This window comes from Chamaea fasciata, unplaced genomic scaffold (genome assembly GCF_029207755.1).
Source record: "Chamaea fasciata isolate MVZ Bird 193981 ecotype frontalis unplaced genomic scaffold, bChaFas1.0.hap1 SCAF_6, whole genome shotgun sequence".
Classification (NCBI taxonomy): Eukaryota; Metazoa; Chordata; class Aves; order Passeriformes; family Sylviidae; genus Chamaea; species Chamaea fasciata.
In genome coordinates this window covers 46952815-47091837 of record NW_027094091.1, presented here as the reverse complement: position 1 = coordinate 47091837, position 139023 = coordinate 46952815, and the positions used below count along the sequence as shown (strand labels likewise).

At 43.8% G+C, this 139023-nt stretch overlaps 3 protein-coding genes and 1 long non-coding RNA gene across 9 annotated transcripts; 3 read left to right on the top strand and 1 right to left on the bottom strand.

The window, feature by feature from the left end:
- Positions 1 to 303: 303 nt before the first annotated feature.
- CYP2U1 (cytochrome P450 family 2 subfamily U member 1) lies at positions 304 to 14648 on the top strand. Its single transcript, XM_066186259.1, has 5 exons — positions 304 to 1108; positions 6351 to 6980; positions 10150 to 10311; positions 11138 to 11305; positions 11720 to 14648. The coding sequence occupies exons 1-5, from the start codon at positions 670 to 672 to the stop codon at positions 11896 to 11898; spliced, it is 1578 nt and encodes a 525-aa protein (XP_066042356.1). The 5' UTR covers positions 304 to 669; the 3' UTR covers positions 11899 to 14648.
- A 1850-nt stretch (positions 14649 to 16498) lies between these two features.
- Positions 16499 to 34525, top strand: HADH (hydroxyacyl-CoA dehydrogenase). Its single transcript, XM_066186264.1, has 8 exons — positions 16499 to 16696; positions 19985 to 20113; positions 21411 to 21568; positions 26322 to 26448; positions 27676 to 27765; positions 29768 to 29840; positions 32939 to 33055; positions 34079 to 34525. Exons 1-8 carry the CDS (start codon positions 16568 to 16570, stop codon positions 34195 to 34197), a joined length of 942 nt encoding a protein of 313 aa, XP_066042361.1. The 5' UTR covers positions 16499 to 16567; the 3' UTR covers positions 34198 to 34525.
- Positions 34526 to 47248: 12723 nt separating this feature from the next.
- LEF1 (lymphoid enhancer binding factor 1) lies at positions 47249 to 118363 on the bottom strand. 6 transcript variants are annotated; one of them, XM_066186255.1, is made up of 13 exons: positions 118279 to 118363; positions 117528 to 117756; positions 116644 to 116707; positions 115054 to 115187; positions 77017 to 77149; positions 72933 to 73023; positions 70714 to 70797; positions 68743 to 68865; positions 67845 to 68007; positions 64951 to 65058; positions 61353 to 61401; positions 60652 to 60692; positions 48284 to 48372 (listed from the first exon to the last, which is right to left on the bottom strand). In XM_066186255.1, the coding sequence occupies exons 2-12, from the start codon at positions 117735 to 117737 to the stop codon at positions 60658 to 60660; spliced, it is 1194 nt and encodes a 397-aa protein (XP_066042352.1). In that variant the 5' UTR covers positions 117738 to 117756; positions 118279 to 118363; the 3' UTR covers positions 48284 to 48372; positions 60652 to 60657. The 6 variants fall into 6 exon arrangements, with proteins under 6 accessions (XP_066042350.1, XP_066042351.1, XP_066042353.1 ...); XM_066186253.1 differs by lacking the exon at positions 60652 to 60692 and having other exon boundaries at positions 47249 to 48372; XM_066186254.1 differs by lacking the exon at positions 60652 to 60692 and having other exon boundaries at positions 47249 to 48372; positions 117528 to 117759; positions 118279 to 118357.
- Positions 118364 to 122640: 4277 nt separating this feature from the next.
- Positions 122641 to 126616, top strand: LOC136291305 (uncharacterized). The gene is made up of 3 exons (XR_010721488.1): positions 122641 to 124158; positions 124814 to 124928; positions 126352 to 126616. It is a non-coding gene; the product is annotated as an uncharacterized lncRNA (long non-coding RNA).
- Positions 126617 to 139023: the final 12407 nt, after the last annotated feature.

Here is a 139023-nt window from a genome sequence, read left to right as displayed (position 1 = left end):
AGGGAGGGGGAAGTTACCCTCAAAACCAGTTCGGGGTGGGTTTGGAGGATTGGGGTGTTTGGGTATGTTTGGGGTTTTTAATTACTATTTTTATTTGAGGGAATGGAGGAGAGCTAAGGGGTTTTTTCCTCTAACATTTAAGTGCCCCTCTTCGAAGCCTCTCTGTGCTGTTCTGCATTTGCCAGGCAAGGGAACCTAGGGCTGGGACATGGTTCTAGGTTCGCCCTTGACTCTGGAAACGAAAAATTTCGGTGTCCTACCTCCAATTGCTGCTTTTTTTTTGTGCTTGGGAACGGGGGAAAAGGATCATCTGTATTTCCTTCCCTTCTAAACCGCAAAAAAAAAAGAAAAAAAAAAAGGTATTTGCGTCAGGAGCGTTTGAAAACAAGTCCTGTGGGGGGTGGAGAGGAGCGCTCACTTTTTGTTGTTGGCGGTGGTTTTTTTACACGAGCAGGACACCTGGGTTTATGCTCAACCCTTTATAAACGCGGGTTCCGATACACCTTGCCGGGCGCGGGGGCGGTGCCGGGGCCCGGCCCCGCTGCCCGCCCACAGCCCCGGCGGGCCGGGGTCAGGCCGCCGCCGGCCTCGCCTCCCGCCCGCCCCCGCCATCTTAAACCGCTACGCGCCGGCAGCGGGGCCAGGCCGGCCGTGCCGCTGCCCGGGGAGATGGCGGGGCCCAGCACGGAAGCTTGGACGTGGCTGCTGCGGCCGCCCACGGCCACCGAGCTGCTGCTGGTGGCTCTGTGCTGGCTCGCCTGCTACTGGCTGCTGCGGCGGCGGCCGCGGGCGCTCTCGGGGCTGCCGCCGGGCCCCGCGCCCTGGCCGCTCGTGGGCAACTTCGCCTTCGCCCTTCTGCCGCCTCCGCTGCTGCGCCGGTGGGCGGTGGATGTGAAGGGCGATCGGCTCTCCCCCGCCTTCTCGCCCCACGTCTTCCTCACCGGCCTCACCAAGACGTACGGCAGCGTCTTCCGGCTCTTCGTGGGCAACCGCCCGTTAATCATCCTCAACACTTTCGGGGCGGTGCGGGAGGCGCTGGTGCAGAAGGCGGAGGTGTTCAGCGACCGGCCCTCCGTGCCCATCGTCCTCATGATCACCCACCACAAGGGTAAGCGCCCGGGGGCACCCCGAGCCCCGCTCGGGGCGCTGCCCCATGGCCGGGGTGATGCTTAGGAACGATGCCGAGCGGGAGCTGCTCGGGCCCGCGGCTGCTCTGCCGAAATTTATAAATAATTCCCACGAATTGTGGACTGAACTGTTCGCTTGCTTTTTGCTCCTCGCGTGTGTCCCTCGCCCTGCTGCTGACAGAAAGCACTCGGAGAGAAACTCGCCCTGCCTTGAGGTGCAGCATCCCCGCGAAGTCGGCAGTGCTGTGCCGTGGGCTACAGAGCAGCTCTGGGTGACTGAAATCAGCCTGATCCCTTTAGCTCTCTGTACAGTAAAGCTGCTGAGGTAGCTGGGGTGGTGTAAGCTGGAGAAGAGGAGGCTCAGGAGGGACCTTATCTCTCTCTCCAACTGCCTGAAAAGGGCTTGTGGACCGGGGAGGCGGGGAGGGGTGTCGGTCTCCTCGATAACAAAGGGATAGGATAAGAGGAAATGGCCTCAAATTGTGCCAGGGGAAATTTATGTTGGGCATTAGGAGGAATTTCTTCACAGAAGAGGTGGCTTGACAGTGGAATGGACTGCACAGATGGTGGAATCCGCGTCCCCGGAGGCCTTTATGGAAAGGCTGGATGTGGCAGTCAGTGCCATGGTCGCATTGACGAGGTGGTGTTTGGCCATGGGTTGGAGTCGAGCTCAGAGGTCTTTTCCAACCTCACGCCTCTGTGACTGTGCCGGGCTTTAAGGCACAGTTGGTCTGTCACCTGGGGGCTTTCTGATTTTGGCTGTGTGAGGGGTAGAAATTTTGAGTACTTGGGCAGTGGTACAAAACTGAGCCCCTCTCCCAGTTCTTACCGAAGTAGTGGTGGCAGAGATCAGGCTTCTGTGGAGTCCCGTGGCTAGGCAGACTGCGCTGCCTGCCTTCGTGCAAACTACTGTTTCTGAGATATTTGCAGATGTGTTTTTCTGCTTGTCAAAACTTACTGAGTGTATTTGGGGTTGGTTGTCTTTTTTTTTAAGTGTCCAAAGGAGAGTTACTGGCTTTTGCAGGAAAAAGATGTGAAGGGTTTAAACACATGCTGACAATACTGTGGGTAGAATTTCTTCATGTTTAGTTTTTAGGTCATTACTGATCTTAGTGTTTATGGAAATATACTTACCCTTTTATTGGTTTCGGAGCCCAGAAGGCTTGTTAGTGTGCTAGCTTGTTGTGAAACTGTCTTTTTTTTCTTTTTTCCCATGGGTAGAAAAACCTGGTTTTTAAGTGCATGAAACAGGTTTTGTTTTGTTTTTTCCCTATACCAGAATTGCCCTAGTAAAGAGAAGAAGAAAGTGGGGGACCTAGATCATGTTTATTAAAATGCTATCAGGTACCATTGCTGCAATCAGTTTAAAGAATAAAAAGATAAATTATGAATTCTGTTGGTTTGATGATATTATTCCAAGACAGATGTTACTGGCACAATGTTATCACGCGTGAGTATTTTTAGGTACAGTACTTTAGCAGGAACTGGAGGAGGAAAGGGGAAGAGGAGTTAGATAATTTTAGCAGTGCTGTAAAATATCACGTTCATGCTCTGGTAGATTGCTTTTTTCTTGCATGCTGTGAATTTCATGTTTCTTGTTCTCTGTCAGACTTTTTTGAATATGGTGAAGCAGTTGGCAGCTTCCACCAGTGGGTGCTCCAGGGGAGTTGGAGGTACCTGGAGCCTGTTGTCCATAGCCAGAGCGTGCTGTAGCCAAGCCCAGGGACTGTGCCTGTCTGCGTTGCGCTGTGACAAGGACATTGTGTTCTAGATTTGGTTTATTTATTTGGTTCTAGGTTTGTTTTTATCTGGAAGGCCACCATAGCTGTGCTCAGGCATGAGAACTGCAGCATCAGGACTGCCCAGTGGTCCATAGAACGTCCCCAGCTGTTCCATAGTGCTCACGTTAGCAGCATGCTGAATTGCCAGGGATGTCGGAGTATTGTAGTGAACTGCAGGACTGGTGTGTTCTGAGTGCACAGAGGGAGAAGTCAGTGAATATGGGCAGTGGGGCCACTGCCCCCCTCAAGCTGGATCTCCAAATGCCAGTGGAAGTTACAGATGCTGCCCCTGTGCTGGCTTGGGTTTAGTGGTGGCATGAGGAGATGACTGAGCCTCTGCAATGCTGTGTTTGTGCTAACAAGTGTTGTTTTTTATGTGTGTGGTTCATGGGAGAGGTCGATGGGTTACAGCACTCAAACTGGAGGCTTCTTAAGACTGGTTTGGGGGATAATTTCAGGGGTTTGTGGGTGAGACGTTGCCACAGGTCAGGACAGCGGCAGTTGTGTTAGTGTGCACTAGGAAAGGAAACAATAAAGGCAGGGTGATGGGTAAATTCAGATCTACCACTCACAATTTGGGTTCTACAGCTCTGGGAGGTTTAGTGTCCCTTTTGGGTTCCTGCATGTCCTTGGATTCTTTGGGTTTCTTCATTCTGTAAGTGAGCCATTGTGGTATGAACTTACAGGGCTATTTTCTTGTAAGCTACATTTGCTGGTGTAGTTTTGTCTTTATCTTGAGCTGCCCTGCCAGCTATGGTATGGAAGAAAGAGGGGCTTATCTCAGTTGTGTGGCTCTATTGCATGTAAGATGCAAATAAAATAATTGTGCTGGGGGAAGAGCAGATAGAAGTATCAGAAATGGCAAATACTACATTTCAACAACTCGATTAGCAAGTGAGGGAGGCTTTCTTGGCTGGATAGAAAGTGCCACAAGAACTTAAGGGAGAAGGTAGTAGTCAACTCTTAATTCTTAATTAATCATCACATATGGCTGAAGAAAGAGAAATAGTAGACTGGGAAGAAACAAGACATTTCTGTGCTCTAATTTTAGTATTTTAGGTTTTTGTATTCTATGGCTACAAGAGGTAGCAAAGACTGAATCTGCCGAGTACATGGAGTCAGAGTGGTTGTCTGCCTTTATAGCTCTGCCCTGTGCATATCCACATGTGGGCATCTGACAGTACAGAAGTTGAATGTTTTAAATGTCATGACTGCTTTGTTTGTCAATGTCCCCAGTATTGTAGCAGCACTAGAGCTAGCAGTAAAAAATGATGGGGATGGAGGAGAGTAAGTAAGCCATTGCCAGAACTTGCTTCTTGTATGGATTTGAATTTTTTTTCAATGTAAAAAGGAGGAATAAAATGAACTCTCTGGTTTTCTGAGTTTATTGGTTGTATTGAAAGGGTTTCATTATCAGCTTATAGAAATTATGCCTCTGCAGAGGGCATGAAGTCCTGGTTATTGTTGCTTCAGAATTTGTTATTGTATATCCTTCAGGTTTTGTTGTTGTTGCTTGTTTTGTTTTGCTTTAATTTGTTTTCAGGGGAGGTTGTTTTTGTTGTTTGGGTTTTTTGGGTTTTTTTAAGAGTAGATATGTCTGTGCTGAGTAACCTGGCTTTTTAGGGCAGGCAGATTTTCGTTGAAATCAGCAAAGGACTATTCCATTATTGTAGCTTGGTAGGGATGCAGCTGAGACTTCGCTTTCTTCTCTTACCTCTGTTGTTCTATCTTTATGCTCTTCTTCTTCCTTAATCTGTCTCCCATGTCATTCTTTCCCAATTTACAAATCAATTATTAGTAGTCTACAGCAGTTTGGGCTTTGGGGACATCAGAAAACACCCATACTCTCTGCAGGACTGCTGGAGGGGCTCACTGGGTGTGGGGAGGTATGTTGTTGCTTTTAGCTTTTCTGTGGCCCTAGGCGAGTCTCTTTTACATTCAAGACAATAGGTCTGTTTTCTTTTATGAAAGTATTTGGATCCTAAAACTAGTTTTCCTAACAACAAAAAAAGGGAAGAGGTTGTGGATGAATAGCCTGTTTTGGAGATATTTGTTGTGGGATAGAAATAGTGATAACTTTGTTTTGTTCCAAAAAATCTATGTTTCTTTCACAACCCAGCCACAAACACTGGAAACCCAAGTTAGTTCTTGGCCAAATTCAGCCCCAAATACTGCTGTTTTTTCACTTAACCCACTTGAGAGCACCAGTGCTAACAGGGAGCAGTTGAGAGAGGAAATCTGGAAAGTTTTTTGTTCTGTTTTTGAAGGGCCAGGAAGTGGGCATTCGAATAAATTGCCTGAGGAATGTCTTCATGCAGAGAAGATGAAATACAGCTGATTCGCAGCTTGTCTTGACTCTTCCTAATGTTCTTGTTTAAGACGTTTGAAGCTAGGTCATGTGTTTGTATTCTTTTAGCATTAAGGGCTAGGAACATTAACTTGTAGTAGAAGTGTAAGTAATGTTAAGTATTGAAACATGGTGCATTTTCTAGTATTTATGTACTACTTTTGTTTTCTTATGGCCATTTTTCCTTTTAAATTCAACCTTAAGGTTTGCAGCTGACTGAAGAATTGATGTTGCTTTTACAAAGTAACTTTTCCGTTTCCAGGAAAAAAAAAAGTGGCGTCACTTTACTAGAAGAACAAATCCAAAACTAGGTCATGTTTGATGACTAAACTTTCTCAGGTTAACCATGGAGTACATTAGAAATCGCAGGTTGTGTATTTGTTACCCTGTGGTGTCTTTGGTGTGGTCTTTTAATTCAACGTAAGAGATGTTTCTGTCTGAAGGTGAGTAATAAGGATTTGATTTAAATGGTGTTTCATAATGACACAATCATGCAGAACAAGTGCCTAGGGGCATCAAAACTGTTGAGATGCAAATCAAGCAGGGTTTTGCCAAGTGACTCTGAACCTGTCTTTGCCTTCCCAGTTTTCTTGCAGTGTGAGTATCCTGTATTTTTGTTACAACTTAAAGATAAAGCTCACTTGTAATAGATGCACTTGCAAAAGGTATTGGGAAGTTTGTATACCACAAAGGAGAAAGAAATGCAAGTCAGTTTATGTTTTAATGTCTTCTGTTATGCCTTGCTGAAGAAGTTCATGTCTCAGGATGTTGGGGAGAAATGGCTGTATCTAACTAAAGGCTATATGTCCCCGACTAACTGTTCCCTCTTCTCCATCCATTTATGTCTTGCAAATTCTAATGAAACTAGTGATGCAACCTGAGTATTCGTTTCAGTGATGAGGAAAAGAAGGGACAGGATTTCCAAAACCTGTAATAAAGAGCCCTGTGTTTTTCCCTTAGCTCCTAGACATGTGCTTGGGAGACATTTGCTGTGTATAATTTCCTTCTCTTCAGGCCCTTGGGTTGCAGGCATGTCTAACTACTTCTAATTGAAAATTGGGCATTTTGGTTTCAGTCTCTCCCTTTTCCTTTCAGGTGTTATCTTTGCACCTTATGGCCCTGTCTGGAAGCAACAGAGAAAATTCTCTCTCTCAACACTGCGTCATTTTGGAGTTGGGAGACACAGCTTAGAGCCTAAAATCATTGAGGAGCTGAACTTTATAAAGGAGGAAATGCTGAAACATGGAAAGGATTCGTTTAATCCCTTCCCGATCATTCGCAATGCAGTGTCCAACGTTATCTGTTCCATGGCCTTTGGCAAGCGATTTAACTACGAGGATGACGAGTTCAAGACGATGCTGAAGAACATGGCACGCGCCCTGGAGCTGAGCGTGAACAGCTACATGATCCTGGTCAACATCTGCCCCTGGCTCTACTACCTTCCCTTCGGCCCTTTCCGGGAACTGCGGCAGACTGAGCTAGACATCACTGCTTTTCTGAAGAGAATCATTGCCCAGCACAGGGATACACTGGATGCAGCAAATCCCAGGGACTTCATTGATATGTACTTCATCCATGCGGAAGAAGAGAAGAACAAGGAGAGCAGTTTTAATGATGATTACCTGTTTTTTATCATTGGTGATCTCTTCATCGCAGGCACAGATACTACTTCCAACACACTGCTGTGGTGCCTGCTCTACATGTCTCTTTACCCTGAAGTACAAGGTAAGATTAGTTTTATTCTAGGTGATTTATTCCAGACTGTAAAGCTCCAGATGGATGCTCAGAAGCAAGCAACAACAGTGAAGAAATCATTTGGAGTGCCAAGGGTTTGTCTTGTATGTATGATTTGAAAGGTTGGTATGTAAGCAGGCATCTTCTATCCTGCTGTTTGATGATGATTTCTGGGTTAGTGCTAAATGGCCCTTTAATCTGTGAGTTTCTTCTGGTTTGGGACAGCTTTATCTTTCCCAAGCCATTCCAGAGAACTTTAGCATGTTTGAAAACCTTTGGCAGTTGTGACATTCCAGGCATATAGGAGTGATATGTGTGAAGACCATAGCTCTAAGGTCTGCTTTATGCCTCCCTGAGCAGGGAGGTTCTTGAGCCTGGCAGCAGAGTGTGGGGAAGTCAAACCTTACCTACTGTAGAGGAAGATCAAATCAGAGACAGCTTAAGCAAGGTGGTCTTGCACAAATGCTTGGCATCAGCTGCCAGTGTTGTTAGAAGGCTTCTCTCCGTCGGTCTTGAGTGCTAATGGCAGTCAGATGCATTGCTGATGATGAGGGGTATGGGGTCAAAAACAGAGGCAGAGCACATTGGTCCTGTTCAGTGTTAGGGGAGGATGACCGAGGGGAAACCTTATGCTATCTACAACTATCTGATCAAAAGATGCTAAGAAGATGGGGGCAGTCTCCCCTGAGGTGTGCGGTGGTAGAAAGGGAAGCGGAGGAAACAACCTACAATAAGAAAATTCTGATCAGATACTAGGACAAAGAATTGCCCTGTGAACATGGCGAAGGAGTGACAAAGATTGCCCTGAGAGTTAACAAAATGTCTGGTTTTGGAATTTTTCAAAGCTAAGTGGGTTATGACCAGTAGTAGTCTCATCTGCCCTGAGTTGGATCTGTTTGGAAAAATCTCTTTAAATAGGTCAGGATCATGGTTTATTGCACAAAGTCAGCCAGACTGTTGACCAAAGATTGTGAAAGAGGGCACCAGTTCAGTCATGGGAGAGAGAATTCACTGGGGTCAAATCTAAAGTAAACTTTTATTGCATAGGCTTATTCTTCTCTTTTTAGTGTTGTGTAACTGCTTGACTTGATATGCAGTTACATGGATTAGATATATTCTAAATTACACAAATGGAACCTAGAAGAGTTTTGTGGTTTTTTAACTTCTTTTCCTTCTGCCTGGTACCGTATGTGTATGTGCTAGTCAATTTTCACCTTTCTGCTGATCTCTCTGATTCTCTTGATTCTCCCTTATGCTGTGGCTCTTGTCAAGTAATGTAAATATGCTTAATAGTCCAGACTGTATCACTTTTAGTATCCCATTCCTTATATCCTGATTGCCTTGGAGTTATGTATGGGCCACTTTCTTTCTTATTCCTGGTAATACACTTCTCTTAAATGTATTTCCTCCCTAGAGAAAATACCTGAATTGTGTATCTTTTAGAAACAGCAAAAGTTTATTGCAGACATGGAAAGGCAAACTAAGGGCTATCAGAGGAAAAAAAAAATCTTTTTCTCTTCTGAAAACAGTTTTGTTTTTTACACAGAAATAGAGAATGATGTGGATGGACATCCATGGTAAAGCCATGGGGAGTATTTGGTTTGTTCTGTTCCATTACTTTATTTTGGTCCTTGCGTTCTGAAGATCTGTGCAATTTTTAAATATATGAAAAGTAGTGGAGCAGTTCAAATAAGATGCTGTTGCCGAGACTGCTGGAGTTTACATTTTGCAGCTGGTAATGCGAGCAGAATTTTGGCTGCTCTCTGTATAGTTCCTCATATTTTTAGAAACTCTGAACAAATGAGTTGTTCAGGATAAAGCACCGGTGTGACATTTGGTATGAGACAGTCTCCTTAAACCTTTATATATTGAAAACTTTATTTATGGGTTTAGATTACTGTGGACGTTCATGCCTGAATATAGGGCTATGGTATGTCCCTAATAAAAGTAGCAAACCCCCACAAAGAAGGTACTGGAGAGCCACACCGTCAGCACATCTCTTGCTATATTTTTTGTGGTTTTTAGTGTTCCTCATGCATGGGCTTTTCTTCTGGGCAAACCCAGTAGGTGGCAGCAGCGGCTCGTTAGACGCAGTCCAGGCAGCACTTTGGGATGCTGCTCGGGAAACTGACAGGTTTTTTGCACTGAGCTTTTCTTTAATCTTGTATCACTGCTAAGTAGAGAAAAGAGCAAAAACTCAGAATTTCGGCATCCTGGTTGGAAAAGGCAGGCAGGACAACCATAAAGTATGCAGGATATAAAGGGTTAAAAATGAAAATTGACTTTTATTGGTTTTGATTAAAGGTTGGTTTTGAGGTCTCCTTTTTCAAGATTGTCTTTTGTGGTGTAGCCAGATTGCAGGTTACCTGCCAGAAAAGGCACATCATCCTCTATGTACGTAGGTGAAGCAAATCCTGAATCTTGGAAACTTCCATGAAGAGAATTACTTGTATGCTGAGCCTTCAGTGAAATGAAAGGGGCAAGCAAATAATTTGATTTTTTGAATGAGATATTATGAATGAGAAAGTAGAGAAGCTCATGCCTTCCTTTTTTTTTTTTTTTTTTTCTTTTTTGACTTTGCAGAAGGGCTTTGTGGGAAAGGACTATGTGCTGCTCACTTTGGGAGAAATAGCTGAGTTTAGATTCTGTGAATAGAAAGTAGGAAATGGCAGGAATGAGTTAAATGGCTTCAAATGCTTGCAATAACAGCACCAGAATTCCTGCTCTAGAATGAAGCATCTAAAGCAGCTGCATGGAAAACTTTCCATCTCTTCACCCTCAGGCACACACTGCATGCAGAGCAGAAGCTTGATGTTTTCATCATTCAAGTTACTGTATAATTAAACTCCTAAAGTAAGATTATGAAAATGTTTGGAGTAGCAACAGGACTTTTTCTGTACTTTTCTAATACTGAAGTGCTAGCAAATTCTGTCATCTCAGTAGCTGTTGTCAAGATTATACTTGGTTGTTTTCTTCTTAACTAAGTCTGTTCCTAAGGCTAATGTTGGCATAGCTGTTTCAGCTAGGAATCGCATCTGGAAGTAATTTTTGAGAGACCTATGTAAACAGTGAAGCAAGCACAGTCAGATGAAATTGAGATGATGTCTTCTCACGTATTATGTCTTTTGACTACTTTGTTTTTCTTGCTCCCTTTGCATAGAGAAAGTTCATGCAGAAATCGAAGCAGTTCTAGGACGTGACAAAGTTCCCTCTCTTGCTTACAAGGCTCAAATGCCCTTCACAGAGGCAACTATTATGGAAGTGCAGAGGATGACTGCAGTTGTTCCCCTTTCTATTCCTCGAATGGCCTCAGAAAATGCTGGTAAGCATTTCTAGAGACTTGTTACTACAGCTTTCCTCTGGGGCTGAAGATCTGATAGGACATCTAGTGATAATTTACAAAAACCTCTAATCTCGAATGATTTTTTCTTTGGGGGTCAGCTTGTATTGGCCAATGTGCTTAGTCATAGTTGGCAGTTGAAACTCTACCTTTGTTTTTGGCATTCTGACACAGAGGTCTGAAATCATCAGTTTAGAGTAATTGGTTTGCTAAAGGCTTATACTGTTGACCTCCACGTGTACAGAAAACATTAAGAAATATCCTCTTACGACTCATCTGTGTTGTTTTCATAAACATAGCTGAGCACTGGCCAAAGTCTGTGTGAGACAGCAATACTTGGCTTTTAAACCTATTACTGAATTGATCTGTTTTTTAATGCTTTGATTTGCAGGAGAGTGAGGTGCAACAAACTGAAATGAGACTAGTCATTTCAAAACTCTTGTGTCACAAGAGTTCAGAATCCATCCTTTGACTGTGGTGGAGCTCTGGCAGCACAGGAGCAGGAGGAAAGTGGGTCACAGCATTGGGGTGCTGCAGAGTGCATTTCTGATAATTGCTGGCTGCTTTCTTTTCTCTGCAGAAGCTGTTGGTGTAGCTTGGTGTCTTTCCAGTTGCTCAGGCTTGTGTGATTCTAACTCAAGCAGGGTAGCAGAGATGACCTTTGCCTTCAGCCTTTGCTGCATTTGCAGCCCACAGCTAGGGATCGATATCATTTTTTGTGACATCCTCTTGTTGTCTTTTTACTGGTATTTTTCCCATGTTTCCTTCTAGTAACTTGTCACATTTCTGTCTCTGTTTTTGTTTAAAGTGCTCCAGGGATATAATATTCCTAAGGGTAGTGTGATTGTGCCCAACCTGTGGTCAGTACACAGGGACCCTAACATTTGGGAGAAGCCAGATGAATTTCAACCGTCAAGATTTCTGGATGAAAATGGCCAGCTAATAAAGAAAGAGTCATTCATTCCTTTTGGAATGGGTAAGATAATCCACATAGAGTTATTAGCTGGGTGGGTGGGTGGTGGTGTTTCAAGGGTAGGGCCTTGGGGATGAGTGATGTAAAAGTTGCACATAGGACCAATTATAGAAGTAGGTTTATTATCACAGTTGTTGACTTGCAGAATGGTTTGGGTTCCTAAACAGCCAGTCGCCAGGTAGAAATTATTAGTTGTCCTTTGACACTACTTCTGCTGTGGAAGTAAATATTATTAATGTGAACTAGTACAGCTGAGCAAGACTTAGACTCAAATACAGGAGGCCCGAGCTTCAGAGTTTATAGCTTAATAGCAGTTTGAGCCTTTTTTGGACTACGGTGGCACAGGAATTACACGTGTGTTAACAAACATGTCAATTGTATAAAGCCAGTAATACTTCTCTTCTAACTCTTCTTTAGGTAAACGTGTATGCATGGGAGAACAGTTGGCAAAAATGGAGCTGTTCTTGATTTTTTCAAGTCTTATGCAAAGTTTTACCTTCATGTACCCTGAAAATGCTGCGAAACCATCCATGGAGGGAAGGTTTGGTCTAACTTTAGCTCCGTGTCCATTCAACATAATAGCTCTGAAGAAATGATAGAGTGTCGAAAAAGGTTAAGCAAAGAAATACTGCACTTTTAAAATGCAGGTTTTTTTATTTTTATTTCCAGCTTATTTTGTTATTTTCTTTCCAGAAAAAAACCCCAATTGCATAGGCTTTCCTAGTCAGTGAGAATGATCCATTTAGACTTCTGGAAAGAGATTTTTTTTTTGTCTGTTGTTGCATTCCACAAATGAACTGACAGCATAGTTTTTAATTTGATATTAAAACTTGGTGGGCTTAAACTCTGTCTATTACTGTCAGTTTGTCAAATGTTGATTATGGGAGAATGGTCCAAAACATTTGTTACTGTTCTGGCAAATGGTAATCATAAAAAATTGTCAAAGCAGCACATAAACATTTCATTTACCAGAGGAATGAAGCACATGTAATACTAAAAGTGTTAATGAATGAGAGATTGTTAGCATTTTCTGTGAAAAGAAAGGTTATAACCTTATGAGCTTAAATAATTATGTATACTTTTTGGACATTACCAAATGACATTACTTTTAACCTTGGAGGATTCTTTTTTGCAAGTAACTGACAAGGAGTAGTAGATTGGATACAGACATCCTTGAGATTCAGGGCTCACTATAAAAAAACAGGTACCAAGTCTGAAAAGCCAGGATTTGAGGCCAAATGAATCATTGAATATGCCATATTCTCAACATGAAACGAGTGTGCAGCATCTGGATGCAGATGTTTTCTCTCAGAATACAAACGAGAGCAGAATTCTCTAACAAGAAACAGCAGAACGCTGTTCTCTCTGGTGCCAAACATTCAAGACATCTGTGCTGCCTCTTGGCTTTCATTGTTTACCTCATGGCAGCACTGACTGCAGGCTGGATGGGACCAGCATCTGCCCACTGGGGAAAACACTACATGTGTAGTCCTGACGTCGAGGCTGGCACTCAGGTTTTTCATCCACAGGCAGTGTGGACTGTACTACCACAACCTCTGGCTTTGGGAACTGGAGTCTTCAAATATGTCATCACTACAGTAGTACAGGTGAAGGTCTTACCAGGGAACAGGAGGAAGCTGACAAACTTGTGGTTTGAATATAGTGGCTCTCTCTTTATTATCTTCCATATAGAGTAAAAATATCTGCAGTTCATACAGTATTAGTGTATCAGTACCTTACTCCTCACATGCTGAATCTTAGTGCTGTTAACTACTGTCAAACCAGCTGCCAGGGAAGCCTCATGTTAATTGTTTCAGAACAGGGCACTCAGTCTTGCCTTGTATTTCAAACATGGAAAGTGATCTTTTGGGGAAATATGTAACAACTAACCTTTAAATAGTTGTTCTTAATCATTCTTAAATCTCTTTACACTCAATCTATCAGAATTTCATATCACATGAATTAAGTTCTTATATACTTTTCTAAAGACTTTTTTCCCTTCACTGGAGAGCTAGAGAATACCTGGAGCACTCCTAATGTCAACTTTACTAGACTGGAATGTGAACTTGAATGTAATTTAGAATTGGGTATATTTCATAGCAGAAACGAAACCTAAATTGTAAAAGAAGAGACAACTTCTCAGCTTTAACTTAATGTCTGGTTTGGTCACTTTTTAACCTTGAAGTTTTAAAAGCCAGGTAGTGCCTAACAAAGACTGTAAGATAGTTATTTTGCATTTAAATTAAGGTTTTCTGTTACCTGTTTTGAATAACAGAGTGCCTTAATTTCTGAATTATGTATTTGGTTGGTCAGGTATCCCACTGTTTGTATGAGAACTTCCAATTCTTAATTAGGTTAACTTTGGACTATATAGGCTTGTGGGTTTGGATTTTTTGGTATGAAGTTTTTGAAAACTTAGTACAATAAAAAGTTGAGTTTGGTACCAATGCCAATGAACTTGCTCTAAAACCTGACAGCACTGGAGAATTAAGCACTTTATTTAATTTCATTTTGTATTTTCCAGTGAATAAATAGATTCTGTAGAGTTGGGATTTTTGTCTGGAAATCCTATAATTATGCTTAATTGAGAAGCTAAAATTAAGTGCTGATAATATTTATCTTTCTGTTGAAATGCCTCTTTAAACAACATAATGATGTTGGTGTGCAACTGATCACTTGTACAAAATACCTGTCCTTTTAATCAATGAGGACACATTTGAAAAGCACTTTAGTATTTTTTTTACAGATTCCAAAGAAGATGCAATTCACGTAATCCCCTGGTGTGTGAAACTGTACATGTTTGTGCTTGTTTTGCCTGCTGAGTTCAGTTTAAAACACCACCTTTGAAAACTATCCTTTGAAAATTAGCCTCCTACAAATACTACGTTGAGAATGTGGTTTTTGGTGATACCTGTAATCAAATGCTGCAACGTGTGACAAGCAAAAATTACTGATGAGAAGTTCCAATAATGTCAAGGTGTGCTAGAATACAGGATGCTGTTGGAAATGGCAAAAAGGACCTGCCTTTCATACCGTCCAGGTGCGCTGAAATTTTCACAGGATACCATGAAAATAGTTAAATAATTTAAAAGCAACAAAATCTTTGTGATTTTCAAAGTGTGTTGCCATCTTAGGCAAAGTGTAAAGAACACTGACAGATTTGGTTTGTGTTCATAAATGTATCCTCCCCCTCTCTTTTTTAGCAGAGGAAGCATCTCAAATGCCTTGTTGAAAAATGTATGTTCATATAAGTGGGTCACTGTTTCTGAATGCTGAAAATATCTTTATTTCTAAAATTACTTTGCTTCAATGTGTTTTTATTTTGAATAAAGTAATTCCCAAGTAAGTGTTTCACAGCTTTGCATAGTTATTTCAATGAGTTCCATTTACTGACTAAACTTGTGGTGTTTGACATCTTACATCTTGCAGAAAAAGCATCTGAGTGAGAAAATGTTAAAAGTACTTTCGATGGGGAGTGAAGGAGGTGGGGAAACAAAGTAAAATTGGGAAAATAACATTGCCAGGCATGTTATGATCAAACGATAGAGTTTAAAAAAAAAAAAAAAAAGCCACTGTTACCCAGAATAAAAGGAGAGGGAAGGGTAAAGATGAGGAAGATAAAAGAGCAAATGAATTGTCAGCAGGAGGAGGTATGCAGTCTGCAGGAAAGAAAACCTGGGCAGAAGTTGAGGTGTAGTTTATTTTGGACTCCTGTCATCACAGGAGGCAGAGGGCAGAGAGGGAAAGGGGTGCCAAGGGGAAACCTGGGTTAGAGGGCAAAGATCCCCCGAGGAGTCTCGGGGGAAAGTGGGAGATCCTTCCATATGGAAGGCAGGGGCTGAGCAGGAGCTGACTGAAGTGTTTGTGGGGAAGGGGTGGGTATCAGCACTGGTGTTAACCAGGAGCTGGGCACTCAGGAACAACAGCTGTAGGTGGAAATCTTGTGTCTTATGCCCCGGAGTTAGGTTGCAGGTTACTTGGCATACTGCTATTTTTATTTTTTTTAGGGAAATTCATTAATTACCACTTGGCTGTCATTTGTGTACACAAAGATCATTAAGGGTGAGTCTCTGGGTGAAGCTGTTTCCACAGCCACTTCCTGCTCCTGCCTAATCCAGGTGGATTTTTTGCTGTAGGTTTGTGGTACAAAGTGCAGAGGTATGAGAATACAACATGTTATTTGAATAAAACAAGCTGTTTAATGTTTACCCCAATGCTGACTCGAGTAGTAGTTGCTTTGTTGTCAGCTGCTGCTGTTGCTGACTTGAACTGCAGGTCTTTCTGGTGATGAGTGAATTAGATGGAAAATCAGGGCAGTCTGCATCTGATACGGTTCTGCTGTTAGTGTTTATAACGGAATTTTGTTGTTGTTTTGTTATATTTTTTTATTATATATCTTGTGCTGGCATGGAAAATAAAGTTTCGTTCTAGTCAGGAAGCATTTGTTGTGGAGAGAGAGCTTCTACTGATGCGAATAGGAAGAACATTGAGGTGCTGGAGTGTGTCCAGACGAAGGCGAAGAGGTGGGGGCAGGGTCTGGAGCACAGGTCCTGTGAGGAGCGGCTGAGGGAGCTGGGGGTGTTTAGCCTGGAGAAAAGAAGGCTCGAGGGAGGCCTTATCGCTCTCTCCGACTCCCTGAAGTTTAGCCAGGTGGGGGTCGGCCTCTTCTCCCACGCAACCAGTGACAGGATGAGAGGACGCAGCCTTAAGCTGTATCGGGGGAGGTTTAGGTTGAATTCTGTTCACAGGGAAGGTGGTTGGTCATCGGAATGAGCTGCCTGGGGAGGTGGTGAAGTCACCGTCCCTGGAGGTGTTAAACGAAAGACTGGATGTGCCACTTGGTGCCGTGGTCCGGTCGATATCGTGGTGTTTGGTCATGGGTTGGACTCGATGGTCTCGGAGGTCTTTCCAACCTTATTGATTCTGCGATTCTGTGAGCATGAGCAGCGGCAGCAGGAAGGTGAACGCTGAGGGCAGCTCGGTGACCTCTGCGGCAAAGGGAAGGGGCATCAGCGCAGCCTCAGCCGCCGGCCGAGCGCCAGTCGGGGGCTTGCGGGCGTTCCGGCACTGCTATCCTTGGCCTTGCTCCTTGGCTCTTAAGGGAGCAGGTGAAAGGTGAAACACGCAACACGCCTCTCCCTTGGGCGAGCAGCTGGGACCGCGCGGCCGGCACTTGCCGCCTTCCCCCGGGGCGGAGCGCGGCCCTCGCCCCGCCCGGCCCGGCCCGGCCTGTCCGGGCTCCGCCGCTCGCTCCGCGCCTTCGCCATGGCCTTTGCCACCCGCCAGTTTTTGCGCGCCGCCTCCTCCGACGCCGCCACCGCGGCCGCCAAGAAGCTGCTCATCAAGCATGTCACGATCATCGGCGGCGGCCTCATGGGCGCCGGCATCGCCCAGGTGAGCGCGGTGGGGCGGCCCGGCCGCGGGGCGGAGGGGAGCGGAGGCGCCATGGCGGCCGCGGGGCGGCCGGGGCCCGGCGAGTGCTCGGGGCCGCGGGGCGAGCCGTGCGGCCAGCGCGGGCCCTTCCCGGGCTGCTCCTCCTGCGTCCCTGCGCTCCGCTCGGGCTCTTGGCTTGGAGCTGAGCCCGGCCGCGCTGTTGCGCTCCGCGCCGTCCCCGGCCGGGAAGGGGCCAGTGCAAGGGAGGGCGAGCGGTCTGCTGGCGAACCAGCATTGGTAAAACACGCAAGAAAACAAAACAACCCTCCTAGCAGTTCTGGGAATGTGTTACAGTCCGTGGTGAAACTCCTTCGCGCTTGCCTTTCCAGGCTGCGTTTGTGCGGGGAGCAGTATCTGCACTGGCTCTCGGCCGTGCTGGGACGCGCCCCTGCGCTCTGCTGCCAGACTGCTGCGGGTTTGGGTTCGGCTGCTGCCGGGGCCGGGTACACAGTATTGCTGCTCCGCTGCGCTCTGCTTCCTCAGCTTTCGCACTTCTCCTTCTCTTGCTGATCCGCGGATCTTCAGGTCAGATGGGTTGGTGAAAAGAACCAAGGCTGATGGTTTGAATTGTCTAAGGTGGCTCTTAAAGACAATGTGGGGACTACTTGTAAACAGACAGTGGGTAACGATATGTGGAAAATGTTGATTGAGAAGGAGATTCTTCTAACTTGCCAAGAGAGCAGATCAAGTGACATTTTAAACATTTTACCAGTAGAATGCAGCAGCTAAAATGAGCATTTAACTGTCAGTCATCTTCAGAATTATAAAGTGATTAATATTTAAACAGGACTTATTTTCCCAGAGTTTAATCTCAGGCCTTTGGCTTTAAAGTTCACCTTTAACTGGATAGCTTTGGGACATGAAACTGAAGAGTCCTTTCAGTGATTGAAAGTTTCGGCACTTAGTTAATTCGGAGAAAGAACCTGTTGCCCAGAATACCAGGGTAGTTAACAAACTTCACAAAGAATAAGGGGAGCAGGCAAACATCCAAGTGGAAGCTGACAGTGAGGCTGGAGCTCATGAATAGCAGTTCTCCCTTTCAATGAATAGGTTTGCTTCTCAGAACTAAAGATTTCTTACATTCCTGGCAAATCTCTAGCAAAAGGAATACAGAGGCTTTTTTTTTTTTTTTTGTGTGTGTGTGTGGTTTTTTTTGGTGTGTTTTTTGTTTTGTTTTTTTTTTTTTTTTGGTGTGTGTGGTTTTGTTTTTTTTTCCCCCAAGAAAATAGTTGTCTATTCTCTTTTCTGTTAAAAACACTCCTCTGTATCATGATTCTAGAGCTTGAGGTTTCCATTGTAGAACCATCAAAAAACAACTTAGAAAAAAGTTGTTCTGTTTGAGGAAGATGCACACTATGCAAAGCTTTTAATTTTCCAGGTAAGTGAGATGATCTTGTTCTGCTGGACTGCACATTTTCAGAGAGCAGCTTGTCAAGAGAAACATGCCTGGTATTTGACAGTAACAGGGGTTGCAGGCCTCTGTTAAGGAGCCAGGATTGTTTTGCTGACCATCTGCCTCCAGTTTATCAGTCCAAAATTATCTCAAAGCAGAGGTTATTATAAAACTGAGTGGTGTCTCCCCTGTACCCTATTTATAAAGCTGCTTTTCATCCCTTTTTGAGCACTTATGAAATTGTGTCTCGTCTTCTCTTGGTTTTTCATGCTGTCAGGTGAAGCAGGCCTCTGCTAAAATGTATGACTGAAAGCCATAATTTTTGATTCTACCCTGTGAAAAGCAGTTCTTTATGAGAAAAGCATTAATTGACTCCCCAGAACTTGGGTTTCTTAGCATTCTTAAGATCATTGGATAGTAGAGTTTAGGCAAGTGTGTGTTTGAGTTGGAAATGGCATAATCTTGTCTCATTTTCTTCCTTCCTGTACATGTAAATATGGTGGGAAATGAAAGATATTAATATTTCTAGGATTTTTCCCCAGCTGGTCAGTGAAGGTGTCATAAATGGATCCTCAGTGAGGCACCTCTTAAACATGTGCTTGGTAGTGATTTTTCATCTGAAGTTTTAAGAGTCTTGCTTCACTGTTACAAATGGTCATCAACAGATGAAGTGTTAGGAATAGAAGTACAGGCTTTGTTTAGGTGGTTTTTATGGACTGGCCATAGTGAAAATAAGAAACCAAGCTGGATAAGGAAATGTCTGTCTGCAGACTGACCCCTTGTTAAAGCTCTACTGCTGCTGTCCAGGGACAATCTGGCATGTCTTTATTTGCTGGGTTAGTGAGGCAAATTGGATTAGAATATCACCATGCTTTTCTTCATGAGATATCTGTGCTTTCCATTTCAGCTAGCTTTGTCGGAGTAGGTCTTGTGGGTGCATGAGTCTTTAGTCATCAGGTGTAAGTTTAAATGCAAGGTAAAAGATTACAGAAGGGAAGCTCTGAAGTTGAGTGACTTTAAAACCATCAGTGGGGCCGTGTTTTAATATCTGTTTTACACAGTTACTAAATCACAACTCTGTTAGTTCAAGGATTCTGAAAGTGAGGATAGGCTGTTGCTACCTATGAAGAGGAACATAGGTAACAGTGAAGTAACAGATGATGAGCAGCTGATCTTTAATATGCTGATGCAGTGTGAGACACTGATGTTACATGTTTGAAATTATTTTAAATATCAACCAAAAAGGCAATCCAGTAGCGTTGTGTGTAGCTGAGCCAGTGTTTACACCAAGTGCATAGTAAGGAGACTTTGTAGCCATTCCTGTCTGGGTGGAATCCTGGAGTAGCAAATGTTCACTGCTGCTCCCAGCTCCACTGTCACCTTCCTGTTGTTGCAGGGACATGTCCATGGCCTGACAGCAGAGCTGTGTTTTTGGGATACAGGGTTGGCCATCCCTTGTGCCACCTGCTCACCCTGCCAAGTGTTCCAGTTTTATCTCTACAGCTGTTTTTCCCTACAAGATCCAAGGCTCTCAGCTAAAACACTTGTTCCTTTCAAGACAGCTGTTTATTCTGTAGCCACAGCCACAGACTTTAGATGCTTTCAGACACAAGATTCTGCAGACAGTGTGAGGGAGAGATTTCTTTTTCCTTTTCCCCCAAGTTGTTTGGGATCTTTATCCCTTCAGCATCACCCCAGCTGTATACAGGCTTCTATGGTTTTTCTAGTGAACTGCATTTAAGAGTCTTTTAGCTCTCTTTTGCCTAAATGCCTGGTGTATTATCTGTCCAGACAAATCAATGTGGTTTGTTGTTTTGTGACATTGATGTTGAATTTTTTTTTTTTTTAACTTTCAGGTTGCAGCAGCCAGTGGTCATACTGTGGTGTTAGTTGACCAGTCAGATGAAATCCTTAAAAAGTCTACAAAAGGAATTGAAGAGAGTTTGAAGAGAGTGACAAAGAAGAAGTTTGCCGATAAGCCTGAGGTTGACACCTTCTTTATTCCTCTAGGAAAACTTGAAAGAATAAAAAACTGTCATACTGAAGTTTTGATATTGCAGTTATGCATTATAGAGAGTGTTATTGTACTTGCTTAAAAAGAAAACTTTTTTCCCAGTGTGCTCAAGAGCCTGGACTTTCAGTTTGGTTTGGGTTTTTTTTTTTAATTTAGGGAGGTTGAAAGATGTCTTACCTCATTTTCTTAATAAACTTCAGCTTTAAGATAAACATTTAAGCCAACTTGGCAATCTTTTAAAACAGATGCTAAGTGTGTAATGGAGTCAAATTATTCATCGTAACTTAAAAGCAAGCAGTCTTTGAGTGTTTCCCTGGGAATGTACCTATTTGCTCCAAAAGCAAATAGTAACAAAACTGTCATAATACCTGAGTAAGGAGTCTTTTGGTTTTTTTTTCCTCCTAACATTTAGGCACAGGATTACTGCAAAGGAAATGAGAGTGCAAGTGACACGATAGATGTATAACTTTGCACTTGCATTGCTGAGTATGACTTGCATACAGTAAGCCACTGTGGAGCAGTTGATGAGTAGAACTTTGTATCCTAAGGGTTGCTTGTTGCTGTGCTTGTTTCTCTAAATTCCACAGCAGATTGATTTCTTCTTTTGATACATATTAACATATAAAATGTATATTGATATTGATGACTGCCAGAAAATGATGCAGCAGACAAATGAAATGAAAAGGGCTTGTTTGCAGGATTATGGAAGTGCCAGGATAAGTAGAGCATACATAAATAGTCTTTTATTAATCAAAAAGAAAACTGTCCACATAATACTTGCCCTTTTTGTATGACATTATATTCTACCATGTAGGGGTTTTTTTTATTTGCACTATGTCTCCATTTACCCTTGGCTAAAAGTCTTGCATTTCTGTTTGATTTCTGCCCTCACAAACTATGTCAACAGACTTACTAGTGGGAAAATATTTTTCCCCACTTTTTCACTGAAACTGTAGCTACTGATTGACCAACCAGGTGATCACTCAGACTCTTGTGCTGAAGCTTGGACTACAGCAAAGGGTCATCCTAAAAGAATGAGTTTAAAAGTCTCCTATTTGCTTCAAAACAGATTTGATTGGCTAGGAAAATTTTGTCAGTGAAAAGCATTGTACCTCTACACACTTAGAACTTTCTTATTGGTTTGGAAATGTGGCAGACTGCCTACATTTTGGGGGGGTCAAAAACACCAGAGCACGTAAGGGGATTCTCATGTAAAAGTAAATTAAATCACTGTAAATAGACATTACAGCTGCTTGAAAATGTTTCAGGCTGGTGCTGAATTCATTAAGAAGACCTTGAAGAACCTCACAACAAGTACAGATGCAGCATCAGTGGTCCACAGCACGGATTTGGTGATAGAAGCCATTGTGGAGAACCTGGATGTCAAAAATGAGCTCTTCAAGACGCTGGATAAGTTTGCTCCAGAGTGTGTATTTTTCCTGTTACATTTTGAAACTTTGACTATTTTATTTTCTGTTTTTATACTTACAGTTAGTTCTCTATTTTCTTAGCTGCTTTATTTAAAAATGAGTTTTGCTGTCTTAGACAAGCTCCAGACTATCATGCTGGTGTGGAATAGTTGTGCCAGGTGCATATGTTACAAACATTCTCAGGTGTGTTGCATTGCTTCATTTGCTTGTGGCATTGTTCATTTGTTGTTCCAGGTGTGTTTAGTCATTAAGATTGCCCATCTACTTGGCAAGTTCAAATCTAAATCCAACTACAAATGCACAACAGTAGAATTAACTTCTTCCAGTACACATGGTTTCCTGTTAATGTTGTATTTACTTAAATGGGGAATTGGGATGATAAAGTATTTGTTTCCAGGACACCTGCTATAAAACAGTTTTAAGAAGTCTCAGTCACCTCAATAATGTCTTAAGTGAACTAACTTTACTTTGTATTACAAGAGTTAGAAAACAGCCATTGCTGGTTATAGTGTGCAGTGTAAAAGGGTAAATAGTATTTTAGTAGGCACTCATTCAGTTACTTACAGTCCCTGGAAATGTCTTTGAACTATATTTGATACCTGTTGGAAGCTACTGTTGAATTGTATCCAAACCCAAAAATGCTTTTAAGGTGAGCATGCAGTTGCAGAAATTTGAGGCCTGTAATTGATAAGTCAGGATCACAAGACCTTGACTGCTTGCATTTTGAGATTTAAACTACTGTAGGTAAATCTGGTGGTATTGGCTAAGAGGTATTCTAGACTGTCTAATCTGTCACTGGGCAAGCTCTGCCTTGAATATCATATCAAGGGTGGAAAGATGTTATCATTAGTTGACTTCAGCCTGGGGAGATTTTCAGGCTTTCTCCTATTGCCTGTAATTAAAATTACCTGGTAATTTCGAAACCAGTAAATGATCACAAGCAGCCACGTACTGAGCACAGGATAACTTGCCGTTACCTTGACACACAAAAGTAAGTCATTTATGAGAGTGCCTTATTATGGTTGGATTGTGCCTATTTTGTGCAAACAGACCATTGGTTGCCAGAGTATTTAAAGAGGAAATTGGAGTGTACTAAATGGTAAACTGTCTTAAACCAGTCAGCAAGGAACTGTGGGCATGGGGACTTGGAGCCTCACTTAAAAATACGTATGTTTGGAACACCTGGGGCTTTTTTTTTTGTAAGACTGAGCTGTTTGTCAGCATAGCTGCTGTAAAACATCAAATTTTACATTACAGTGTTTAAAGATACTGGGAGTTGTTCAGATATGCTCCTGCCCATTGCAAAAAGGATGATTTTGCAGGGTTGGGAAAAATGGCTAAGACATAAAGCCTTCCTTTTTAAGAGCATATTTGGAAATTATTATAAACATACTGATATCTTATATGTAGGACAAAGGCAACTGAAGTGAATGGCAAAGACTGCAGTTTAGAAAGTCTAGATGAAAAACTCCTGAAATAGTGAAATTTCATAGTGGAATGTTTAAAATACTAGTTTTGGATACAAAAGGTAATTTGTAACTGTAACTGAGAGAGTATAGAGTTGCAGATCGTGTGGATAGTGTGGGGAAAGACAGAAACCTGTAGTGAGTGCTTTTCCATGTGTTAGGAGCAGTAGGCTTTTTTCATCCCACATGGCCCTGTGCTGGAATGGAAGGCTTTCTCTCTCAGTGCTAGCGTTCCACAGCCTTTTCTAAGATTGAGTAGTTCAAAATTTATAAACCTATTGTATGGACTGTAGTGTCAGCTCAGGGGTAGTAGACTTGTGGTTAATTGGTAACAAAGACAGGATTTTTTTAAAGACAGCTTTGAGTCTCAGGAGGAGCTTTGCTTCTGAGGGGCTCTGGGCATTAATGGCTCTCTGAAGTGTGGGTTACAGGGAGAGACCAGGAAAGACCAGGATGCTGTGGAGGGAGGACTTGGCTTCATTCAAATCTCAGAACTTCTTACCACATAGGTGGATGATAGCAGGTGAAAGTGTGAGGGGCTCTGTATTACTGTTGTTCTGACAAGATGATGAATTCTGCCTGTGAAATACAAGGTGTGTGAAACCCTGCAGTTTTCTTTTTTTGTGCTGTATTTCATGTCTCATGCATTTCCTCAGCTGCAACATGTACTTCTTCACCTCCCATTTTTGCACGATGAAGACATCTCCAAGGAAAATAAATAAGTCTGGGAACTGGAAAAAGCTAAAATATTACATTGAAAAAGCATAACACAATTAACTTAATTCTTTTTCCTTTTCTTATAGAATAACTGTAATTCCTCTGAAAGTGGATCTGTGTACAACATGTAGGAGATGGGAAAACTATTCTTTTACTGAGAGAAGTTGTATTTGTGAGTGGGGAGCGAATTTCTCTTAAGTGTTCAAGTGTAATAAGCCAGGAGCGTTTGACAACCGCAGAGCACCATGGAAACTCAGGGTATTCCTCATCTGGGTAACTGTCCAGGTGAAACAGTGGATGCTGTTTCTTGGGTGCCATTAGTCTGAGAGCATACTGATTTATGTTCTTGGAGCTTTGCAAAATGTGGAAGGCAGAATTGTCTATTCTATTCCTCTCAGTATCATACTCACCATATTTGGTATTTATTACTGTGTTACATGGTCATCATCTTCGGAGCAGAGTAAAGCATTGCTACCCACTCTTCAGTTTTGTTTTCCTTTTCTTGGATGGAATCAGTCTTGCATTTCCATTTTGAAAAAGGTCAGGCTAGGATTTTTGTAGACACTGCAGCACTTTTCCAAACAGGGTTGTAATGAATATGACAAAAGAGCTTTTGCATATCCACTTTAAGAACTTAGAAAAGTTATTGCTTTCTGTTGGTTTTTTTTTTTTTTTTTTTTTTTTTTTTTTTTTTTTTTGTTTTGTTTTGTTTTGTTTTGTTTTGTTTTGTTTTTTTTCTGGGATGTAGGAAATGCCCATCAACATTCTTTGGTCTAGGGTTTACCTTTAGATGTGGAAACTCAGCTTGGACCTGGCCAGTATTTTTCAGCTGTTTACTGTGTTAGAATGAATGTGTTATAAAACTGTTAAAAAAAGAAATGTTGTTCAGTGTTTGCTGTGTAAGGCAGCTGGACTCTAAGAATTGGATTTATTGGAAATATTTATTGATGTTTCTCTTGTGGTGGGCTCTGGTTTTGGCATCTTTCCCTGAGCCACTAGATGGCACCAAGAGAAAGCACTCTGGTGCTGGGAAAGCCATTTCTACGGCTTCACTAGTGCTGGCTTCCCAAAGCCTCCCAACTCTGCTGTCACCTGAAGCGTGGATTGTGTAATTCTAAGTCACAGAGGCGTGAAAATTCTATTTTAAACTCGACTGAAATCAATCGGTTTGTCAGAGAAGAAAGTGTAACTAAAATGCACTTGCTCACAGTGCAAATTCAATGCTTTTCTTTTTTTCAAGGCTTTCTGTTGTGTGAGGCTACAGAAGAGGTGCTGAGGTAAAATCTCTTAAGTGAACTCAGATATAAACCTAGCAATGATTACATTTCACAACTCAGTGTGCTTCTTTTTTTATTAATATTTTAGTTTTTATATACAGTGTCAAATTATTGGCAAGAATGGCTTTTGTATGCACTGACCTTGCAAGGTCAAAACTATGAAATGCAGAATGCTCCTTTTAGTACCTCGCCTCAGAACAGTGTAAAGCCATTTTATGGTGGGGAGATAATAAAAGAGTATTTATAAGAAGAGTAAAGAGGAATTTTCAGGATTTTTTTATTTCCTTCACTATAACAAAAAAGAAAACATAATAAAAATGGAAAACAAAGTGGGTGTTTTTGTCTTGAAATGTTTTCTTTAATGCCACTATAAGATGTCCCCATGACTTGGACATAACTTTTCTGAAAGCTCTGTTGTAAAGCTCAGTTACATCTTAGTACAATGTAAGCAAAATATCAATGTAGATAAACATTTGCTGAGTTTAGTAGGATAACTTTTTGAAGGGATAGTAGGATGCAACCCAAAATGAAAGGTAGGTTTTAATCTCTAGTTTCTAATTTTTATGATTTGAAGAAGTAATTTCTGTAAATTTTTGGTCTGATAGCAGGGTTGTTGAGGTTTTGAGATATTTCTGTGAGAAAAATCCAAACAAGCAAAAAACTCAAACCATTATAAATTGCAGTTAGTAAATCTGGTTTATGTCTGGAAAAAACTTCATATATGTCTTGAAATTCTTGGCATTTTGTCTATCCTTTACAGTGTCCTATGCATAGCAGGTCTTAAGTTTTCTCTGTTTTTTTTCCTCATCAAATCTTTGTTCTGTTGGTAGGTTTGCTCATCATGTCTATCATTGATAATTTTAAAACAAAGCAGATTGCAAATTTTCTGTAGAACTCTAAAGTGCATTTTTGATATTGCATATGCTTGGGTTTCAATAAATGTGTAAATGTGTTTAACAACAAATAATAATACTCTTAGGTTTACAGGATTTCTAAAGGAATCACCTAGAATGGATTTGGAGAGTAAAATAAAATTTTCTATTTGCACAGTCCTTTTTTCCAGCACCTAATAAAAGTATTCAATGTAATTCCTCAAGAATCAGAAAGTCACACAGTCTTTGCAGTGGTTATTTAATCATTGCTGTGCTTAGACCTCAGCAAAAGGACTGTGATAAACTGCAGGGATATTGCTGAGAATTCTTGTATGGTTAGCCAATGGATGTCTGTCTGTGTTTAGTGCCTCAGTCTCCTACTGTCCTTTATGCAGTCTATGTATTTCTTATTTTCAGGCATACGATATTTGCAAGCAACACTTCATCCTTGCAAATCACAAAGATGGCAAACGCAACCACCAGGCAGGACCGATTTGGTGGTCTCCATTTCTTCAATCCTGTGCCTATGATGAAGCTCGTGGAGGTGAGTGTCTTATGAGCACGCCTTACAGGGTCTGTTATCATCATGTTCCATCATAGTAGCAACTGCAGCCCAGTAGTGCAATTGTCAGCAGTGGGATTTCAGTTAGATTGGTGGAGCAGATCTCCGTTTTCAGCTGTCCTGATATGGAATTTACTGCCTCTAGTGTTTAGAGGGTGATGCAGTCTCTGTTGAGGTGTGGATTTAAGAGACCGAGGTAACTCCTTCAGTCTCAAGGCTCCTGAGTTCTCCACTGAGCAGCCAACAGATGTGCTGTTTATAGCCGTCATTTCAAGCAGGGAGGCTAATTCATAAGAAGTTCTGATACCAGTGTAGAAATCAATTTAAAATGGCAGGGGATGAAGTCTTATTGCTTGTCACTATTGAAACAAAGTTAGTCGTGTTTGTTTCAATGTTTCCAGCACTACAGGCTGGGGAAGAGGTGCTGGGAATCTGACCAGAGAAAAAGGATCTGGGAGTGCTGACTGTCAGCTGCGGAACACCAGCTAGCGTGTGCCCAGGTGGCCAAGAAGGCCAATGGCATCCTGCCTTGTATCAAAAATAGTGTGGCCAGCAGAACCAGGGCAGTGACTGTCCCCCTGTACTAAGCACTGGTGAGGCCACGCCTCATGTGCTGTGTCCCGTTCTGGGCCTTTCACTGCAAGAAAGACATTGAGGTGTCCAGAGAAAGGAAACAGAGCTGATGAAGAGTCCAGAGAGTAACTCACCAGAGGAGCAGCTGAGAGAGCTGGGATTGTTTAGCTTGAGAAAAGGAGGCCAAGGAGAAACCTTCTCACTCCCTAAGATTACCTGAGAGGAGGTTGTAGTGAGGGGGAGTAGCTGTTAGAACCTGTTATATCAGGAACTATGGCTGTTTAAATGATTCTCTAGAGTGATGTCTTTGTGTTTCCCTAGACAACAGAGACTATGTAGCTTTTAAAGTTGTTTTGATATGCCATAACCTCTTAAGTATGCTTTCAAAGAATGGTTCCTTTTACCATCCATCCATGGTGGCTGAGTGGGAAAGTGTCTTAAAGAAACAGTATTTCAAAATGCTGTATCTATATAGTGTTCTGTGTCTCTTACATATCTATCCATTGAAGTTGTTTTTTTGCAAAACATTTTGTGAATTTCTGGAAGTGTGTTCTAGATTACATTGCTGTAACGGGGAAATGAGAGAGATATTGTTCATAAATATGCTTATGCTCTCTCTACCTTCCCTGTACACAGGTCATTAAGACTCCAATGACCAGCCAAAAGACTTTTGAATCACTTGTGGATTTCAGTAAAGCAGTAGGGAAGAGTCCTGTCAGTTGTAAGGTGAGTATGTTTTGACAGTATAGTGTTCAGAGAGTCTGTCCTTGTAGACTGTTAATTTTCAGGTGGTAGGTTTTAGTAGATGTATGAATGTTGCAGCAGCCCTCTTGTTACAGGGTGGAAATGAGCTGAGACACAGGCTTCTTGTTTATCACATGATAGCCTGAAAAGGGTCCAGGTTTGTTCCTTTTTACAGCTTAGCCGTCCTGACTCCAACCATTCACTGACTCTGGCTGCAGCAAGCCGCTACTGTAGGTTTCCCTTGCAGCCTCTGACTGCTGTTCCTACTAAACTGTGACAGACTCTGAATGCAGGCTTTTACCTAGCTAGACTGTAACTGCAGGTTCCAACAACAGGCTCTAACTGCAGACCCAGACTGTCCTCACAGCAGTTATTCTCTCTCCCCAGGGTCCTTCTCCTCCATCCTCCCCCTCACCAGCTAACCCACTCCTTTTTATTACACTTACATTCATTTGCTATAGCTGTGACTCATCAGGACTGAGGCTGTATTGGGTAATAAACACAGCTGTTACTTATCAGGGGCAAGGTCACCTCTATTCCCTTCTACAGATCAGCACTTCAAAAATTTCCAGGCTGCTTCTTGTCCAGTTTGTCTTCATAATTAGAAGCAATTTGACAATGAAAACACCCACACTTGCCACAAACTCTTCAAAGTCCAGTGACTCTAGACATCTTGTCTAGAGCAGCAAAACTCACAGGTATCAGGGCTTACTGTTACGGAGTCTTTTTTTCAAGTCCTGCAGCATAGACTGGAGAGAGCTTAAGCAGGAGCTCATCTTTAGCCATGCCAGAGACAAAACTGCTGCCTCTTGTACTGTGAGGCAGTTGGCTGAATCCTCCATGGTGTGTGCTCATTGCAAGTTTTTCTTAAGACTGCAGTAACTAAACACATATTAATCTTCATTTCTTCTCAGCTTTGGGGTTTGTTTTTTTTTTTCTCTAGAGAAACACTCTACTTCAAAAGCACACTTTTTCTGAATCCATTAAGCTGTGGTCTGGATAGCTTTGTGCAAGCTACTGCTTTGGGTTTCAAAGCCCCCAGGAGACAGTTGGTCATAAAAAGAAGGACCTGCAATCCAGTAGTTACTGGATTAATTAATTCAGCTTCTGGATGCTGGACTCTAATTCTGGCTATGTTCTCTAAATTCTAGCTAAATTGTTCTGTGGCCTCAGTTGACTATTTCTGTCACAGTTTAGTACTATGCAATGTGTAGAATATAGGATGAATTGTTATAGATTAGCTTGGATAGGTAATAATACAGTATTCACACATGAACTTTTTTTTTATTCTTGCTTATAGAAAAAAACATTGCTTGGGATTCTCTGGATTAAATATTGAGATAAAGTGGGATGAATAATAAACATCTGAAACAAACAAAATAATACTATATTTGCAAAGCTTTCTCTTGATTGATTGTGCTTTTGATTGATGCTTACGCAAAAGAAGTTTTGTATTGATTTGTTACCTTCTGACAGCACGTGTCTTATCTTTTTCCTTGTTAGTGTTGATGTTTACTGTTAAAATGATCCTAACTTTCAAAAGTGTGGATCACCAGTGAGCAGTGGGGGAGAAGCAGACTATTTAGTCAGGAGTGCTTCTGGTAGTGGACACATACCCAGAAAAAACCTGCTAGGGAAGAACTGCTGTTCTCCTAACCTTCAGGAAGTCACATCATTAGACTCTTGATAAAGAAAAGACTATCCTTATTAAATTGTTTTAAGATTAATTGCTTTGGGCTTGTAGTAGTCTTACTGTTCTCAGTCATGATGACTGTTTATGTGCCATTCCTTGTTTGAATTCCACAATGTTTTATGCTTTAATACTGAGCAGATAAATGAAATGAAAAATACAGTTCAGAGAGTATCTCAAGTAATGATACAATAAGTGTCTTCATCCACTTGTTTTATTTGTCATGTAGCATTTGAGTGTAGTTCTGGTAAAGTGTGTTTATTTAGAATCCCCCCCCTTTTTTTTTTTTCACAGGATACCCCAGGTTTTATTGTAAACCGTCTCTTGGTGCCATATATGATGGAAGCTGTCCGACTTTTTGAGAGAGGTACTTGGTGGGATATTGACTTTGAGGGATGTTGACATAGAATACTGCTAAATGTTACATTGCTTCAGAAAAGCCTTGGGATTCCCTCAAATTTTCAGACATTAAAGGCTGAAAGTGAATAGAGAATTCTGGAAAGGCCTCACCTTCCAAGCTGGAAGGGAAGCTGGAAAGGCCTTGCCTTCATTTTGAAATGTCAGCTTATGCAGAGTTGGAAGGTACTTGTGTGTGAAATTCCTGGTAGTGGAAAATGTTTCTGGCTTGGAGGTGAGAAGGTGAGTGTAGTGCCATTGTAAAAATATCCTCTGCCAGCTCTTCAGGAACTTTCCTCTCTCTATCCCAGGAGACATTGATAAAAGTGATTGAAAGTCCTGTAATGGGACCATTAGTAAAGTTCTCCTGAGTTCGCTTATATGGGACGTGTGAAATAAATCACCAGTTTTGAGGTAAGTGGTGTAATAGTGTCACACTGTGGTACTGCCACAGAAGTGATTTGGGCTCAGCTACTGCCACATTAAAACTTCCTGTTCTCCTGTGTTGAGTTTTAGATATAGGTTCTTCAGGAACTCCAGTCTCACTGCTGGTCTCTTTTACATTAAAATGTAGGTAAAAATAATCATGAATCCCCAAAGAACCCACTGAATTTTTCAAAGCATTGAAACTTGTTTTGAAAAGAAGCCAGTAATGAATGTAGTGGATAAAGATGAAATTACAGACTATAATTGCTTTTATTTCAAGTACTCTGCTCGTAGCTGCATACTACTAAGGATGTCATTTGAAACATTTTGTTTTTGAAATCACTGCTTTTTTACAGATGAAAGCACTCCATTTTCAGGATTCCACCAAATATGCTTTAAATATTAAAAATCTCTTTTAAAGCACATGGAAGGGATGGTTTGATTTCCAAAAAAAAAAAAAAAAAACAAACCCCAAAAAACACTACTACTTGTTTTTCTATCAACAGATGTACCTAATTACATCTCAAAGGGAGAAAAGAGCGAATTTAGTGAGTTGAAAGGCAAAGGCCTGAATGCGAGGGGGCATTATTCTTTTAGATAAAGTGTATGGGTGTTTCAGTGTGTTTAAAAGAGGTGCCTTTGTTAAGTGACATGTATTATTGTGCATATTGCAGGAGACAACAGAACTTTTAATTAAATGCAGAAGAAAACAGTCACTGAGTTTGTATGTTAAAACTGACTGCTTTTACCTAAGCAAAACAATATTTTGATTTAATCTTTATTCTTTTTGTATTTTCTCCCACAGTATGATACTTCCAAACTTGCTAAAGTTCATTTGTGACTTTTTAACTCTAATGAAATCTATTTAAAAAGCTAGTTGATGTCATGGGAAGGCTGATGGCTGTCTTTTAATTCATATGTTCCAGTGAATCAGATTAAATTTTCATCATATCCTTTGTATTTATTCTCAGAATAGACACTTGAGCCAGATTGTCATCAACATTAAATTAAATTGTATCTCTTTCCTGGTAACCCCAAGCACTGAAATGCCATTTTATTGGGCTAGTCCTTGAGTTTTTATTTATACAAAATCTCATTATGTTACATGTGCACTTTTGCATAAGCAATATGCCTTTAGTATATTAACAATGACTTGAATGGGACATATTGTTAATATTAATGTGTAGTAGTCTATACTGCTCTTTCCTTAGTGGAAAAACTAAAAAGCAGTCAGCTAAGTTTCTGTGGAAGTCTGCTTTATACTAGGAGAGACTAGAATGAACTAAGGATTATAGCCCTTGTTTACCCTTTTACTATTTCTTATTGTGCATTGTAACGAAACTGTTGGGTGGCCAAGTGCCAAGTTTGACAAAATGGGACAAATCTGTTGAGAGAGCAAGTCTGTATACCTGCGTCAGCTGCAAATGAGCTGAGGATTTAGCTGTGTTTGAATTTAGGGAACTGAAATTATGTTAGACTTAGATGAGGTTGCTCTCCACAGCTTCTCAGAAATAAAATGTGGCTTAAAAAAACATTGTTAGCTTTAAAGAGTAAAAGGAGGTATATATAAATTATTAGTTCATACAGAACTGTCACTGAAGTTGTTACCTTTACAAGAGACTTTGTAAATTTGTTTCTAGGGTTCTCTGATCTTAGGCGTATAAATTGCACAGGCTGTGTCTGCCACAGACACCGTGTATGCATCGAGCACCGAGGTTACTTAACAAGTACCTCTGGGGTTTGTATAACTTCATCCTTTTTATAGGATCTGCAGAGAAAGTGCACTGTCTTTCTCAAAACATGAGCTTAGAGGCATGTAGTAGAAGTGCATCTGCTTTGGTGACAGTCTAAAATACGTATTCCCAGCTAAAGAATGAGGTTAAAATTAACTGACAATATGGCAGTGCAGGATTTGTATTTTTATAGGCACAGACTGAAGCAAAAGTAACGAATTTCTGATAATTTTGGTTCCTTCTTTTTAAATAATTTTGGAATTCATGAATTCAACTGCACCTGCACAGTCATTTCAGGTCTCTCCTATCTGCTGTCTCTGATCCCAAGAGATATCCTGTGGTGATAGGTGCTGTAGCTAAGCATGTTGCTCAGCTGCTCCTGCTCCCCTCTCCATGCCTGCCTTACCCATCAGCTGGATATCACTTGTGTTCTGGCAGTTGTAGTGTCGGGGTCGCTCTGTCCTGTGCATCATTCAAAAGCTGCTGCTGGTCTCACAAAGCTGAAATTGAGTTGTTTCCTTACATACCCTGTTCTGCTGCCTCTAAAAGAAGCTCTTGTTTCTTCATAGTGACCAGTTCTTCCTTTAGTCGTTCTGATAGGGTCAGCATGGTAACTGTGGTTTTATCAGTAGTGCAGTGCTCTGTATTGAAATGCAAGAGGAGACCAGGAAAATGGAAAGCAGGCCTGCAGGGCTTGCCTTTTTTTTTTTTTTTTTCTTTTTTTTGTGGGAGATTCAGCTTTATGTTCCAGCATGTGTATGCTGACTCCAGTTTTTGTGGCTGTGAAACATGCAGAGATTTCTGTGAAGAGCTGCACCAGGGTGAAATAACACCCTGTTAATTATTTATCAGTGGTGCCAAGGAGACACAGAATCTTCTCTGTTCATCAAACTGTCAATCTTTTCTCTAGGAGATGCATCAAAGGAAGATATTGATGTTGCTATGAAGCTTGGGGCTGGCTATCCCATGGGTCCATTTGAACTGCTGGACTATGTTGGGTTGGATACCAGTAAATACATTATAGATGGTACTGCATGCTTCTTTTTTTCTGCTTTTCCACTTTTTAGCTAAATTGTAGATTTTCTAATGCAAATGTGACTCTTTATTATTTAAACTGAATGTTTATGGTATAACCTTTGAACTGTTGAGGAGAAGGGAGTTAGAATTCAGCTCAGAATGCTGTGTGAGTACAGCATTTGTACTGCATGCCTGTACTCTTTGTACATGGGGACAGAACAGTGGTGGCTTTGCTGACTTCATCAAGTGCTATTGGAAAATAATAATATTAACATTAATGATATTTTATATAACTAAAAAGAATCAGTGGGAAGAGTGACATGTACTGGAGGTGAGGAATTCTATGAAAAGCAACTCCCTATGCTTTTTCTACCAGCCATATTTTAATTCTTTATTAATGGGAAACCCAGTAAATATCTCAAAAGACGTAAATGAACCATCTCCCTGTCACTTCTGTTAGTAAATGGGTTAATGTTAATGCAGTAACAAAAACATACATCATTGGTGATGGCTTGTTGATGGTTGTGTTCTTTTGAATGAGCAGCTTAAACATTCTCTGAGGCAGAATGTCACTTGGACAATGGCATTTTCAGTGGAACCTCTCTTGCTTTCAGTCAGTATTGTGGAGTAGTGTCATATTGTTCTATGTAACCATGTGTTTCACAGGTAGAAATTCAATTTGAAATTTCTTTGCACTTGAATTCCTTTTCAGCAGAACCTTTATTTTATTTCCTTGTACTTAACTGTGTTTCAAAAGTTCTCCTTAATTGTTTTAAAAATCCTCAGTGGTGGAGATTATAAGGTGTTTGGAGTACACTGAACCTGAAGACTAATTGTTAGATTTGTGCATAATCATCAGTTCTGATATGGGCTTTATGAAGCTGTACTGTAGGGTCTCAGAGAGCCTAGGATAAGTTCCAGTACTTCTTCAGTTTTCTGAACTTTGAATATTTTTCTAAGGAGATGCAGATCTCTATTACCTTTGCATATAAACAGAACTGTCACTAATTCATCCACTTCCCTTCCTTTCCAGGATGGCATTCATTAGAGCCCAACAATCCTCTTTTTGCACCCAGCCCACTCCTGAATAAACTGGTGGAAGAAAAGAAGCTGGGTAAAAAGACTGGTGAAGGATTTTACAAATACAAATGAACTCCTGACCTCAATGCTATTCAGCATTGGCATAATACAGGTGTTTAAACCTTCCCAAGGGTGGCACAAGTTGCATTTAGAACATAACTCACTTGTGAACTGAGTGATTACACTAGTTAACTGTGGTCAAAGCTTGATTTGGCAGATTGTTTTTTTCTTGTAATTCCAAAAAGCTTTCTATGTATAGTGCCTTCATGAAATGTTGATTTTTCTCAGGTGCAGTACAGAATGACAAGTGAATTTATGTATTTGAAACGTTATTATATTGATGCGGAAAATCCTAAAAAATAACCTCACTTTCTTAAAAATAAAATTTTCAACAATTCTGTATTGAGTGTGAGGGCTTGCAAGTGTGTCTTGGATGGAGCCCACAAGGTGGCAGTATCTTCCCACGCTGGCAAAGGCAACCTAGAACGGCAGTGGGTTGTTTTGTTAGGATTTTTCTTAAGTGCACCGCTAATCTGTAGATGTGAATTACAATGCCTTGAACAATAATCTTTTTGAAGGACATATTTAAAAATAAATGAAGAATCCCACAATGGCAGGCTGCTCCCCAACGGAAGGTTCCCAATAAAGCATTTAAAAGCAGAGCTTATGCTTTGCTTTGGGGTTTTCTAGCAATTTCAATTAGTGGTTGAGGGCCTACTTTTGCTAGGTGTTGTAGAAACGTAATGAAGATTTCTGGGTGATTTCTGTTCTCAGGAGCATAAGCTAGGACGCTGGTAAGAGCTTCTGAATGTTCTAGAGTTCTGCAAACTGGCTGTATTAAAGTGTAATTTTTACACAGTACTAATGTAGTTGAGTACCTTGAGGATTGCAATTGGGAGTTTGTGCTGTGTAAACAAGTAAGTGTGTTTGGCTGTGTGAGGCACCTTCTGTTCTGCAACTTCATTTCCTTGGGGCTTAGCAGAGCTGAATTTGTCTATGGTGGGAGTGTATCAAATCCTGTCTTTTCTCCAAGTATTGCAGAGCAGGTGGGCATGAGGATTGGTGTTCAGTTCCACTCAATAGCAGTGTTCCTTTACTTTCTGTACTTAGTGCTTATGTATATATATATACACACATATATATATATATATCTTTACTTGTACAAATTATGAATAATTATTTAATGCCACGTTGCCTCTTCCTCCCTCCTCCATCATCTAATTCAGATTGCATATAAAGAAACTGACGCTAACAGATGTTAGTTTCCTGGCACATGATCACATAAGAAATCTCTGGGTAGAGAATAAAATTTTTGGTTTATTGGATCCTGGTCTTAATTACATATCATCTAATTTTGAGTCACTTGCCTTGAAAGAAGAGGGTTAAAAGAAAGAAACAGTACTAAACAGCCTCTTTCTTTTCCGAATACATTGTTAAACTGACTTGGTTTTGCTGAAATACAGTCCACTTCTTACATATGAACTCTGTTTCACTGAAGGTTCCTAATGCTTGTAGCTCAGTTTAGTGACTTTTAAATACTGCAAGGTGAAGTTAGCTTCAGTACTACTGTTTTCAGTAGTAATTAAAAATGGGAATGTGTATGACTCTTGTGTCTTAAAAAATGCTATTTGTTTTTTACAAAAAAATTTAGGTAGAAGTAATTTGCTACTGCTCCCTTTACTTGGATGATGACCTTTAATTTGGAAAGGGGAAGGTTTGTAGCAAGGCATAGACTATTTAATGTTAAATGTGAAAAATATTTTTCACTAGTAAATGTGATATTTTAGAAAAATAAACTTTCTCTAAAACAGTGTTTTCCTTTCAGGAGCTCTAACAGGTACAGTATGTGTATACGTAATAAATAGAAGAATCCTGAAAGAGAGGTATTTGTGAGTCGGACTTGCTATTTGAGAAGAGACTTTTTTTTTTTAGCAGAATGGGCCCTGTGGAAGTACTTTAATGGTGGGTGGACATAGTTTATCAGTATGTGGAGTGCTGTGCCAGGATGAGTAGAGATGAGGTAAAGGGTGAAAACTTCAAATGCGCCATCTCTAAATGTAGGTCAGAATGCAGAGTGGTAATTGAATGACTGACTGTAGTCATTGAAACAAGGTAAGCCTTTTCTTTTGCTCCTCATTGGGGAGGCATGGAGAATGTAAAAGCCCCTTTTAAGGAGGGAAAATTAAGGAATTAGCCAGAAGTGGGATATTAAGTAGTCACTCCTGAATTTTACAAGAATTTCTATCGCTTTGATAGTTTAAAGATTTCTAGAGAGCTTAAAGAATATGTAATGAAATAAAGGAATTGTATGTTGCCACCTTTTCCTCAGTAAAGATTATTTCCTATCCCTTGCTGTGGCTGTGACTTGAAGCAGAGGTACATGAGCCACCTTCCACTGCACACGGTGTTGATGAAGGGGAATCTCCTGCTGGTCAGTACCTTAAACTAACATGTGGTACGTTAGACCTGCTCTCACTATTCAGCTCTCTTTGAATTTTTAATAATTGTGGAAGGGAGATTGTGGAAAAAGGATAGAAGAGAAAGGAGGGAAGGGTGTTTGGTTTGCCTCACTGCCTACTTTTAAAACCTATAGTCTTTATTATCCTTTCTGCCAGCAGGCCTCACAGATTTAGAGCATTTTCCCCACTTTGGTCAAAGCTTTGGGATGTACGCTTGGCACAGCTTGAGGGCAGCTTGACAGCCAACAGCTGAGGAGTCGGATGTGAGCCGAGCTACTGCAGCTGGGAAGATGGCTCCAGATTCAGCATCTGGGTCATTTCAGCTGCCAAATGTGCTCCATCTGTGGTAACCCTAGCTGCTGACACGGTGGGGGAGAAAACAGGAGCACAGCAAATTTTAAACAGGGACTTGAAAGCAGAATCTTTATTGGGCAGAGGAGGGTGCTCTGCAGGAGTGGCTTATGGAGCATTAAGTGCAAGAGGTGGCAGTAAAGTTTGATCTGAAGGGGAATTAAGTGTGTAAAATTGATTGTCTGAGCAACTGCATAAAATAACTTGGAAAGGTAACTTTTTTCCTTTATAGATGAGTTGTATTTGTCCCCCAAGCCATATGACCCAAGGGTTTTGAGGTGACAATGCAAATATCCTTCAAAATCCAATTAACAGGAGTTAACTCCAGCATCTAGCATGGGCTCTTCAGAGCCATGAGATGCAGTACCAGCCTGTACTTCGGCAGTGAATCAGGTCTCTGAAAAGAAAAGTTAGTGGCTTCTGAATGAGATTCCATTGTGGTTTGAGTTTGTTTTCTTAGTACCGTATTTGGTGGCTTGTTCGGTGGATGGGGCTTTTACACATCTCCAGGTATCTGTGAAACTTTTGAGGTTCATCGGCTGATCTCTTCTGGAGACCCACTTACTATAAATTAGTGTATATTTATCAGGGTGAAGAAGCAAAAAATAAGAAATTTGCTGTATAAAGTGAAGTGCAGTGAGATATGATTGTCTTGCTAAATCTGTATCTGTTACTAGAATGAGAAGGGCATCTGAAAAAGAGATGTTTTGTTTGCCTACCCAAAAGATGATTTTGGTGTGAAAAAGTCTTGTATGTTCCTGACTTTGTGCCAGGCTTTGGTCAGTAAAGTCTGCAAGTGACTTAGGTGCAAGCTAATGCAACGGCAGTGTATTCCTGTGGCCAGGTGTGGTGCTAGGAGGTGGGTGCTAGAGGATGGAGGGACTAGCACACATTCTGTGTTGTCTAATGCATGCTTGTTATTTTTGCATCTAGAGAAAGCCCCTTTACAGTACCAAATGACTTCAAAGATGTGGGCAAATTACACACAGCTTCTGCAGTTTGTAGAGACCAACTTTTCCTAAAAATTTACTGCTGACAGTTTTGGAGCTAATTTTTGCAAGAAAGGCACCCGTAGCTGTGGTGCTACATTCTTCCTTTTCTAACTAGTACCACAGCAGTGTCCCACATCTCAATATTTTTATTCACTACAGTTTGTAACCATGTGAGCCATTATAAAACTGACCTGAATAATGCCTTTTCCCTATGCTTTTTGGAGGAGCTGAGACCAGGACCAAAAAGCAGATGCTGTGATTCTTTTGAGAGCTAGATCTTTTCATGTTATATGTTCCGTCAGTAGCTTTTCCTGTTATTCATAGCCAGAGGGATGTGCTTCTGCTGAATTCTGTTAGAAGAGGGTTAAGTAGAGTCACAATCTGGTAATTGTAAAGATGATTTGTAGAATGATCTGCCTTGGGCTTTATGATCTTCTCAAAAGTTCACATCAAAACTGAAATCACTCTTTATATACTATTTACCATTCAGTATACTTATTCACTTATAAATGCAATGCTCTGCAGAGTCTTAAATGTATGAGATCACAGAACAGTCTGTGATGAGGTCAGGTGTTACTGATAATATATTAGGTTTTATGCCCATGGAGCAACTTTGCACTTGTTCAATTCAGTCTTCTGTTTTATTCCCCTAGACGTTTTCTGTTTGGTTTTCCATAAATTGCAAATAACTCACGGCAGTGCATTCTTTGCAGAGAAACCAGCACTATAAAGCTCTAATGCTGGATGGAAGTTTTGGTCGCTTCTGGGGCAGGAATAATACAAAACATCAAACCCAGTTATTAAAGGAGCCATTTCTTTAGTCATGTGGTGGCATGAGGCATGGCAGAGAGGCGTAAGGCCAGGATTTGTTTCCAGCCTGGGGTCAGAGGCTGCAAGTTGGCCATGGCACAGGAGGATATTTTAGCACAAGGCTTTTGCTTGGCGGGCACTAAGGAACTTGTCGCTTACTTTGGCTGTTCCGCGCTGCCAGATAACAGGATTTTTCTTAGCCTGTTGTTTGCCGCTGCATTGCTTTGTGCATCTCTGTCCTGCCTGGTAACAGCTTCTTCTATTCTGGTCCATTTTTTCTGCCAGAAAACACTTCTAGGGTGGTTTTCTGTAAATGGAGAAACCCTTACAGTATTCGCTAGTTAAAGAATGCAAGTTTTTTGTCATTAGTAACTTAAACCCCCATTTGGAGTCTTAGCTTCAGCAACAAAAATGTTGTGGATTAACCACTTTCACCAGCAAGAGGCTTTCTGATGAGCTGTGGGAAGAAGTGTATGCTTGGTGGTAGGTCTACAGTAAACAGCTGGAATTTGCATGTGGTGAATTAGCACCAAATAAAACCCCCCCTTTTTTTTTTTCTTAATTATCCTTGCGTACTCAAATGGACCTATTAAATATTTGTGCAATAGAAATTGGCAAAACCACACATTTAGAGTAAGTGGATCTTGGTTGGGTGCAGGCTGACATTGCTCTGTTGGTGGCAGGACCTATGTAGGTAACAGAATCCAAGGAAGGGACCACTCTGATCCCTGACTCCTTGGCAAGCAGTGGTACCCTGACTTGGACTGGAGCACTGCAGTCATTCAAAGAAAGCCCTTGCTTCAACTCAGAATCTTCACCTACTTTACACTGACTTTGTTTGAGACCTGTTGCTTTGACTCCTACACAGCCACAAGCATAAGCAGGTGTAAGATACACTGCATTTGTATTTCACAGGCTTTTTAGTTGTTGGTTTTCTCTGAAGAGGTTGTAAAAGGTAAACTGTTTCTGACAACTGCTTTATTTCTCTGAATATGTCAAGAGGGCTAATGGGTTCCTTACAGCTGATGTTGCAATTCTTTCTTCATTGAAATTTAGGGTGAAATTTCTAAAAGCCTTTTATTTCAGTTGGAAGCCTAGTGATGTTTTCCAGAATGTCTAAACAGATGAGACATCTAGCTTCCTGTGATTTCTTCTCAGCACTGAAATCCCTCTCAGAATCTGTAAAAAGTATTTATTGAAGAATGTGATTTTGGGTGTCTTAGTTTATTTTTAAATCTTGAATATGGGGAATATTAGAAAAGAACTGGCATGGACTTTAATGGCAAGTTCTCCCACCTCCCTTCAGTTTTTGAGACAATGTGAAAGAAAACAGCCACTTTCTTACTTTTCTTCCTCTGTTTCCTCTTTTTCTACTTTCTTGAATACAATTACTTGCAGGAACAAAATTCTGCTCTTGCTAATTAGTAACTTCAGACAGTAGCAATCAGACTACTTCTAACAAGTCTGAAAAAAAAGTACTGCCTCCTGGTTTCTTCACCCTCTCCTTTCACTTTCTTTTGAATCAAAGGGTTATCCCATCTGCTTACAGATTGATTTCTGAGGGCTTCTGTGACATCAGTGTCAGAGAGTGAGCAGTGGACACCCAAATGTTTTAAGTGCCTTAAAAGACTTCTGTGAGTCCTTTGAGGAGGAGCATGGGTGAAATAGACTGCAGGGAAATAGTTCATTGAGAGGGAGCTGATTTGAAAGAGGCTGTGGATTCTGAAACCAGTCAGGGTACTTTTAGGAAAATGACAGTGTATGTGAAGTGTGAGTTTGAGGATGGGCTTGAGAATATTTCTTTTAATAGGAGAGAATATGGGGGGACAGGGAGAAGATGACAAGAATTTCACATAAGTGGTTTTCCTGATACCATTTTTTAAAATTGCTTTAAACAAAAGCATTACTTAAAACTGAGGAAGAAGTCTTTCTCTTTCCTAGAGACTTAGCATTTTATTTTTGGCTAAGACTGAAAGCTATTGTTGCCTAAGTTGACGCATAACTGGCAAATCTATGAACTGAAGCCAGTATTGTTACTTAGATCTAAATTTGTAAGGACATTTGGTTGTCATAGATTAAATGATGAACATATAGTTTACCTCAAAGACAGAGTTATATTCTAAAGACTATTTTCACATGTTTACAGCTGAAATCATTGCTTAGCCTATTGACATGTGATATTTGAAGTAGCAGTGGAAGGGGAGAATAATGGCAAACAATGAGTATGTCAAATGATCGTTCAATTGGCACTATCTTCACCTGCAGGCTCATTGCCTTTTAGCAAAGGCTTTTCCACAGCGGTAGACATTTCTAACATTACAAGGAGGAAAATTTCTAGTGAAACCTGTGACTTTGAAAAATTGCTTTTATTGTGTTTTTAGGGAATTAACTGTTTCAGTGATAGATAAGACTGGACTTAGCTACTGCTGGTATCAGTTTGACTTAGAATTTCATGTCATTCATGTTACGAGAGCACTGCTAGTCCACAGGCACATAGCCTTAAAATGTGTTTCTATTGAGACTGGGAAATAAAATCTAAAAATCAATCTAAAAGGAGTGCCATATTCTCTAACTTATGCTTGCAAGGAAGTTGTTTTGGAGAACTTGCTGAATCTGCTGGGGAACGGGAGAGAAATAACAAAGTTTGATATTTGGCAGCTGGAAATCCAGCATGTTTTAGTGAATTTTAGATATCTTTGAGTAGAAGTGATTTCAAGATCTGAATTAGCAAGGACATCCTTCAACCCCAAATACTGTATGCTGCGAAGAATGTGGCAGGCTTTTCTATGCTGGTTAGGAGTTGTCTTCTGCAAATCACTTAATTTAATAACTGTTGGCCACCATGTTTAAAAGAAACTGGATGAAATCTGGTAAAGGGACAGGTGAGAAAATCCTGCCTAGTCTTCATTGTTCAGCTGTGAGCGATGGGTAGCTGGAGCTGGCATTTGCACCTTTCCATTTTATCTTTGATGTGAGCTGTTGCTTCTGCTTAGTTATACCCTCAGCCTAAGCATGGATCTCTCCACACTTCCCTGGGGTTATGGCAGGGTAAATGCTACAATAGCAGTAGTGCCCAATAGAAGATAGTTCAGGTGAAACTCTTAAATCCACGCCCATCAGCTTCTTTTGTGCTTTGTTCTCTCTGTTCTGTCTGGGTTTCCTTGCCATTGCCTCTGAAAGTGAGCTAACTCCTGCCCAAAAATGGCAAAGGGTTAAGCTAGTGAGACAATGGCTGGAGTAAGGTGAACTTAAGAATTCTCTGAATTTTGGTTGATAAATACAGTATATTTCATGTTTACATAATTGTGTTTACATAATTGCTGTTATGATAACTATACCTGTAGTGTGGTTGTATGCATCTCATTTAAAATATCCCTTAATTCTTCTGTCTGTGGTTTACATGAGTTACATATAATTGCATCTGATCCTCACAACATACCTGGGAGCTAAGGAAGTACCATCCTTTAAATGTGCTTGGGGAACAGATATGCTGGGAAATTCTTCCTTCATTTGTCTAGAAAATAGTTATTCTCCCCTTTCTTCCTTCAAATTGCATTTATTTCCAAACTGGACAGAATTAAAATACAGTGTAAGTATCATACCTGTGCTAGATTTAAGTCCACTTTTTTAGGTTCATAGGAAATCCAGCATTAAGTCATTGGAAAGGAGGGACTGCTCCTCAGTGGGCGAGAGCAGTTAGCAAAGCTGTTCTATCAGCAGGGAACTCTTTCTGCCAGTGAGGACAGGCCAAGAGCAGACGAGTCAGCCAAACCCAAGAGAGAAAGGGGAGAAGGGAGGAGCCCTAGAGTAGAAGTGAAATCAAATGGACTAGAGGAAGAAGGGAGTAAGCTACTTGAATATTGAGAAACGGCTTGCAATTCAGTTTCAGTATGTAATTTCAGTAAATTCACACTTACTAAACAATTAAATATGGGTACTCATTACTTAAGAGTACCAGCATAGGCAGAATTAGACTGCTCAGTGATTAACTGAGTGCTGTGAGTGGTTTTATTTCTGAGTCATGCTGTTATACCAGTCCCACTCAAAGGGAAACTTTGACCATATGTGAAATCTGCCTTATAAAATTTGAATTTTCAAACAGTAGCTAAAGCCATTCATTGGTAAGTTTGTTGAGGGTTATTAGATTAAGGGGTTTTGATTGTGAATTCTTTCAGGTTATTGTCATAAAAAGTTGAGTACAGTTTGAAGCTATCAGGTCTTTTACAGGAAAAAAGCAGTGGCTGTTCTGTCACATGATTTGTTTGCAAGTATGATTACTGCCTATAAATTTAGGATTAATAGAGTGTAGAATGCAAGAAGGTGTTGCGGCTGATTTTAATCGTGACCAAATTAAACACTTCACAGAGAAGAGTAAAAAGAAAAAATATTTCAGAGTAGTAAAGGCAGCAACTAGAATGTAAGAATCTATCCCATCTCGGGCTTTTCTCAGTCAAGGGATGTAGTTACTGCCGTGTTGTGATGTATGCTGTCTCCTCTTTTGTTACCCAGCACTTTGCTTTCACTGGCAGATGCTAAGAAAAACTGATCCTTCTATAGCATTTTGCTTTGTCAAGATCTGAGTCCTTGTTTCTTTTTCTCTTCATCTTAAAACACAGAGATGTCCTAACTCAGCCAAATAAATATCCTGTATGACTTTTTTAGCCACTTCTCCTAGCTCTAGGAAATTTGTACAAATTCAAAGAATGGCCTCCAAATAACTCTTCTGACCATCATTAAGTTTTGGACTATGTTATTTTTTTTATTGTGCTCAAGATTTCATTATGTCAGTTACCTTTTCTACATTGAAGAGTACAGACCACTTCTTGGGTGAGTTGCTCTTCTAGTATGAAGCAGAGATTTTTCTCCTAGCTCTGCTGGTTTATGCTGATTTTCCATAGCTGACAGGTTAATGAATCTGTTGCTTACTTGAATATGTTGGGTTTCTGGAAGGTGGGATAGGTGAGTTTATCAAAATGTGGTTTGTGGAACATCATTCACAAGAAGAAAAACTTAGTTTTCCAAGATTCCCAGAACAGGTATGCAGTGACTGTTATCTCAGCCAAGCAGACATCTGTGATTCAGTGAAGGCATGGTTGTTGCAGGAGGAGCATCCTGGCCAAAGAGAAGACAGCATTTAAAACCCATGGCCTGCAGGTGTGACTGTTTATCTGGGAGGATGGGGAGCAGTATTTCAGTCCTTGTTTTGACCCGGCCAAAAACTGGTGGTTAAGAGATTCATTTCCCCTATTTCTGGCACATATGTTCCTTTTCCTGGGCAGATGCCCATTTGCTTGCTTGGCTTTCTAAACCTAAGCTTCATATCTATGAGGAGACTCAAAGGGTAAATTCATACATTAATCCAGAGTTTTTCTTCCTGATATGTTGTGGAGAAATGAATGTGTTTAGGCATACTTTCTAGGTTTTTGGTTTCATCTCGGGATGTGTTTATAGCCAACCATTTTCCTGTTACAGCTTCTCCTTTTGGCTGACTTCCTTTTTAGCCCAGTAGTTTTTCACTGACCTGACTTAGGAGAAATGTATTCATAGCTGACAGACTTCTGGTTATTTGTGGACTTACTTCTTTCCCCTCTAATGTTCTACTTTGTGTTAGGTCCTTATTCTGGAGGAGAGACTTCCTTCCATGTTAATCCCCTTGCAAGTGAAGGGGAAAAACTGCAGCTGCCTTACGGGAGAGGTTACAGGGCATTTCTTAAGTCTCAGTAGTGTCCTTCATTTTCTGCCAGTCTTGCTTTAGCCTAATTAGCTGCCACATAGATCAGAGCAGGAGGCCACCAGGAAACGGAATGGTTGCTTCAAAGCCTTGTGCACTGTAGTGATTTCAAAGGAGTCCAGACAACTGATGCTGTGGATTGTATGGTCCTAGAGCCTGGAGCAAGGATTGGGTCCTTAAGGTCCATTGCTACAAATTGACCCAGCCATCAAGCTATCCCTTGTACAACTAAGCTACTTCCTTTTCTGTTGCCTAATCCAAAGCGGAAACTACAACAGAAGATAATTCTGTAGAGCTGGTGAGTCCCTCTAAGCGCAACTAGTGAATCTGTCATCACTTGCTGTGCAAGAAGCCAAAGTTAGCTGAAGCATTGTTTTTTTATGTAATGCAGGGAAAATGGCTCTGGTCCAGGTGATCCCAGAAGCCTGAGGAGCCAGCCCATCCTGTGATGTTGGCCTGATTAGCTGTAAATAATCCTGCCTCAACTTCTCTGTTCTGTGTCTGCTGGTTTTGGTGAGGGGAGGGGGAAGGCTGTATATTTCCTAGGTACTGGGATAGCTCTGTGTTTATGAACTAGACTACCCATGCTGTGATCTGTGCAAGAACTGCTTTCAGTACATGCGCAGAACCAAGTGTGGGGGCAGAGAGTGGTTTGTGAATGCTTGTACAGAAGTGTCTGGATAATTAACTTGGCCATTAGGTAGGAGTATTTAAATCTTTGAAGATGTTTTCTGTGGGAAACACAGGATAATCATCTCCTCAGGCACCCAAAAGAGACAAGGTTAGATTCTGATGTCTACCTAAATTGCACATCAGGAATTTAGGTGCTGGTTTTGAGTCTTACCTGGAATAATTCGTTCCATGTCAGAAGGATTTAAACCTAGTCTTACTGCCATGGTAGCACCATCATCGCTTGGCTATCTTTACTAGCTCATCTGTCTCCACTGGCAAGCTGGCACAGTACAGTTAGGGCTCTTTCTGTACCACAGGAACAAATGCCAGTTAGCAGGGGAGGGCAGGAGTGTGGACACAGACCCAAGCCACAGGGGGAATTCTGGGATAGTGGGGTTACTCTGTTTCAGGTATTCTCATGGCAGCATCCTAAGCCTTGCATATTAGCTAACCTTTCCCATAGCTGCTCTCTGTTAAAGGTCATTGATCTATGAATGAGCCCAGCGTGCTTGTTCACTGTATGTTAACGGCAGAGATATTATTTTTAGCTCCCAAATTCTTTTTCTTCACTATTAGAGCTGAAAGACCTTTCATCCTTAAGGCAGGCAACTGTTCACAACAGTGTACTGAGGACAACATGCTACATGAAGCTGACACTTCCATTGGGAACAATTTTTTTCAGAATGGGTAAACGGTTTTTTAAATAGCCATTAAAAAATCTAAACAAAGTAGTCATGTTTTATAAAGTTCTAAAAAGAACTGTTGTCTTTGGAACATGTAATTTGCAGATCTCACTGCAGTAATCCTTGATTTAGAACAATTACAGCACTAAGTACTTGCCTTTTTTCCCCTTCAAAAAACAAAACCAAACCCCAAACCAAAAGCCAGACAGGTTTCCAGCAAAGGCTGGGATAATTGAATGGAAACATAGCCAAGTCTTGCAAAACTCCAGTATACAGCTGCCATTCTCTCAAGAGATGTTTCTCCTGCCATCTGAGAGCCTGGTCACTTGCTTTTGGTGGTGTTGGTTTTTTTTTTTTTTGGGGGGGGGGGTTTTTTGTTTTGTTTTGTTTTTGTTTTTTTGGTGTGGTTTGTTTTTGTTTTTGTTTTTTGTTTTTTTTTACGTACTCACTAGTTGCTAGAAATAAATATTGCAAGAACTAATATGCTGGTTCCAGCCTTAAAACTGGGAATGTGTGCGGTGCACACTGGTTTAAGAGAAAGCTGTTTTATAACATTTTTAATTACGAAATTACTTATGCAACTGAGTAAAGGGTCATTTATGAACAATCCAATTCAAAAGCTTCCTTAGGCAGTAACTGACCTATGTCATTTCTTGTAGCTTAAGCTTGACTCAGTCCAGTCTCATACCAAACAAAATTTGGGAGCTGGAATACAAAGAATGCTGATTCAATGTACAGTTCATATTTCTTTTCCACTCACAAATCAGTGGAGTAGTTTATCTATGGCTCCAGTATCTGGGGGTTTTTAAGTCCCTTAGTCCAAGTGAGGCAGCTGTGCTGCTTGCTATGCCAGGAACATCTCCTAGGCACCACTGGCAGTAGGCAGGCCATGCCAGCTCTGGATCTCTGACCATGAAACCAGACCTGGCACAGCTCATTCTGCAGCCAGCTTCAGTCCCTAGCTGTGGGATAATTTGTACAGCTACAAGAAATTTAACTGTAGCCCTCTGCCTCTTGTGTGGGGCATGGACTGCATCCAGAGAGAAGCAAATCCATATTCCTAATAATCATTAGGAATAAAACCACTGCTCCCTTCCCTTAGATTTTACTGGGAAAATGATGATGGAGGGATCCTTAGGACCTCCACTTAGGCCAAAGCTAACTGAGCAGCATTGAGCCTTCTCCATTCCTTATTCCTGGTATGGAACTGAGACTTCTGCTCACTTTTCAAAGAAAAAGTCTTTCCCCAAAATCACTTCAGGTGAGCAAACAGCCAAACAGACGCATTGCATTTCCTACAACAGAAGACTAAGCCAAAAGTTTTCAGCCTTACGCGTGATTGTACCTTCCTGGGCTTGCTTTTACCTTTGCGGGATTCTAGCAAAAAAAATTATCTTTTTTTTTAAAAGCCGATTTTAAAGACAGTTATCTTTAGTTTTATTACAAAGCTTTTATTAAAAAACAAATGCTCAGCACATTAACTCAAACTGGAATGACAAAAAAAAAATTGGTTGACAGTATTTTTGGCAAAGGCTGTGCCTTACTATTTTAAAAAATGGGTACATCAATGCTCATTTCAACAACTGGCATAAAATCCCACTAACAGGCTAACAAAAACAGATACAAATACAGAACAATTGAAGTAATAATTCAAGTGCTGGGCTTTTTACAAGGAGAAGGGGAATGGGTGAGAAGGAGAACTCACTGCAGTCAGATTTGCTGGATGTATTGCTTATGTTTACAGAGTAGATGATGCAAGACTAACATGTCTACTGACCAGCTGACTGTTGTTACATTTATTTAGTTCTATAGGACACTGTATTATATAGACTGAGAGGCCACTATTTGTTACAAATAGTTTAACAAAACAGCCACCTTTTTTCCATACAGATTTTTCCTCTGGCAGAAAAAAAAAAAAAAAAAGAAAAACTCCTTTTATTTAAAAAGTATTTCAGATTTCTGACACTTGTTTAAAAGCTCATACCTAGTAAAATATACACCGAAGAAATTACAAACTAAAAGTTAAAATATAAAAGCATTCAAGTTTCTTAGAAAAAGCTAAAACCAAAATTGATCCTGTCGCACCATTAAATAAAAACAAGGTTGAGCATGTCATCCTGGTCCAGGTAAATTCCATTCCTTGATGTGCTGTATGGGGCAGCTGTGGTCTACGGTATTCTGCTGGCTGAAGCAGGCAGAGACAGCCATGCTACTGTGTTTACTGACTCAATATGGACACAGATGAGACGGGGGCTTAAGAGTGCAAGGCAGAGGTGAAGACAAAAGCTGCTCTGCTGACCCAGGAGCTCATTTGCTCTATTTATATCAGGGCTGGACCTCGTGATAGTGAAGGATTTTGGCAGTGATTGTCTTTATGATTCAGTGTCTCTAGCAGTGACATCAGGGTGAATGACATCCTAGACAGACTCCTTGGGGGTGGTCTGTGTGGATGAAGGACACACCTAGGGTTTAACAAGCTTCCATCTCCAGAAGGGGTCCTGGTGTCGCCGCCTTTGCTTTGCAAGTTGAGAAAGCATTTCTTTTCCCACCTACAGGGAAGAGGGGGGGAAAGAGAGAGAGAGTGATAAAGACTATCTGAAGCCCTTAAAAAAAATTCTTCAAACAAGCTGGTGATGGGTCACTGTAATTCTTAAAACTGTATTAGTGGAATGTGCATTACAATGTCAAAGTTAAATGCAGAATTTGTTACTACTTGATTTTGCTTTATGTTTGCAACCATATTTATGGCAAGTACTTTGCATTGTCAAGAGATACTGACTAGAAAGGTGGGGTTTTGAACATCCAGCATATTACAGAAGTACTTCTCTTTTGTAGTAGATTTCATTTATCTACAACATTTGACCCAGATACCATTACAAAATTAGACGTCCTCAGGCTTTAGTACTGCAGTGCAGTGGTTGAGGTCAATTAAACCTCTATTTCAGAGCCTCAAGCTCTACTCCCTGCAGATATGAAAAAATGATGTCTTCTGCAAGCAGTTTGGCAGAGGAATGTGGTAGATGAGGTTTGTGTGAACACTGATTCTACCATCCATCCTCATGACCGGAGAGGATTTGTTCTGCTCTTCAGTGGGTAGGGAACATCTTCCAGCTGTGTAAGAACCATGGGCCTCCTCCCTAGCATTAAAATTCACTAGATCTTGGAAGGATTTATATTCTTAGAGCATGTGAAATGGCCCACAGTACAGGCCTAATAGGAATTGGTCATCGAGAGGAACAGTTTTTCCTCACTAGGTCTCTGGCTTACATCAGCTAATTTATGAAATTACCAATTCAACCATCACCCTTCTGATCCAGACAAGTGGGTTATAACAGCATCTCCACCCAAAACCTCTCTTAATGCGTCAGACATTTTTCCACACATCGATACATGCTCTCCAGTTACTGTTTGGGGATTATTGGTATCTCAGAAAAATCAACATTAACCTCTAGGTCTCCATGTACTACTCAATTGCCAAACAAGTAGAAGGTTCAATGAGCAAAGCTTTTGAGAGTGATCAAAATTAGCACAAGAATGCAGTTCAGTGGAGAAGGTAAACAAATTTTCACCAGAAGAAACACAAAATGCCTAGTCACATAAAGAAGATACACTGCCAGCACCTTGAGTCACACAAGGCAAGACAGAACAAGTTTATGAAGAAATGGTTTAAACCACAAGTAAAACTTCTTTTAGACTAATCATGATAGATAGACTGCTAAAGCCTGCAAGAGCCACAAGCTGAATTAGTCAGCAAATATTACATTACATTACATTTCAGCAGTATTTAAACCAGAGCCATTTATAACTGAGCGCACATCTCCCATCTGCTGCAGCTTCCGTGTAAACCATTACAACATATGAAGTGTTTCACTCATAGTGGCTGAGTAGCATGATAGCTCCTGAGTAAGGAGTTACAATGCTTCACGTAGTCCAGGGTAGAAAGCCTCTAAAACTGATTTTGTACCCTTTGATTTTAATAAGCATCAGTTGAGGGCCTAAAATCTTACTAAACAAGTTGACTCCTTATCAGAGGTCACTCACATGGCTATTGTTAGAGTGGAAAGGAAAGTTGAGGACACTTTAGTTTAGCTGCAGACTAAGGTAGGAATAACCAGCATGAATTTATGGCGAACTTCTCTGTTTAGATTTGATGCAGACTCCCCTGTCGCCCAAATATTGCCATCCCGGATACATAAGGAACAACTTACACCTGCTGCTGGTAGCCAAAAGAACATTTAAAGCCAGTGAGGCCTCTTAAACAGCACAGCTAGAAGTCCACTGGCAAACCAGCAGTTTCAACAGAGGTGGTCTGTATTGACTAATTCAGTTCCTATTTCCTTATAAAACCAGCCCATGTCCCAACTAAAAAAAGCCTCCTGAGCTTCCTGCCTTTTTTTTTTTTTATTTTTTATAAAGTAACGCAGTGCTCCGTAACACGTGCGGATCAAAGAACTATGAAGGGCTCTACCTTTCCAAGGAGCACGAAAGAGAAGCCAAGCAAACAGCAGAGAAACACTGGGGAGAGCACCCTGCAGCTTTATATTTATTTTGTGCCTTTTCATCCCAGATTTTCAAAGGTTTGGTCCAGGTTGCTCTTCCTGGGAAGGTTTTCCTCTCAGTCTTACATGAAAACATTCAGCTTCCTGTTGAGGAATGGCCTTGAGGCGCCAGGCCAGTAGTTCACAGCAGTCTGATACAAGCGCTGTGATTCAGAGCTACTCCCCATTAGCAGCCAGGAATGTCTACTTCACTGAAGGAAATGAAATGCTCTTCTGTTGAGATGGTTCCCTGCCTCCTCCCCCCTTCCCTTACCAGCAAGCTGTCTTTGAAGTCAGGAGGTTAAAATAACGACCGTGGCCTTGCTCTGGCCCTCAGCTTTTCCCAACAGTGGCCATTGCTTCTTTCTCAATCCAGAGGCACCGTTTGCAGCGCCTGCCTCCTTTCCATAGCTCCTAACTATGCCCAGTTCCTCTAGAGACACTACAGACACCACAGTGATTCTGGATGGGGACAGGCACAGGGAAGCCCCACATATTTTTATTTCCAAGCAGTACAGCAAATTACACAGTAGCTATCCTGAAAAGAGCATCTAGAACCCAGCCTTTCCCCTGCTGCACATTAAGGCTAAACGCTGGAAATTGCTTCTACTGCTGATAAACCAAATAATACCTAAAAAATACGAGTGATGATGGTGTCGCATTACAGATATAAAACAGGTCAAATCAGGATTCTTTTCAAGAAACCACAGGCATGTGCTAAGGAGACTGAAGACTTCCCACATCTAAGGCTTCACTGGGGGGCTGCAGCTGAAGTCTCGCCAGGCGAGGCATGCCCTAGCAAAGCCCAATCCACAAGTGAAGTCGGCACAAATCAAAGACTGCAATTACAGCTCCCTGGCTGTGGTTAGGCTTCAAAGAAAGTGCTGCAAGTCACATTTTACATATGTGAAGTCTTGAGCCTGAGCCACAATAGGAGGCACTGTCTGTGCCATTTGCAGTGTACATCTGACTGCAGGAGGAAAGGGGAAAAAGAAACAGACATGAGATTCAAGAATAAGGCAGTGCCTAAAGAAAAGCCTTGCTACTGAAGTGAAAAAACTATAATCTAGGAATTGCTACAGTAAAACTAAAGTCTCCTAAGCCTGGGCTCAGTGGCTGAGGGGATCACAAGGGGATCTGAAGTCCTCCCAGTGCTTCAGAATGAGATGGATTGCTGGGTGGGTCCACAAAGGTCTTGCTCTCCTGTGGTCTTTTTACTTTTCTAGAACGAGGGAGAGAATTATGCGGCTTCATCCACGTCATGCTAATCAGAAAAGGTTATTGAAGAAAGTCAAGAGTGTCCAGGTCAGTACAGGAATAAGCATGGTAAAAGAAATACCTAACCCTTCACAGAGGGCAAGCGATATTAAACATTTTAAATGAAGTACTTTTTTTCTACACTTTTCCCTATCACGTTGTTTGGATACAGTTCTAAGGAGAGACAAGACTACATATAACAGGCAGTTACGTGTATTTTTTTAAAAAAAGAGAAAAGTTTGTCTCCAAACCTGTCTGTTAATCTGGTACTTCAACCAACCAGGCAAATTCAGGGACCCAAAAGCCAAAATGGTAATTTTCTTTCTAGGTCCAAAATGAACATGTTTGACTTACTGCCAGCCATGGTTTATTCAATACTCCAGAAAGCCGGCTATGCAAAACCAGGTCATTATTTATCAGGGTGGTTCATGCTGTTTGTGAAATCCCTCTGTATTTTCTTTAATACCAGAGCTAGAGCGGGTTTCAGGCACAAGCAGATAGATACCGGCATTGCAGTCTGCTTCTCTTCCTGCCCAGCTGTGCCATGGTTTGTGGGTTTAGCCCAAACCAGATCCTTGAGATGTTCAGGGCAAACACAAACAAACACTCCACAACCCTTGTTGTTTCTAAGCTAAAAAATCACCTCCCAACAAAACCCCAGTCATTTTAGTAATCCAATTTGCTGCAGGGTCCCACAAGCTGTTACAAAACATGGATGGAGAGACCTACGGGAGACAGGAAAAAGCCCTCTGCAAGAGCTGGATACCAGCAGGCAGCAGAGGAAACTTTTTAAGCTGCCTTTGTATCCAAAGAATGACATAAAATTGAACCCTAAAACTTAACAGATGCTGCCATGTTCAAACTGTTAGTATGAAATTTTTCTTGGTCTGTCCAACCCCTCCATCCCCCTTGCTACTTTTAACCTTGGTCCATTGCTGGTAACTGAATGGAGGTTCCAACAGCAAATTATTCACTGCTGTTTTAAATGCCCTGAATTAACTGCCCCTGAAAATACCTCTTCATTAACTACAAGTGGAGCCTGGAGTCCTAAGTTCTGTCCTCATAGTTTGACCTCAGGTAGATGCATTAAGTGAGCAACAGGAATATTCCTCCCCCAGCCTTCCCAAGCCAGAGACCTCTTCCAGAGCAGATTAGTTTCAACATGGAAAACACCCAGGTATTTTAGGGTTCCCATTTTGCACAGCTGACGGCAATGATGCCAAGCAGGTGTGGCTCTTATCAAAGGCCCCCAGTGTAGGCAGCACAAAACTACAAGCTCTATCAGTGAGCTAGAATCTTTAAAATTATCTTACTGGAAGACACAAGACATGTTTTTCCTGTTAGGGGTGGGAGGCTCCATATTGATAATAAAAACCAGATTGCCTCTAGACAGCTGTCTCTAGCAGCTTCTTAAAGAGGAACAGTATACTTAAGGTGAGGAAGAAGAAACAGGCTTGTCTCCTTTCTGTATCTTTATGGCATATAATAAATATTCGGAAGACTTTTTAAAACTATTTGTTTTCTAGACTGAGAGCTAGGGGCACTGAAATTGCTACTTCAGTTTTCACCTGCTGTAGCAGAGAAGAACATGAGGTATTGGTAAAGCAATAACAGAAAATTCTTTCAGAAGAAAGAACTAACACAGGTACCATTTCCTTTTTAGATAATTTTTTTTCTGCCACAATTAAACATAGGTTAGAATTTACACTATTTTGAAAGACAATCTCAACAGTTATGTCTTCTGATACATGGAATAATATAAATAGTTGCTTTCATGAAACCAAAGGCAAGTCAGATGTAACCTGAACATCTTCCTGAGCTTCCACTAACTCTTCTACACACAGGCATCCATAGAGCAACACTACAAGCATAAGACAACAGTTCACAGAAACCACTACAGAATTTAAACATACCAACATCACTTTGATGCAATTAACTCATCATAAAATTTCTACTGGTCCAAAATACACAACAGGAAGCCTGTGTACCTCAGAAGACACATATGTGAAGAAAATCAACTATTCATCAAAATGTAGTCCCACCTAACTTGTGCATTTGCCTTTAAACCATAGAAACCAATTCTATGTAGTTATTTTGGCAATAATGTTTTACCACGTGCAATATCAGGTATCCCTGAGATGAAGGATAGATAGAAGGCTCTCATAACTCGAGTTTAACTCTGATACAACTTAATATTAATGAGGGAACACATATCCTGTAACTTTAGCAAGGAGGAGGTAACTTCAGAAATTATGTCTCTCTGCTCACTTAAGCCTACTTAATTCTCTTCAACCCCTGATCTTACTGATGCCTGTGGCAAGGACACTAATTCCGAGATGGTCACTGGTACCATTTTCCTCAGTTGCTTCTAACCCTGCTCACACACTACACCCCTGTGCCAATGATGCTTTCACTGCACAAATGTTTCCAACATTTGCTCCTACCACTGGAAGGAGGAGCTGAAAGCTCACGTCCTGAAAGCTCTCGCTAAAGCCCATTATGTCTCACTGCTTTGCCAGGCTCATGATTTATTGGCCAGTGGTGCTACAGCTAGCTGTGCTAGGAGCTTCCTTTATTTGTATGGCTTTCCAATCTGCAAGCTTTCAAAACTGTCTATATGGTACAGTCTTAACAAAAAGGAAAAGGGTCAGAAATTTAACAGATGATATGCATAAAAAATTCTTAAAGTAGAGGATTAGTGAACTGACTGGTATGAGAAGGTTCGCTCTATTAGCAGTGACTTTTGCAGCATCATGGTTAAGGCTCTTTGGTTTTGTTCTGTTTTCTTGGGTAGTTTTGTCTTCAGGATGGCTAGGTTTGCATTCATGTATATGAGAAGACCTCTTTAATCATAATCTCTAAAATCAGAGGCAAATAGATGGAAAACTCTGCTAGGGTATGTGATGGTTTGCTAAGCTTTCATAAAATTGCATTTGAATACAATTCTGTTGAAACTAGAAGACAGATTTCACCTAAGCTTAGTCTCCAGAAACAAATGGGAAAGACTTTGACAGTGTCATAAAAACTTGCTTTCTAGCTGTTCAGGAACACAGTATCAAAACCTCATTTTTTAAATTTTCACGTAAATACACTAAAAAAAGTGAAACTGTAATGCAGACCTGAGAAAAACACTGAAATTCTGAAGTTTTCTTCCAACTGGAAATGAAGTGACATTTCAAAACCTTACATCTTATTTATGAAACAGTTTGTTTCTACAGAGTTTTTCTCATGACCTTAGACTTCTCAATCTGGTGGTGAGTTTACTAAGTCCACCGTTTTTATCCAGAGAAGAATGGTGCACCAGCAGTCAACTCCCTGTCCCCACCCTATCCCACAGGAAGAGTTAGAACAATAGTTGTCCCACTGCTCTCCTTCATTTTAGCCCAAGCTGCCTACTGCTAACACCTCAGAAGTGAAACAATAAGGGGTTTTTTAATCACTTGTAAATATGCTTAAGTTCAAACTTCATTAAGCATCTCTAATTTCACAGTAGGTTCTGCAGCTTGAGTGTCTCCAACAAAACAAACACATACATTCACCTCCTGAATTACCTATTTTTTTCCTATTTGCTAGTGTCAATTTAAAATATGAAACTGTGAAGATCAGCTTTATAACTGACCATGCTGCACTTATTTTGCAAAAATCCTTAACATTTTTCTTATTTCTCTAATCCCATATCTGTGCTGGTTGTCCAGTTGAAAGTGTTCGGCTGTTCTTTAATTTGGAAAACCTCTGCTTTGCTACCACCCTCACTTACCCTCCCCACAGGCTGTGATTGCAGTGAAAATCCATCCATCCATCCATCCATCCATCCATCCATCCATCCATCCATCCATCCATCCATCCATCCTTCCTTCCTTCCCTTTCCTTCCTTCCCTCCCTCCCTCCCTCCCTCCCGGGACCTCCACCAGGACACTAAAGGGAAGCAGGGACCTGGGTCTGCCGTGCTGCACCTCTCCCAGCAGGTGTCAGTGCCTCTCTGTACCTGCCACCTGCAATGGGGCCGTGGCTTCTCTTGGGGTTTGCTTTTCTGACCTTTTCTTTGATGTCAGAGAGCCTGAAAGAGAGTAGGGCTTCTGTCTTTCACACCAGCAAGATCAGTGTCAGGTCAGAATTCAGTTGCACGAGGGGACACACAAGGAGGGACAGAATGCCATCTAGAGGGATGTGGCCAGGCTTGAGAGGTTTGGCCTGTGCAAACTGATGAAGTTGACAAGTGCCAGGTCCAGTAACTGCATCAGGGCAATCCCAAGCACAAATACAGGCTGGGTGGAGATTGGACTGAGAGCAGCCCTGTGGAGAAAGACACTGTGGTGTTGGTGGAAGAGACCCAGCCATGTGCACTCCCAGCCCAGAAAGTCAGTTGTATCCTAGACTGTATCCAAAGCACTGTGGCCATCAGGGCAAGGGAGAGGATTCTGCCCCTCTGCTCTGCTCTGGTGAGACTCCACTTGAAGTGCTCCAGCTCTGGGGTCCTCAACAGTAAAGGCACATGTGTGACTGATCCCAAAGGAGGCCACAAAGATGCTCAGAGGGCTGGAGCAGCTCTTCTCTGCAGACAGGCTGAGAGAATTGGGCTTGTTCAGCCTGGAGAAAGTTCCAGTGAGACCTTACAACAGTCTTCCAGTTCCTAAAGGGAGCCTACAGAAAAGCTGGAGAGGGATTTCTTATGTAGTGATAGGACAAGGGGAAATAGCTTTAAACTGACAGAGGATAGGTTTAGATCAGATATTAGGAAAAAAATTCTTTAATGTGAGGGTGGTGAAGCCCAGAGAAATTGCCCCATCTCTGGATGTGTTCAAGGCCAGATTTGATGAGACTTTGAGTAACCTCGTCTAGTGAAATGTGTTCCTAGCCATGGTGAGGGGGCATTGGAACTAGATACCTTTAAAATCCATTTCAATCCAAGCCATGAATTTGTCTGAGGACTATACTCATTTTCTATGCAGGACTATACTCGTCTTCTATGAAATTTTATGCCTATCTGAAATAATACAAATATTTCAATCCAGAAAATTTTCTTCTGCTCATTCTGTCCCTCTTGCCTGTGCTCAAGGCCACTATTCATGGGCAAAACAGGGAATAGGGAAATACGGGTGACACAGGAAACAATTTTTAAGGTAAATCAGGACAAATCTCTGCACCACTATCACCACACACATTCTCACAGAGACTAACTTCTATGCAAGTCTCTGTTTAAAGCTTCTGAGCAGCCAAGAGCTATGGGAAGGGGTGGAGCATTTGTTTCAATTTGAACTAATCCAGCAGCAATTTCAAGAGCATTGGACAAGCCAGGTTTGAAAACTTGCCTGAGAAAGGAAGGTACCACATCCTCTTTGCATCTTTCTCAGATGCTGGCTAGAAACCCATGGTGAACCATGACCACAGTCATCAGATGCTTCTTCTCCACAGTATTCTGGCTGTGGACTCTTCCACTTTATAGTCTGCTTCCACAGCCTTACTCCATTTTATTTTAAAGTAATAGGGAAAACATAGCCCAGTCATAAATTACTGCCCAAAAATGACTTCTATGCTGAAATTTGGCTCAAATTTCCATGTAGGAAGTTTGAATTGTTAAGATACTTCATTGTTCAAAGTTAAATGGTCTTAATCTGACCCTTTTAAGTACTTGTGATTGCAAAGTCAAGTTTTCTTGGTTTTGAAGGCTTTGCTAAGGTAGATACTAATTGTCATGGAATTTTGCAAGCCACAAATATACTTCTCACAGGTTTTCAGATGTCTATTAAGCTTCTCTATCACTCTTTTTAGCCCTTGAAGATTTGCCAAAACACAATGTTAAATTATGTCGTTTCCCAATTGCATCCTGCCATATGTTGGATGATGTACCTTTTAGAGTTCTGTACAGAGCAAGTCATAAGAAGTTAAGTATTTCCATGCTGCAGAACAATGAAGAATATTTGTTAACACCCTTCTATTTCCTTGCTGATTTCAAAATACTCATGAGATGCTAAAAATCACCTTTTTCTTTTTCCTTCCAGAAGTCAGACTGGATAGAAAATTAGAAATCTCCACTTGCAAGACAATTGCTCCTATTTACAAATCCCCCTAGAAGGTTGTGCTTAAAGTAGAAAACCACCTTTCAGAAAGGTACTCAACAGGTGATCTCTACATTGTCCTTAATCTCAGCTTTCCTCATTTTCTCTTCCCTCCCTGGCCTCGCCTCAATTTATTTTTAGCGTTACCAGGTCTAATTCCACTCTTGGTTGGTTTCGAAAGAAGAGAATAAATAAGAGTTATTTCTTCAATAAATCAGTTATTTCAAACAGTGTGTTGGGCCATGTCAACTGCAAACAAAATCCTCCTTGGGACAGTTCTGCAACACTTGAAGGACATGCTTTGGAGTGACCCAGGACAATATAGCAAAGACTGGTGCAAAGGGTCACAGTATTCCTAGAGTGTTTTGAAGTATTTTACAAATTGGCCATTCAGCAGGTTGGATATCACAGAACTCAGTTAAATCCTAAGCAGTGAAGCCATAAGATGACTGCTGCTGTGTACAACACTTGGAAAAGGGGCAACTTAATTCTACCGCCTTGGCTTTACCACTCTAATTATGCTCAAGTCAAATGGCAGGACTGGAGGTCCACCTTAAAAATCAGTTACTTGCTGAATGTTCATGGACAAAAAAAACCCAAGAAAAACCCCACACCCAGAAATTTCACAGTATCTTAAATCATGTCTGTTTGCATGTCTCTTCCGTTACTTTCCTCTGAACATCCCACCACACAACCCTCCCACCATTTCATCCTTCTCACTTACATCACCGTAATTACAGCCCTGGCTGATCTCCTTTGTGCTGATCTTAAGATTCTTTCTTTGGTCTTGCCACCTACTCATTTCTGATTCTTCTCAGATAACAGAACGCTTGTCTCCTTCCCAGACCTCCCACCCTCCTTCTCCCTCTTCCTTATACCATCCGTGCGAGTAAGAAAGCTATTCCCAAACTTATTATCTCCATCCAGTAAAGACTACAACAGCTCTGCTGTGGGCCTGGTAAGATATTATGCTTGTGGGCAAAACATTCTTTGGATTAGGCTTGCAGAGGGCAAGAGTCTTAACCTTCAGAAGTTTACTTTGAAGTCTGGCTGAATCAGGTTCCCTAAACTGTTCTGTGCATCTGCTTCCAGCAAGAGCACATCTGTACATCTCCAGTGCAGATCACTCACTCAGCATGAAACACTTAGCGAGGCTGCCTGCACGTGCATATATGGAGTCAACAGCGCACTTTCCCTTCCCTGAAGAACATACTACTCTTCTCAGACCCTGCGTTACAAATTGCCTGAAGACAGAGAGACAGGTATTGCCAACAGTTTCCACACTGTTACAAAGCCTTGGAGGACATAGGAAGGCAGGAGTGTAAAGGTCAGAGAGAGAGAAAACCCCCACACTCAGAACATTCAACCTCCAATACCAAAAATGCAGAGAAACTCCAACAAAAGTAGTTCAGTATAGGCAAGACTGTAAGGCATCCAAGGGACCAAATATTCCCTGTTTTTTAGCTATCACTTAAACCTCAGTTGTATTTCAATCCCAATCAAGTGCTCTGCATCAGTTCAGATAAAATTATGGGTATTTTGCCTACTGGTACTGTGTTAAGATCAAAGTGAAAAGTATTCGCAACAGTTGTGGACCTGGGCAACTTATCTGAAATATCAATTATAAAACTCAAGGTTAAAGGACTTTCTTTTCAGTAGGTATAATGCTCTAAGTAATGATATTTTACAGCTACATTTGTTGTATAGGCTACAGAACCCAACACTGCAATCCACATCTCAATCAGCATGACTCAGGCACATTGCAAAGGGCAAGGTTGCCTGCTTGCCTGAAAAACTTCTGCTTATTAGGAAGAAAAAAAGAGCAAACATTTTGCCTTTTCACTTTACTTCAGCTTTAAAAATACTCAACAAACAAACCACCAAAGTCTTGTCTTAACCGAGTTTAGACTAACCAGCATAATGGCATAACTTCAGAAGAGGCCTGAATCATGCTGTCTGCTGACTGACACACTACACACAGGAAATTGAAGTTGGCTTTCTCAGGCTGAAAGTCCAAGCAGAGCAGAGGGCCAACAGCAGCCTGCTTTGCTGACTACTCTTAAGTACCACAGGGAGCCTGTGGCCAAACAAGGCAGTGGAAGAAAGGACAGAGCCCATTTCTGATACAGTGTGTAGGTGATTTTGCAAAGTCGTAATTTTTTCTGCATGATTCCTGGAATTCTTGGGGATCTCCCAAGTGCAGTCTGGGTTAATTAGACAGTTTAGAAGCAACTGTTATTTCAAATTAATGCCATTTCTACTAGAAAACACATCAGACTGAGAGAAGGAGAAGGACCAGTCTTCCAACACAGACACTGAGAAATTAGAATCTCACTGTGGTACTGTGTGCACTCACAAGCTGAGTAGATGGTGTTATTGCACATGTGTAATCACCAGTCATTCCACACTCAGTGCAGGTAATATGATATAAAGAAAGGAAACACATGCTGGAAATACAACAACCACAAAAATCCCCAACCTGCACCACACATGAAATACCACTGTATAGCTGTGGGAAAAATTCTTGAAATAACTGAAATATCATCCCATTTTCTTAGCAGGTGTTTTGTTAGTATACAGGTGAATAAATTGTTTTTAAAAGGTGTACCCAGCCAGCCAGAATCTTGCTGATGTCAGCACGTAAAATGTGCTCCAAAGTCAGCGTCTACCCTGCTCTTATAAGCTGTGACAGTCTGGGAGGGCTTGTACCACTTAATAAACCCATCCTTGGTTCACAGGCAGACTTGCAGTGAGTCAGTGAGGTGTGGTCAGTTTGAAAATATTATGGTTAAGCAGTGAAATGGTGAACACCTAACAGATAGCCGGTATAAAAACCATCAGTACTCAAAGTAGCATTAGCTTTGGGATATGGTAGTTCTGCAATTTTTGCTAAATTCATGTTATTGCATAAAATTTATAAGAAGGCTTATTTTACAATTCAGTTTTATCAGCAGGAAAGCTTTAGAGATGTTCTTACCATGCTTCAGATGTAGGCAGCTGTCATTCTGGGGCCTGTACCTGTAGAAGATTGTTTTCCTTTAACAAATTTCTGTTACAGAGTTTTTGCACATTCCAAGTTTTGTTTGCTACAGTGTTACATGGAATTTTTTTTGTGTGTGTTTTTTGGTTTTGTTCTTTGGGTTTTTTTATGGTTCTTATACCAGCCATTTTTTGTTGGGGAAAACAGGGTGTTTCTTTGTATCTGTTTTAAAGGCAAAGAGAAGACCTCACTGATGCTTTTAGCCAACCTACTAGGCAGCTGTTAGTGTACAAAGAAATGTAAAACACAGTGAGAAAAAATACAGTTACTACAAAAGGTCTGTGTAAAGTTTCCAGCATCCAAAAATACCACACAGTATTTGAGACAGTTAATCTAAAGATTATACAACACTGATTGAGGAGAAAAGCAAAGGTAGAACAGGACAGTGATTGCAGCAATGCGTAAGTTCAGCCAAAGATGTTGATGCCGTCAGGACTGCTGCTCAGAAAGGTGTAAGGGAAAGGAGGCACAGGTTGTGTGCATGTTCACAAGCTTACATTCCAAGTGAAATATCTTAAAATGTCCATCAGAAGCAAGTGTTAGATAAAAGCTTGTAAAAATTATATAGCGCAAGAAGATATTCTGGTTTCTAGAATATACCTGAAGTAAATGGTAAGTAAGAGGTGGTCATGGCCTACCTGATGCTGATTCCTGCAACTTTTCTCTCTTCCTCTTCTTTTTCTTCCCCTGAAAAATAGGAAATGTTATCATACCATTACATGAACAGAACATTTTTGTAGTCACTTACCCCATAGCAAAAGTCATCTGGACACTGAAAGTGTTAGGAAAAAACCCAATTATTTTCAGGGTAGCTTTTCTATCCCACTTTTAACTAGTTCAATGATTTGCTCTGAGCATCTATGGAGAAATATGCACATCAGCAATACAGATATTTATATCCACATGGAATTACAATTTCTGGCAGTTTTTCAACTAACACTGGCAGCCACAAGCACCCAAAAGACTTCTCACGCTCAATAATCTGATGACACGTATGTTGATATCATAATTTATGGCTCTTACAAGAACGCTTCACACATTCAGATACTTACGCTGTCATACATGGTAGGAGCAGACAGGGTGTTGAAAGTACCTAGGACAACCATGACTTGTCCCCAAGGTGCAAACCAGCCAGCTAAAACTATTCTGATAATGCTCATACCTGAACAAAAGCCAAGTCTGGTGTGGCTGTGCCCGACACTCTGCAATAACCAAACAGCAGAGACTGTACAGCAGAGCACCCTTAACAAGGCTGAAGTGCAGAGCACAAATGAATGCCTGGCAGCTGCCTTTCTGAGAGACCACACTGGCCACAGTGTGCCAACCTACACACTCAGCCTTCTCCTGCAGCCCCATCTGTGGCAATGGTCACAGTTCCTGCTTCACACAGTCTGTCAGGAAACAAAAGGCCATCTTAGATCCACAATTTTAAACCTCAGTCATCTTGCATAACCCTAACCACCGATATTCCTCCATATGTCTTGTCTTTATTGCTCTGTACAGTCAGTGAAAGCTTTTTGTGTGTATTTTAAGAAAAAAATCATATCCATTTATATTTTAAAGAAGCTTCCAGACAAGCTGCAACAGATGAACTCTGGCAAAGGCTGGTGCAGTTGCTGTGAGCAGGGCTGCAGCCTGCTGCCCGTCTTCTGGTCCCCCACTCTCATGGCTGGCAGCTGCATGGCCCAGCACAGAGCATGCCACAGACACAGCGGCCTCAGAGGGGAAGGGCTGAGGTGCTGGGACACATCTTTCCATGAGTTAGCTCTGCAAGATGCTGGGATGGACTGCAGGTGATGTGAGAAACCACCTCAACCCCCAGCAGTGCTCACTGATTGAGAGACAGCAAGGGAGGACTCCAAATACAGGCTGTGGCGAAGCTCCAGCACATGAACTTAAGTAGCCTTCATTCTGCTCTGACAGTCTACCCCTGCCTGACTCTTCTCAAGCTCCTGTCCTTATTTATCCCAAGGCTGGCAACAGGGCTGGGCAATGCTTTGTGAGCAAGATTCTGAAGTCAGGACCAAGACTAGAAGTTGGAAAACACATTTCAAGGGCTCTGGAGAACTCACAGCAATATACTTTATCACTTAGGCACCAAGGCAATACTTTTTTAGAGAGGAAAGTGCATTAGTGCAGATGTTAACATGGAAAAGTCATGGGAGGAAAATTTGTTTTATTCTCCATGTAAAGCTGACTTCAAGTGTTAAAACATAAACTAAAAGCTGATCTGAGATCTACCTATAAGATAACACAAGTGAAGGATTAGAATTCTGGGCTGAAAACTCATTGTCAGCATTCCCAAATAAGATAGTTTCTGACAACTGCAGCACACACAGACACCCTCACATTGTGAAAACATTGTGCTTCTCACGTCTATCACACAATTTTGCATGACTATTTGGGTATCAGTAATAAAAACATATGAAAAAGATAGTTTCAACAGCTAAATAGCAATGTTTAACATTTTTTTCCGAACTCCTAAAATCCTAATAACCAGGCAAACCAAAAGAGAAGACCTAAAACCAAACTATGTATTTTTTACTTGTACTGTTTTGTGAAACAGAAGAATCACCCGTAAGTCACTTCCAACCCTCAAAATACTGGAGTAATATCTGTGCTAAATTAATACAATTTCACTTTTTGGAGAAAAACAAGATTATGTATATCTGAAAAGGTTTCAGTGATAAACTGTGCTCTCCTAGGATCACCATCTGACCACCACTGCAGAACGTGTGCATTCCTGGAGAGGCATAGGAGAGGGCTGCATGAGGAAGCTAGCAGAGTTCTTCACTGTAACATACAGGACTGGAGTATGTCAGAGCTATACTTCCACACAGGATGTAGGCTGGAAGCACATCAAAGAGATAACTCATACGTGCCACCTCACACACTCCAAATGTCTGTCAAGGCATTTAAGAAACCACAGGTCTGCTGTTTGTGCTGTGTGGCATAGGCTGGAGCAGAACACAGGGTTCTCAAAGCTGACATGACCAAACATCACAGGACCATCTTGAAGCCTGATGTCCAGTAAGCACGAGCTGTCAAGACTCCAAAGTGGTGTGATTTTCCAGCAAGTAAATTTCAGACAAGCAAAAACCCCTTGTTTCAAGGGAGTCTTTCCCTAAGACACTGTTTGTTCCCAGCTATACTTCAAGACAGCTCTGTTGACACAGTCTGGCTACTGGAAATAAACCCTACCTGTGTAGTGTCAGGACAGTTTATTGGCTGTCTAAAAAAGACAGAAAGAAGTTGTGTCTGTGATTACAAAACTGGGCATACATGTCAGCAAGATCAGCATTTCCTTCAGCGATAACCACATAGTTTCTGTGTCGATGCATTCTGCACCAGTTTCTACAGTTTCTGTTAACACTGTATTTAGGTACCTCAATCCTTAATGTCCAAAGACATCACTGAAGTAGGGCGAAACTACTGTCCACCTAATGCAGAAGGAAACTTGAGCCAGATACAGCATGTACGTTTGCTATCCCAGTAGATGGTGTCACATCTAATGGAGGGACAAGAAGGAGCTCAGATCTTGGGTCAGGATCAGTCTCTCAGGACTGCAGCTTCCGAGTTTGATATCATCGCATTTGGCTACACTGACAGCTCATTGTAGGCACCAGAGTGTACCAATGCAGTGCAGGCTATTTGATATTTAATTATAAAACAAGAGTAACTGTAAGAAAACTTCTTAACATATACCTATATATGTATATACCTATCTATGTATAACAGCAGGCTCTACCATGAAGGTTACTTATACAAGATTTGCACAAATGGACTATTCTGAATTAATTTAAGCTAAAGTTCAAGTCTGCATTAAGACTCCTGGGCTTGCATCTCTTTTGAAAGCAAGACATCCCTTTTTTTCTCAGGTCTAAGATTTCTGGACAATAAGTGATCAAGTAGAAATTATGGAAAATTCACAGCTGTACAGTACAACATGAGCTTCCAAACAGTACTGGCCACTGTCTTAGGAAAAAAACTTTCCCTGTTATTTTTTCCCCTCAAAACCTGTGAATTTTATAAGAAGCATCTCAACAATAACAAAATCCCAAGTTTTCTGGGTGCTTGAAGTGAAAACAAATGTAAGATTTATGTTATATGTATGTTCACCATCCCTTCATCCAGAACTTTCCACAAGTTATAGAGAAAAAGAAGAATCCCTAATAATTTTAGAAGTTACAAAAAGAAAGTGACTTTTAAAAAAGAATCTTCAAGTGAGTGACTTACATAGTTGTCTCTTGCAGACCAGCCTGGATAAAGCTGCATGTGTAGCTGCCTTTCTTTACGAGCTAGTTCATAATATTTTGCTTGTTCTTCACGGGAGAGAGCATGCCACTGCAAACAAAATAAACACACCTTTAGACTAGGAACTAACCTATACCTAGGCAACAGATGACTTGAGCAAGTGTTTTAGTGACTTTGATTCAGTCTTTCCCCACTGCAAAAATGGAATTCATTAGCAATTACAAGCACCTGTGTTTATTAACCAACTTTCAGGCATTTGTCAGCTCTGCAACTGCCAAGTGCCTCGAGCAAGACAAAAAATTATTTATGGAAACAGGGCTCACCAAATAATCTGCTCATGGAACCATGCTCTCCCAACACTACTTAAAAAAACCAACAACAAACAAACAAAAGCAAACCCCAACAAAAACAGCAACAAAACCAGCCTTCAGCTCCTGGCAGAACTGAGGGGGTTTGTGCTGCTTTTAAAGGGCAGCAACAACCTTGACAGAAGGGTCTGCTGTCTTGGTTTCAAGCAGCAACTAGACACATGTTTTTAATGCCTTCAACATAGAAGGCTTCCTGGGCACCAGCACCACTGCTCCGAATTCAACTTCTAAGCATTGAACTTTAGGGTACCCGCTTTCTGACTGACAAAGGAAATGGCAACTGCAAAAATTTCAAAGATAAAGAAATCACAGAACTGCAGTCTTACAAATTACATGAATTGACCTTTGCAGCCAAGCAAGAATAAATTTCCTGGTTTCATGTACTTAAAGATACCACACCCTCCCCTGCAAAACAACAACAACAACAACCCCCCCCCCCCAAAAAAAAAAAAACCCAAAAAAACCAACAAAAAAACCCAACAAAAACCCACCAAACCAAAAAACCTCACAACCTGCACATTTGGAAAGGTACCAGCTACATTAGTATCCAGTAATTTTGTTCTTGTTGAAACACCTATCATAGACCTGAACCAGAAAAAGTAAAAGCCTTTTATCTAGAATTAAGTTCCACTGCTGCAGCATAAGATGCATCTTCTTGTTTGACAACCTCCATGGGGAAGTAAGGGGAGAAGAAATTATTAAAAAAATCCAAAAACCAGACAAACAATCATTAGGAAATCATTAAGACACTCATACAAGACTAGCATACAGAACAAATATTTCAGACCAGATCACATTTGTATGATTTAATATGTTGTTTGGTTACACATCAGAGGATGTGAACTAAAGCTCTTGCCTGCCTTGACGTGGCAAGTTGCACGTGTTATTGAAAGCACAGCAGTTCAGCCTGCCTGCAACTCTCAAACTCCACATGCACATTCAAAAACTGGAAGGTAGCAAACATAATGCTGTGGCATCAAGGAGCCCAGCAGCACACTGTGTCAGCTCGTGAGGACAGAGATGGTTCCTCCTCCGGGGTAGCACAGGGTAAATAGTGACCATGATGACTGAACACAAAACACTTGACAATAATTAATGTCCAAGCAATTGCATTGGATAACTCATGCCTCATTTGCACCACAGGAAAAGTGGAATTCGAGGTACTTTCATGGAGAACAGTAACTTGAAAAGAGGAGTCCAAGCTGCAGAAAAAGCACACAAAGGACCCCTGAGGCTGATTCCTTACCAAAACACAGATAAATAAGCCACTGCCCTTGTCCAGGCCAAGAAAACAAGGCTGACACACTAAGCAGCTAAGATAAACCATCTGGGACTGCCATCACCTGTAAGGGTAGTTCACAGATCAGAGAATACTGTGAGTTGAAAGGGACCCTCAAGGATCATCAAGTCCAACTCTTAAGTAGATGGCCCATATGTGATTCTAGAGACTTGCATGAAAGCATGGAAAAGGCAAAATACCAAGATGTCCTTTAAGAGGAGGTAACAGGAACAACAGAAAGCAGAAGACTGCATGAACTAGGATAAGTACCAGTAGAATTCTGCTCTGTTTGGAGGCGGAAGTCTTTCAACTGTAATATAAAAGGAGCACTTTAAGGTCATGTACTGATTTCCCACTTAAAAGTACAAGGTTTTCAGAGTCACAGTGCTTCTCAATACTGCCTTGGTCAGTGATCAAAAGGAGGTGTTCACTGGGAATTTGAATAATCCCCACTCAAACTCATACTGATACAAAAGTCACCCCTTTTCTCATTTCTGGGAGTCAGTTGCAAAATGGGAATTTGCCTCTCCTGCCTTTCCTTGCAAGAGTAACACTGACAGAGAACACAAAGGCTGTACTGTGAGCTGGCCTGCATAGGTTTTTTTTCTGAGTGTGGAAAGTACAAAACATGACTACAATGCCACAGGAGCATACAGCTCTCAGCAAGGCTCTGGTACATGTACTGGGATCATCAGTACTCGGCTGATGACTTCAGAGACATTCAAAACTTGGCTGGTAAGGTTCCTGAGCAACCTGATTTAACTGGACCTGCTTTGTGCAGATGTTGGACAACATGACCTCTGTGGGTCCCTCCCAACCTACATGACTACAACTGGACCACATTATATTCACTTTTGAGTTTCATCTCCAGTGGCATCCAGTGTTCATCTTTGAATGATCCCTTCCTGCTCTGATGAACACCAGCCTAAGGGAAGGCCCAGAATGTGATTAAAATGCTTCTTCTATGTGTGACTGAGGGTATTTCGTGTCTGAGATGCTGACACCATAACATGAGTGGAACAAACACAAATATGATGATGTTGCTAACGCTGAAAAAAGAAAATGAAGATGCTGCTTTTATTTCTGTTGTGCATGTTTTATCTTCTATAGCTAATTTGATAGTTGCACATTAGTTATCACCTCAAGCAGAAAGTCAGCCTTCACACCCAGCTAAAGAGAAACACAAATTAGCAGCACACACGAGCGCTCACAAACCCTCCTGTACATACCCTTCTGCCAAGGATCTGGTTGATAGCTGCGCTTTCTTTCAGAGTACACTCTGCTACAACGTTTGCTCTCATTTCTTTCATGTACAACATGAAAGCATTCAGAGGTTTCTTAATATGAGGTCTTTTTGGCTCTTGTTCTTTTCTCTGTTCATGCTGAGGCTTCCTGAAACGCGGTAGGGAAAGGGAAAGGGAAAGGGAAAGGGAAAGGGAAAGGGAAAGGGAAAGGGAAAAAAAGCATTAATTTGCCATCAACTTAAAAAGATCCAGAGGAAAATTACTAACTTGTGGTTACAGTAGCACTTAAGTAGTAAGAATGAGAATTTCAGTGGTCATGTCCCATCCACTTTCATATCTTTTAGTTTGATACTCAGGGAGGATGTCAGGTTGACATTCTCTGGCAAGTAACATTTAATCTGTGAATCTGCTGCAGACTTGTCTCAATTCTCTTTTTGAAAGGCCATTCGTGGTACCCTAAAAGACCACTGCCACAGGCAGGAGAATAGCTTCTTACCCCCTTCTTTCCTAGGTCTTTTGACTTTGAGTACTTTGAGCAATGAGACTGCTTTTTACTAGCGAATTTTGCAGGTAAGAACTTTTCCAGCAGAAGTTCATGTGTTCACACACAAGCACCAGTCACAACTAGACAGGTCCATGATTATGAACTGAATCAAGATGGCTGTTGCCAACAGCTTAAAAATGCTGGACTGGAATGAAAAATGGCTTCTCATTACCCTTACCAAACAGGAGCCCACAGTCCCTGTTTTAGTTATAGGAGAAGAGGTAAATTCAAAGAGGTCATGAAAGGCACTTTTTTTTTAAGCATCCTTGACTCTTTTTCAGATAGAGTTAGTTCTCAAACATTTATTCATTAAGGGCTAGAGCAGAAAGGCAGACTCACACGTGCATTAGCTCACTGTCATTGTGCAGATGTTCTTGTTTTACTTGAGGTGTTACAATAGCTGGGTGAGGGATTCCAGTTGTGTGAGGGCCTGGAGGACCAGGAATCATGTGATGTGAAAACCTAAAAGAGAAAACAAAGCAAGGTCTGTACCCCGCTGAGGACAGGCATCAAACACGTATGACAGCAGCAGGACACTCCAAGAATGCAAATGCTATGGAGCTTGCAATGAAGACAACTCTTAAAGAGCACACGAAAAATATTTGGCTAAGATTTGTGCATTGTAGCCCAACTATTCAAGAAAAACAGACAAACCAGTCAACATTTTTGGTTCTAGAGAAGTTGTTTTATTACCTTTCAGGCAAACACTTTTAGCAATGCACACAAGAAATATTTAATGTTTGTACTGTTGCACTGTCTAGCAATAAAAATACACATTTCTTAACCAAAAAAATGTATTTCCACACCAAGATATAAACATCCTTGAAATATCCACCACCAGCCAATGCAAAGGAGGAAACTGCCATGCAGAAACAAATAAAATGAAAGAAGAGTCTTTTCAAGAAGTCCCTGATGGCTCTCTTTACTTTTCAAGGTACTTAAGGTAGAAGACTTTAACATCATTTCATCTGAACCCACTGTTCTTACCTCAAATGCTTAAAATGAACTTTGAAAATCCTGCATCCTGGATGAAGGATGGGAGCAGGGAGAAATCTCTGTCCTAATTAGAGCTTCCTTTCATTTGTACAAGAAGGAAAATGGAAAAAAACCCCAAAATACCACTAACTGAATAATCCCACCCTACTAACCCAAGTCATTCTCAAGGGCAGCTGAGACAGATCTTGAAGGTGCTGAGCATTGCAAACTCTGGCACAGCAGAAAACCTGCATTCTGTATTTTAAACTGGTGGAAAGTACTGTTAACATCAAAAGCAAGCTCATGCTCCATAGTTTTGCTGAAAGAGTGATGGCTAAGGAATGGCATCCAGCCCCTCCTTTCACCATTCCCAGTCCCCTAGTTGCCTTTTTCCTTCATGTGATCAAAATAAAGGAAACACAAAGCCCTGTAACCAAATCAAGTGATTTTATCATGGAGAAAGAATGGGTTTTCTTCCCAATCACCCTGACAGGCACATGCTTATCATTCCCCTGTAAAGAAGTGAAGGGACAGTGATAATCCAAAGGAGCCCACACACAAAGAGGTAAGAGGACCTACCACTTATCAAGCGGCCTGCCTTCAATCCCTGTGCAAGAGGATGTCTCTTTTACAGATCACAGAAAAAAAACCCCAAGAACGGTACATTGCAGCCTCTTGTACACCAAGCACAGGATGCAGAAGCTGTCTTTAGAATGCGGAAGCAGAGCATAGGAGGTCTGGAGTGTGTCATGGCCAAGTCTCAATTAGCATTGCTTGCTTGCACTTAGACATAAAGACACAGTGCCTGAGTCACACACCAGTACAAATACTGTGCTGGCATCCCCTGCCATTAGTGGCTTTGGGCTATGAAATACCTTCTTGTGAGCAAGTTTCCACACAGAGCATTACCTACATGCTTCAAGACTAATTACCAACGATTTGGAAACTGGAACTAGAGAACACACACTAGAGTGACAATCCACCTGGTTGCACACAGACATGAGCAAAACCCAAGGATGCTATGCACAACACTATGTATTGCATCTAGAAATGAACTAATGACTCATTTCAGATGAAACAGCTCAATTAATTGTTGACAATTCACTGGTGCTCCTCATTGCAACACTTCAGAGACTGACAAGAAAATGCTGAATGAGACCAGTGTGGGATCCAGGCAAACTGCATATACACACAAAAGTTAAATAAAAAATGTATGCGTAAGGGTTTAGCTGACTGAAAAGCAAGCAAAGGCAGACCAAGACGCAAGCGGAAGAGCAACTTGCCCTCTAATGCCAGCAGTTACTCCCCAGTCAGTCATTCACTTCCTACACCTACCTGGACATGGAAGGGTCGACTGAGAGTGAGGATGGATAGGGCTGCCTGAATCCACTCGAGATGGGATATACAGGCTGACCTTGCCTGAGGTCACAGAAGAAAGGAACCCATCAATCATGTGATATGGTATTCAGTGGTTACTCTAGAGTTACAAGCTCTTGATGGGAACTCAGTACTAGTCACAAATAAATTACAAGAGCTAACACTTTCAAGAGTTCTCCTAATGAAACTAATGAATACTTAAATGCTTTGAACTTTCTCCCTTGCTATTGAAAGGTTCCCAATCTAAGTTTCCACTGGGAGGGAAAGCAAAACAACCAGCGTTCCTCCCCTGGGGCACACACACATGCACACTCCTCAGTCTCTATCCCTCTCTCACCTAGTTTTAGAAGCACTGGAATCAGATTTGTTAAAAAAGCTCTTAGGAAAAAAGCATCTTATTCCAAATAGTTCTACTGTAGATCAGAGCGAGAACACCAGATGGTGAATTATTAAGCTAAAAAGCCTTTTGAACAGTTTTATTAAGTCTTTGAAAACTTAGGACTCTCTCCATTAGCATAGTGAGGTACAAGTGGACAGCTTTTCTAAGGAGAAACTGATTCCATAAAAAAATCCCCAACCCAACCATGTAAAAGCCCACAGCGACACAAGTCTATCTTACTACTTAAAGATCAAACTTTGCAGTCCAGCAAGAGAAGCTTGCATAGAAGTTTTTGCCTCCTTTCCACTCCCACATATACAGAATATTTTACCACCAGTCCATCATTTGAGGTCTTTAATTTTTACCATCATCACATTTTGATTACTTTCAGTCCACGAGGGTCCAGTCATGGCTACAATGAACACCCTGAAGCTGGTGATGGTAATGTGAGCAAATACCAGTTCAGCCCAAACACCTCCACCAGCCAGAGGGACACCACACACATCAATCCTATTCAGACAGTTGCTTATCGACTGGTCCATCAGCTCTCAGATGAGGAAAAAGTGGAACCTGGCCTTTGTAAGGTTCAGGACACAGATTTCACTCTTGGAGCATATTACTGGAAATGAGCAGTGCTCAAAGGGAAGAGGAAATGAAAAAAAAAAAGTTGAAGGGAGTCTCAACAGTGCTACCTCACAGCCGGGAGCCATAGCATAAGGGACAGCTGAGTATGTCTTCTTTCTCTTTTCCCTCTTCCCTCCCCCCAGCTTCTGCACCGAGAAACCATTCAGAAGAAATGATTGACCACATCTGGAAGATGCATGCTAGCAACTGCCTGGTGGCAGTGGAAGTGAGGAGTCAGCTAAGCAGCAAAATGGGGAAGGGGAAAGATTAAAAAAATAGATAGTCAGATACTTCCATATTTTAGTTTGATATCTACTAATTATTTGTTCCAAAAAGGCATGTGGCCTTTCCTGCAAGATATGCTAGCAATACAATATTTCACCATCTTCTGCTCTCTACTTTCTCTGCCTGTTGTCATCTGGATCATGTTTCCCTCCCATGGAGACATTAAAAACCAAAAAAATCTGCATCCCTCATTGCATGGGCACAGAATAGTCACAATAATGATTCTAAAGCACTGAAACTGTGGCCAAGTTGCCTTACTCCTTGCTCCAGGAGAACTGAAGGCAAGTACATATGTACCCCAAGCAGACATGAAGCACCCTGCCAAATCTATTCCTCCGAAAATTTCCTCCAAAAGGAAAATCACACCCTGAGTGGCAGCAAGAGATCATGACAGTGCTAGTATTAGCAAGAGCAGCAAGATCTCCCAATGGCAGAGGCTTCTCTCCATACAGAAACTGTAAAAAGCAGCAGACTATAAAAGATTGTTCTCCATTTGGGGCAGTTTCAAGATCTCCCCCCCACACACACACTTCAAAGTTCTTTCCTACCTCCCCTCTCTTCAGTAATTGAAATTTTGTTTATTAAAATTTACATTTAATTACTTAAGAACTGTTTTCTGCTATCTTTCCAAAAGCTAAGAGCCACAAATCTGAGCCATAAGAAACATACAGACTTCAAAGTAAAATCTAACACTTCAATTTCTGCACTTGTTTAAAAAACAGATTCATTTCATTTCAAAGTTCAACATTTTTTCATCTTTTCAGCTAAAATAAAGTAGCAATTTCTTACTGGAATGACATTATTATTATTTTGTAAATGCTACTATTGATTCAACAGTAGGGAATGGTGTGAGCATGCAGGTGTCTGAAAAGATGCTAAAAAATCTTACCAGCCAAGAGGTGGTGTTATCTGTCCAACCCCCCCTGGAGACAAGGGATAGAAGGTAGGGAGATCAGGAGCTGGAGGATGCCTGGACATGCCTGTTAAAAAGCACAGAAGAATGAGTGAGTTTCCCCTCAAAATACTCAATGTATGACCTACAGTTCCCAGCTGATACTACAGTGGAACTAGTTCTCTGGATAAGGAATAACCACCTTCTTCTGGTGTTAAAAGCAAAAGGCTCCACGGGCGACCTTTAAAACAATTTGCACACAATACTGCGATTCAAAGAGAGATACCGGAAAAAACAACGTGGAAGGAGGAAGTAAATGTGTGGGCAAGGACCTGTGCAAGTTTAGATCTCCTGTGAAGTGCATTAGGTACTACTGTCCTCTCAATGGTCTCACCAAACCCAACAGGATCCTGAGGACCTCTTCTAACACATCATGGAACAAGGGGAAAATAAAGCGTTGTCAAAGAAGCAGCACAGCAGAGCTATTAGATTAGGTAAATTGCTACTTTTATATTTTCACGGGTTCCCTTATGAATTCACAGATTTTGGAAACTTGCTACCACAGAGGATCAGTGGTTAATTAAGAATAATTTTCAGGCCTGTAATGGTCACACTTGATATGATTCATTTGGCTTCCAATTGTCACTCCAGTTCCAACTAAGCTCTTCATCAAGTTGACTCCTGTGGGCTCCAAGGTCAATCTGTTTTGCAATGGTAGTATTTCATGGAAAAATAAGAGTCCCATCAGGAATGATCCATCAGCTCACATTCCCCAGAACACAGAGTCCTACAACTGCAAGAATCACCTCAAGATTAAAGCTAATCCTCATCCCAAAAGGGTCTGTGGTCTCCATTCTTCACCTAAACCTTGTGCCCCCAGGAGACATGGAATTACAGTTGCAGAGGCCACAAAGACATTGGTTTATTTAAATGTGTTTGGGGAAGAGGGGGTGAAGCAGAAGGAATTGTTAAGTCTACTTCACATGTTAAATCAGCTGCTTTAAAAGGGTATTAAATATTTATGTGGTGACACTCCAAAGGTCCAAGACTGAGCGTGTGCTACCTTGAGACTTAGTTTATAGACTGATGTTACTGATTTATTCCCCTGCCCAGTTTGTATTTAAATCTTCTGAATTTAATTACAGGATTTGAAGAATACCTGTCAGGACTGTGTGGAAAATAATTCAGGAAAGCATGGAAAATAATACCAGTGGTGTCATTGTCTTAAAAAACCTGAATTTTCAGACTTGGAACCACTACCTAAGTGAGGATCGAGTTTCTGGCCAATTATCTTTTCAAAGGTGAAAACAGCTGGTAGCTGACAGAAAAGGAAACACTTTATATATCCCAGGGCTTTTACATGAGATGGAACACTCTTTCTGAGTGGTTAAAAAAAAAAGAAAACCAAACAAGGTGGAAAAGAAGTGCAGCACCTCATCTCTCACATCTCTGATGATGACTGATGCTCCTGGCAGTGATGACATGACCATGCCCCTGCCAGGCCAAGTTCTGCACAAGGAACTGAGCCACTCCTTCCCCAGAATCTGCAGTTCTGACCCATGGAGACAACACTGCTCTCTCTTAACTAGTTGTAATTGCTAATCCAAAACTTCTGGCCCCTTGTGGAGGGCTACAAGCACCTAGTCCCCACAGGAGCACACAGAGCTACCATATATAGGGCCAGTGCCCTCCAAAGCAAGTTCTCTTGAGAGGGTTAAGAAAAAATTTAAAATTACAAAAAAAAAAAAAAAAAAAAAAAAAAAAAAAAAAAAAAAAAAAAGTGACTGCCTTTAGGAAGGTGGTGCTGTGTATCCATCCCAAAGTGCCTTGGGTGGAAGAGGCAGTGCTGAGGGCAAGCTGTTGTGGACCCCCTTGTTGGACTCCCTTTGGTGGGAGGAGGGCACCCTGGCATCAGGGCGAGGGCGCTAGGGCAGCGCCTTGTTCCAGACCCACAGTGGGAGGCGAGGACAGAAACAATGGTTGGAGGCGTTTGGCAGAGGACCTGAGGAAAAAGAAAATCCTCTTTGCAGCAACTGCACGGGCTACTTCACTGCGGCTGCTCCCACATGCTGGTGGCGCCGAAACAAGGAGCATGGACGGAAAGACCACACACATCAAGGAGACCATCCCAGACAAAACCAGTAGTCTCCAGCCTGCATTATCCACATCATCCATCCCCATTTTTGCCAGACACTGAGCAAAGGGATCAAGAGCCTCTTCAGGAACACCAGAGGGCAATGAGCTTTGTGCCTCCTGGCAGAGCCCCTCAGCAGGCTTGCACTCGTGACTGGTGGGATGCTGGACAAGGGAGAGGGTAGAGAAGAAGCAGAAGAGAAGATGTGCAGCAGAAACAAAAAACCAAAAAACCAGATGTTGTTCAGTTGGGGTCTGCTGTACAGGAATACAAAAGTAAACTGCGGTAAAGGCAAAAAAATGGGGCACAGAAGGGCAAACTCAGCATGCAGTAAGCAAAAACCTCTTGAGCTCACAAACTGCAGCAGCGGGTTGTGCCCCAGCTGTCACAGCCAGCTTCAGCAAGAGGTGGAAATCCTGTTCTCTTAACACGTGGCACCCCTGGGATTTCAGGGAATGAGTGTAAATATCCTTCTCCTAAGCACTGATGCAAAGGAGGAAGACAAAAGAGGACAGGAGGTCTCCATTTGCTTCTCCTAAGTCTGAAAAAGATACTATATATGTATTTACAGGCCAGGCTTTCCAGGCAGAGGGCTTTTTGTATTCCTCTTCCCTAGGAAAAAACAAAACCTAAGCAACAAACAGCAAAAACCACACAGAGCCACCAGGCCATAGCATTTTCTGGATGTAGCTCATGTTATTATCTCCATAGCACAGCCAAAATGAAACCTAGGCATTCAGGGAAAAACAGAACAAAAAAAGTCTCTCTCCCTGAACAATGATGACTAAAAGCCTCTTTAGATAAATGGGACAACTGTGCATACGGATGTGTGCCCAGGTAAAGCAGAGCTTCAGGATTTTGTCAACTGGGTGTCACAGCACGAGGTGGGACAGGCAGGGAGAGGCATCCTCCAGGACCAGTTGTGGCACTGACAGACTTCCTGCCCGTGCAGAGGTATCCAGACTACAGTGAATGCCTTTGTAAAACCTCTGCTCTCTCTCCTGCCCTCGTCACCACCAGCTCTCCCATGCAGGCTTCTTCTGCTCAGGTTCTTGCCCAAACCCTGGCTCAGACCCATGACGGCCATGGCCAGTCTTCCCCTTGCACCTCCCCAACATCCATCACATTCCTCCCCAGCTCCTGCAATTTATTGCAAGCAAGCACACCCTTCCCAGGAACCCCTTGTGTTCTCCTGGGTGTTGGGCAGAAGCTCTTGGCACAGGCTGAGCTTGACACCTTGGAGACTGTCTGCTCTTCCCTGAGGGCCTGCAGACTGACCCTGAGCAGGGCTGGTCTGACATTCCCAGATGTGGATCTGGGAGGCTTTTGTGTTTGCCTGAAGGGGTCCTAGAGGTGCAGAGAAAACAGACATCCATCACTTGGACATCTAAAAAGATGCGTTCTGCAGAAGGCAGCCAGCCTAAGAAAGTTAAATAACATCAGATTTGTAAAGCTTTTACTTGCACAGGCTAAAAACTACTTTTATAGGCAATGCTTTGATTATGCCAACTGATGTATAGAAGAGTATGGACAGGTAGAACACAAGGAAATTAAATAAAGTGTAAGAAAAGGTTTCAATAACGCCACTACTGAAGCACTTGTCCTCTGTTTTCAGGAAGGTGAGGGATGGTTGCCCTTTCTGCATTTCCATGCTGCAAACCTTGAGCACCACAGGAGATGGTGAAGACTGGCTGCTGTTTACTGAGATTTTAAAAGACTTTGATGAGAAAAGCAAGCCCAAATTATCACATTAGAAACAGCATAAAATTCAGGCACTCAAGTTAAATATCAGCATCATGGCAGAATTACCACCTCTGAAAGTGGGCATATGCACCTGGAAACCTCCCTCTGAAAATATTACAAATTGGTAATACTAGCTCTGTCAGCAGGACAGAGGGCACCAGGACCACCCTCCATCCCCACTGTGCTGGGAAAGGATGGGCTCACCTTGTTTGGAGCTGACGTCGGAGGGGACGTGAGACGGGTGTGACCCCGGGGAAAAGTGCTCATCGCTGTAGGTGATAAGAGGGGTGAGGGGGTGAACCGCATGAGAAGGCTGTACCACGGGCACCTTGTTGGACTGCAAGAGAAGAACAGAAATTGAATTGTGTTAGCGAGGTGAGGCTTCTGCTTTGGAACAAAAAAACAAACAAACAACCCAACATTTCCAAAGTGCTATTTTTAAATATTTGCATTACTGAAGCGGGGGAAACAGATGGACAGACATGGCATTGGGGCTAGTGGATGGAAACCAGGTTTGCTGCCAGAATCAGCATCCTCAAACCACTGGCACCCGAAGAGGGATGCAGATATTGAGGAAATGCAGGGAAATGGGTGGGGGCTGGGAGCAGGAAGAAAGGCATTTGGGAGACATTGAGACAGGGCTGCGGAAATGGCAAATGGAGAGCTGCAGGGCAGGAGGAGCAACGTGCTGGGCAGGCAGGCACTGTGCACCAAGGGCTGTGACCTAAGGACAGCAGAGTCAGCAGCAGTGCTGGAGAAACCCTTTGGTTACAGGAACAGCATTTAAAAAAAGAAGGCTTAAAGTACAGGTTTGTGATATCTCCAGCCTTAAATGCAACACAAGCTTCATTAGCTTCCCTCTTCCTACGCACTGCTCTTCCTGCATGGCTGTGGCACGGCACAGATGGGACAAACCCCTGCCATCACTAGAGGAACAGCAAGTTTGTCCCTTGAGTTTAACAAATTCTGGTTGAAAACTCTTCGTCTGTCTATGAGGTAGCTAAAGGGCCACCCTTAGAAGCCTGATTTCATATATAAGCAGTTGGCAGTGAATTCTCAGGAGGGTCAGTTGGAGAGGAGACCTGCTGAGCACATGGGGACAGCTGGAGGCCTCTGACTATTAAGAAGAACTCAAAGTGCTACAAACACCCACAAGGGTCCTGAAATGGGTGCCATAAGGTGATGTCCTTGCAGGGCAAGATGCACACTTCCCACCAGCACTTCCCAGAGTGCAGCGGCACAGCGTTAGGGACAGGATGCTGTCCAAAATTATCCCCTAAGATCAAGGTTGCAAGACAACGGAACACCTCAATCCCAATGAAATCCTGCATTATTAGCACTGCTTGAAACTCAAGTGGCTCTTTCTATAGTGATGATGCCAGCATGTAACAGGCACTCCTCATTTGTGCCCTGCCACTCTACCCTGCCCCTCAGCACAAATAATTATGGAACAAACACGTTTTTAATAAAACACCTCCGAAATAATAAAGCTGTCCTTCAGACAGACACACTGACAGCAAGGACAGCCTGTCAAAAATAAGGAATTGGGAAAAAAATAATTTAAGAGGCCAATGATCAATTTTCATTGAGCTCACTACTGAAATCCTGGCACAAAGCAGATGTTAGGACATAGCTCCATGCACAAGTCCATGATTTTTCTGGACTTCTGGAAGCAGACAGTTGTAAATGGACAATTCAATTCATTGTTAAGGCTGGTAGGAGTAGAGGAAAGGGAGCAAACAGGAACCAGTGCAGCATTTTCCGTTTTCCTTGTTTCCAGAGCACCACCTTAAGGAACTTGCATTAGCAGGCAGTATCTTCTTAATGTCTGACCTATCCCTCCAGTCATATAGCTCAGAATCTGGTGCCATGAATTTTTGCTAAATTATGCTATCCTTGCTCTCCTCTTAATTTTACGGTTTTCAACACAGATTTGCTTTCCTGTGGGAAAGAGATAAGAACCTGAGGATTTTAATTTAAGCTTTGGCCTTGTCTTATATTTTGCAAGATGGAGAGAGAAAGCAGCGCTAGTAGGTGTTTTAAAGCCAACAAGCATTAGGTCCATTTTTATGATCAAATAATAAAAGCAATATGAATTCTCAATAACATCTAGGAGTTGAGTTGTAAAGGGAATAGCTCAGACTGCTATTCATCTTTCCCATCCGTATAAATTCCACAAAAAACAGATGCCAACAAATTTCAGATGATTTTACAAATCGGGCCTCAGTCTCTAGCTATGAGACTCGTGGGCCAACCCACCATTCAGCCATTACTTTATCAACAATAAACTGTATATTATGAATAAAGATAAGCAATAGATGTATTTAGGTCACACACACACAGCTGCTAATCAGCATTAATTTCTCAAAATTTAGTAATTAACATTTTGTATTGTACTGGATGTAATTGTCATGCACGCCCCTGGTATCAGGGTTCCTTGCTTTCAGAAATCACCCACTTATACTTAGAGCGTGCCAATCCCTGTACCCCCTCACTCTCCAGCATCCTGCAGATTTGATTTTATTTTCTAATTCTCGGCACCTTATCCCCTAAGCCCATGGCAGCGGCTTTCAACGGGCGAAGGAACCGTGAGAAGTCAGGAGAAAAAGCAAACCGCTTGTCAGCGAGCTTAAAATTAACATATAAACGGGCAATATCTCCATTAAGAGCATTTGAGGGTCTGCAGAGCCAGAAATTGGGAGAAAAAAAGTAACAATAAAAAATAGCAATAATGCAAAGCTTCCCAGTCTGCCTGCCCCACACTGCTTCGGGAAGACCCGGGGATCTCTGGCAGCCAATTCCTGCTGGTCACCCCAACATGACAACAGATGGGGGGCTCGCTGGGCACAGGCTGAGCCTCCCGGTTCCCTCTGGTCCCACTGAGATGGTCACAGTGATGATCAGCAGCAGGAGGACACACAGGGTGACACATGCATAATTAAACCAGGACGAGAAAGGTCTGATGACATATTTTCCAAAGGCCCTATGGACTTGAAATGGTTCTGCCATGGCACCTGCCCTACAAGGCAACCCAGATGGGTTATCTGGGCCTTCCTAATAGAGAAGGTTCAGGGCAGGAGACCAAGACCTTGTATGCAGACACCTGGATGACCCTCATGCCACCTTCTCAACCCTCTCACCCCCAGCTGTGGTGAGGGATTGGCCCCAGGCATCCCCATCCAGTCCCATGGACACTGCTCTGCACCCTTTCCCTGGGGACATCTGGACTGGGGATGTTGCCAAAGCCCCTTCCACCACCTACTGCTCACAGTAGGCACTACTGCTTTCCACGGCTGTGAACCATGGCCAAATTCTACTTCATACTGAAGTACAAAACTGCTCTGATGAGACTGCTTCTACTGCTTCCCAATCTTTCCCCACTGGATTCCTCCTCCCACAAACATGGCATCCCTACTACATTTGTCTCTCCAAATCCTCCAAAGACTATCCATACAGCTGCAGAAACACTTGAGAGAATGACAGAGACTCGATCTTGGTCAACATGACCTCCATGCAGGAGGAACTCCATTCCCCAAGGCTTGCTGACCACCTGCTGACCAAGCCCACCACCAGTGCTCCCTGGCACACTGGTGACATTAATATAGGTACGGTCCACAGAGTGTCTTTTCTCCTCAGCACAGCCTGAAAATCTGCAAAACCCGCTCAGTCCACATGCCTTCAACAAGACAATTACATTGTCCTATGTGAGGCTCTTCGGTTTTTCAGTACAGAAATTATATTTCATCCACCCACCAAAACATAGCTTTTTGGTGCAAGCAGGTATCCAAGCAGCTTCTAAAACCACAATAAAGCAAATGAAGATGAAATTTCCGTTCTCATTTTCAAGACAATCTGGAGAAGCTGAATGTTTATCGAAGCTGTCCCTACCACAGCTCTGGTGCAGCATAAATGGTGTATTACCACACCTCACCACACCAGTGAAGTTCCATTCTCTGTGCCTAAGGTTCTTTACACGACCTGGAAAGTAAAGGAAATGGGACATACAGCGTAACTCAAGATATGCAATTTGGAAAAAGTAAACTACTGAAAATGAGGACCTGTTGTCTATAACCTGAAGACCTCCTGTGATGTTTTAGGACACCTTATCATGCATGTGTTACAAACAGTAAAGGCCAATGGCAAAGGGACAGCCTATTCCTGTTGGCCTGGGGATGCACAGCTGTGCTCCACAGCACTCAGCTCAAAGGGACACTCCTGAGTGACTCAACCTTGGTGGTCTCCTTCTCAGAGACCACATGGCCACCAGGGCTCCAGTCCCAGAGCACAGTCATGCAGCACAGACTATGCCAGCATCTCTTGGGAACTAGCCTCTGTGCGGCCCTCCCTGGGGCACTCATTCTCATCAGCTTGGCCTTCCCAGCTGGTATCTTTTATTTCTCCCAAGAATGTGCTCTCAGGCTGAACTGAGGCAGTGTAGGCAGGGAACATTCCCCTGAAGGACACCAAGAGGACTGGGAGAGCACACATGTACTGGAAACAGCAGGCGCCAAATTATTTGGCCAGTTAGGGCTAAGATGAAACTGCTATTCAGTTTTATGACTGACCTGAAAAAAACCCCCAAAATCCCCAGTACAATGTTGATGGGCAAAGGGTAAGAGCTTGCAGGGAAGAGGGCCGTGACCCAGCAGTCGGCATTATCCCAGCAGGAGCTTTGCTATGCACTGGACACCTGTTTTAAAGCTATTGCTGTGGTAAAGTAACTCAGGAACAGGTCAGTCCAACAGCAAACAGTTTCCTTGCAAACAGCAATCACAGTCTGCAAGTGGTAAAGCTTGAACTTACTCAGGCATTTTGGCCAGGGCAAGGAGCAGAGTGAGAAATCCCCTGGCTGCGGCACTGGCGCAGCTGCTGCCACATGGTTGGGTGACCCCTGCAAGCGCCCTGCACTGGCAGTACCGCACCTGCACTTGCTGAGCCACTCACCATTTCAGACATGTGCCTGCCCTCTCATCCAAGGAGCACACTGTGAGACAGTTCAGATTAATCTCTGGTGAGCTCGTGGTGAAACGCTGCGGCACAAATTCAGTCTGAATCCAGTAAGTTTTCCCTTGTTTTTGAAATGCTTCTGAAGAAAAGCAGGAGTTCAGAAAAAAACCAAACCTCAAGCCCTCCCCAAACAGCCAGCTAATGCTTCAGTGAAGGCCCACACCTGTAAGGTATCTTACATGCAACAAGTGTGCAAAAACTATAAAATGCCTGAGACAACCACGGCAAAAATGCCTGTAGGTCAGCGCTGGGCGAGGCAGGCAGCTGGGAGCTCCTGCTGGAGCTGGGGCCACCATTTGTTCCAGCTGCTGCACAGAGAAAGATATTAAATTAATGACCCTTCAAAGGACACACATTTACAAAGGAGGTTGCAGGCAGGCAGGGAGCTTTGCAGAGAACCATGAGGCATGCAAGCCTCTGCACACAAGACCCGACCGTCCCTCGTCAACATCCAAAGAGGTGCTGGGCTGGTTTTTGTTTCCCCTCTTTTCTTTAAACACAAAGTCACTTCTAAAAAGCAAAAAAAAAAAAAAAAAAGGTCCCAGCCTGTCCACTCTTCCTCTCCTGTCAGCAAGTTATGCATTGGTTACAGATACTAGCAGATGGTCTTCTCAATTAAGACTAAAATAAGTCAACTAAAAAAAACCAAACCAACTTAAGGATGAAGAAATGCATGCATTTCCTTTCATTCCTGAAAGAGGGGGTCATTTGAAGATACAGCTTCAACTTTTTGACAACAAGCATTACGTTTAGGGGGAAAACACAACAGATAGCTCCTCAAAAAACCCCACCAACCATCTCCAAACCTTTCCACTACTGCTACAGCAGTACCACAAAATAAAAGGACTGAATGGTCCTGTTATTGTGGGAGCATTTGAGGCTACCTTGATCTGAAGAGACAAGAAAAATTCATCCTTTTTTAGCCTATTCTCATTTCTGGAGCCCTGAAATCATCCTTGGGCTGAAGGTTTTAGCAAACCCAGAAGACAGCAGTTTCAGCTGTCCTCTCAAAATACCAACAGCATTTTAATGGCTAAACTAACTCTGTATTTATGCCTTTGCTGACCAGCTGTTGCAATAAAAATGCAAGATCAAGAAGAATGTTATTTTGGAGCAATGTCAAAACCAGGCCTACGTCTGGGTTCATCATGGACAAGCTTCAGCAAAGGAGTACCAATGGTGGAAAAGGAGGAGGTAATAGTAACATGTTTTGGCCAAAATAGTTACCAGTAGAGGAAACAAGCTCATCAGCACCAGCAGTAATAGCAGTCACAATTTGCCACCTCCCGGGGAGCAACTGTACAATCCCTTTTCATAGACAACTTTGCAAAGATGCAGCAAGGGCAATATATAGAGAGCTCAGGTTACTCCCCCGTCCCCAAACCATTTTTTAGAGGAAAGAGTTTTATGTCCAAAGCCAGCTTCTTTCTAGGCTCTTGACAGCAGAGATAATTTTATTGATTTTCAAAATTAATTAATTTAATTTTCAAAATTAATTTTCAAAACCTTCTTCAATCCTCCCAACAGTGCAGTTGGGAAAATGCCAGAGTAGGTATGGTGCGGGGTGGCTTGCAGCATTACTTTTAGCCTCCCCTGAAGCTAAAAGGAACAGGGATAGGAAAGCACTCCCACAGGAGCACACTGCTCACAGGAAACAGGGGCTTACGAATACTGTGATTTATGAAAGACAAATAAAAAAGGTGCAGTCTTTTAACCCTGCTTCACAACTGGGCGGCAGGAGGCCATTTATCTCACCTACCTTTCATGCTTACCAACAGCAGGGGGGACACCCCAGGGACTCACCATTTTAAGGTGGTGAAGTGAAATGCTGCCTTGCTGCTGATGTGAAACTTTACAGCTTCACAACTGCTAACGCTTACTCAGAACAAAATGAAAATCAAAACCGCACATTTCAGGGGGCAAACTGATGACTTGACAAGGTCAAAAAAATCCTCCTGGTCCCCCTCTTCTTCATGTACTGTGTTCAACTCTTCACCATGGAACTAAGTAGCACTTAGTTCTGGGAGTCAGGAAAGGGCAGAACAAGAAAGTTACTCTAAGTCAGTTATTGAATGTTTTCCCATCTCCCAAGGACACACTGGATCATGCAACCAGAGCCAGAGCATGCCAGGAACCCTTGGAATCTGGAGAGAAGAAGCTGCCAGTACATCATCAGCAGATAAAGGAGGCAATCACGATGCTTGCTAGAGCTTCCCATGGTTCTTTGGGAGCAGGAAAGGTTTGTGACCTTCTTCCAGTTGCTCACACCACTTTCCTTTTTGTGAAGCTGAGCAGCAAGCGGCTGTGTCTGCAATGCACGGGAAAGGCAACTTCATGGCCAACAGGACCACGCCACAGTCCACAGGCACAAAGATCAGCACCTGAAGCAAAGGGATGTCACAGCTGAAAGTGCAGGCAGCATACAAGGACAGGCAAGAGGAACTGGAGAAAACTGCTCTGCCCGAAGCCCAAAGAGTTGATACGCAATAAAAAAAATTCAGTGCAACAGCCAGGGGAGCACTGCAAAGAAAAGCGTAAATGTGATTTGACAAAGCCTAGAATAAGTATCTATCTAGATGGATTACCATCAGTCACTAAATTCAGGTTAATTGCAACATTAGTAAGAAGCCACCATTATTGGCTTGTCTACACTCTTGTCTTTTTCCAACTTTTTCACCCCTCCCTCCCCTTCAATCTTGGAAATTAATATAGCACAACTGCGATTTTTTTTTTGCTGAAAAGTTGTAATAAGCATTTGAGTTCCCTCAAGACAGCTTTAAAAACACGGGTGTTGAATATCTGACAGAAACACGCTTTGTTTCAAGTGTTCATTAAGCACTGCCATTAAGTAAATGATTAAAGCACACCCAGTATTAAAATAGCTTGATTAGAAATCCCCTGCTATCTCCATTTTCTTCTCTCCCATGACTTCTTAATTTGTTTGTTCTTGCCTCCTCAGGAAGGCTGTCAGGAGACCTGGAGTGCTGGTGAAACATGTGGGGAGCCACGCAGATCTTGTAAGGTTCTGATCGGGGGAGGACAAGTCCACTTCAATTTCTGCACTGTGAGTTCACATATACAGAGATTACACCTAGTTTAACACAGCCCATTGGTTTTGGAAATATCACTGATAGGGCATTCAATTAGCAGAAAAGCCACAGGCTCACAGAAAAGACATTCCCAGTTGCAATGTTTTATTTCACTCTCCAAATTCAGCAGTAGTTTCTCTTGGATGGAGATAAGCTGCCAGCAAACACTCTACAATTTGACAGTCCATGCTCATTTTAAGCTCTGATTTCTGCAAGAAGATCCTTTAACTTTGGCCATCCTGAACAACTCATCTTTTTCCTGATGTAAAGGTGAGCCCCACACCCAACAAGCAGGAACCTGCATCATCAAATCACACACACAACCCCAGAAGTGTCTTAGCACCCCCAAAAACTACAAATGCTCTGGATGGTGGCACACCCCATGAGCCTTTACCCTGCACAGTATCCCTTCTTTTGCATGCTGCATCCTTGTCGCATACAAGAAATCCCATTAGCTGGAAAGGTGTTTTCCCTCATTGTTTCCTGACCTGTCCAGAACACTCTCAGTTTGTTATTGGCTAAAGAGAACAGAGGCCCAGCAATGTTTTAACAGGTCCAAGCTTGAGCCCCTGAGTTGCAGTGTTCTGGCTTATTGCTTGCTTGGACAATAAGGACAATTGTCCTAAGCCACCAGAGGAAGCCCACTGGACATCAGAGGGCTTTCCAGGGAGGAACAGTGGAATGTGACCAGTGAGACCAGTGAGCCCCAGGGGTTCTGGGTGGGGGAAAGGGGGCTGGAGTCTATCCTGGTGTCAACTCTTGTGCCACCTTCAGCTCTTCCCTGGTGACAAAGCTGCTCTGGTTTCTGTCACCAGAGCTGTCTGCTGAGTTAAGACAAAGACACGAGCTTGTTTTGCTTGCCTCGAGGTTATCAGGATCCCTGCTCACAACAACTTTGTCATTTTTTCTGGCATACTCAGACCCACAAGCCCATGTGCTTCTCCCACAGGCAGAGGGATGTGCCTCAGTCCAATAATCAAACCTTGGAAATGGCTCCATCTACCACATAAGCACAAGTGTTGTGTGAAAGCAGGTTGTCCGACAACAACCTCTGAAGCCCAGCATTTCTGTTCTGACAGACAACGTGCGTCACAGGATGGGATGACTTTTCCTTATCGGCCTCCTCAAGTCCCACAGGATACAGACCCAGGCTCCTGGGGGAAACCAAGAAAAAAATCCATCCTGCACCCTGGTGACAGGAAGATGCCTTTCGGCACTGCACACACAGTGGATCAAAAGTGCTTGAAATAGGACCTCTCTTAAATGTATTTATATTAAGTCTCTGTTACAGCCTATCCAACACCATATGTCATAACAAAGACTATCAGAGGCCCAGAAAACTGAGAAATGGGTCAACTTCTCTCTGAGCTGCAGTTTTCAAGGTGCACTGAATAGAGATGTTCTTGATTAAGAAAATGCAAGAGTATGACATTTATTGGGAAAACATCTTAGTTCTGTCATATAGAAGGTAAGGACAAGGGTTTGACACCTGTCCAAGCAGCTGGCACACCTTTATGTGTTCAAAACCTCTGTTTAGCACGGCTAAGTCTGCAACTTAGAGCTGACCAGGCAGCATCTTACTTTTAGTAAATCAGAGATCACACTGGGCTGGTCAAGCTACCCAACATGACTGATGTTTTTGGAAGTGCTCTTGACTCATCCGCCCTCTTAAAAACATGGCACAAAAAGAAACAAATATAAGAATGGATGTGATGATGGAGGAATGATGAATTTGATGACAACAGTGACTCTTCTCAGCTGGCCTTTGCTCCTGGCAAGCCCTGTTCCCCACCACAGTGATGCTGCTTGAAGACTCGTGAAGGGAAACCAGTGCCAAAACCAACCCCCCTCTGGCTCCAAAATGGCAGGAAGGGCTGTCCCGGTTTGCCATGAAGTGAGGAGATCCTGCTGCTGGGATTTTAGCTCCTTCAGGGAGGTTCCTGGCAGCAGTGGAGCAGACCTGAGCCCAACACAAAGTGCAATGCTGACAGCTGGGGCTGCATGCACAGCATTACAGGTGGCAGGGGCAGGCAGGGCCGGGTGGGATGGATGCAGGGGTTGCTCAGCACATGCCCTCAGAGGGGGCATTTTCCCCAAATTCGAGGCTCTCAGGCATCATTGACCCTGTATACGCACTGTAAAAAGTTTTCAAGTAACTTCCTTGAGTCCGGCTAAACCGTATTAACAGATTTATCCAATAACATGCAAATTCGGGTTTTAATGAAAAGTCTTAAGTCCCAGCTCTAAGTGATTTGGACTTTTCTGCTAATGGCATCGGCTAATGACCAAAGATTTAATGCATCAAGTCTTAGCATACATCAGTGCAAACAATATAACCATTTAGTGGAGGCAAAAAGTCATCTCATTAGACATCCATCATTGGATGTGGGCAAGATGGTCCACAGGCTTAAAATAAAATATTCATTTTTAAACTTAAAAAAAAAATCCCTAAAAATGTACAAATGATTAGGCCAAACGTAGCAGTCTGCTAAAGCTTCACTGGGATTGAAAATGCAAACTGCAACGTTTATCTGGAGGTAAAACGCATTTGCAAGTACTTAATTTCAGCAGCACTGTTCCACAGAAGACAAAACCAATTTTAACAGGAATTAAAGCAATAGGGCCCTCCAGAAACAGGATGTCTCTTAGACAGGTTATTTGAACCATCAGTAGAAGGTCACAACAGGAATTATTTCTCTACCACATTGTGCAAGATGATTTCAGTACAAAAAAAGTGTTGAAAAGCTAGTAACTTAATTTTATAGATCATTCCCACAAGGGTTTGTCACATCAATGAGACACAAAAACATGCCCTAAAATTACATTTTTATGGAGCTAAAAATACAAAAATCACAGCACACAGCTAAGGATGAGCAATGAATGACCCAAACAAGGCATGGGCTCAAAGAAGCAGGGCTGGAAGCACTTCTTTTGGCCCAAATCATTGATGCCGAATGTTTCCTTTGGACTCTTGAAATGAGGAGCAGCAATAAACCTACCACATGGCACAGCTGGATGCTGAGCTACTGAAACAAAAATCTAAATGCCCATTATTTTTAGTCTTGTTTGCCAAATGGCATCTTAGAAGACACAAAAAACCCAGACTGACACCTCCCAGTTATGGGCTGACAGTGGGAGATGACTCAGCTAAGGGGAGGACTGCAATCATAATCGACCTATGCAAGCTGCCTGTTTGCAGGAATGGAAAAAGGATATCCAGACAATATAGAGCACCCCACTTTTGTGCCTGCTTGCTGCCTCTCCCAAGGCAGCTTACGAAATGTTTTTTTTCCACTCCCCAAAAAGGAGATACGGCAACCTCATGGCAAGCCCTGCCTCCAGACACAGAGGGAAACCAACAAAGGAACCTTGGAGAGATGCTTTGGAGTCAGATCATCCTCTAAAAGCTGCCTATTCCCACTGAAACACACACTTGTGACCCAGGGAGTCCCCAGGACCCAAAGTGATGCTATGTCAGAGAAGGTTTAGATTGGATATCAGGAAAAGGTTCTTCACCCAGAGGGTGGCTGGGCACTGGAACAGGCTCCACAGGGAAGTGGTGACAGCACCAGCCTGACAGAGTTCAAGAAGTGTTTGGACAATGCTCTCAGACACATGGTGTTACTCTTGGGGTGTCCTATGCAGGGCCAGGACTTGGGCTTCAATGATCCTTGTGGATCCCTTCCAAGTGAGGATATTCTATGATTGTAAGAAAATGCATTTTTCCCTGTGTTGATGGCATTGGCTTTCCTACCAGCCCTTCACTAGCCCTGTTCACCACCCATCCTTGCCTCTGCTCCATCCCCCTGTATTCACCCCTGGGAAGCTTCCTGGGCCTCCTGGCCCTGCTTGGCTCATTTAACTGCACAGCACCCTCAAGCTCCCCAAAACCAGGCATTTCCTTCAGCTTTCAGGCCTTACCCATGCAGGTGCATTGCTGTCCTGGGCACTGACCGGTGACTGGGATGGCAGCCCATGAGATGGGGGAGACAGGAAGAAACGTGGGGCTCACCTACTCCTTCTTCCCACCCCACTCGATCTGGTCTGCTACCACTAAGCTCCTTCACCCACTTGGCCACAGGGCTTAAAAAAAGGTTGCTGGCATGCAAAAGACACGTGATGCCTTTTAAATCCTGCACAGGATATTTCTGCCTGCTGCTAGACTTGATTTTTTTTTTTTTAATTCAAGAGTTGCCCTTTAAAATTTAAAAATCACTCTTAAAAACAAAAAAACACACCCGGCCCACAACCTAAGTTTTGTGCAGCAGGCACCTATGTCCTCATAAAAGCCCTGGGCTGTGCTTTATAACACGGGTAGAAGTCTAAACATCGTAAAAAACCAGCCTAAATTGCCAGATTGTCCAAGCCTCTAGTAAATCACCCTTCCAGATGGGCTTAGAGCTGCACATAGAGCCCCACTATAGATAGAGCAACGGGTCACTCTGCAATTATATTTCAATCCTACTAAATTCAAACAACATTATATGAGAGTTACGCTCAACTGCATTAAAGAGATACTTCCAAAGTTTACCATCACCCTGTCATTACCAACAGTTTGATTTTTCATTCAATTAGTCTTCCCCTGTGCAATTAACTTCCCCCTCAAAGCATGGCAGAGGCTGGGATGGACAATTTCTTATCATAACTACATCCCTCCTTGGTACTTTTCATTGCAATAAAGGCTGTGCTTGGGAGAAACACAGTGCATTACCCTCTGCAAAACACCACTGAACAATTTATCAAGCAAAAAAATAGCTCATGCCAGGAGAGCTTGGGAAAGCACTCAGCCCCTCACCCCCCTCCACTGCTGACAGGGCAAATGGTCCAGAGTGCCAGAGATGCCCCAATGCAACTTTAATCCTTTTCTTTTTTGGCGTGGACACACAAGGGATCTACATGAGGCCTGCCCATCCCACACCGGCTGCTGTGGGGCAGCAAACCCTGGAACTGCTGCAGTGTCCAGTCTGGCCTGGCACTGGGGCTGGGCAAACTCTGCCAGCAACGCTCCCACCCAGCAACCCCTCCAGCTGCCACCCCCAGCCAGCAACGTGGGCAAGGCTGGCAGCCACACACTGGAGACAATTTTTTTATTTGGGTTTTTTTTTTCCCCTGCTCCTTCCTGCTCTCTCTGGCTTCCCCCTGCTCCTACCAGAACTGGCAGACTCCTTCCTCACTGCCATCATTTCAGAGGCAAGGAGCAGACCCTCACCTCTCCCCTGCAGAGGGAGCAGAATTTTTAGCTGGATGATCTGAGGATCATCTGGCAGTCGGGCGGGAAGCACAGGCACTCCTGCTGCAGGCCCCATAGATGCTGCACACAGACATTTCGAGTTTGCTCGAGAGGCCGCATGTCCACAGCCAGACACACAGTTTGCCACATTTATTTGCAGATGAGGCAAATTTTTACTGCCCCTTTTTTCAAGAAACAGGCTGGGAGACAGATTAAAGGATATTCATTTTGGCCTTTTAATCAAGGAATCAAGTGCTCTGCTCTCAAAAAATAAATTAATTTTCCTCTTTATGACAGAAAAGTACCCTTTCTGATGGAGAGAAGTCATGGTCCCTTATTACTTCTGTCCTATACCTAAAATAAGGATACCTTAACCTCATCTAAAACTGAAAATTACCCCAAATTTCAGGCAGTTAACATAATTCCACCATCTCACAGCCAGGACACTATTCACACCACGAAACAGATAGAGTTCCACTTGCCTTTCTCAGAGTTCCAGCACCCATGCCTGAAGACAAAGATGGCAAATACCCTATGCCAACCAACCTATGCTAAGGACAGTCAGCCTCCAGCCAGCCAGAGACAGGACCGTGAACCACGGGGTGAATCCTTGTCACCCCTACTCGAGGGATGCACTCCCCCTATGCCACTGAACCAGCAGAGATGCAAAAATCCAGCACCTTGTGTGCAGAAGCAGAGACAGGATTTGCTCATCTCAGACACCTCTTCCTTCCATTTGCCCTCCCAAACCTCCCTGTCCATGCACAAGCTGCTTATGGGGGACAACCAGCTCCAAGTGAGGAATGGAATGCCAGTCTATCAAATCAGTGAGAAAACAATATCCTCTCCCTGGAAGATACTGTAGATGATTTCTCATCTGCCCAGGATTTTGGCACTCGCTGTTTTTATCAGTTGCACAGAACTAGGAGCTGAGAACATGAGGAGAGCAGCCCCTTGGTGTAGCACGGAGACAGAGCACAGCTTTTATCAGCATTAACTCTCCCGCGCTAAGTCAGAGGAAGGAAGTGCTGCCTCCCCCACAACATTATTTTTTTTAAAAACAACCACCTTTCCTCTTTCAGAAGGCCCTGGCCAGGTGTTACATGCTCTTGACATCAAGCTAAGGCCAGGCTGGCTAATCTGTAGGTTCACTCGTTAACGAGATAAAGGATTTCAGTTCGGTGCCGCAGCCGGGCTGTGGAAGCTGTGGGCTGGAGGAGCTGCCGGCAGCTGAGTGTCACTCCTGGAGGAATGCCTGACCTTTCCCGGGGCTTTGATCATGCTGCCTCGCAGCGTGAGATAACCAGCCCTTTGCAGAATCCGGAGGTAATAAAAAAAGCAGCTTTGAGGCCTCGTGTTTTTGCAGGGAAATACTTACCTGTGTTCCCAGCACGCTGCCCAGTCCCCACCGTCCTCCCCAGATTTCAGCCACTTTACGGGCAAACGCATTGCTGTCAACTCAGGGAATCACATAAAGCCTTCGGATGAGAGTTTTTAGCTCTTGTTTAATTTCTCTTAATTGAAGAGGGTACTTGTGCACTGTTCTTAGGGAGGATACAGAGACTCAAAAAAGAGCAGAGCAACAGAAGTAAGGTCCCCAATTAGCATGTGATTAAGCTGTAAGTAGGATAATAGGAGGAGAAATTTTGTATCTTACACAAACAAGATAGCAAAAGAGATAGACAAAAGCATGGAAGGGGAATAAAGCTTTATGCCCAGCTCCCCTCTCAACACTCAAGCCATACAGAAAGGAGTGGATTTCCTGAGGGTTTTTTGTTTGCTTGTGATTCTTTTAAAGCTGGGTGTCTTACTCGGGATAGTTCACTATGGGCAATTTAAACAAGCCAGTGTAGTACCAGGTTAGTAAAGCATGAAATACTTGGAACCCTGTGCTGAATGTGCTAAATCTGTAAGTGATAATTAGATCAGTCTTGAATACTTCCTTTAATGAGTCTACACAAGCACCTCGTCCACCCAATCTGCTTTCAGTTACCGACCTGGAGAAGTTTGCATGATCTTCTCAGGCTGGAGTTGTATTTTGTTTTGCTCTTTTTGGGACACTGCAGCACAGCCCCTGAAGTTGGAGCCACAATTCCTTGATGCTCTCTGCCGGCTATATACAAGGCACAGGGCTTGCTCTGCAGCACTTCTCAGCTGCAAGCAGGCTGATGCTAAACTGAGCCGACCTGGATAAGTTACCCCTCTGGGGGGGAAAAAAGTTGTTCTCAGCTACGCTGTCTTCCTCACGGGGTTAACTATGTAGATTTCAGATGCAAATTTTACTTTAGGGCAGGCTTTATGGTATTAAGAGTCTCTTTTTCAGCCTTCTGAAATTTCATATGTATACATGCTAGAGCTCTCTCATCTCTCTTAATTGGGTTTTGTGGAATTTCAAGGCCCGGGGGCCACGAGGGGAGGGCTGCTGATTAAAGCACGCCATGCAGAAGTGGATGCAGAAGTGTTGCACAGTAACAGGAGGGAAACAATTCCTCTGAGCTACCTGCCTCCACGTGCAAACCCCACCTGCCTCTCAGGCGGAACCCCATCTTTTGCCCTGGTCTTCCTGAGGGTGCAGGGATGGTTCCTGCCCTCTGCAGTGGGCACTGCAGGGAGGATGTTCAGCCCTGCTTCTCTGGATGTGCAAATCGATTTCAGAGGTTTCGAGGCAGCTACTTTTGTTTCTTTCAATGGAAATAAACCAGTGTGCCTGTGTCCTCACTGCAGACCGGAATGGGCCTTCTTCCCACAGTCCTAACCACGACTTAGACACTTCAGGACCATTAAGGAGGAATTAAAGGGTATTTAATCTCCCTTTATCCCTTTTCATAACCCACCACGTACATGTGTGTCAGAATTTGTTAGGCTGTGATGTCTGAACTGCTGAGATGACATGTGTCTCTGTCCCCACAATGAGAGCACAGAAAACAGCCATTCCTGCATTTGGCCAAACTGTATCTCTCCACATACAAGGATTCAGTCCAGGAGCTTGCTTGCAGCAGCTAAATACAGATATTCACACACCCATTATAAATGCAGTCTAGTTTCATTTTTAACCCACAGGAGGGTGTGGAGGGAGAAAACATCAAAGCATGGACACAGGCTACCCTGGCATTCTGGGTGTGCAATTTTATCTTCCCCTCATTTCCCTCCTCTCCAAACCAGCTGCTACAACTATCATGATGCTTGCCCTCCGGCCAGTAGGCTGGAAAACTGGCTTCCAAGGCAGTCATTAATCTCTCCCCATTGCCCAGCTGGCACAGGATTTTGCTTAGATGGGAGAAGAGTCAGCTCCGTGCCCTCTGAGGCTCCAGTGGCAGCTCCTCCAGCCGTGCGCGCGAGGCACCCGCTGCCCACACCGGCACAGCCTGGCATCGCTCACCCTGCCGCAGCACAAGGGTCACCACGCATGGAATGAGAAGGGTAAAACTCAAGCACAGGCACTGTAGAGCACTGAAAGAGGAACTTTGAATTATATAACCCCCTCCTGTCAGCAGTGACGGTGAAAAGAAGTGCTGTGCATCTTCTTGGCTCAGAGCTAAGTTTAGAGGCTGACTTCTTGCATAGCAATAGCAGCAGAGAGTAGCCCCTACATATGCAAGTTATGCAAGTGAAATGTAGATGCACATAAACCTTTAGCAGGAGAGCACAGCTCAGCAATGCTATGCTCATCGGGGTTCAACCCGTCTGAGGCAACAGGGCTGGAAATACACAGAGGTGCTGAGCACAAGCAAGGGCTCCAGCTCCAGCACAGTCAAGCTGAAACGAAAATAAAACAGGCTCACGAAGTACCATGCACACCACTGCAAGTTTGTTAGGGAGATAAAGTAACAAGAAGTGTGCTTTATGTGATTATAGCCTGAAACACAGCCATTTTACTGTCCCCCACCATGCACTGCACTGTCCCAGCAACTTCGGAGACAATGTTTGACTATCTACTCCAAGCCAAAAATAGTCCTTCCAGAGGATACTTTTTTCCTGTGTTGATGGGATGATTCATACCAAACTTGTCATATCCTCTCAGTAATACCACTCATTTGCCATTTTTATAGAGGAAGAATGGGGCCCACCAAGACCCCATGAATACACACCTAAACCTGCATTTGATCTGTCAGTGGTACTGTAGGTTTCCCCAAGAAGAAGAAACATGCAGGTAAGATTTTGATCTTCCTTAAAGCACTGCTTATCTCAGCTTTTGTTTGTTTTCTGTTTTTCAGGTGTGGGGTAGTGTCTGATGTGAAAGCCACCCACTGTAAGCTATCTAGGCAATGAAACAACCATCATAAACCACCACTGGAACAAAAATAGCAGCACCTTTCTCTCCCCTGGGCACAGGCCACATGCAGGACAGTGCTGACAGCATGTGCAGCTACATGCACACTTTGCAGATCACAAACTCAGAGGTGCTAAGCATGGGTCTCCTCTCACATATCTTCCAGCCACTTATTAGGGAACCACCGAGTCCTTCTGGATGGCTCCAAGAAAAGGCAGCCTTTCCCTAACAGCTGTGGAGCAGAGATGGGTAGTCCCCCAAGGCAGCTTGTGGGTTCAAACTCCAGCTCGGCCCAAGGGAAGCTGCCACCTGCAGTACAACCAGACGAGTGAGCACCTACAGCAACACAGTCACAACAAGCCTAAATCACAGTGAGCTGAGCCTTCTCCCACTGCCCAGGCCTTCCTCTTCTCATCCCCTCCTCACCATCTAGAGGGAGTGTCAGTTCACAGCTAGACAGAGGACAAGGCACAACAGCAAAGGTGCCAAATCCTAACTTCAAATGGGGAGACTGGTCTGAAAGGGATTTACAAGAGGCTGCAGGTTAAACTAATACTCGTGCACGCTTACGGCTCAGTCCCTTTTAACTCCAGAGCAGGCTGGCCAACCGCAGCCACACCTGAGCTTGGAGGAGAAGTTTCAGAGTGGCTACTATCCTCTTACCAGCTTTGGGAGGGAAGAGAAAGAACAAAGCAACCCAGCCGCCAGGTAGAGGAAGGAACTCTTCCCGAGCAGGAGGCAGCAATCAGCTGCTATGCCACCTGTTCTGCAGCAGTTGGCCGGGTGAGCATGCGGCACACGGGGCCACTGATGCGCACCACATGAGATCTCCATCCCCAGCACATCCCTCCTCCCTGGGAAAGAACAGAAGCCCCCGGGACACCCAGCTGTGGGGTCTGTTGCTGAAATCCTGCAGGGCTTCTGCTGAAAAAGGCACTTAAAATGCACACTAAAAATAGAGGCTGCACTGATGCTATATATAGCAGGAGGGTGCACACTTTCAAAAAAAGGCTGTCTCCCTCTCCAGCAGCAGAGGGAAGGCAGCCAGGCATGCCCCAGGGATGGTCCTGCATTCCAGCCCTGCTGCAGTGGCACGTGCTGGCACCCTAGCATGAGTGTGCCTTGGGAGAGCCACCTTTTCCTATGGAAATGTGAAGACAGGGTGCAGGAAATCATTTGCAAGGTCACTGGGTAGAGGTTTCATCCCACAGAGGTCAAGAGGGATGCAGGACCCTGGACCTCCTTGCGAGCTGTGCTGCTGGTCAGTCCAGAAGGAATGGATGATTTCTTCCCCATGCCAGAGCCTTTCTAAGTGCAATAATGAGCATCAGGATTTTCATAAAGCATTCACAGATATGTTGCTTCATCCAGGTGCCAGGAGAGCCAGGCATGGCCACTGGAAACTTGTCAGTTAGTGAAAACACAAAACCTCCTACTTTGCCTGTCTAGCCCAGTATCTGTCAAAACCCTTGAGAGACTGTCTCTCAAGTACAAGGCAAAATGCTCATTCCCTGGCTGGACTACTTGGGCTATGGAGGCAGATCCAGAGCTGACGTGACGCAGGCACCGGTGCCTGCGTTGGCACGCCCAAAGGGGCAGGTTTGCACTTTCCACATTTCATGCTGCATTTCCTCTCCCCCAGAGCAAAGCTGAAGGGATGTGCAGCACAAGAGAGGATGCCACACAGTCCATGCAGATGCTTCATGGGAAAAAGTGGCACCTTCTCCCCTTGACTCGCTGAGCCCTGTGGGGTGGCAAGACGTGGCAGGGGGTGTCCCACCTCCAGGGCCCAGGAGGAGCCACTGAAAGCCAAGCTTCTAATTAAGACCACAGCTTTGGTTAATTGAGTCCAATTCACCTGTGACATGAAGAGTCCCAATCCCATCAACAATAATGGAACTGCATCGGCTTACACCAGTAATGACTTCAAATCAGTGGCATAATAAAGCTAATTCCATACTTCTCCAGGTCCAGCTGATGAGGCTGCCAAGGGAGAGCAGGAGACAGCCTTCCTCCCTCGGCACCAACACCTGCTCACAAGAGCAATGTGAACAGCCCAAGGGTTGGAAAGGCAAGAAATGTAAAAAACAAACTAAGTTTCCAACAAGACTAAGGCTTAGTTTTAACACTGAATTAGGTGATCAATTTAACACTGAACACAAGGAGACCCCGTGCAAGCGCTGATGACAAAGCAGCACTGCCCACAACTACTTCCCAGGAGAAGGAACCCTGAAAGGCAGCTACGGGTTTCCAATCTGCCGGATGCTGCTGGAGCCATCCCACCAAGCTGAACCCACCAGCTCGGGGCACTGGGGACAGAACTTGTGTCACATGCTGGATAGCACCTGCCAGGGCGTGGGAAGGAGCTCCTGAGAGACAGCCACGTGCCGGCAGCCCCGAGGAGGAATGTGGAGAAACATGGAAGTTGCCCGATGTAAGCAGACATGCAAATCAGCAGCTGCGGGGCCACACCGACAACCTGCTAATTGCCTCGGCAACCTCCTAATTGCCACGGCGCCCCCAGCTCTCTCGGGGCAGGGACTGGGAATAGCCAGGAGGAGCTGGAAGGAGCCAAACCCTCCCACGGGAGCAGGGGATGTGCTGCCAGGTCGGTGCCGCCCTGGGACAGCTCGAGTGCCCCGAGGGATGGGAATGGCCCAGCCTGGCCCCCGGCCGCCCCACACAGGCCACTGCCTTGCGCACACAAATTTGTCTCTGCCTCCAGCCAAAAAAAACTAAGCCGACACTCTTTAGAAGAGACGCGCATTATTTTAGAGCAGTCAAGTTATGACTGGTCTGATTTCCATAATACATGCTCTGCAAACATCTGCCTGTTATTTAAGGCTCAGCTCCACTGGGACAGAACTTAACAGGGCAGGTCTTTGAGCCGGTGTCTGTGGAGGTCTCCTTGCTGCCACAGACATCCCGGGGCAGAAGAGTGCCCAACAGGTCAGGCTGGTCACTCCTCACTCCCACAGCCACATCCAGCTCCATGCTTCTGACCCTTCCCTGTGCACCCACTGATGCTCCCACTCCCATCGAAGGAGGGTTCTGTCCCCCTTTCTACCAGAAGCTTCTGCTCATGCCAATGAGCCAGTGTCACCCAGCAGAGGACCCAGCAAAGTGCCCGTCATGGGCATCTGGCAAATCATCTGGCACCTTCAGGCTCTCTGCCATTTTTGCAGGTTGACTGTTGAAACCTCAGTGTCCCAATTAGATGCAGTTAAATGCTGCCCTGAACAACGAGCATAGCTGGCAAGAAAATTATCCCAGCGTTGTTAGACTGCTCCCTCCCTACGAGAAGACCACAAATTAGTGTTTACTTTAGAGGCCAAGTAGGCCAGCTTTGAGAAACTGTGCCTGCCCCGCCATCCCACAGGTTTCCCAGGGGCTCCCTGGGGGCTCCTCAGCACACACCTCCACGCCATGCCCTTGCTCTGCATTTAGCCCAGGCTCCATCCTAGCCTGACGCAGCATTTAGCTACTGGTTTTATTCCCTGCGTGCTGTACTGGGAGAGCTGAAACAACCGAGTCTCTGTACTGCAGTGAGTTGACACAGGCTAAGTCAATTAGCTGCTATTGCTGCGATGCTCAGCTAGGCCAGATCAAAAGACAAAGAAAGAAAAGCCTCACACAGAGAGGAACCAGGTCCAATCAACACATTTGTCTTCAATGCTTCAATCAAAATATTTGAAATGGGAAAGGGAGATGGTTGATGCTTCCCAAAGCAACTAGGTATGAGCTTGCTTTCCTAGGGCAGGAGGGGCAGAGAGGCCAGGCAGAGCATTGTAGTTCCTATTCACCTCTGCTTCAACCTTTGCTTCCATCCAACAAATCCTTCAAATACACACAAAAAAGCAAAATATATTCCATAAGTTCAAGCTAATGGCACTTTCCATTTCAGAGGGGGCTGCTTAAGCTCTGTAAGTCTCCTAGTTCATCCTGACTCAAACCAACACTCTTTGCAGCTTGTGCATAGCATTCTTCAGGAAGGACACAAAAGATCACAATGCACTTGCACATCCTCCTCCTCCTCTGCGCAGGATTATTATTTTGCAGATCTCTGCTCTGTATCAGCCATCCCAAGGAGTGCTGGTCTTCCCAGTGGCTTTTGCAAAACCGCACCAGTCAGCAGGCATTAATATCCAATACCAAGCATTGTGAGTACCAAGCCCATTTTTGCCTCCAAAAAACATAAATTGTTTCTTTTTGAGAAGCTGACAATTACTGATCATAAGGATTCACCTACAGCCAGACTGAAGGAATCAAAACTGGTGAAGGACAAAAGCAGGTCTGTAACACCGAGCAGTAGCTGTGCAGCCCTCAGCTTCAGTTTGGTTCCTTGTGCTGCTGTTGAGAGGTATCATGCCACACTGCTCCTCACTTCAAAGAAGACAACCATAAGGAGAACTATTAAAGCAATTAAAAAAATATTATCTGTAGGATGTAATCTACCCGGAGATGAATGGGAATAATTATCTAGCTGCAGATTTTTATGTGGTTTTTTTAAGGCAATAACTGCCTGAATATTCATTCTAAGTAGTTACCTACAGTAACTTCTACCTTATTGAAACGAGAGACTAGAGATACCATTTTTTTTCACAACCTGGGCCACGTATTCCATACGATATTTCACAGTAACATTTATACTCACTATCCCTTTTCCCGTTCAGTTCACAATCCCATAAACACCGCTGTAGCAGCTCATTCAACTGTTCACGTAGAAGAGTGCTTTCTGTTTTTCTCAAAGCAGCAAAGGCAGCAATTCAACAGCCTGAAGTGAGAAGATCCAGCTCCAGTTTACCAGGCAGCTGTCTGAAATCGCCCCCTCAAATTCTCACTGAAGAGCAAGACCTAACATCAATAACCTTGCCTTAGCATTCTTTAATCTGCATACCTTGAACCCTTTATTCTTCCTCTTCTGCTCTGTTACCCCACCTCTGAAATGGATATTGTGCCACACTGTAGATGGGGAAACAGGCCCTGAGACACCAACTACTGAGCTGAAGTCGTGTATCAGCAAGACTTCCTGAAATCCTTTGAATATCAATCAATTCCAGGTATTTTGAATTCCAGGTATTTAGAACCTAGGTTTATTATTCACTTTTGGTTGGATAGGTATGTTTTCTGTAGCTATTGCTTGAAGCATTACCATCTCCTGTCTGCCTCTTATGTGCCCGGGGCCAGGTATCAGCACCAGCTATCCTGATTTGGGGATGCCAAGGAACACTTCGAGCTCCTCCAGACAGTACACAAACATGTGCTCACCCCTGTTATAAACACCCCAAAAGATGCAACAGAAACAGAAAAAGGTCAAAGCCAACAGACCTGTTTTCAAAAAAGGCTTTTTTTTGGTTTGATTAGACCCCTGAGATGTCAGTCCTGAAGAGACACACAGAGGGATTTAGGTCACATACCACAACACTGAGGTGCAATGCTTTCCTCTTTATAAGTTAAGGCTTAAGCCACATATTGATTCAATAAAGGCAGTTAACTGACATTAAAATTTTCATGAATCAGCTATGAAAAATTTTTAAAGAACTCCAATCATTAAAAAAAAATCTATTTTAGAAATTCCTTTGTAATTTAAATTTATTGGGAGGCGGGGTGAGGGGAGAAATAACCCCAGAAGACAACAGTTTTACTTTTTTTGAGATTATGCATCTTTCACCAAATACTTAAAAAGAAATCGCAGTTCATATTTGTAATAACAAGGGATTATCAGAGTCCTTGATTTACTGTTGAAGTCTGCAGTGAAGTTTCATACCTTGAGTGAGGTGCAGCCCAATCCCTGCATATGATTACATTTAGGAGTGAGAGGGAAGTATGCAGGGGGTAGGGAGAAGCAATTTTTATTGAAGACAACGCTTCAGGCAGCCCTGGAGCAGAGTGGATCCAGTTTGAAAAGAATTGGCAACCCTAAAACTTTTTGATAAGATAAAAATTCATTGATGTTGGCTCACACTAGGCCCATTTCAACTCTGCACTTGTCCTCTATGTTTCCTTGGCATATCTGTTCCTTTCCTCTATCTGCTTTAGCATAACTTTATTTTTCTCTTTTATCTTTAGCTAACTGCACCCAGGGACTGGAGGGATTGATTTTTTGTTTTGACTTATTGTTTGAAGATCTGTAACTCAAAGCAGCTTCTTGCGCCTCTGATGTCTAAGCCCGAGCAGTATAAAAGGTAAAGCTCATCCTGTGTACCAAAGTGAGCAGGGATACCATTTTATAATCAGTCATCTGTGTTTTATTTTGCCTTTTGGGGAGGAAAACTATTTTGAGACTTTATAGGCAATAATACTTTAAATAAATATTCTCATGGCAGATACTGCACATGCCAGCTCCCTTTTTACAGACAGACAGCTATTGCTTACCACTCGGGAAGAAAAAAAAGTTCCTAATTAAAGGAGGCCATTATACATCAGAAGATATTTTGAGCATCACGTCACACTACCAACAGCCTATTGCAGCCAAAATGCTACCATGCAAATGTGAAAATGCTCTCGCTCGGAGATGCGCTGCCGCGAGGCCAGCGAAAATCCCCGCTGGGAGGGGAAGGCAGGAGCCGGAGCCGCGCTCCTCAGCGCTGCTCGTAAACAGCCAGCGCTCACTGCCGTGTTAATACCGCGCCGGCCCGAGACACGGAGGGATGGAGGCGGATCTCTGCCTTCTGTGGGCCAAACTCTGGAGATTTCTCCTTTTCCCAGGCAATTCTTCCCTCCCCCCACCCCCCGGACAGAAATGCCTCTGGGCTGTTTTAAACAAGCAGCTCCTCAGGACGTGGCCCCCGGGTTTCTCACTGCACATGCACATTTCTGTGTCGTGGAAAGCCGATAGTCGTGGCACACACAGACTTTGTTTACGATCACCGGTCTCCGCTATTCCCTGAAGTTGCCCAGCTTGCTGAAATATGGTTACATATGCAAACATTATCTCCCAATTGTAACCTCATTTTCTGCTCTGCTGGACAGCGTGACCAGCATTTGTCATCTTGCCGCCCCCGCCCGCCACATCATTCATGTGTCTATAATTGTCATCAAGATGTGGCATGTCAGCAGGACTCCCGCGTCCGCTGCTCCCCATCTCCACGCAGTCACTCAGGTAACAAACCCATAATCTCACCCTGTTTTCATGATGGTTGAATTACACATAATTGTTTCTGCACAGTGATTGATTTCTGCCTGAATAGAGACCTCTGCCTTTTTTCAATGCGAGCGAGTGGCAGCCAAGTCTCTCCATCTAGGAGGAGGCAGCAGCCTTTGAAGAGATCAAAGCCAAGGCCGCGAGCAGTTGTGCGCCCTGGGAATATGGAAAGCCTTTATGCTCTCAACCCCATTTCCAACATCATGTTGGATTGCAGCTGCATTACATTCTGCCAGCATTCTTAATGCTTTTAGTATTGACTCTGACATCACCGATAGCTGTTTTAAAGTAACAAAAGCTGAAGGATGACTTATTTTCACAACTCCATAATTGGAACATGCAAAGTTAGGGGAAGGGAGCATTTGTTTTTAATCTGAGATACAAAAGAAAGCACAGAAAATTATATAAGTTCCCCAAAATTAAAAACATGTTTTTCATATGGAAAGAACAGAGGGGGCATTTTTATAGCCTAGACCACACAAAATGAACTGATTATGCACATGCTTTTTCAAGCCTAAGGCTGAAGTAAAAATACGATTGGGCAAGCAAGTCAAATTGGGAAAAAATATTGTGACTCACAGTACGTTTAGTGACTTTTAGCACCTGATGCAAGGGAAAATAATGCAGATGCCCAGGCTGTTGTCTCCCCTCTGCAGCTCCCTGTAGCAAACTAACAGTGGCTCACTTACCTTAAACCAGACACACAGCACATGGCAAACACTAGATCTCCATTAATTAACTAAAAAGATAAATAATGACCTAAAAGTATAAAATACTGCAAAGCTTTATTTAAGCCTCCCTCTCCTCCAGTCATACAGACAATTCTTGGGCTGCCTTAAAACTACTCTTGCCACAATATTGTTTTCAGGGGCATCAAACGCTCCCACTCTCCTTCTTTCTCCTCATCTGGCTTTGCTGGTGAAAATGAAAGTAAATTTCTACCAAGAAAAGACTGTCCTGAATTTTAATTAAACATACATCTACATTACCCTGAAAAAAATATTTCCAGGGAACTTTAAAAACCTATCAGCAGAAAGGAGTGAGGATGAGGAGAACGTAGAAAGCAAGAGCCCAGGAGGGCACAGCAGCTGAACCACTCTGTGTGCGTGTGCTGCCCAGTCTGAGCACCAGGGCAACTTTGACAAATATTTTTATTCATGCTAAAACCACTGAATAGGAGCCTTTAAGAGCAGTAATTTTGAAATATGGCCGTGCCGCTACAGTGTGCGGAGTGGTGAGGAAGGAAGAATGTGCAAATAAAGCATAAGCTGTAAAGAATTAAACATTACGAGCACCCATGTATTAGCAATAAAAATAATTTCCTCTTAGCTGTATCGTTTTTGTTCTGCTGTACTAACACTCCTTTCCTCCCCGTAGTCATTAAAACCCCGACTCAAAGACAACAGCAAAGGGATCTGGCCTCCCTCCCTATGGACACAGAGCTTATGTCCCTGTCATTTCAAGGCTGGGAAAATGTCTCATTTTCACTTTGATTGTTCCTTAACACACTAACCATACTGAGGCTGAAATTAGAGTCAAACGTAGCAAGCTCTTTTCCAGGATGTAAAAGCTTATTGTTTTTTTACTGTCAAGACAGAAGTATTTTCTCTTGGAATCCAAGGTTTTGGAGTTTTTCCTCCCTCTACTCTCCTGCCATCCCCAACAAATTTACTGCTTCCTCTGCACAGCCTGCTTTTTAAAATCAGGACTAATTCTTTGTGTCTCTGGTGTTCACTCTGATAACCAGAGGGATGCTCGTAAAGCAACACAGAGGGAAGAGTGGCAAGATACAGGGAGCTGAAGCTGTCACTGCAAACAGAGGGATCTGCTGCCATTATCTGCAGGACAGCTAATTCAACTTCTGCCTATTCCACAAGGAGTCTCAAGTATCTGGGAACAAATGCCAGCCTACAAAAGCTGAGCAAGTAACATGCATAGCATGGCAAAGGTCTCCAAAACACTCACCACTATGAAGACACAGCAGAAAAATAACTTTTACATGATGCTGCAACCCTACCTTTCAACATCAAGCCATTATTATGATGAAAAAGGATGTTTTACTGTAATTACTGCTAATTTTTCCCTTCCGGGGACTTTTGTGTTCATTTGCTACTTGGGATTCACTTGCCACTTGATACTTTTTCTTGAAAGCTTGCTCCTGTTTTGCAGCTATTCAGTGAAATTCAAGAGACACTATTTAGCCCAAAAGAGGCACCTGAAGGCTGTCTGCCAGGTTTTCACCCCACGCAGCCCACTCCATAACCTGCATAGGCAGCATTCTGTGCCCAAGCGGAGGCACAGCTTCTCCTCATGCAGGATTCTCTGGTATCCACATTAGCGAGAGGCAGCGACCCTGACAACCAACCTCACCAGCTCCTGAAATCAGGAACTGAAATCCCTTCAAAGTGACGACCTGCAGGACCGCAACAAACTGAGTTTTGAGTTTGGCTGTGGTGCCGGGGACCCTGCAGCAAGCAGCTGTGGCCACAGTGTATCAGCTGTAGCTACAGAGGTGAGGAGAAACAAACGAAAGCCCCACAGATGACCCGAGTAACCCTGGCAGGGCAATTGAACTGAGGCACACCGCTTAAGAAACACAGATAGGAAGCTAAGAGCTGTGCTCCAGTGAACACAGCCCGGCTGAACTGCAGTGTATTAAAATAGAAGATATTTCAGGATGGCCAGGAAAAAGTTTAAAGCTTCCACCTGCAAATGAGCCGGCACCTCCTTGCAAACCATTCTTCCCAGCAGAGGCTGCTGAGGCACAGGGCATGGACATCACTGAGGCCTTGGCAGGTGCCCACCGCAGCTGGAAAAGGAATACAGATGCCATTGCTGCCGAGATGCCATCCAAAAAGCTGCTCTGAGGTCTTCCCATCCCCACAGTAAACAACAAAAGTCTCAGCAGGCCGGTGCCAGGGCAGCTGACAGAGAAACCCTGGCTGGTCATTCCCAGCACATTGTGTGCAAGAGCTGTGAATCAATGGCAGGTTCCCAGGAGAGGGAGCGCACCGTGCTTGTTATCTAATTGTGTTTGCACTGAACTTCTGAGAGGGAGGGAGACAAAAGTGGGGGATGAAAATAATGATGCTGAGAGCAAACAGCCTGCTCCCCTGCAGGGGAGAGAGCAAACAGAAAACCAAGTGGGAAGATATGAGTGCTGTTGTGAGGCAGGGAGGGAAAATGAGAAAACACAAAGTCTGTTGTTTGACAAAACCTTTTTTGGGCTAATTTTCTTAGGCCTCTTCTTGTTTTTATTTAGAAACTTCAGTAGATTGTTTGCTCCTTCATTCAAAGGCTAGCTATGATACACAGCCACAGCCAGCATTGACACAAACTTTCTTCCTATTTGCACTGGCTTCTATCCTCTTATTTTCCCTCCCTCTACCATACACATCTCGGTTTTTACTTTCTCAGACTTCTCATTTGCTTTCATAAAAAATCCAAAACCCAAACCAACCTAAGAAACATACGTTTAGAAGTGAGCTGTCTTTCAGGAGAATTCTGAAGCGAACTCAGGAAATACGGATTTTGTTCCCACCTCTGCCATCACCTTCCTCTAAGACTCCGAACAAATGGTGCTTTTTCGGGTCCTCATTTGCAGGAGTCTCCTCCCAGACTGTGCCTTTGCTTTTGAGAGTGGAATGGGGGGGGGAAGCAGAGCACATCCACACACACGAACACACACACAACCCCAGTGCCAGCGTGGGCACCAGGGATACTTCCCAGGAATCTGCCTGCAGTCTCTGACACACCGCAATTTCCACGGGTCACATCCTCATGCTACACTCTAGGTTGGGCAATTATACACAGAATTTACCTATTTCATGCTTAATTGCACAGGCACAAACTTTTGCTCCAGCCCCGAACAGCTATAACTTACCGGCGGCACTTATGTTACCACAGGCACCTCTGCCGGTCCTGGCTTAACCTCATAGGATCAAATCTCAGCCACTGGCTTAACCAGCCATCCCCTCCTGGGAGAACCCAGCACAGGAGAGAGAGGAAGCACAGGCAGCACAAGAAAGGCCATCAGCCCACAGCTGACTTGTGAGCCATGGGCCCCCGGGCTGTGACATGCCATCTCCAGAAGAAAAATGTACACCCACCTGTAGGCTCTTCTGCTGACTGAACCTGAAAAAATAATTTGTCCACTAGATGTTGGCCAGAGAGACTCATTTAATGGAGGAGGGCTTTTTTTTTTCTTTTTTTTTTTTTTTTTTTTTTGGCAGTAAGCCCTACTGTGTAACTATCTGACAGTATTTACTTGGAGTCCTCAAAGACAACCTTCACCAACCCACCGCTGAGATTTCCTTCTCCTATGAAGTCTCCCTGTGCCCCAGACACAGGGGTTTCTGACCTGGCTTTGATTCTACCGTATTTCCTGATTGAATATTTATTGTTCTGCCCCATTAGCCTGCATTATTCTCACTTACACACATATCCTTGGAAAGAAAAAGCAGTAAAAGGAAGGATTTAAAGAAAGAGGGAAAGTTCCCCACACAAGTTGTTTCGGAAGCACCCTTGAACTAAAACCTGTTTCGAGACAGTGTTTTGACCAGCTCTCCTACAGTCTCTTAATATTTCCTTATTACAAAGTATGAAGTCATCCTCTTACAGGTCACTCCGATAAGAAGATTATATTTGCCAGTTATTAAAAAAAAAAAAAGTGTTTGCAATATTGCTGTCAAACTGTCTGGGGAGTCACCTAATAAATTAGCATTTTCTTGTGGTTCTCCTATTCCAATCCTTCCTTCTGAAGATTTACATCTAAAACAGGATCGCTGCACTATTATCTTAGAAACATCCTCAAAATAACTGAGATAGGAAAAAAAAAAAATCTCAACAAAACCTGAAAAATCCACACACTTAAGAGCTAAGCTTTTTAAAGTTTTCTTTCTCCTTTAAATCCAGCATACCTTCCTTTTCTTCCTATAGCAAGAGTGTTTAAGAAAAAAAATAAAGTGCAAGAGAGGTTTTGAGTAACAGCTTTTCCAAATCCAACATGTTCATTTGAAACTTATTTTTTCAAGTTGAATTTCAGTTGTGTGCAGGAAGCAATCGAGCAGTAAAAACCAGACCAAAATACAGCCCAGCATGCTACTGTCAGAGGGCAACCAAACAAGAGGCATTCTAAGGGGGCAAGCTATTTTAATTGCTTGAGTTTTCAAAAATGTTTTCCAGTATGTTTGACGTATGGCTTATTTCCTCAATATCCTCACCAGCTCTCCCAGTGCCAGCTGGGTGAGCTCACTGCTCCTTCTCCTGTTGATCTCCAGCAGGCTGGAGGGGACCTGGGCCTGCCCCTGCCTGCCCCATCGCCCTGGGCTCCCACACCTGACCCTCGCTCACCTGTGAGCTCCCAGAGAGGCTGAACCTGCACGTACGTTTGTATTTGAATAAGGAGGAGGACCTGGGTGTGAACACAAGGACAGTTTTTACACTTGGCAGGGCCTAATTCACATGCAGAGGTTCAGGGGAGAAATCAGCCTCCCTAAGTTTGGAGGAGTCCCTGCATTGAGTCAAGCCTAGCTATTCTCTCCTGCTTCACCTCAACTTTTCTGTACAAAAGTGTTTCTTCAGTTTAAGATACAGAAGGGCTGCTGACCAGACTACAAAGATAGAACAAGCTGAGAAAAGCCTAAATTGAGGAGAGGGCACAGATGTGAGAATGAAGCCACCCTGTAAAAACTAATTGAAGAAGACGCACAGTGGAATTTTGCGGCAAGGGACAGAACATGGGTTGGTGGCAAGAACCTTGCTCACTGTGAGTGCAAAAGGGAATGATACGAAACTGCAATGAAGGAAATACAGGACTGGCAGGGAACAAAATAAAGAGCAAGGAACAACACAATTACCACTTGTAACTGCGGCTTCCTGAATCCTGAATACAGCACCACTCAAACTTCAGAAAGGAGAGACCCTCAAAAAATCACTGGATTGTGGTGTTTAAACAAAGTAAACATATTTGTGTTGCTGGACAGAGTTTATCTGTGTTTTAGCACATTGGCAGGCAAAAGGCCTTCTCCCAGACCGCGGTCTGCGTTTGACACACGCTGACACCTTTAATCGTCACCTCCACATTGTACTTTCTTCATGCTAGACAAAGTTTGCCAATGCAAGACTTGATAGGGATGAAGAAAGATCAAGGCAAAAAGATATGCCAGAATTGTGGAGAGACAACAGACGGTCACAAAGATAAGCCTCTGGGGCAGTTTTGAAACACTGAAAAGGGCAGAAAACTGAAGAAATAGAGCCTCATAGCATAGCTAAGCGACCAGTTACAGAGAGAGCCCTGAGCAGCCAGTGTCTCTAGCATGCCTACTCAGAAATATAGAGCCGACAGGGATAGCATTTTAGAGATCATTGTTCTCCACCTCTGAGCCAACAAAACTGCACAACAAAAGTTCTGTGATCCCTTTCCCTGTTTTTTGTACATGATGAATCAAACAATTTCCAGACTGGGTTCCTTTGGACAACGACTGCAATGCCATCCACACCTCCGTTCAAGTCAGCTAAGGTGAAGCTGAGCTGCCAACAGTATCCACAGGATTTCAGCATCATGCCTTCCAATTCTGTGCAATCTCACTCCTTGTGCTGACACTGTGAGGGTCATTGCAGCTCCCACAAGTTCCAGGTTTCGCAGAGCAGGGCCACTGCGTACGTGCAGTGCCTGGCACTGTGCTGGACATGGAGCACCTGCCTGTTTCAAACTATTTTAAAACTTCCCCAATAAGAAAGCAAGGAGGGGGGGGAAAAAAAAGGTCACACAAGCAGCTTTCTGCTCCTCTTTCCCAAATCAGCATTTGGGCTGCCTTGGACCACCACCACATGCCCATGTACCCTGCCCCTTTGAAGCAGCAGGATTGTCAGAAGGTACCTCATGGCAAACACTTGCATGAAGTCCCGTGCTCCCAAGGGACTCCTTCCCCTGCCCTGGTCTGGGGGAAGCAGACCTGCCCGCTGACTCGTGCAGCACATTGTTTGAAGTATGGGTTGGAGTACTGAAAGTGCTTGAATAGACAGATGCTTTTGGGAATTAACTGCTCTCTGGCTGGCTTAATAACTCCTAGCCAAAGCAATTCTCTGGTTTATGTGTTACAACTGGTGACAGCACTACACTTACTTTTTGAGCTGCCCATTTTATAAATATTCAATCAAAGCCCCGTAACTTTACACTGTATTTTTTGCTGACTAAGCTCATCCCATTGATTTTCATGCCAACCTTACCTATATCCACAGCCATTTAAAGAAAATAAACAATCATTGAGATGACCTTTCAGCTCCATGAAAATGCTCTTCTACACAAGGGATTTGGTAACTTCGAAGATGACAGATGAAGATATTCTAAGTCCTTCATCTCATCCTGAAGAGCCAGCAAGCAACAGCACCAGCAGAAGTCACGGAAGGCCAGCCACTTTTCCTCACGCAGTTCAGGCCCCTTTTCTTCCCCTTTAGGAGAGCAGGCAATCTCTGACTGATTAGCACAGTTGGTGCACATGTTAACTCCCTACTACACTTTTAGCTCAATCCCAAAGATTCAATGAATACATTTTTATTTAAGTGCTCAATCACTTTCTTGCTGAGAGGACGGATTCCTTTGAAGTGGGAATCCCAAACTAAATAAACATATCCACAAGATCCAAGTCTCAAATAGAAGCCACTGGGTTGCTAGATTAAGTTATTCTGAATGCAATTTTCTTAAGTGAATCTAATGCTTACGAAGGGCCGGAGCAACAGAGACACTAATCCCAAAGTGCCCAGGCAGGAGCAGCACGCCAGGCAGCTGCACCTCCTGCCATCAGTGTCCCGCAGAAAGGGACCAAACCCAGTAGCCAGATGAGAACGGTCCTCATGCCAAACATGTCTTGCAACCAAAACCAGCTTGGAGAGAAATGCCTGCTATCCCAGAGGGGGCAGTTTGGGGTAAATGGGAGCCATACATGCACAGTTGGAGCGTCACAGCACACAGTTTGCCTGCAGCCGCGGGGAGAACACAAACAGGACAACCTGACTTGACCACATCAAGGACCAACTCCCTGGCTCCCAGCAGTGCTTCCCTTGAACAAGACATATGCTGGATCACTGTCCATCCACGTGAGAGCAGCACAGGAGTGCACAGCAGGACACACACACAGACCTCACGCTGCAAAATGTTCAATGTCCATCTTAAAACAGACTCTTGCACGTTTGTCTCTTTGTCTTCTTGAGAGACACAGTGTTTTACTAATAGAAAAAAAAAAAAAGCACATACCTCTGATAGGACTTCAGAAATATTAAGCAGCAGTAAAACGCTTTTGTGTGGGTTATTTCCTTCCCATATCAGGAGGCATTTTTGCTAACTATAAACAGAAGTTAAGTACTCAAGAGAAGCCAGGCCTTCGGTACCCGGGCTTTTCAATGCCTGCAGGCATGCAGCGCTACAACTATCTGGAAAAAGCCTTTTCCTCTTTTGATGCCTGAACCTGTGGAGCTTCAGGCTTTCTTCTTGAGCCATATCCTCCTTGGCACTTGCAGCCCATAACAAGCTATTCTTATTAACATTTTTTCTGGGCTGGGATTAAGTTGGAAAAGAGACAGGAATGACATTTTGCTTGAACCACTTTAAAAAGTAAGCAACGGCTCTACCATTTAAAGTTTATATTGAATGAGCTCCTAGATGTATAGAAGAAAGGGATATTTAGGACATAAACACACACAGGTATTGCTATACAAAAGCTCCAACTTTGATGATTTGCAATGGGCGGGGTTTTTGATAATGCCTCCGCTCAAGCCTCACACACAATTGTTGCCTCTGCACTGAGACATCAGGAGAACATTTTGTTTTCCCCTTGCCCATTCACAATTACACAGATTTGCTAATTGCATCAATGTGACAAGGAGGAGGCAGCAAATGCTGAAAATGTGTTCTCTTCACCAGTATGTGCCAAAGATTACGGTAACAATGAACTATATGCCTAAGACTGCCTGGAGCTCTGACCAGGAGTAACCAGACCAAGCTTCAGACAAGGACAACCTAGAGCCACTGTGGCAACTTCTTCTGCCCCCTTTTCCAAATGGAGGATTCATCTTATAAGGTGGGAGAAAGAAAACAAAACACCACCAGAACTTATCCCATGACCATTCACATCTTGGGTTTGTGTTTCACAGTGGCCTGACTTGTAACTTGACTGATCAGCTGTGATTGCTTGAGTCAGAGCAGCTGAGACACACGTTCGCAGCAATGAGGTGCCACTATTAGGGCTGAGCAGACTCCTGTTCTTTCCCAGTGCTGCCATTTGGCACAACTCACTGAGCGCCTCAGAAAACAGTGCTAAAATTCCTCCCCAGGCAAATGCTAATACACTTCATCAAGTTCTGCTTCCATACAGCCAGGAAGCTGTGTGCTCCTCTGTGCTTGATTTCAAAGTTATTTAAGGAGCTAACCGGCATCATTCGACTGCACTGTGAAGCCGTGCGCCGCGCGAGTTGAAGATGCAGAGCTCCCGTGCTGGATAAGCAGCTCTGGCTTGTGGAGCCCCTCAGCTGCCCGTCTCCTCAGGCACGGGCCTGGGGTTGTGCAGGGAAGAGAGACATCTGCAACAGAGCCACAGCTGCCTAAGGCCCCCAGAACATCTTGCTCCCATGCCAACTTGGGAATCCGAGCAAAGCTTTCTGGTGGGTGATATGCGAGCAGGAGCCCAGCCACAACTTTTGCACTGTGAAAGGCTGTTTCATACTGGGCCAGGGAGGTTTCAGCTGACCACAGCTCCCAGCAATTCCCTACAACTGCATAGTGAGAACAAGCAAATTCTTAGGAAAAGACAATACAATGAAAAATCAGGTTTGTGTCCTTCTGCAGCTCCCATACATCCTCCTTGGGGCTCCAAAATTTCCCCACAAGCAAGTGAATCAGCCCACTTTCAGAGGAACAGAAGATGTAGCTAGGGAAACAAAACCCTCTCACTGAGGCACTGTAGCCACTCATTTTTGCTATTTCTATCCTCATCCTTCCTTCTGCCCATATTATCCTCTGAATCTCCTGGGACATTTGCTCTTCAGGATGGGAACTAACTCCATAGCCCCTGCTGTGCAGAAACACAGAAAGAATATCCAAAATTTGGGCTAGTCCTGCGTTGTTCCTAGCAATCCAACTCTCTTAGAAGAATTCCTCCTCCTTTTCAGATACGCTGCATTGTGCAAGTTGCTATAAAATGTTTGTACATTGTATCCTCTAACCTATTTAACACATCCAGCTGCTACAGAGAGGCAGTTGAGCCACAAAGAAAGAAACCCAGACCCCAAGAACACACAAGAACAGACAAAAGGCAGGTTGCAGAAATCCCCTATCTTTCCATAGGAAGTTTAATTTATGGGGAATGAGAAATAAATCCAAAATTATCTTCTGGATGAATTTACAACATGGAGAAATGATCTTCCTCCAGTCACTTCCTCTGTTCCCACGTCCCCACCAAACAGTCAAGAAAGCTTTGCCACCCCAAAACTAGTCTTGTTAACCAAAGAAGAAAACCCACGCATTAGAAAACAAACAGCTGCCTCTATCTCCCATCCTCAGTGCCCCCACGATGCTCAGAAACCACCAAGAGATATCTGGAGCACACAGGATGCACATTCACCAGGTGCTGCTGCGGTCTGGTACTATCACATGCCACTTTTCCTGCAGCCACCCAAGGCGACTGCAGCGCTTCTCCACTTGCCCATCTATCTGATAAGAACACATACTGCGGCACCAGGCTCCTACCTGAACTTGCAATTAGCACTCTCCTGCTGCTACTAATACAACTTGGAAATAGCAAATCAGTTGCCAGTAAAATAAGAAAATTTTAAAAAAGGGGGGCGGGGGGGGTAGGAGAATGGGGAAGACAAGACCTCTCTAACAACAGCAGATTTTGGAAGATTCTAAATCCTTCTCAAACACCCTCTCCCTTCCAAAAGCTGCGCTGAAATTAGACTTCATTTTTTTATTATGGTTTACTAGGCAAGTTGTGTCTGATTATAGATTTGTACTTTTAATTTTACAAAGCAAGCTTCTAAAGCATTCGCCTTTTTTTTAAAAAAAAGGCGCTTTTTTCCCCCCCCCTCTACATATGGTGATGAAAGTAACTTTTTTGCCTTTCTTGGAAAGCTTTGCTCTCTCTTCTCATAGATGGTCCTTGCTCTGTGTCTGGACGCCATTCCCCAGGGGTGCAGCCCCGGGGCAGTTTGCAGTCAGCAGGTCCTTCCAAGGTAGAAAAAAAGATTCAGCGCCCCAGGGCGCCTTTTTAATCCTGGCTAACACCTCCAGGCAACAGATGCATCAACAAGAAGCGTCTTTGTCATGCAAATAGCAGGGCACAGGTACACACCAGGCACAAATGGCTGGGGACTACTGACACCCCGGGGGAGACCTCTGCCTCCAGTGCTTGCTGATCTCAGCTGCTCCTTGCCCCCAGCCCCGGCGCGCTGCCCTGGGAAGGGGAGGCAGAGCAAACCTGGAGGGCAGCGGCTGGGACCCCACGGTGATGAGGGCGGCGCGACGGAGCCGTGGAAAGCCACGGAGAGAGAGAGCATGTCACCTCCTGGATGCCGCGTTTTGATCTCGCGCGCATAAAAACCCAACTGTCAGCTACGAGCCTAGCAAAGATTACAGTTCAATTAAACAAAAAAAATTATTTAATAACTCAAGCGTGTAGCCTTGTGGTTAAACTGAAAGAACTCCGGGCTTATGTCAACATTGCAGCCATGCAACAGCAGTGTTTTATTGAAACGGTGGTGCTGCTGCAACATGCAAGAGCAGCACTGAACTAAATTAGCCCCTCAGATGTTCGGCAGGCAGCTTTACAATTAAAAACAAGATGCGTTTTCCCCCCTTCCTCCCCTCCACCACACCCACAAAGGGCAATTCCTCAAGCACCTCAGACAAGAGCCTCTGCAAGATGATACTCTGGGGGCATTGATGCCAGATCTCTAAAGAGTGGCAGCCCCACAGCATGCATATATAGAAAAAATCCTCAGTGAACGATTAAATTGGATTTTGTTGTTTCAAGCCATGCACCAGCACTCAGAATTTTCTTAGGAAGGCAACATGGCAAAGAGGGGGTAAAAAAAAAAAAAAAAGTCTGAAGTTTCCTAGTCCTCCAAAGATCAGGTTTGAGTCTCAATGCCCTCTTGAAAAGCTGCATGCTTTTCCCTATGATACATCCAAAAGGAAGTTTTCTGTAGAAAAACGTTTACAGCAACAAATATCAACAGACTGTGATCATCATGCTTCACCCTAAATGGCTGTAGGCCTCTGAACTGGAATTTATACACAAAAAAACCCCCACAGCTATAGAAAGCAATACATCGCATGAGTTTTTGCATCTTTCAAATGCAGATCCCTGTTTTCCAGTGCCAAAGCACCCTGTCATCCCAACTCCAAATATACACTAATTTAACATGTTTTGCTGCTGTCAAATTACCAATACAGATCATGGCCCCTTCTTTTTGTTTTTGAAGTCAAATGCCACAGTCCTGAATAAAAATCAAGAATGTCAGAGAGCAAAACAATGCCATGACAAAGACATCCAAGTAAAAAATCTAAGAGCCAGTAAGAGGGAAAACTGCTTTATCACAGGGAAATAACAGCATCCAACTTCTCCCATCAGAGCACGCACAACAGCAGTGGCATTTTTCCAGCAGGATGCCTACAAGCAAATTGTTTCCCGCTCCACTCCGGTTCTACTAATAAAATTTCCACAGCTCATTTTAACACTGCCTCTCCATTGCTCTATATGTACACCAAAAGGCTTACAAAAATAAATGGGAATTGACTACCCAGAATTAAAAGTACATTAAAATCCGTTAAACATGCATCTACACCAATGGAAACAGACGGACCAACCTGGAAGAATCAGTGCTTGCCAAAATGTAAGGGAAAGCTGTAACTACTGCATCACGGTTGATATTAATTCCTAAACGACCATTTCACAATTTCTGGCTGAAGATAGGGAGTATGTTTCAAAACAATGCTGCCAGATAGATAAAACCTTCACGCAGACCAACTGATGGTGGAAATAAATATCAATCAACAAAGAGCAATGCCACATCTGAAGGAAAGGAGCAAAAAAAAAAAAATTCCAATCTTCTCATCTTACTGTCATGTAACTTTAGCAGTTCTGCTTCCAGCCCTTGATTTTCCTCAACAAATGAAGAGTTAAAGCCAGAAAATTCACATCTGTCCCAGTCACTACAAAGACAGCATTTACATCATTCTGCCATAGATTATCCTACAGTCATAAACCAGGGCTCCCCCCACAAAGCCCCCAGCTCTATTCAGGCATTAATCTCAGCTTTTCCACTGTGATCACAACCAACACCTCTAAAAGCTCTCAAACTCCACTGGACAGAGGCTCTGAACAGCAGAAGCTCAACGTTCATCGTCACTGAAGCTACCCAAAAGACCGCGCTGTAAGCAGACTCTGCAGCCTAAACAGGAGGAAACCCAGCTTGCCAAAACCACCCTTTGGAAGAGATAACTCACTGTTCTGGGGATGGGTGGCGACAGAGATCCATTAGGCATGTATGGGTCGTTATTCATATTTGGCATCATGATATACCCAGAATAACCAGAGTATGATGGTCCCTTGCTGTATAAGCCACTGTCTGGATGCTTTCCTATGGAAGACGAAACAATGATTACATTATTCCCCACATATGCATTTCTCCTGAGTTAGCACACTGAAACAGGTACTGTACATATATAAAAATGTTCTGCATGCAAATGTTTCTTTACTCCTGGAAATTACTGCTGACACTAAATGATATGAAACAATTTGTAATAACTTTTTTTTTTAGGAAGAGTTAATTCTTAAAGGAGCGAATACTCAGTGAGGAGATTATGTTTAAAATACAGAATAGCCTAAAAATAAATTATTTTGCTAATAGAAATGACATCACATCAGAAATGACATCACATTTCACAAGTAGCAGTCTTCCCCAATTTTATACACGCCTCTAGGATTTGTCAATTCAGAATTATTGCCAGTATAGGTTTCCAACCTCATTGTTAGGAAAGGGAGGACAAGGCTGTGATAACTAGATATAATAATTTTCTTCTCTTGCTGAGCCAGTGTGTGCAGCGAACAATTCATTTTGGCTATGCTCATTGGGAACAATTAAAGGGCAGGGGGTTGGCTTGGAAGGAGATCCTAACAATTTGAGAGGGGGGCTGTTGAGCACACAAGGTACTACAGTTAAGAGGGAAGCCAAGTGAGGGAGGATATTTGGTAGGAAAACAAAGTATTTGGGTCCAGGTCCTGCAAAAAGGGTGAACAGGTCTCCTACCTAAATGCCCATTGACAAGGATACTACTTGAAAGTGAGGTTTGAAGAAGATGCAGAGCTGAAAACTATCCAGAGCTGAACACCTCCCTCTCACTGCCCAAATGCTATGAGCATGGACATCATTGCTTTTAGCCTGTTTAGTTACCAGTTCGGAGGAAGATGGCCACAGAACCCTGGAAAGCACCAGGACTGAACTGCATCTGTCTTGATATGGAATTTATAATCTGGTTTAGCTTGTGATGATAAGCATTTGATTTTAAACATAATCTCCCACCCTTCACAGCACACATTCTTTGCACGTGTGTCCAGCTTCCTAAACGATAGTCGATGAACTCTGCTATTTCCTCTGTCCTTCTCCATCAAAATTAACCAGTCAGTACATTAAAAAATGCAGGAGGTCTGTTCATACTTAGATTTGAAAGAGGAGATTTAAGTGACAGACTTTGGCTATGGGGAAAAGCAGAGGGTTTCTAAACACAACTGTACATTGTGTGAGTGAAGAGATAGATGTATTTAAGTAGATATGCTAAAAATAGTTATTTCTTCAGTGAAGATCCATTTGGCCTACTTATCAGTTCCTAAACAACTAGAATACCATTTGGTCACTGAAGATAAGTGCTGCACGTTCATCTCCTTTTTAAATGCGCTTTCAAAGCGCTCTGGCATCCCTCCTCCCCCTCCAAAGATATTAAATTTATGTTTTCTGAAAGAAACCAAGTTCCAGTTTGAGGACTGTGTGGAGGGTCACAGAGGGACAACACTGCAAGACAGAACTGTGCGCGTCTCACCTTCCTCGGGGTGTTCTCTGCCTTTATCATGGTAGGAATCCTGTGCTTGAGTCTGCCTGGAAACCTGACCGCAAGGAATCCACCATCAGAAAAGAAGAAAAAGAAGAAAAGTCATTGTATGGATGCTCGTTTATCAATCACACTGCTACAGTTTCTTGAAGGAAGAGAGGAGTTAAAAGCACAAGATAAACATCTTTCTTTTTCCTCTTAAGTCCCTCGGAAGGCAACTGTACCAGAAACGTTTGTGTAAACTATTGTTTTATGACAACGTGAATAACTAAAGGGCTTTGCAAAGCATTTCTCACAGAAGCACCCTGCATTTAATGAAAGTGGATCGTTTCTGGAAAATATTTGGCGCTCTGGCGGTCAAAATGCTGTTGGTAAAAAGATACCGAAAATAATAATGAAAATCAGTTGCCCTCTTTAGCAGATCTTTAGGAAAAAAAAATTAAAAAGGGAAATGGAAACTAAAAAGAAAGAAAAAAAATAATTTTTTTTTTAAAAGGCAAGTTTCCCGCTCGCGCTGAAGTTATTTTAGTGTCGGGAATTTATTCCCAGTTTTATGCAAATCCCTTAAAGAGTTTACAGCTAATGCTCCGACCCCGCTGATTTTACTGAGGAAATTTCATGGCTGCTTGAGGTCTAATACCACCGCACCGTCGGGGAACTCGAGGCAACTTTCTCGTCCCGGGCCGAAGCGCGGAAGGGGCTCTGCCCGGCGCACCTCTGGAGACAGGATTTGGGGTGGAACGATTTCTTTTCCTACGGGAAATTTTTCCCCGGCGCCCCGCCGAAGCTCCCTCCCCGCGGCGGCGGCCGGAGCCCGCCGGCATCCCGCGCCCCCTCCGTCCGCGCTGTCTCGCGGAGTCCCCGCGGCCGCGCACCTCGTGCCCGTTGGCGCCGGGGGCGATCTCGGACTCGTTGACGAGGGAGGACTTGATGTCGGCCAGGTCGCCCTCCTCCTCGGGGTGGCTGATCTCGGCGAAGATCTTCTCTTTCTGGGGGTCCCCCTCGTCCTTGAAGGGGATCATCTCGTCGGTGGCGCAGAGCTCCGGGTCCCCCCCACCGCCCCCGGCCCCCGGCAGCTGCGGCATCCTCACAGCAGCGCGGCGTCTGCTGCGGCCGCCGGCCCGCCGCGGGAAGGGGAGCGGGAGGAGCAGCGGGGAGAGGAGGAGGAGGAGGAGGGCGGAGGAGGAGGAGAGAGGAGGAGAAGGAGGAGAGAAGAAGGAAAAATCCCGTGAACTCCTCGGGGTTGCTTTCGGCAGCCGGAGACCCCCGCCTGTCCGCCCGCCCCCTCGGGGCCGAGGTACCCCGTCTTCCGCAAGACTCCGACGTCCCGCGGACCCTCGCCCCGACGCGCCGCACGGCCGGAATAGGTCGAAATACGCCCGCCCGTGTCCCGACCGCGCCAAGGACCGCCCCCTAGGAGACCCGACCCCCCTCCATCCCCCCCGGGACCTGGGCTCACCCCGGAGGCGAGGAGACGCGGAGGGGAGCGGAACCCGGCCGCGTTTCGCCTCCGAGTGAAGTTGCCACCACCCCGGCGGGACCGAGTTAAAATGGCTGGGGGGACGCGGGCAGGGGGAGGGGGCGTCCCGGGGGAAGGGGCCGGCGCTGCCCGTGCCGCGCACCCACCGGGCCTTTGTCCGCCGCTTCGTCCGCGGCTCCGGGCACGGCTGGGCTCGGCTCGGCGGCACCGCGAGGGGCGGGGGGCCGAGGAAGAAACAGCCCCGGGAGGGAGGGAGGGCAGGAGGGGAGGGATGGAGCGGGCGGGGATGTGACCCCCCCCTCCCCGCTTCCCTCCGCGCCCGCGGGCAGGGGAAAAAGTTGCCGGCACGGCGCCCCCGGCCGCCTCCGCGCTCAGCGCCCGGCGCGGGGCCTCCTGCCGCAGCCGGCGGGCGCGGCGCCCCACGGGGGGCGGCGGTGGGGCGCAGGGCGGCGGCGGCAGCGCAACTTCAGCATCGCTCCCGCCCTCCCTCCCTCCGCCGTCGGGGCGGGGAGGGGCGGGGGTGGCGGAGATGAAAGGAACCGCCGCCGTGACTGACACCGTGTCCGGGCCGGGAGGGCCGAGCGGCGGGGGCGGGGAGAGGAGGGGGCCGGGGCCAGCGCCAGCGGGGAGGGAGGAGCGGGCGGGGGGGAGCGGGTGCGGGGCTGCCCCCGGGCAAACTTTGCTCTGGCTGCGCGGAGTAACCTCTCTGTGTGTCCGTGTGTGTATCTACGCGCACACGTGTACTTTTGTGTGTGCGTGTCCTCGTCGCGGGGGTTCGCCGGGGCACTGCCGCTCCTCTCCCTCCCCAGCCAAGAGCCCGCCGAGGAGGGCACAGGCACTAGCTGCATCCCCGGGAAGGGCGGACAGACCTGATTTTTTAGGGCTGCTTTGTTGAGCTTTCCCCATCGCCACATGGCGCTGCTGCCGTGTGGGAAGTGTGCGAGGGATTGACTAGGCTCTGCCCGCGCCCGCTTCGGACGAAGGGCAGCATTAAGACATCCCCATTGAATCCAGCAAGTGCCCGGCAGAAACGAGTAGTAGCCCCCGAGAGACGGGGAGAAACCCGCCGGGGTCAGCTCGTCCCGGCTTCGGACCGGTAAATGGAGCCAGAGCAGTAACGGAGATTCACCGCTCCGCCCTGTCCCGTTCCTCCTGCACCTCGCTGCCCCGTTAACTCCCGGCTGATCCGGCGTCGCCCTGCAACAGGGCACGAGTACAGTAAAAAAAAAAAAATCATCCAGACAAAAGCAGGCGCTGCGCTTGGGAAACGTCAGGATCCGCAACTTTTATTTTGCGAACACGATGGGCGCACATTTTGCAGGAAACAACTTCCCAGTATTTTGGCATCGGAAAAGTGTGCTTGGTGCTTTGCACATGCCCCGTCAGGTTGCTAAACCTTCAAGCGCCGGGAGCCAGAGGAACGGGAACATGTGGATGCTCAATCCGTTTTCGGCAGATGCTGGGTTCGGCTCTGCCGGCCGGGACACGGGCGGGCTGAGCCCGGCCGCCCACGCCGCCGCCCGCGGCTCTGCGTCATCGTCCTCGAACGGGTAATTAAAATCCAGCTGAGAAATTAGACCCTCCAAACCCCGAGAAAGGGAGCAAGGTAGCGGGAAACGGGAGATGGACTTGCCAAGTCGCACAAGTGCGTGAAATAAATGATCGAGAAAGAAAGAAATTAGAAATGTAACTCCTGGGAAGGGGCTTAATTGTGCAATGCTCCCCAGATGCAGGGAGACCCCCTCTCTCCCGGAGACGGCTGTAGAGAGGCGATGGGGAAGCGGTTGTTTGGAAAACGACAGACAGCTCGGGGATGGTTCCTGAGCGGAGATGCACATCTCCGCATCCCTCCCGGCCCTCTTCCCTTTCCTGGCGCTCAGCGGGCGCCGGACACCCGGGCCGGGCAATGCTGCCCCGGGACGGTCCCGTTCTGGAAAAAAAGACCTTCGGCGAGAGGCTGAGCGTTGCAACCCGCTCCCCCGACGGGACGCGGCGGCACGGCCCGGGAGCAGGCAGGGACCCCGCCGGAGGAGCCGGCAGCGCGGCCACTCCTCTTTCATTACCGGGTCCCTCTGGAAAAGCAGCCTCCTCGTGCCCCTCCGCCGCCCCTTCACGTGGGCTGGAGTCTTTCCCGGATCGGTTTTTTGGTGGAAGGGTTTTGAAGGCAAAAAAAAGGGCCGGGGTGGGGGCGGCGGGACCGGGGCGGGGGAATGTGTGTGTGGAAACCCTAACGATTTACGACGGAAAGATAAACTCAGGAAACGTCAACTCCAACGTCAGATTTGACTGGAGACAACACAAAGCTGTCGCTTTACTCGCAGTCCTTGGGGCACGGCCGGAGGCGGGGGGCAAGGCCCGGGGCATGGGGACGCCCCACGGTGGCCCCGCTCTCGCCCCCGGTCCGACCCACCGCCCTCCCCGGGCCACCGGGAGCGCGCCCGCGCCGTGCCCGGCACCCGGCTCCGCAGCGGCTACCGCGCCGCTTGGTACCTTCGTAGGGGTGATTTTTGCGCTTTAGGTGTTTCTTCCTTTTTTCTCTTTGCTTATAGCGTAAGTTGGTATTTTCCCGTGGTTTTGGGTTTTTGTTTTTGTTTAGTTTGTTTGCTTTGTTATTTAATTTTGGACTGGTTTTGCTGGGGTTTTTTTTGGTCGTTTGAGTGGGTTTTAGCGTTTCAGAGGGAGCTGAGGAGTTTCTGTTGGTCAGGGTTTTTTGCATTTTCAGCGTTGAAGGGACCCGCACCTCGAGCACTCCCCGACGTCCAGCTCGGCTTGGCCGCACGCGGAGCGGAGGGCGAACGGGGAGGGCAAAGCGGCCCCGGCCCGGGCTGAGCACCAGCGCTCGGGGCAGCGGCACGACCCCCCTAGTGCTTCAGGGAGCTGAGCGGGGAGAGGGGGGAACTGGGGTGCCAGTGACGACCCCTCCGGGCGCAATGAGCGGGCGGAGGGACACAGGACACTCTCGCGTGCGAAGGGGAGCCCGCCGCCGGCGCCCCCTATATAAGGAAGGGCGGGAGTGGGGCGGGGCGGCGGCGCCTTTGATGTCCCGCCGGCGGCCCCTTTCATCCCCCCTGGTTCCCCCCCCCCGAGCTCTTTGTGTGACTAAATTTGGCAGGAGCATGGAGGCGCGCCAGGGCGCCCACGTGTGCGCCGAGCTCCCAGCTGAGAGAGCCGGGGTTTTCTTCCGGGTAAGGAGACAGCGGGGGAGATCAAAGAGTTTGGGGAGCTGGAGCCGAAATGTGCAGTGGAAAGAAAGTAAAATTAAATAAATAAATAAATAAATAATAGAAAAGGGGAGGAAAAAAAAATTCCTCCGTCCTGGACGCTTGCCAGTCAGAGGCAAGGGGGAGCAGGGGGAGCACATAGTGGTCGGGGGGACCTGTGGGAGGGAGGGGGGGGAAAAAATTCTCGCAAAAGGGGGTTGCAGTTGTTTTCTGAAAAGAAAAAAAAAATAAAAACCAACCAACGAACCAACAGACTAACCCTTTTGTTTAAAGTCGCCGGGCTATGGGGCCAAGCGGGCTCCGCCGGGACGAGCCGCCCGACAGCGCGTCCAGGAGCGCGGCCGGGTCAGGGCTGCGCGGCCGCGGGGCAGAACTCCTTCATCCTGCCTGACAAACGGGCAAACAGCGGCAAAAGTCCCCTTCTCCCGCCCGAGAGGCCGGTTGGGAGGGAGTCTTTCTAGGCAAACCCCCGGCGGTTTTTTCTCCCCCTGGCAAGCAATGTGGAGGGTGGTCCCCCGAGGGGTGGGTGCGCTGGGGGCCAGGCGCCTTTTGCGGCAGCCCACGCTGCTGTGCCCCGCGGCTCCCGGCGGGCCCGGGCGCACCGCGCTGCTGAGGAGCAGCGGGACTCCTCTCTGAGCTGTGCGGGCAGGGCTGGCACAGCCGGGCCGCTCCACGGGGATCCCCGGGGCCCCGCTGCCGCCCTGCGCACCATGTCCGTCCCGGGCCTGCGGGCATGGTCACCCGGCTCTGCTGCTCCCCCAGGACTGCAAAGCACAACAAAGAATGTTAGGGTTTAAAATTTCTCAAATCGAGCCTTTTCGAGGCAATGTGACTGAATTATGCGTCTGCGTTTGCCACCCCATTTAGATAACATCCGTGATTTATGTGCAAGTTGGATACATAGGCTGAATTCCCAAATTCCTTCTGAAGCAAATAAATCCTCCTCCTTCAGGACGTGGGGTGAGCAGGGCCAGAGCAGGGATGTGAGGATTAGCCCTGGCTCTGCAGAGTTATCGCTGTGGTGTCCTGCACATGCCGCTGCTGCACAGCATCACTGGGGAGCCTGCCCCGGGCTGCCTCAGGTTGCATGGATGTGTTTGGAAATATGGACCTGTTCCGTGCCTCTAAAACAAGGATAATATTTCTAAGGCTCTTTTTTTTTTTTTTTCCCCCGCTGGAATAAATGCACTGTTGTGTTTAAAGAGATTCTTCTCTTCTGATGAATGCTTTAGAGAAAGATCAGGATTTCTGGGGGGAAAACCCAGTGGTCTTCCTCACTGTAGTGTTGTACCAGGCAGACAGTCCCTTTGGTGGTGCAGCCCCTTTCCAGTGTTTTTACAAGCACAGTGTCCAGATATCCAGCATAGCTTTAGATTTGGGTCCAGGTTTGGATTGCAGACACTGTGGCTCACACTCCATGGCCTATGTCCAGCTGCTTATCAGTGTGGGTCAGCTGCTGTGGCCTCCAGATGATGCTGATGCCAGTTCCTGGTAGCCTTGAGGGAACTTAGGTGTGGTGTGGAGGGGATTTCTCATTGCACGTATGGTCATTTCTGTCGTGGTGGCTGAGAGGGATTCTTTCCTACAGTCAAGTCAAGAGGATTCTGCCGAGTGAACTATCCTGTATTTGGTGCAGATTTATGTTTTAAATGGGGAAAAAAAAAAACTAAAAAGGGAATAATATATTCTGGTTTTGAAGACTCATTTATTATGAGCCTTTGTGAAATACAGACTCATTTTTTAAATTTGTAACAAAGGGCATCCTGGCTATGTTTCTAGCAGCTATATCAAAGAGTAACTGCACTTCTCATTTAAGGCTACTTTGAAAGAGATCACATGTAATAGGTATTAGGATATTAAGAGTGTATATGTGCTTTTTGCTTTTTAATTTACACATCCAGCTTTGCAGTTCTGGGATGCCATTAATGTTCTTAGTCCAGAATTACCTATTTAAAGAGCTAGGTTTTCTTAGCTCTCGCAACAACATGGGCTTTATGAGATTTGTGTGGGAAAATCTTACCAGTGCATTTTTACTGTAAGAGCTTTTGTTTAGAGGAAGGCATTGGTGGCTCAGATCTCATGAATGTGTTATCTTATTTTGAGATTAAAATAGTTAGTAGTTAGTGGCTGCTGCTTTTTTTGTTGTTTTTTTAGGATAAAATATAGGGCAAGTGGCATAGTTTCTTCAAATAAATGATGACACAAAGTAGCTTGCAAACTAACCCTTACATCGAGCAGTGCCATTGCAGGATTATTTCTGATGACTCATCGGATCAGATAATCCACAGCATGTGGATAAAAGGGGACACAGGACTCAGAACTAAACCCAGAAAGCCACACTTGGAAAAATGCAAAATGTGAGGTTAATGTTGCATTAAAGGTAAGACCTGAAAAGAGCATGGCAACATGCTGCCCCCCAGCAGGGATTTTTAGCCTGGCATTTTTGAAAGGACCAAAGAGATGTTCAAAGGGAGTGCAGCAAAATATCCCCAAAGGGGCCTTTGAAAGTCAAAGGTTTAGAAGTTTTGTGGGACGCCACATTAATGTGAGATTCTGGCTGAAGAAACGTGTTTTAATTTCAGAGTAGCAGTTTTGCCCATTTATGTCAACATTTCCTACTTTCTTGGAGGGGGAAGTTCTGCTCCTGAATAAATAAATGTTATACTTGTCCTAGAACGGATGGGATTTTCTCCGTCCCCGAAAGCCAGGATGCCACACCCAGGGGCAGTGTCTGTGGGCAGGCTTTCAAAGGCCCCTCCAAAAGAGTCCTGCTTCTGCACCTCTAGCTTGGACTCAGAAGTGCTGGTGAGTGTCTCACGCTGCAACTTCTTGGATGCACCAGGGAAAGCCCCTGAGGGCCTTTTGCTGGGGTTTTGTGCACATGTAGCTGGGAGCGTCATGCTGAAAATGTTTATTTCTATTTGTACTTGATTGTACAGTGCACAATTAGTATCTGGAGCCCCATAAGTATATGAGGTGCTTTGTAAAGCAGTCACCCTTTTACAATAGCCCTTGGCATGGCTCTTGCTAGACCTGTTTTGGAATTCAGCATACACCAATTGATATATTCTGCCAAATACATAATGAACATGCAGAGCTGACTGTGCACCAGTGTTTCCTTCCAGCTTTTGAAATGGCGATCGTTCCCTTTCTGTGCTCCCAACGAAATCAAAGCATCTTGTAATCCTTTGCTTGTTTTTAAGTGACAGTAGTCCTCTGTTCCCTGACAAATATTGCCAGCAGAAGCCTGGTAGCTCCAGACAAGGTCCTTTGAAAGAGGTGGGAGGGGAGAGGGGCTCTGCAGGCAGCTTTCCAGCAGCAGCTGTGCACTAACGGCATGGGAGTGTGGGAGGCTACTCCCGGGTTAGTAAGACAGTTCAGCAATGCAGTGAATGTGTGCTTGCAGTACATGACTCCTATTTACTTTTTTTTTTAATTCCCTGACCTTTGTCTGACCAAGTCCATCGCCGAAACGCAGCTGGATGGGGAGGGGGATCAGCAGCCAGGCTGTACCAAGGATCTCGCTGCTCTCAGTGAAACATGTGGCACTCCCCCAGAGAAAGTGTTTAAGGCAAGTAACGAGGTGGTGAATTTTCTTTCTTGCTGAGAAAGTTCCTTGGACTTGGGTCTTACTTTACTGTACCTTCTCTCATTTCCCATGGAAGTAAGTGCCATTAATTTGCTCTACAGAGGTATTAAACTGTAACAGCTGAATAACAGTCAAAGGCAGCAGTGTTTGATAGGGAAGTTCCAGAGAAAGAGGAGTTTGCGAGAGTCTGGGGTATTGCTCAGAGCCTTGTGATCTCAGCATCACAGCTTCACAGTTTCAGGTCTGGTAATGATCTGAAAATACAAGTCTTCATGGTGACTGGGAGGTGGAGAGGCACAACCTATAGGGACACCAGTTGGGGCTCACCTTTTGATGAAGAGCAAGATCAGTCTGAGTTGCAGCTGGCCATTTCACCTTTAGCCCCATTTTCCTTTGAGTGGGTCTCATGGACTACTTGTGTCCATGTCCAGGGGAAACAGGCAGTTTTGGCTTGCAATTTAGAGTTTCAGAAAGACTCTCTGAGACTGAGGGAAGTAAAGAGATGTGAGCTAAAATTCTGCAGGTGTGGCTGGGTTGTCATAGGAGAACATTACATGCAAGGAGGTTTCGGTCAAATTCTGCAGACCCTGACTCATAATTGTACTGGAGCAGGGACCTACAGATGAGACCCCATGCTAAAAAAGAGCTGATGAGGGGTGGCACTAAGGACAGTGTGGGGTAGAGGAGAAAACTGTAAGTGAATGGTTGCACTTAAAATTCCAAAGTTCCCTGTGTGATGCTGCTCTGAGTCTCCCAGACTGCTTGTGGCTCCTGCTGAGCTCAGCCAGGGCATGGGTGCTCAGGCTCTCTTCAAATAAGGCCTGCCTGAGGAGGAGAATGGTTCCTGCCCTTCTGGAGAAGGGTAGTAGAGAGGGGGACCCTTTAGGCTGGTTGGGCCATTGCAGAGGGTGGAAGCAAGGGCTCAGATTGTGGCCCTTGTTGCTCATCTGCCATGTTACACCATGATTGATCAGTCAGCTTCTGGCCTGTACATCTCCAAAGATGTACATCTCCACTGTGCTTTCTTCTCCTGTTTCCACCTTGCCTCCTTTGCTGCTTTGTGCTGGTCATAAGGAAGGAGCAGCTGCAAAACTTGTGTGTCTGGGTGAGCCTCCAGTCAGCAGCTGAGCCAACAGTCCTTGGCCATGTAGCAAGGCCTTTCAACAAAACAAGAGACTCCAGATAATAATACTCTTCCTGGCTCAAAGACTTTAATAACTTTTACCAACTTCAGCCCCTTTTTAAACAATGTGTAATTAAATTATGAAGTTTCTTGCTGCAAGATGTTATGGAGGCTGACAGGATGAATGGATTCAGAAAAGGATTAGGCAAATTCATTTTGTCTATGAAACAACCAGTTAGATACAACCTCCAGCTTAAAAACTCCCTGAACCTCCAATTGCAGGCAGTCATTCCGAGCACACGGAAGGTGATGCAGCAGAGGAGTGCAGATTGGAAAACCGAAAACTGCAGAAAATTACTCAAGTGTATGCTGTGATGGAAAAGTCAGAATCTGAATTTGCAGCATGCCGTCAGTCGCTGGCCTCAAGCTATAACCAAGATTGATACCAGCTGATGTATGCATGCTGCTACTTAAGTTGATAATGAAATAAAACTTGCCCTGCTTTATTTGTCTCTCCCTTGAGGAATTTGGTTTTTCAGACCTCTCTCACAGCCAAGACTACTTTTTATTACATTTATTTATGTTTGCTGTCTGTGAAGCATCTAAATAGTGTTTCATTAAAAAAAATCTTTATATGAGAAAGATCAGTAGTGTTCCGTGGTATTTATTTTTCTTTAAATAGGGTATCTCTGGCATGCAGACAGGCTGTGGCTCACCATTTTAAGTTAGCAAAGGATCATCCATGAGATATTGACCATAACCAGAATAATATTAGATAACTAGAAAAATTAGCTTTTAATGGGATTTCATTTCATGTGAGATATATTATTTTGAATTTCAGTAAAGTTTTCCATTTTTCCTTGAATGCAAGCAAACACCTTGTTATTTTGAGCTCTCTTCCTCTTAAACACTGTGCATTTAGCCCTGATATGGCTATAGGATTCACCAGATTATTCTGCATTAGAAGAGTGCTATCTTTAGTGAGAGCAATTAAGGCAAAGGGGCTGCAGGCCAAAGCACTGGAGCTGTATAAGGATAGCAGAAGCTGTAGATTAAGCTGTATATTAATTACTTGGTTCCCTACTTGGAGCTATGAACAGTGAATTCTTTAATTTTATGTTGCATTTTTTAAGGTAGTTTGTGGTTGACTAAAACCCAAAGCATCAGGAGGTTTTGCAGGTAGATATTAAAATGGTGAAATTACTATGTCTGTTTTGGAAAAAAGACAGCTGAAGCAGGCTCCAGAGGTGGATCCAGAGGGAGGGTGCAGGGCCGCACTTGCAGATGTCCAGGTACATTGCTTTATGCAAGCTCTGGCACAGGGCAGCTATAAGGATTTACTTCATCCATGCCCTGACCTGGGCTGTGGATTTGATGTTGTGTGAATGAATGTCTGATTTGGGCAGGAAGGTCTCCCTTCCTGCTGCACTCCGTGGTTTATGGAGCTGCCCACACATCCTCTGTTACACATAGTATGCTCTCCAAATTAACAGGTTTCTGTCCCAGAGAAGCTTAAGCTCTGGAGGAAGTTCGTATCTTTGAACTTATGTGAATTATCCTCATCTGGGGAAATGAATTATCCTTTAGCTCATTCTCATTTCTCAGAAGCTTCTTGTCCCCTCAGTCACACTTTTGTCTCCCTTGTTACTGCTGCATATCCTCCCTGTGGATTCTTCCCACAGCTGGGGAAGCCTGCAAGATCCCCTGGGGCTGCTCCTGATTTCCAGCCAGGCACCAGGGCAGCTGCTGCTTGCCCAGTGCCCAAGCAGGGGAGGGGGCCCTATTAATGTTACTTTGTTCAGTTGATCTGGGTCTTATCAAACATATGTGCCTTCAAAAGTCCTGGCTCTGACCTGGGAAACAGGTGGCACCTTGTTAGCCTTTTCAAAGGGAGTTCCCCTGATCTGCTGTGTAATTTAGGCTCCTGTGTTAAATATAACTCAGTGTGGAGCGATGCCTGTAACCATTGTGCTTGGGCCAGTGCCTGCATGTCAGTTCAGTGGGGCTCTGCATAAATGTAAGAGTTCCCACTGGGCATCCTGCCACCAGGCTAAGGGTCTCTGCCTGTGTGGCTGTCATCTGTCACGCAAGGAAAGGATCCTCTGTGCCTTACTCCCATCAAAAACACAAATACCCATTTACTGCATGGTAGAGGAGGAAATGGCAGCAGCAGTAAAACTCTTCACACTGATTCTGAAGTCCATCCCTACCACAAAACCACAGAACCAATGAAGTTGGAAAAGACCTCTGAAATGATTGAATCCAACCTATGACTGAACACCACCATGTCAACTAAACCATGGCACCAAGTGCCACGTCCAATCTTTTCTTAAACATCTCCAGGGACAGTGACTCCACCACCTCCATGCGTAGCCTATTCCTGTATCCAATTTCCCTGATAACAGACAGTAGTTGAATATAGGTTAGTAAGTGTGTAATAGTTAACATTTTACTTCTTTGCCCCTTTTCTTCTGCCAGGAGCCTAAATGCCAGCCATCACCTGGGTGACGTGGAAAATGCGTGGTTTGAGATTGACCCAAGGGCTGAGATTCCTTCAAAATTGCTGTGTGGCAGGAGGATCCCAGAGAGAGGCATGGGCTACCATCAGGCTGAGGAAGAAAGAGTCTGTGTCCCAACAGGATTGTTGGAAGTGGTTTCAACCATCTCTCCCTGGAAAGGCAAGAGGCTGCCAAACCAGGACATTTTTTTTGTTGTTGCCTGCTTGCCCTGACTGAGTTTAGATCACATAGCCGTGGGACAATGTGAGCACACCTGGCTGGGCTGGTGTGTCAGCTGTGCTCTCCCTCAGCAATGAAAGGCTCTCTACTGTGCGAGTTATTGTGCTGGGCTGTACCAGTAACCAAAGTGCTTAGCCCAGAAGGGTTTCTGTAAACAGTCCACCATCTCTTTAGTAAAGGTGAGTAGGTCTGGTCATTCAGACACACTAGTATATCCAGAAGGTGTTATTAGTAGGAATTTTTCAGGAATACTGATTTATTTAATTTACATAAAAACTACAAGGATAGTTCTCTGAGTTTGTAAGGCTTTAAAAGCTTAAACCAAGTGAAATGATTAGAAGAACACAAACTTGCTCACTCAACTCTGTCAGCCCAGCTCCTCTCTCAGAAATCCACCTTTGCTGAATGCAGCCTAGAAACAAGTGATTTACAGAGCATGATGAACCTTTGTTGATGCTGTCCTGGGAAAGGTGAGAAGAGCTCTCCATAAAGCTGAAGGAGCCTCACAACAGCTGCAGTACCCTGGAGCCCTTGCTCCTTCAAATTTCACAGCATCTGGCACAAGTAGCTCTGTCAGATATGGTGGTTATGGAGTAGTGTGTGCAGAAAAGCTGTGAGCCATTTGAAGCAAAAAAAAAAAGTAAGACACCTGAGAGTATGATGTCACATGGAAGTATCAGGGCACGCAATAATAATTGCACCTGCATGTTATTTATCAGCCATGTTTTGGGGTTGTGTTGGCCCTTTCCTTTATGTGGATGAGAATCTGCCCCACTTCTCCATTTCTACCAAATTCCGAAGTTGTTTGACAGGAGCATCAGCCAAGTACACAATCCCATCAGGTTTGTGTGGGTTTTTCTGTGATTTAACCTAGAAGTATTTTTTTCAGCAAGATTTTGGAGCAAGATTTTGGAGCAAGATTTATTTTCAGTTTTTTTAAGGCAGTTTGGAGCCAGAAAGGAACAAAAAGGCCTCCAAACACCAAAGGAAATGGTGCCACTGAACAAAGGGTCTCTTGTTTGTCAACTTCCATTTTAAAGTGTTGGTGCATATTCTACGGGTACAGTTTTCCATTTTTCACTTACACAGTCCAATGTTTTAAATACTAACCTATTCAAGAGTCAAGTACTTTCTAGGGCCATTTGGAATGTCTTTTCAGTGCTGCGTCTGTTTCTGAGAAAGCTGAGCTGTCTTCGCTCCTGTGTATCGATCCTCTTAGATAATGTATCCAAAGAGAAAAAGAAGAGAGTGTTTCAGTTTGCAGAGAAGCACAGCCAAGGAGACTGAGCTGAATCTGTCCTGTAATCTGTCAGCTGCAGAGCCTTCATCACTGAATGATCCTCACCTCATGTTTCTTGCAGCCCGAGAACAAGACTCTATTTCAGAAAAAATAACAACCCAGGAACAAAATAATAATTAAAAAAACCCCCAAACCCTACTCCCTTGCTCCCTGCTCAATTTTCCTTTGAATCTAGATGTGGTCTAACCAGGAGATTTTTTTTTTCTCTGCACTTCTACCTTAGTATTTCTGTCTACATTGCTTTGCCTCTCTCTGCCGCCAAAGCTAAGTGTTTGTTGAATTAAATAAACCATGCTGCATTGACAGAGCTCATGAATGCTGCTATTGTCACCAGAATCCCTTTTTGCCGGTCTGACCCCAAATCCTACTGCTAACTGTGGTGTAGTCATAAGTGAACAAGAATCGATCATGCTGACGAGACTAAGAGACTCTTCAAAAGGTAATTTTATAGGCTGGATTGTCACCACGTGGCAAAACTTTGGGTATGTTACATCTGGTCTAGTTTGGAATCACTCCTGTCTGTCAGAAAAGGTTTTTTTGAAAAGTAAATGCTCAACACATTCAAGAAAAGCTCTTGGTCATATGGCTAAAAACCCCCAGGTAATCATTTCAGTTACAAATAATATTGGATTTAATGGATTTCCAGTGTTTGCATAACGTAATAGGGGATCCACAAGGAAATGGATTATTCCTGTCTGTATTGTGGAGAAGAACTTAGGGCTGATGCAATATAAAGTCTCTAAGATGAAAAATTAGAGTAATTTCAGACAAAATAGTTTCTTAAGTCCTGAACAGGACAGATCTGAATTTTCAAAACAGAACTGTAATAATTAAAGTTTCCTAAATTTACATGTTTTAAATGCCTACATGCTGTTGTATATTCCAGAACCACGTATTACTGAGAAGTTAAAATAAAATATTGAGTCTACTCTTTGTGTGAGGTCTAGAGACAAACATGTCCAACTTAGTCTTAATCAAACTACCTAGGTAAAGAACATCCCACCTCAAATCCTATGCCATTATTTCCTCTGACTCCTGTTGTTACTCCTCCTTTTAGACATGTTGAACAGCAGCTGCAGCAGAAGAGTTGCTTTGGATAGTTCTGGTGAGGAGCTGATAGCTCAGACCGCTATTGGAGTCCAGAAGTGGTATTGACCAGTGGGGTTTCATTTCGAACGCATTTCCATGGGGCAGCATGATAACCTTTTTTAGCAACGTTTTCCTCTTCACCTTGTCTTCCTTTCTGACAATGTAGCACAAACCCCTCGATGTGGTTGTACAGAGAGTTGCTGCATGAATGACTCAAGCTGTCTCCAGACATTGTGTTCCGCTGACGTGCATCCTCACCTGAGAACTACGGTTTCTCCCAAAATGGGCACTTGCTGTGTGAGTTTTACAGAATAAGGAGAATTTTCTTCTTCTGCCTTAAGGCATGAAGAGAAGTGTCAGCGTCTGTAATGCTTTCAGGTTTGTAGGCAGAAGCTCTGGGCCATCGGGGCTTACTTGCTCTGTTCTGACTCTGGTGTCTTGGAGGATTGCAGAAGTGCCAGCTCTCGTGGGCTTTGGAGGCAAGGCAAGAGCATGCCAGGGGAAAATCCCTTCCTTCCTCAGCCAGGGGAGACAGAGACCTGCAGCTTTTACAAAATCTCTTGTTCAAACAGCGATGTCAACCTTGCCATGGCAGTGAGCAGCGGAGCCCAGGTTACCATTTGACTCCTGCTATGCAAGTAGAGGCTGGTACAAACCAAACTGATAATTCGCATCCACCAGAATTCAGATTGCAGCTCAGAAGTGACTCTTTAAAAGCTTTGGAATAATTATTTCACCTGTAGTTGGAATTTTTTTCTCCAGGCTCGACTTACAGTTTATAAATATGTGAGACAGGCGATTGGTAATTCAGTTTATAGTTTGTATGAGCCCTCAAGCTTATGTCAATGCTGTTATCTATTATAGAAATGCAAACATGCTCTTTGATGTGTTATTCTCAGTGACTTGGGAGGATAAAGACAGAATACTCTATGGGCATTTGTAAAAGAAATTCAGAAATTGCAAGTCTACTAGGACCTAACAACATTTTTTAATTTATTTTTTTCTCCTTTGCAATATGCTTGATTACAGTAACTTGAAAACAAGAGAAATATTGCATCTGTCTAGGTTTCTGCAGTAGGTGAGCCCAAACTGGTTCCCCTACTATGCCAAAAGCCCTTTTTTGAGGATGCCAAACGTGTTTTATATTGTAGCAGAAGGGAAATTTGGTGCCACAGATATAGGATTTATTCTGTTGGACAGATTTCCTTGCTATAGGAGCACCTCCTGCTGGCTCTGCACTGCGCTGCCCTTGGACAGCCTGTGCTTCCCAGGCTTGGGAATAAAAAAGGAAGCCACGTGAGGTTTCTCGAGATAGAGGAAAATGGTCGTCGTGGGACCAGTTCTGCTTCTTTGCAGGGCGATAGGGAAGGCTCCAGTGATGACTGACACTTCCCAGTCTGCTACCGATATATATTTCTGTAGTCCCTAAGGGGGTGTTGGTACCCCACTAACTCAGTTCAGGGGTGACACACTGTCTGCTCCCACATCTCTGCAGTGACCCAGCTGAAGTCCACAGAACAGCTCAGAGTAACGCTTGGTAATAAGGAGGTGAGAGAGCAAAAAGACATTGTGTTTGTCCCAGGCAGCTTCAGTTTTTCTATGAAAAATAGCTCAGACTATTTTTCCATGCAAAATGCCTTTTTTTTTTTTTTTAAAGAATGTATAGCAGCTTTGTGGTCATTTTGGTGAATTTTATTTGAAAATATAAAAGCAAGATATTAATATGTTCTTTTTTCTTACTGCCACAATAAGCAGCTTCAGTAGGTTTTTTCCAAGCAATTTCTTCCTTGAAAGTTTTTGGTTTTGTTTTTTGTTTTCGTTTGGTTTTTTTTAGGAGGCAGTTATAAAGTAGTTCTAAAAAATAGATAAAGTCAGCTTACAAATGATACGTTAAAGCTAAGCGAGATAAGCTATCCTGACCAGACTGCTCTTCTTCCTTGGAAAACTAAACCAGTTGAAAATTCTTGCTGTCATTCTGGTACACAAGAAAAATAAGTCCAAAATATCAGCATATTCCCCAGAATGAGAACGCTGCCAGCTCTGACATGTTTCCTTTGGTGATCAAAGCTCTTGGGATGGCTGTAGATGACATAAAGAAAACGTGGTTTGTTCGTTTAAATGCAGTGGGTGGGGAGCATGAGAGAGCAGAGCGTTGTAGGGAGTAGGACTCAAACATAAAATGTGCAGTAAAGATCTGTTCATCAACGCCTTTTCCTACTAGTAAGCATTAGCACTGTAGCAACACTTAAAGGCTTCTTCTTACTATTGTTATTGTTATTGTTATTGTTATTGTTATTGTTATTGTTTTAGTCTATAAAGAGGCTGAGGCTGTTGAAATAAGCACCAGTGAACAAGCACAGGGAGACACAGACCTTGTCGCCACAGCAGTGAACTTCTGGTTTACAAAGGCACTACCCATGGTTTATTAAAAAAATGTTTTCTTCTTTACTGCCCTGTTTTAATATTTTGACCCACCGTAGTGAAAACCCAGCAGTTTGCACTGCACTGCCATGCTGTGCCCCGTTGTCACGCACTGTCTGGCTGTGTGTGCCCTCCGGCTGTTCCTGCAGCCCTCTCCCTCGGTCGCTTGTCCCCTGGGGCTGGCTAGCTGTTCCTGGGGACGATGCCACCAGGGCGATCAGCAGGGCTCAGGTGACATTTCATTAGAAACGCCCAAGAGTCAACCCAGGCAAGCGCTCAGCCAGGACACTGCCCTCGGTCCTACACCCTGTATGGCACACATTTTACAGAAAGAAAAATCGGGAAAAAATTCAGAAATACTGTACAAAATGGTTTAAAACTTCTCTGGAAGTATTTTGGTAAATCTTGCTGCCTGTAAAGCCAGATGCCTTTTATCTCATAGGAACTGAAAGGCAGAAGAAAATTATGACTAATATATTTTTAAGAACTAGAAAAAATTACCTAGCCCCACATATTTGGCATATCAGATTATTATCATTTAAGGCTGTGATTTTCAAAAGAGCTTATGGGATTGTGGCACCCAGACCTACTCCTGCCCCCATGGAAATGCATATTAATTTGCTATCAACTTCCATGTGAGGGATCAAACTCTTCAGCTCTCACTGAATTTTCCTGGGAGGTTAGTGACTGTTGCAAAAATCCCAGCTCAAACCTCCTCGCTGTCACTCTCTTTTCAGGGGAAATTCAGTGACTATTGCGAAAATCCCAGGCTGAACATCGTGATAATTTCTGGTTTTCAGGGCAGGAAGCAAACTCCATGCATCCTACCAAAACCAGCAGCAATCTTTCTTCTCCGGAGGGGTTTGTCACTTTTGCCTTCTACGTCCCTCATGCTGTCTGAAGGTTGTGGTGGGTTTCTGTTATTCGGGGGTTGAGAAGAGTCCACGTCTGGGCAAGAAAAAGCAATCCTTGATCTGGCTGTAGAGGTCCATTTCTGTTAAGTAGTCACTTTTTAAAAGGTGTCCAAAACCAGTAGGTCTCATGAGCTGGGCTAGGTGTGAAGGTGGCTGGGGCAGTCACAAACACACATTCCCAGCCCATTTCAGCTGTGCCAATCCATTTGTACAGTTTGACTGCTTGGGTGTGTGAGGGTGCTGGCATGGGGGTGCACACCCTGCTGTGTGTCACACTGCAAATGGACAGCAACAATGAGAGGGACTTCTTGCAGAAGAAACAAATTTGCTTTACTCTAACAGCTCTGGATCACTGCTTGTTTAGAAAAAATGCTGCTTACAAACACGTGAACCAGCCGTGCTTGCCTGTGCTCTCAGAGCGATGGTAATTACATAGATTTTTGGTCAGTCCTGTCATATTTACTCCACCAAATTGATTAACCTATGTAATGAGTACAGGACTGTGACCAATACTGACCCCACATCAAAGCCTGATATTGCTGCAGTGTGCTGACCTGAATTTTAATTGTTCAGTAGGTTTTGTAATTAAACCGCAAATGTGCTAAAGAAGAGATTAGGCATTTTAGCGAGCAGCCTATGTATTTTTTCCCAGGTGTGCCAATTGTGTACACTATAAAATGTCCAACGTCTGCCTCAATACACAAAGATCTAACAACATGCCATTTCATAGATGACTTAAACAACTTCTTTTTTTTTTTTATTTTTTTTTTTTTTTATTTTTCTTGACATATTAAAATGTGGAAAAAATGTAACTTGTATCCTAAAATTTTCTATATACATTATTGTGTTGCACCAAAGCTCTTGCATCAAGGTATATAAATAAATCAACAATGAATAAATTAGGACTTCAAGTCTCTATGAAATTCCCACAGGCTTGTACACTTGGTCCTCAGAGTCCAAAAAAGCTACTGCAGACAGATGTGTTTTTGTTCTTTAGGATCATCAGTGTGGTACATCTGTTGCTTCAGCCAGTGGCTATGCCAGACTTGAGAGAAAACACGTTGCTCGTTAAATGAAAACAACTATCATAAATAAACGAGAACGTTTGGAAAACTACCCATGTCTCACTTTTGCTTGAAAGAAATGTCTCTTTTGGAAGTTCTCGCAACATAGAGGAACTGCGCTGCCTCATTCCACATGATTCTTTCTTCTTTCATTTTTCTAGAGAAAAACATGTGTTTCAACATCTGAGTTTCCAGCAAATGTTGCCTTCTACCTCATGCGCCTGCTCCTTTGGCAAGGAGAAATCCAGTGTCTCTGCTGGTGCAGCTCCCTGCTTTATTTTTGACCACACAGAGGAGATGGAACTAGACGAAGGTGGGTTAATCTGGAATTGGGTGGGTTGTGCTAGAAGGGAGCAACTGGGAAGAAGATCCATCTTTCATTCATAAAATTTTGTTTGAAACATTTGGGGAGAATTAGGAGCTACATTTTCATCTTTATGAGCTGGGACTTGGGAGCCTACCTTGAGATTTATTCAAGACCATGAATCTGGTCTGAAACTGTTCTTCTTTGGTGCACTTGTACTTCTTCCATCTTCCTGTGATTTAGTTCATATAGCAGTGATGGGTGTCACGGGGACTCACAAAAGGTGATTGACTCTGTGGGTTTGATTTTGAGCATAGAGTTTGGCTGAAGGAAGGGCAAGACCCAGGTTTCTTTCCTACAGGAAGACTGTTGTGCATAAAGAATAATGAGGGCAAGGTGACAAAATGTGGCAGGTTTGGAGAGTAGCAGTCTGAGATACAGGCTGTTTGTCTCATAGATTTGGTAGCCAGAGTTCATCTAGAATTGGCAAAACAAACAAACAAACCCCCAAAAACCAAAAAACTAGTAATCTACTGATATTTGGAAAAAAATAAAATTGAATGTAGATACGTAATTTACTGGAACAGTGAGACGGTCCTCATCCTTTTTATTAAAAATCACCCTTCAGACTAAAGAGTACCCACCTGGCACTGAATAGTGTCCTGTAGGCACTGATCTTAATGTGGCACTAGCAATGTGTTCTCCAGGGACCATCTCTGCTTTGCTTTTATTTCCTGTGCTCTGCCCAGAAATCCCAAAGGCATCCTGGGAAGATTTTTCTTTCAATGGAGAAATGTTTTGTTCAGTCACATAGTTGATTTCACCAACTGGATGTGTTTTTCCCTTTGCAGTGTGCTCCAGGCTGCCTTGATCCTCATTGAGAGCCTTGGAATCCAGCTGAGCTTTGCTTGGGTGTGAGCTTCCCTGCCTGCTTCCCAGCACAGGTTGTTCTCAGGCACAAGATTCTGCAACCTATTTTGGTTGGCCCTGCCATGAAGGTATTTTCTGCATGTGGGAGTTTTCAAGAGTGTTGATTTATATCATTCTGGCAACAATGTGCTGAAATTTTTCTACCATTTTGCAATTGTTATTCGTCGATTTAAGCATGTGATTAATCAGTGAGGACTCTTAAATGCTGACTGTGGGAGTCCATGAAGAATGATGCCTTCGTTATCACACTTGAATATGCGCTGAACCTTGCTTCCCTGTCCAGAGGCACCCTCTCCTCCACACAAAACACCCTACCTGCCGTGCCTAACTTTCTTGAATGTATTTGAAAGGACTCTGCATTAAGTAGAACACTTGCAATCTAAAGAAAATAATGTAACCCTGCTAAAAACACCAGTGTGTTGTATTCTTTGAGTGACTACATGCACCTGTAAGAGCAGATTTTAGATTGCAAACAATACCTCCACATTTTTCAGCTGTCTTAAGCTTGCAGTGACAAAAGACCTTGCAGTGCATAATGATGAGTCCAAACAAAACCATATAAATATGCCAGAAAAATAAAAGTTTTTGCTTGCCAGAGATCTCAAGCTCTATGAAATAGGTTTGGACTCTGAAATTGAGACGACAGTTTTCAAATAAAATTAAATGAGGTAACCACAGACTGAAATCCTAAAATAAGAATTAAGAGTCAAGAAAAGCCATAAACAAATTACTGATATATAATTTTAAGGTAAATACGTTAATTTAAAATAAGTTTGCATACCCATTTGAAAGATGTAATTTCAAGAGAGAATAACCAGTTTAAAATTAATATAATTTATTAACAAATAAAATTATAACACAAGCAGAGGGAGGTTGGAGGTGAAATATTGAGTTTCCTTTGATAGGTAGAGTAATTATGAAGTATGCTTTTGAAGTTCAAGAAGAGAGCCTTAGGACACAACATTTTTTAAAGTAAAAATTGGCTTGCACTCTGTTCAAGTGATTTATTTTGCACTAAGAAATGGGTGTGAGACATGATGTGATTTAAAATGTCATCCCTTGATGGAACTGCTTGAGGGTGACATCATTTTTTTTCTTTTTTTTCTCTACTTTTATTTATGTATTTGGCTGCTTTATTTCTAAAATTTTCTATCTTAGGCAATCTAATGAAACCATGTAGATATTAAAAAAACCCCAAGCTATCAACACCTTCACTGTCCCCCAAATAAAGCTTTCCCTAAAGTTCAGGAAGCTAAAAGCTAGACTCTGGAGGGAGCCACTGGGAAGGAACAGAGTTTTCAGCTGCATTTATGTCATATGTGTTGCGTCCAGCTTTGAGGAGTTCCACTTGTACATGCCACCAAACAAACACATGGAACAAAGGAGTGATGCTTGTCTTCAAGACCAGGTTGTCCCACACGTCTCTGGACAAGGAAGGCTGCTCCTCCTCTGTCCTCTCCTGCCTTTTTCAGTGACCTGGATGTCCGACCTCTTACAGGTTTTCTTAGAAGCAATGCGCTGTGCAATTCATATGGCAGTCAACACCATGGCTTTTGTGACATCTTTGGTTGCACTAGGCTTCACTGTCATGAGGAGGCAAAGCTGGCTGTTGTGGCAACAGGCCCACAGGACAGAGGTCAAGCTATGGCCACAAGACACACTTGCTTTGCACAACCCCTCTCAAGAGGTTTTTGCTTAACATCAGTGGCATTTTCATATGCCTGGTGACTTTTAGCATAAATCTCACAAATTTTGTTCAAAGCCCTGGCTGTTGGAGGCAGAGGATGTATGTGAGAATGTCAAAATTAAATTCAGCCTGAGTCCCATGATGTTTTGCCTACTGATAGCCGAATAGATCTTGCAGGTCCTGGATGGGATAAGCTTCTGGGCACAGAGTAGCATGGCTGGGCAGCTGTAGGGCAGATCAACCTGTGCTTGTTCCATACAGAAATATAGAAGAAATAACCCAAACAAACAGCAACAACACCACCACCCCCAAAAACCCCAAAAACAACTCCCCCAGAAAAAAAACCCAAACCAGAAAGCAAACCCTTCGAATTTCATACAGCTGTGTTCTGGAAAGCCATGAGATATGGATGCTCTCTCTAGGAGCTCTGCAGGCTGAACGACTGAGAATGAGGGGACTGTATTTCATCACCAACATGAAAACATTATAACCTAATACACACAGGCACATA

Excerpts from the sequence above, each read along its gene's own strand:
- HADH (XM_066186264.1), top strand. The coding sequence starts at position 16,568 with ATGGCCTTTGCCACCCGCCAGTTTTTGCGCGCCGCCTCCTCCGACGCC. Across the intron at positions 20,114-21,410 it reads AGTTTGCCGATAAGCCTGAG|GCTGGTGCTGAATTCATTAA; the intron begins GTTGACACCTTC and ends AAAATGTTTCAG. Across the intron at positions 27,766-29,767 it reads AGAGTCCTGTCAGTTGTAAG|GATACCCCAGGTTTTATTGT; the intron begins GTGAGTATGTTT and ends TTTTTTTCACAG.
- LEF1 (XM_066186253.1), bottom strand. The coding sequence starts at position 117,737 with ATGCCGCAGCTGCCGGGGGCCGGGGGCGGTGGGGGGGACCCGGAGCTC. Across the intron at positions 70,798-72,932 it reads ATAACACCACCTCTTGGCTG|GCAAGGTCAGCCTGTATATC; the intron begins GTAAGATTTTTT and ends CTGTGACCTCAG. Across the intron at positions 65,059-67,844 it reads ACCAGATCCTTGGCAGAAGG|TGGCATGCTCTCTCCCGTGA; the intron begins GTATGTACAGGA and ends TTTTGTTTGCAG.
- CYP2U1 (XM_066186259.1), top strand. The coding sequence starts at position 670 with ATGGCGGGGCCCAGCACGGAAGCTTGGACGTGGCTGCTGCGGCCGCCC. Across the intron at positions 1,109-6,350 it reads CATGATCACCCACCACAAGG|GTGTTATCTTTGCACCTTAT; the intron begins GTAAGCGCCCGG and ends TTTTCCTTTCAG. Across the intron at positions 6,981-10,149 it reads TCTTTACCCTGAAGTACAAG|AGAAAGTTCATGCAGAAATC; the intron begins GTAAGATTAGTT and ends CCCTTTGCATAG.